Source organism: Magallana gigas, chromosome 4 (assembly GCF_963853765.1).
Source record: "Magallana gigas chromosome 4, xbMagGiga1.1, whole genome shotgun sequence".
NCBI lineage: Eukaryota > Metazoa > Mollusca > Bivalvia > Ostreida > Ostreidae > Magallana > Magallana gigas.
The window spans coordinates 19,223,658-19,338,740 of record NC_088856.1 but is presented as its reverse complement, the minus strand read 5'-3'; the positions used below and the strand labels follow the sequence as shown (position 1 = coordinate 19,338,740).

At 32.8% G+C, this 115,083-nt stretch overlaps 6 protein-coding genes and 2 long non-coding RNA genes across 9 annotated transcripts in view; 5 read left to right on the top strand and 3 right to left on the bottom strand.

Annotated features, from left to right (window-relative positions):
* LOC105324946 (G-protein coupled receptor GRL101) overlaps positions 1 to 49 on the top strand; it is a 6,753-nt gene extending 6,704 nt beyond the window's left edge. Inside the window, exon 9 of the mRNA XM_066081563.1 lies at positions 1 to 49. This exon is cut by the window's left edge and continues 19 nt beyond it. Coding sequence (XP_065937635.1) covers positions 1 to 14 — 14 coding nt within the window. The 3' untranslated portion in view covers positions 15 to 49.
* A 12,899-nt stretch (positions 50 to 12,948) lies between these two features.
* LOC105324961 (G-protein coupled receptor GRL101) lies at positions 12,949 to 16,661 on the top strand. The gene is made up of 4 exons (XM_066083458.1): positions 12,949 to 13,895; positions 14,134 to 14,261; positions 15,689 to 15,757; positions 15,857 to 16,661. The coding sequence occupies exons 1-4, from the start codon at positions 13,058 to 13,060 to the stop codon at positions 15,887 to 15,889; spliced, it is 1,068 nt and encodes a 355-aa protein (XP_065939530.1). The 5' UTR covers positions 12,949 to 13,057; the 3' UTR covers positions 15,890 to 16,661.
* Positions 16,662 to 26,771: 10,110 nt separating this feature from the next.
* Positions 26,772 to 30,614, top strand: LOC105334414 (uncharacterized). Its single transcript, XM_011437853.4, has 6 exons — positions 26,772 to 26,888; positions 28,105 to 28,245; positions 28,522 to 29,208; positions 29,325 to 29,450; positions 29,713 to 30,396; positions 30,496 to 30,614. Exons 1-6 carry the CDS (start codon positions 26,798 to 26,800, stop codon positions 30,501 to 30,503), a joined length of 1,737 nt encoding a protein of 578 aa, XP_011436155.3. The 5' UTR covers positions 26,772 to 26,797; the 3' UTR covers positions 30,504 to 30,614.
* A 12,245-nt stretch (positions 30,615 to 42,859) lies between these two features.
* Positions 42,860 to 46,552, bottom strand: LOC136274523 (uncharacterized). The gene is made up of 3 exons (XR_010712923.1): positions 45,426 to 46,552; positions 44,928 to 45,033; positions 42,860 to 44,527 (listed from the first exon to the last, which is right to left on the bottom strand). It is a non-coding gene; the product is annotated as an uncharacterized lncRNA (long non-coding RNA).
* An 8,089-nt stretch (positions 46,553 to 54,641) lies between these two features.
* On the bottom strand, positions 54,642 to 80,659 carry LOC117681975 (multiple epidermal growth factor-like domains protein 10). Its single transcript, XM_066081555.1, has 17 exons — positions 80,525 to 80,659; positions 71,945 to 72,244; positions 66,477 to 66,731; positions 63,949 to 64,086; positions 63,685 to 63,816; positions 62,717 to 62,878; positions 61,982 to 62,119; positions 61,718 to 61,849; positions 60,768 to 60,905; positions 60,038 to 60,175; positions 59,774 to 59,905; positions 58,820 to 58,957; positions 58,094 to 58,231; positions 57,830 to 57,961; positions 56,321 to 56,452; positions 56,057 to 56,075; positions 54,642 to 54,722 (listed from the first exon to the last, which is right to left on the bottom strand). The coding sequence occupies exons 1-16, from the start codon at positions 80,610 to 80,612 to the stop codon at positions 56,059 to 56,061; spliced, it is 2,310 nt and encodes a 769-aa protein (XP_065937627.1). The 5' UTR covers positions 80,613 to 80,659; the 3' UTR covers positions 54,642 to 54,722; positions 56,057 to 56,058.
* A 16,012-nt stretch (positions 80,660 to 96,671) lies between these two features.
* LOC136274524 (uncharacterized) lies at positions 96,672 to 97,839 on the bottom strand. Its single transcript, XR_010712927.1, has 3 exons — positions 97,490 to 97,839; positions 97,190 to 97,315; positions 96,672 to 96,770 (listed from the first exon to the last, which is right to left on the bottom strand). It is a non-coding gene; the product is annotated as an uncharacterized lncRNA (long non-coding RNA).
* Positions 97,840 to 98,412: 573 nt separating this feature from the next.
* LOC105337488 (cytochrome P450 1A1) lies at positions 98,413 to 103,646 on the top strand. The gene is made up of 6 exons (XM_034451910.2): positions 98,413 to 99,070; positions 99,450 to 99,659; positions 100,226 to 100,355; positions 100,671 to 100,936; positions 101,732 to 101,859; positions 102,096 to 103,646. Exons 1-6 carry the CDS (start codon positions 98,993 to 98,995, stop codon positions 102,301 to 102,303), a joined length of 1,020 nt encoding a protein of 339 aa, XP_034307801.2. The 5' UTR covers positions 98,413 to 98,992; the 3' UTR covers positions 102,304 to 103,646.
* A 1,228-nt stretch (positions 103,647 to 104,874) lies between these two features.
* Positions 104,875 to 110,382, top strand: LOC136269606 (steroid 17-alpha-hydroxylase/17,20 lyase-like). Of its 2 annotated transcripts, XM_066081561.1 has the most exons (8): positions 104,896 to 105,033; positions 105,946 to 106,061; positions 106,576 to 107,128; positions 107,265 to 107,474; positions 107,949 to 108,078; positions 108,161 to 108,426; positions 108,857 to 108,984; positions 109,118 to 110,382. In XM_066081561.1, the coding sequence occupies exons 3-8, from the start codon at positions 106,577 to 106,579 to the stop codon at positions 109,323 to 109,325; spliced, it is 1,494 nt and encodes a 497-aa protein (XP_065937633.1). In that variant the 5' UTR covers positions 104,896 to 105,033; positions 105,946 to 106,061; position 106,576; the 3' UTR covers positions 109,326 to 110,382. The 2 variants fall into 2 exon arrangements, with proteins under 2 accessions (XP_065937632.1, XP_065937633.1); XM_066081560.1 differs by lacking the exon at positions 105,946 to 106,061 and having other exon boundaries at positions 104,875 to 105,033; positions 109,118 to 110,381.
* Positions 110,383 to 115,083: the final 4,701 nt, after the last annotated feature.

The following is a 115,083-nucleotide window of genomic DNA, read 5'->3' as shown; positions in this document are numbered from 1 at the left end:
CAACAAGGCGTTAGAAACATTTTGGACTTTGGACATTTTCCTTGCGTATATACATATATATATATATATATATATATATATATATATATATATATATATATATATATATATATATATATATATATATATATATTTCATTAAGTGTACATTGCTGGTGATAAACCAGTACGTTAAACACTTACAATGACAGTTTTTTTTAGCAATATGTGCTAACGTTACATTTTGGAAATTACAAATTGCATTGCATTTTTACAGTATATCATACCTGCTATATGCAAACATTCTCCATCTCTATAGAATTTCGCCTGCATATCATTGTAAAACGTCGTTTTCATTTATCTATAATGTACATGAATAAAGAACAAATAATTTCATATTTATAACGAATAGTCGTCTCCATTTTAGGAACATGATCACGATTTGGGTCAACAATTGTTCTCCCGTTTTCAATGTTTACAATTCTTTAGTAAGACATTTCTAATGGACAATCAAAATGGAGTTTCTGTGGTCGAAATATAAGAGAAATACAGACCTTCTCGTGAAATAGGAAACATGAAACATGAAATATTCTAAGAATTGGGAGCTCTGTATATCGCTTAATAAAACTCGAGGACTGTTTCAATGAACATAAGATTTAGAACAGCCCTCGTGCTAATGAGCGGGTCACTTCCCTATTACATTTGTTTATATTATCAGTAATGTCTTTTTTCTTGCATGGAAGAGTATCATTATACACGTATAATGGTTCTGTAGTGTATATAAAAATATAGAAATAAAAATAAAAAAGAAAGTAATACAACATGTAGTAGTACATTAAAAATGAAATGAAAATTCTTATTAAGTTATTTATCTTTTTTGTCAATTTACTTGAACAATATTTAACACAACTCTAAGTCGTACTTAATTATAACTGAAGATGTGATTCATGTACATGTATATAAAACGTTTGGAAAATCATGAAAATATTTTAAAAACTACTTGTAAGATTTAAAGCATGCTATTGATATGATATTTTCTGTAACGGAAATGCATATATATATTTACACTTTTTTTGCATCCATTTAAGAAAATAAAGTGCAAGAAGAAACTTGATTTAAACCCATTCATATTGTACAAAAATAGAATTGGGATGGGAAACAAGTTCCCTGCGTATATTTAGTTCTTCCTGGAAAGAACTTCTGCAAAGAGTAAGAGTAAATGCTTGTCAAATTGTTTTGCAACATCTATTGCCAGGACAGACAGTTAGTGTTTGGCCTTATAATTTTATGTAGGTTTGTTATGTATTGATTAGCTTTTTTACTGTGTTTACTGCCCACTTTTCGTCATAGCTGTTTTGCCAATTAAACGGCGATGTACAGTTAGTGCTAGATCATTTCTTGTTTTTATGTAGATTTGAGATGTCTATATATATTTGTTTATTCTTAGTCGTGTACTTCACAATTATTGATTATGGCGCCAAATGGTGCACATGATATGGTCTTTAACCTTATGCATTGTATCTAAGCATTATTTCTCAAACTTTAGTAATTTAACCACAGTCACTTTTTGTTTGATGCAGTGATCTTTAATTCTTCACAATAAATTATTTCGCAAAAAAATATGCATTTTAGACTTTATATAACTAATACTACATTTTTTGTAACATGAGAGTCTTTGAGAACTTGCTAGAGGACAATGCATTATGGTAAATAGCCATATGCGTCTAATATATTCAAAACAATAGACCTGTACAAATGTTTAACAGACATAAGTACAGAACATGGAATAAAACATATAGCCATTCGAAGAAACTATCCGAAATTCCTTTGTAAAAGGAATCCGGTAACAATGAAAAGTAGAAATTAATGTCCCCTTATGAAAAAAAAAACAGCATTGTCATTGTATTAATGTAGATCGCTACATCTATAACATGTCTGCCATCTGTTTCAAAGGCCATTTATCCGGATTGATAACAATCCGTCAGCATTATTGGAGTTATCAACGCAACAGGCAAAAATCAGGGATATATATTTGTTTATTTAAACAAGTTATATATATATATATATATATATATATATATATATATATATATATATATATATATATATATATAAATATATATATATATATCTGTGTGTGTGTGTGTGTGTGTGTGTGTGTTTGTGTGTGTACATAATTCGGTAAAATCAACCTCTTTTTCTACACACACATACATTTTGATGTATATTTGGTAATCAAATAGTGACAATTTATGGGTCTAGTCTGCCCTAGTGTGAAAGGCTTGATAACAATACCATTTCACAAGGATTGAACTAAATATTAACAATAAAAATGTGGGTGGGTTATAGTACAGAAGGGGAGAAGGGAGCTTACAAGCCGCGATTGATTTCTCGATACCTTGCTTCAAACTCTGAAAACTTTGATATGAATCACAATAATCACACTGTCGAAAGGCAAAATGTTGTTTTGTGTTTACCTGACGCCACATCATTTAAAATAAGTTGAACTTCCAGGAAATGTGCCGTCCTACACTTTTTCACCTATGCACTTTCCGTTTTTTCCTGAATTCTATGCATCTGTGATCCGTCATATTTCATTTTAGCCTTTTCAATCATAAGTGCTTTTGGTCGTCCTCACAGTAGTTGAATGTTTGCTAAACGTCTGTGATGATGGATTGAATTCATTTTCACCAGCTACAAGCCTTAAAGTTCAATCGGGTCCATAGAGATTTGATTCATTCAAATATTGAGGACGACCAAGGACAACTTTAAACGGCATCCTAAGATGAAAGCCATCGTATGACAAAATCAAAGAATTGAACGAATGTTGCAAGGAAAGGTGTAAGATTAACAACAGCAACCTTTTTCTCAGAAGTTCGAATATTTTTAAAAAGATTCTCTTAAATCAGGTAAGCGCTTTTTGAAAAACACAGTCTTAAGAATAAAAACACATTTATTGAATTACATGTATTATGAATTAAACAATAGTTTTGAGATTTCGAGGCGAAATACCAAGAAATCAATGGCAGATCGTTAGCTCTGTGGCAACGCACTTCGAAGAAATTAAACGCTTTAAACACAAGTTTAATTACCTTAAATTTTTGACCAAATCGACCCACTTGAAACAGTTTTTCAAAGTGCGTTCGAAAGGTACATCCACATTTTTAGTATCGGTACTCTTGACGCACTTTGAATTTTTTTTTGTATAAATCATAGTTTTCGGGATTCGATTTGTGAAAACTTAGTTATGAATTGTTAACAATAATGAAAAAATTAAGATTTATTTGAGAACGAGGAGGTGAAAACCAAAGATGAAGTTTAATGACCAGTAAGTTGATAACATTGGTTTTTCCACTCCTATTTTCTTCCCAAACCTATATTCAGCTAAGTAGAGTAAACATATCTAAGAACCGAAAAGGTGAATAGAGTTCCTGTAAATAATGTAATTAGATATTAAAATTATGACCTACTTAAATACGTGTTGCTACCATAGTTCATTAAACATACTAGTATGTTGGTGTCTTAACATAAATCAAATTAAAACCAAATCAATCACTTAACAATCCCATAATAAAAAGAAGAGAGTTCCATTGTACAACCTTTAGATATTGTCAACAAAAGAGGCATTGGTTTATTCTTAAATATATTTCTGTTTTCTTAATATTTCTCATGATGTTTATTCAGTGAAATTTAAACCATTTAAAATAGCTAGGTTATACGTTTTCTATTTTCAGATTTTGCATTTCCTAATGTTTCGTATCAGATAAAAAAGGAGTAAATTTGCTGCATACATTTTAACAAGGTAAAGAAATAAAAGAAATGGCAATCAGTTTCAAAATGATGCAGTTTATGTACGTATTTAAATAATATAAATCTCACGTAAATTGTTGAACTACGCTCATGAGAAAACTCTTAAATTGAGAAACGCTTTATCAATTTTTTTTTTTATTATGACGTTGAACCCAATATGTTATAATAATCATTAAGGTAGTCCTATACTCGGCACTAAATGGGCTCAATCATTAAAAGTTTAGCCTTAAATGATAAATATACATTCTAGCAATACATATACAAAAGAAAATATGTATGTTTACATGCTAGTTTGTTTGTTATCACCTCTCAGACGGGTGTACCCCCTTGCGAAAATTATTGACAATTATGAAATTTGCCAGACGTCCGTTTTTCCTAAAAATAATTACCAATTTTGGGAAAATTAGAACTAAACATACAAAATAGAGTATAAATATTTATGTAATCCATATCTCATCAATAATTTTGCGCAAATTTTTGTAAATAAGTACGCTTTATGGACCTGATGTATCAAAATAGAATACAAAAAATGCAATGCTAGTATCGCGTTTGGTAATCTTTTTACTATTTTATGGACTCAAACTTAAATTCATAGTGTTTATTCTATAGATTGACATCTTAGATAAAAGATTTGGTAAAATAAATTATATGTTGACGGATTACTTTTCACGCTATAAGCTCTAAACCAAGTAAACCCTGACGAAAAAATTCGTAAAAATCACATTTTGCTACAGTTTTCTGCCTAGATCTGTCAACAATGTTAGATATCATTTAAACATTAATTAATTGACGATTGATTAAATTTGAAATAGCTTCTGTCTCTAAATTTAAACCGGTTTTAGTAAAAGAAAAAGAAAAATTCGGTCGGGGGGGGGGGGGGTTCAAAACAAAGAAGATATAAGCATACCTGAGATCCTGGTTAATCAGAAATTTCGTTTATCATTTTACTTTAACAGAATCGAGTTTCTCAACATTAATCATATCTATCTCTCATACAATACATATATTACCGTTCTAATTGCTTATTATTGCCATTGTTTACAATAGCGATGTAAAGCAAAATCAATACCGGGTATCTAAAACGCTTTGTAAAAGTCCAACCAATATTGTAAAATCCGTATTATGACGTAGTGCGATACTCGGACTACTTTAATCGCAAAAGTATTTCGATTAAACCCTGATTAAAAGCAAAAGTATTTAGATTAAACCCTGAACAATTTTTTTTTGCGATTCTATCGATACTATCAATGCACTTTAAATAAAATTATGCAATTTAAAGTGCGATGATCGGTCCTAAAAGTAACGTACTCTGAATTTTTTTTTTATCATCCTTTTGTAGTCAGATGAAGAATCGTAATTGATGTTTATTGACGGTATTCTACGTTAAAAAATCAGAAAAAGACAACATAGGAATTTTATTGGACAGGATTTTATGCCTCTCATAATGCTTCACCGTCTCTCAGCATTTTAATTCCTGAAAAATATATACAAGTTATATTACCGGGTTTTGACTTTTTATTATGAAAAATAAGCTGGTAAACAGGTCTCTGGTATATACGAAAGTTGTTCGGAATTGATTGAGACAACACAAATATCTCTCTTTTTAAGTAGAGAATTTTAATGAAAATTGGCATAAACATTGAAGAATCCTGAACGAATAATTAAGCAAAGTAATATTATATAAATAGTGCCTGTTTGGGAGGGTAACAGTTGAAATTGACACCCCGAGAAAACCATTGTCAACCGACGCGAAGCGGAGGTTGACAATGGTTTTCGAGGGGTGTCAATTTCAACTGTTATCCTCCCAAACAGGCACTATTTATTTTGTTATACTGAATGTCTTTTTTTAAATTTTTAAGAAAATTTTACTGCTTTTATATCGGAATAACGTGAATTCTACAGCGAACCGTACGCGCATAATTTTCGCGCATGTAACATTGTTTAATGTTACCCGTTTCCAAGTGCGTTGCTAACGCTGAGGGTAATAGTAAATATTATTAACTGCGTCTTAACCAATCAGATTTCAGTATTTGACATGAAAGTATAACAATACAAAATAATAAATAGTTTGTTTATGACAGTACATAAACAAGTCGGTGGTCGGTGTACCGGCAGAAACTCGGAGTTTAAAAAACTTAAAACATCTTATTTTTAAGTGTTGTTAGACCTACAATTCTTGATAAAAGAAATCAAATCATGTATGTTCATTTAGCTTTTTATTGTGACAAACTTTTTGTAAGTTTTGCTAAAAAAAATATTTACAAAGCAATTGAAATCTGACTGAGACGGCTTATTGAATTTTGACGCCAAGGCGGCGCAGCGAATACAAATGTAAGGTACCTAAAATTGGAGGGAATCTCGAAAGAAGACCTTTTTTGACCAAAAAATTGCTTAAATTAAAACTATACGATGGAAATGGGTCAACAGCTTCAGTAAATCGGGTTTTTAAACCGATTTTTTAACTAGAATTTAAACACAAGGACTAAATATCAAGCACATTTTTTACAACAACTGATTTTAAAAGTTCTAAGGTATGTACAGAATGAATGTATGAGAAGTTTCACAGTAAGTTGACTTTTCGGAAGAAATAACTCGATTTTTTCACAAAAAGATCAAGAATAGAAAGTATATGTAACTGTTGCCATTTTGAAATAAAAAGAAAAGATGATAAATGAAGAATAGTTCATGTTTTCCGTTCGTTTGAAAGGTCTTTATAACAAATGACCAAGGAAAAAAACGTTTAAATGACGTTGCGATGAGTTTGTGGTTGCGCCGGGTCATTGGTTGTAGGCAACTTTGTTAGCTTACCAGGAATGAACAAATGATGTCATTAACTTCAAAATTTTTACGTTAATAAAAGACATCCTGGTTTATTTTCTGATGAAATTTCAGTGATTTATATTTTTTCTTAAGGGAGTAAGAGTAAATGTCTCAATAATTTCCGAACAACCCTCGTAGGTCCAAATGATAATTTTATAAGCCGACTTCAATTGGAATTAACGAAAATTCATGTCTTAACTCTTTGAATATATATATATATATATATATATATATATATATATATATATATATATATATATATATATATATATATATATATATATTATATACTTTTATATATATATATATAAAAGTATAGAGAATATCGAACTTTTTTCTCAAAACTTTGGACAGGAAATATTCCAGTTTTAATCTACAGAGGAAACAATCGTTTCATCATTTCATCAGAGTTGCATTATGTATTTTGTTTCTTAGTGCGCTGTAATGTGTATGATTCATAGACAGTAAGGCGTCCAATCTTATTTTATAATAGATTCTTAAAAACTAAAACAACATTAAGCATGATTAAGAGAAAAATAAAGAACTAGAGTGAAAAAGGAAAGATACATGTAATTGTCTAAATGAAAAATTCCTATTCCTCGTTCGATTAGGTATTGACAATTATGTTAATGTAATTGTTAGAATTAAAGACACTCAAGAATGCCTTTAAATGAGGGACTTTAAAAACATGAAGCTATCAGATAGAACACCAATACCCCTTTACAATAAATAGAAAAAAAACTCTTGAAAATTAATTCTTCAGCTGCAACAATAGTGCATATAAAATCTGTCTTCATTCCGTTATCCTTTAGCCGGGCTTATTGCATTAGCAATGCCAAAGCTATAATGCACGGTGCACGAAAGCGGATGGTAACTAATCAACCGTTAAAATCGTTCTCCGCACAAAAATGACATAAAAGAGAACTTAGAATGTATATCATTCCATTTGATCATAATGATTATGTTTATAAGTTTATATCACATATATATGAACATCACATAACACTTTTCTTCTCTGCAATATTCTAAATATTTCGAGTTTGCAATGTAAAGTTGCTGAGCGGCGAAATACATTATTTACACGTGTAGCCTAGATTATTAAATAATCAAATTGAGAGTTCATAGTCAAATTTTTGCAGGAGTTGTTTTAAAAGAGCGTAACAGTTGCAGTATGCAGCAGTTAATCTTTGTTAAAAGTGTTAAATATCTGATCTTCTCACGATTTATTAAATTAAAAATATCAATAAAATATGTACAAACGTGCTTATAAATTAGGTAAATTCGTTAATAATCACTTTATACTATGTCTTATTAGTCTGTAATAATGCCATATCATGAAAACGTTTTCCAAGACACATATCTGAACTTGAGTACTTTGATTCGTATATTTTTTTTCGCGATATCCGTTACCGCTGCAGTCACAAAACCAAAGAATTGTGAAAATTAGACATATAAAGGTATATAAAGGTATCCTGAAGGTATGAGAGGTTTACGACTCTAGTCTTTAATACAATTATTAATAAAAGTAATGAAGTACTGAAAGCAGGGCTTTTTTTGATGTTTTTTGATGTAGCAAATTGTGCAGTAAAGACTGTCATAACTGTTGGTACTAGGTCAATACTTATAATGAACATTTGATACAGGCAACTTCTCAAAATATAGCTTAATTTTTGTGAAAAATTAGTGACAAACGTAATTAAATGTAAACAAAAGAAGCATCTGTATTATACTTAGTTAGTCATGGTATTTGGTATGCAAATTGTAAGCCTGCTATGTCAACTCATCTTGAGTCAAGTGATTAATATTTTAATAGATCGTCATGACAGGAACTTCCTCGGGGGAGGGAGGGATGCAGAAGAAATTTAATTTAAAGATTAGATACATTCATGTGGTTTCAATGTAGAGTCATAAAATCTCTCGGAGGAAAGGACGATGCGATAGAGGACAGTCGCAAACTTAACCGACGGGTATTTGTTGGTTAGGAAGACATTGATGGTGGTGGCCATTTTTAAACTGTATTGATATACTGTAAACCACTTTAATTCGTGGCGACTTTATTTCGCGATTACATGGAGCTAAACTGGATCACGACGACTAATTTTCGCGACCAAGCATTATCCAGACCCATGTTGTGCTAAGAATCAAACGACAAGGACTGGTTCGCGTCGGACCCTGCGAAAGGTTCTCGCACGCGAATAAAAGTTGGTTTACAGTATTTTAAGGAACAGCTCACTTTAATACTATAGAAAAATACCCAAATTGAAAATTAACAGTTTTTCTTTGTTAAAAAAGATTTATAGATAAACAGTAAGTCGTACATTGGCATGTAGTCTAATTTGTAAATGTTTGATTATACTTTTTGTTTATCAACATCGTATTGCAATTCTTTATTTTAATTTAAAAAAATAATTATTCGCAAAATAGCATTATTTAGAATTATTTTTGAATTTTTTTATCTTGTGAGTTAGAGCCATGTTTTGGTGTTGGATTGTACAGCCACGTTGGATTGCATTCTATGTACTGTTGACGTCACAGAAATCACCCAACGCGGAAACAACAACGACTGGTAAAATTCGTCAACATAATTTTTATGGCTATTGAATAGCAAGATATTAAATAAGGTAGACTTAATAACTGGTATTAAGATAATAGTCTAAGAACAATTGAAAAGAGATATACAATGTATTTACCCGCTGTAAATAGGAATTATTTCAGGGGATCTCTTCTGATTATTTACAAACAAGCTGTTACAAAGATTCTTCTAACAACATGTTAATACAACCACAGTCAATTAAATTCGGAAGTTTACTTTAACTATGAAATATCAGTAGTTACGGTGTGTTTTAAAATTTATCACAAGCCATTAAACTCTACATATAATTCGAGTAAAAAAACCTGTATATTTTTAACCATAGCTGTGGATATGACCATTTACAGAAGTAATATCGACGTCAACCATAATCTATTTTTATGTCTGATCATTAACAGATAGATTCTAACTTTACTGACACCCTTTATTCAGTGGATTGCGATTTTTCACGCAACCTGTGCGGTTGGACGATTTTAAAAGAACTGGGTATTGGTTCGTTAAAGCATGTGTGTGGGTGGGGAGGAAACATCTCAGACTGCATCCCGAACACCGGATTCATCGATGAAGTGTTGACAAGACTGAGCAGTGGGGACATACAGAATGAAATAATTAAAGAAGGTACATGTCGAAAATTACATAAAAGGGGGGTAGCAAGTTTTTGAGCTGTCATAATATCAAATAAATCTAACGCGCGTTTAGTTATATCATCACACATTAAAAAAATGTGACCGTTCTTCAAATTATTGATTTTATTATTTATCTTATATTTTATAAATTCATTCTTAATCATATTTCATTATGGATTTTATTATAATATAATGAATTATATATTATATAAATTTATTTCCTGACTATGATGTGTTTCTGTGAAAGTGACAATTTATGCAAAAATGGTTTAAGAATGGTATTGCGTAAGTTAAAATATACCCGAGTCCTATAATTATCAATTGGTTTTCAGACACAAAATAAAACTCACTTCTTTTTATCATGTATTTTCTTTTGTGACGTTAATGCAATTTAGGTTTATGTACATGAAATTCGTCCATCATTTATCAACAACAATTATCAACAATATTATTGAACAACAAATATTAAAAATACAGAATTAGGAAATTTCTCCGGTTTTGTTGTTGGTTCTGTGAACCAAACAAACAATTTACACTGGCTTGATGCAAGACGCACCTGGTTATTAGTGAGCGACAGCCTACCAATTAGTACCCATCCAAGAAGTCTTCGCTACAACTACTATATCTACGGCAGTGCAGTTCTGACAATATCGTATTTGACCGATATATTTTTAGACAACAGTAAAATTATTGCTATACACAACAGGAGCTCAATACAAAACAAGAATAAAACCTCTGGATGCGTGGATCTACCTTTTGAATTTGATGTCAAGGTAAGAAAGAAGGATAACTAAGCAATACATATTCTGAAATCTTAAAGCTATTTTCAGAATACGCTTGAGTTTGATAATAAAACGTTCACTGCACCTATAACAAAGTGATTTTGTAACTGTATATCGATGTTTTTTTCGGACGTTATATATATACTTTTAGATTTGAATGTAAAGATAATACAAATTCTGGATAACATTTCAGGTTCCTATAAAAAGAAGTAAAGATAGATCATATTTTTAAATGTATAATCAATACCATTATAATAAGATGAATACTTTCGACCATAACAAAAAAGGAAACCCTGTAATTTTGTTCTGAATAAAATGCAAGTGGAAAGAGCTTACTATGGTTTTTCTACATACCTTGTTTTATTCATTATTTCAGATAGCAATCCGGGCATTATTAGAAAATAAAGACTCCGAGACTGTCCTCCTCTTTGATGTAGTTGTTGAAAACGGTCTGTGTATCGTCACGCATATGAATGGTAGGCTCTGGTTATATATGGTTAAAAAATTCTATGCAATTGTATAGCCTGTGGAAACTGAAAGAATTAAACTAAGCAATCCAGTTTATTCGTAATTTGAAGCCTTAAGTTGCTTAAAAAATATCTGAACGAAATAATCATAATGATATCAGACTCATATTCTCATATAAGACGACTTTACCATTTCTTGTATCTCCAATGTAACCAAGGGTTATGTATTTTTTCAGCAATGAGGCTTCCGTTTTATCCCGCAAGAATTATCAAAGGATGTATTTAATTGTATAAATATAATTTTTCCAAAGAGACATGCTTTTGAAATTTTATTTGTGTGCTAGAATAGACACACTGTATTTTAAAAACATATGTATAAAATATTATAGATATATTAATATCTTATTGCAATTAAAGCTGGAAGTAATAGGCAAACATAAGTGTCATTTTAGATTAATTTGTTTATTTCTTTTAAAAGAAAAAAGAGGAATTTCTTTATTAGTTCTGTATTCTTTTCTTCTACATATACTGTATACAGGATTATTTTTGCGCCGTGTAATTTTCACCTTCTACACTTGCAAACATTTTCAATCGTTTTGAATTCTCGCAATCAAAGGTGTATATAAAGAGAATTAATTTGACAAATTAAAATTCCCTCAGTCTTAAATTCCCCCATTGACAACAACGGCGAAAAGGGCAAAAATAAAACGTGCGAGTATTTACCTGTACATAGTTGATGTCGTGGTTTAGATGCTAGTGCAATTATTTTCTTCATATCTCAGAGAAAATCAAACAATTCTTTTAATTGTTTTGCAGGATGAAACAATATTCTCTCAAATTTTATAATTTAATTTTTTAATGTTTATTTACAGATCTAATGCAGTCAACAGAGGATGCAGTTTCTCTATTTTACAAAGATCAATTTCCGTCTTCGACAAATATCTCCTCTTTTCCTCTCATTGAACAGAAAATCTCCATAAACCTTACTCTATGCCCCTATTGTAAAGAACGTGGCTCCAGTATTTCTGCAGACCATCATACTGAATGCCACTGTTATCAAATATATGGCAGATGTGCTAGATGCACATGCTTTAATATAAGCAAATCTATTTTGGTTCACAATTTCCCTTGTAAAAACTTCCATTTTCACGCTAAAGAGAATCTTCTAAATGTCGTATTTTACAATAGCAGAGTCGGGTTTATTTCACTCAAAGTAGGTCCAAAGAACAATGTGGATTTTTCCTTCGAAGAAACACAAAAAACCTCTTTATCTGTTGAAATTCGTGGATCCTATCAACGTGTAAATATTTTGGAAGGAACTCTCACAGTTTGGTCGGCGACTTTTGCTTTTATCCACACAGGCACAATGAGGAATGTTTTGGCTCATTATTTCAAGGCAAGTGATGGCCATTACCTCGCCGTAAAAAAGATGAGTCACGACAGCAGAATAATTGGCATTGAATATTTTAATCCCTATATTCAAACCTTGACAAATTTAAGTAACTGTAACATTTCTGGACAAGCGATTTATCTTATCGAATCTGAAATTCTTGATTTGAGCAGAAACAGAATCCGGCATTTCTCTGTAAACAGAAGAATAGAGATTTTATACATTCAACACAATTTGCTTGACGCAGTTGCACTAGTTAAAAAAATTGATCCAATGGAAAGCTACGTCTTTTTACCCTTATTTAATCTATCTATCTTAGACATGTCCTTTAACAAAATCACGAAGCTTCAGCAAAAGGATTTCGAGCACTTTTTGATGTTAATATCCCTAAACCTCTCTGGTAATCAAATACAAGATATCGATGAAAATACCTTTTCCGACTTATCCAAGCTAGTTTCCATTGACTTATCTGGGAACGATATTTCCGTTATCCAAAGTGGTCTTTTCAGGTCACTCAGACAACTTCAGTTTCTGTACATTCAAAGGAACAACATCTTCCAGGTGTCCAGTGATGTATTTCACGGTCTAGTAAACATGAAATTCCTGCAAGTAGAATCATTCTCAATCTGTTGTGTCAAACCCCAGTCGCTATACAACGTAAAGTGCGTGGCGCCATCTATCGATATCTCCTCCTGCGACCATCTAATTGCGGTACCTATTCTTAATGTCACAATGTGGTATATGGCGCTCTTTGCCTTCTTTGGAAATGTCATCGTGATAATATATACCGTGTCTTCCTTGAAGAAAAAAGTTTCTATTACCTACTTCATCCTGACTCTGAATCTAAGTTTTGCTGATCTGCTAATGGGAGTTTATCTCTTCATCATTGCTATAGTTAACTTGAGATATACAGGTACGTATGGTTTAATGGACTACGCGTGGAGACACAGTTGGCTATGCACTCTGGCTGGTATCTTAGCAACGGTTTCCAGTGAGACGTCAGCTTTCACGGTTTTTCTAATTACCGTTGACCGTTTTCTAGCCATCAAGTATTCCATTTCGAAAACTTGTCTGACCAAAAGAAGAGTTATTGGACTATGTGCTTTTATTTGGCTTACATCATGGCTTTTGGCAACCCTTTCACTGCTGATTTACGAAAACTTTTATTCCAAGTCCGGGATTTGCATCTCGCTGCCACTCTCTGTATTTAGAAAGACTGGATGGAGATATTCAATGATGATCTTTGTGGGGATGAATGCTATGCTGTTCACTGGAATTCTTATTGGTCAGATTGCTATATTTGTCGAAGCACTGAGAGTAGGAAAAGACGTTAGATCCGCAAAAGTACGTAAAAGAGAGATTTCATTGGCTAAGACTTTGATAGGAATCATTGTTACAGACATGCTTTGCTGGATACCGATTGGAGTCATTGGTAAGAGAGAGAGAGAGAGAGAGAGAGAGAGAGAGAGAGAGAGAGAGAGAGAGAGAGAGAGAGAGAGAGAGAGAGAGAGAGAGCAAGTTGATCTCTGAATACTATCAAAATAAATAACAAATCACGTTTATGTTGACAATCTTCATATTTTTCGTGCGTTTTTATTTAATATTCAACATTTTAATTAATCATTAGTAGGCGGATTGGTTGTTTCAATATAAGGTTTTGATTTTTTTAGGAATGCTGACTTTCTCTGGTGAGGAAGTCCCCACTGACGTGTACGCTTGGATCATTGTTCTCGTGCTGCCTGTTAACTCGGCCCTGAACCCCATCCTCTATACAATGACTGCTGTCATCCGACAAAATGTAAGATATTAAATTTACGTTGAATCAAGTCGTGGAGTACCATATCATTTACTGTGTTATGGCGGATATTCCGCATCGGAAATCGAAACAGACTATATTCTTTATTTAATGTAATTAATTAATTAGTGATAATAGCATTGTAAAATATCAAGAGTTTACAACTTTACATTTATGTTATTATCAATAACATTTTAAATTGGAACAACGATCTTAAATAAACTTATAACGTACCTCTGAATACACTTGTCAAAAACATTTAAAATCCTCTTAATCAAATGATCAGTCTGCAGTCTTTATTTTGTAAAACATGCATACGTATACGTGATTGTATAAAAAGATATGCATAGAGATATTTTTACAGCGATATTCTGTTATGTACCCAATTTTATGGATTTGAAATCATTTATCCTATTTTGAATTAAGGCATATGCTAACATTATTGCCAACCATGTATGTTACAAAGGTACAATGTATGAAAACCGTTTTAATTTCCCTATCCAAGAGCTAGGTGTTTTGTTTTTCCACTATCGTGATAACAACGTTATTATCTTCATTGCTACAGCAGAAAGAAGAAGGTACACTTTATTACATTATTTGCCCTAAAATTCAAAAGTTGTTTAAATCTCACACACATACCATCTTGAATATGTGTGTATAAAAAGTACCAAGTTACACGCTTTTATCTTATTTCAAAAAATAATTATGACTTCAACATTTTGGCATATTTCTAAGATTTAGTCAAAAATTAAGAAAAATAGCACATTTTCTTGTAGTTTTTTTTATGGGGAAAATGTGTCCACAGCCGTCGCCCACAACGAAATTAATATATTTTATATGATAACACATGTTAAAGTTATAGTGTGAGTTTCATCATGGGCGACAGCTGCGGACATAGTTTTCTGTTGAAAAAACCACTGAAGAATTGGTATCTTCTGCTCAGTTTTATGAAAATTACGGGAAAATGCAGTTTATTGCGTCACAATTACCCTTGTGAAACGTCTTATTGTGTAATTATTAAAAGATCCTTATTAAGTGGGTATTTTTGTGAAACTAAATGTGGCATTTCCATTTTTTGTGATATTTTTATAAATCACTCTAAATCAGGGCAAAATATGACTGAAACTGTACTTAGTTCTTTAAGGAGCCAACATATTGCCAATCAGATCCATCTTAATTGTAGAAATGCACCTACATTGTTACAGCAGAAATTTTAAAAAGGCTGTTCATATGATGTTTAGCTAACACTTCTATTTAGTAAAAGTACATTTTCATAGATCATAGCTGCTTTCCTTTATCTTCAAACAGAGCTCTTCTTCTAAAGGAGATCTATACAGTCTAAAAATGGTCACGACCGTTGAGCCCTTTCAAATATTACGAATGTGTATTGCTTGTACCTAAATTTTTATCGATATAATTATTTTGGATAGAGCCAATCTCATATTCAGAGACTTACTCAAGAAATCCTGATCCTGAGGAATCAGTTGGACAAACCGAAGGTGAGACCATTTTATGCAAGATTTAAAAAAAAGTTAGTTAATGCACATCATTGATGTAAAAACTGTTGTTGTATTTTGGATCTGTTTTTGTCTTTTTAGAGTTCTATCCCATCGGTTTCCACGAAATATTAGAAACAGATTGGACAACAGATCATGTTCTTTGCGTGCACATACTGTTTATATACGAGTCCGGTTGAGTGTATTCTGTCATTGATATACCAGTAACTTTTACCCTTAACCATGGCAATTTTAAGCAATATTTGATTGAACATTTGATATCCAGAATTTTTTTGTTTTTATCGTAGATTTGATTTTTCTTTGATGTTTCAGTGTTGTTTTTATTTTTTTCAAAAGTCATTGACTTTATTTTGTACCTTATCACCTTTTTGTTATGTATCTATCATGACTGTTATTGGCACACATTCTTTAGCTATGTTTATTGTATTACACTGCAGCATATCACTGCGATATTTCATTTGTATAAAGGACGCGTACAAAGAACATATAATTTTAGGATTATGACGTAGGAACATATTTAGAAATATGGAATATAAAAAGCTGTTTTTCTTTCAATGTACATGTAATTAGTACATTCTCTGTAGTTTTTGCCATTGAATTTTTTTTTTGTAATCAAGAGTTTGGTAAATTGCATGACGTTTCAACCTTCTGGTTGATATTGAATTGTTTGATATTGGTATTTCTGGGTGATACACCTGGTGTAATATGGAAAAATTGTCTGTTTTATTACCTGAAATTTATGTATACACATATAAAGAATTTTATGATTGTGAAAATGTTCATATATTTTCCTATCAGTGTAACTTTTTTCCAATATGCAAACGCAGACATTGGGTGTCATCGGTGTCAAAAGGACACCACTGAATATTCATAAATATATATTATATTTCTGCGTTTGTTTCCTTTAGTTAAAAATCAAACTACCACTAGCTCTTTAATACCTTGGGGCTCGTTATATAAAGGTGTCGTACACCTAGACTTATCGTTACGCCGATGTAAAGAAGAATAATGTTCCCCGTAGAATAATGACCGGGGGTCCTTTATAACTGGGTTTTCAAACAGAAAAATCCGGTTATTGAAATGGTGAAAATGGCGGGCGGGCGGCTGCCAAAGGGTACCCTAATTGTACGGATAACTCCTCCTACAGTTTTCGAGATAGGAAGTTATTCGTTTGGAGATCAATTGAACATATATCAGAGGTGTGCATATTGCTAGGATTTTGATTTCTGATAATTTATAAAAAAAAAATACTAGCTTTCGAACTTAGTCTTTTTTGTCAAAATATTGCAAATAAGGTACCCTCATTGTACGGATAACAGTTTTTAAGACAGGACGTTGTTCTTTTGCAGATCAGTTGTACATATATCACAGGTGTGCATATTGCTAGTATTGTGATTTCTACTAATTGATGAAAAAAATACCAGCTTTTGAACTTAGTAATTTTTTTGGCAAAATATTGCATATGGGTACTCCATTTTACTGGATACGGTTGATAGTGTTTATCAATTCAGAGTTGACATGGATTATGGGTACAGTTCACATTAAAGAAAACCCGGTTTGTTGTCACATTGACAGCTTTTCACTTGTTTCTACGTAAAATATGACCCCCTAGCTGTACAATAATTGGATTATATTAAATTTTTCTTCCTGTTAAACATGAAGAGAAATGACTTCTTTAGGAAAATGACCCCCGCTGTAAACAAGAATAGATACGGGTTACCAAATATCAAAGATATTCGACTTTAAAATATTTGATTTTCACTCTGTTCAGCTGATTTTGAAGGGAAAGTACTGAATTTGCTATTTAATCGCTGTACATAGTTTTTCCATATCCGTAGCAAAACACACTCATATTGATAGAAATTGATTTTTGATAAGATATAATGAACATTTATATGTAGTTTACATTACAGATTTTATTCTTAAGGTATACAGTAAAACTCGTTCAGTACGAACACGGTTATAGCGAATTCTCGGATATAGCGAAGTCATTTTGAGTCCCCGGTAAAATTCTTAACAACTCTTTGCAAAATTATACGGTTATAACGAATTCGGTTATAACGAATTTACGGATATAGCAAACTGATTTTGGGTCCCCAGAGGTGAATAATAACAAAATTTAACAACTTTATAACGAAATTCTTTACAGTTTAAAAAAGTTTGCACTTCCATTTAACAAAATAGTTTGAAAGAATATATATATATATATATATATATATATATATATATATATATATATATATATATATATATATATATATATATTTATATTTTAATTTACAATCCGATTTCTAAATATTTCAAAGTAATGTATTTTGATTTTAAGCCTCAATTAGCGAAAACTATAGTCTGGTGAAAGAAAACATGTATATAGTAAATTGGCTTTAGATTTTATAACAAATTCGTTATATGGATATAACGAAATACGGATATAACGAAGTAATTCCATAAGTCTCTAGGACTTCGCTATAACCGAGTTTTACTGTATACAGTTTTAATCGAAATTTTATGTAAAATACAGTGCATCTGTGATCAAAGTGTAAGAACGGACTGGATTATTATGTATTTATATCTTACACATAGCTCTTAGGGACGCTGGGTGGTCAACGTATTAACCATCAAATTTGCCTAAAACTTTAACATAAGATATTTTGGCGATACTACCATTATGTAAAGGAAACAAAATCTTAATTATTAGTGTAACCCTTCCGTCTGATAGGTTCACTTAAGGGTCCGCTCAAACTTAGTAATCACCAAGTCCAGTAATTCTTTCACAAGCAGTTTATTAACAAGCGCGATCGTATAGTCAAAAGTTCATCAATTAAAAGCAGCCCAAACCAAAAATCTTTATTAACTGAACAAAAATCTCTAATTCCACATAAAAAAATTAAAGATCTAGCAAAATCAATTCTTTCTATCAAAAAACAAAATCAAATAAAAATTCTCTCTAACATCATTTTACAGGGGATTGTGTAAGAATTTATTTATGATTGACAGTTCCGACTACTTCGGCTTATATACGATGATCATAAGTGAATAATTAGTGTTCAAATTCCATATTTATATTTTATTTCTAGATAAAGTAACAAAGCTGTCAGAACTGTCTATCAAAGAGGATGGATGCAGGTTTTGAGTCTCCGAGTCCGAGTCTCTGAGTTCCCCACCTGGGTACATTGTATGAGGCATCGCGTAAGCAAAATATATTCACTCATACATGGCTTTAAGGTAACAAGGGTTAAATAGATGGACCAAGCATTACATGTCTAACTTGCAGTATCAGGCACTTCAATGCAGACAAAGGATCGCCATATATGACGTATTGTTTACGTACAATATTAAAAGGTCATACTAGTAAATAAAAGTATATATGAGTTCATGGTTTAAAAGGTTACAAAGAATATATAACATGCGATATATGACTCAGTATATACCAGACCCAGAATCGCCAAATATTACAACTTATTTATAAACTCCCAATTTGGATATCGTTGTGCCCGCATTCTACACATGGCTGCATAACATCATTTAGGAATACTGTGCAATGCTACAAGAGTCACAGAGTTCACTCTGTCATTTATCATTACCACAATTCATTGCGCAATATCTAGGTATACATAAGTATCATAATGACCAATTTGTAATACTTACAATTCAAGGTCAAAGCATGGCTATCTGGTTTCATTAGCATTAAAATTTATCGATTTCCTTTGTCTTTTTAAAGAGCACTTCTTCCTGGGAGATTTAAAAAATCATAACATTTTCACGACCATCGAACCCTCCTAATCTTTTGATTTAGGTTCCTCGACACCCATCCCCAATATATTATTTGGTGGATTTGAAAAAGAATCAGTTTTCAAGTGTGCTTTTACAAAACACAGACCAACATCGACTTTGAATTACTTTATGTGAAGTTTTATGTATTTTGTAAGTGAAACAGGACATTTTTTTTGACTGCGAACAAGATATTTTTGAGCTTATGACTCGATTGACAGATCATATCATTCGAGTAACAATTACTAACAGTGGAGTAAACTTTACATAATTTTGGTTTAATATTATATTCGTGGTGATGCACTTGCATACCCAGTAATCAGTATACAGTAGAAGGAGGAAATTATAAAAGTCAATGCAAGTAAAATTTATGAACAATATAGTCTACTCTTTCATCGCCAATAAAAAGAATTTTGAGTTACATGTAACTCGTTGTGACGAGAACCATTCCTCAGTACAGTATATCATTATCTTGCTATAACGAAATAATTTTCAACCTGGTTTTTCAAAGGAAAATCCACTTATTGAGTTGATGAAAATGGGCACCCCTATTGTACGGAGAACTTCCTACAGGTTCCAATATAGGAACCTGTTGTTTCGCAGATTAATTGTTAATCTATTAGAGGCATGCATATTACTTGGATTTTGATTTTTCATTTTAAAAAGTATCACCCGTTGAACTAATTTATTTTTTGGTAAAATATTACATATTGGGTACCCCATTTCTGTGTATACGTTAGTGTTTAACAATTCAGGGTTGACAAATTAATTATGGATGCTGCTCACTCAAAAGGAAAATTTCTGTTACTTTCTGTTTACTACAATTAAAATGACAACATTGTAGAGACTATTTCACATATAACAAGAAATGATTCTGAAAACCCTAAATTCTAAGAGGGTCATTATTATACGGGGTCACTTTTCTTAGCGTAGAGCTTGCTCATTTTTATGAAAATGACACTTATTCTTCAGGCAAAAGGGTCCTTTTCCTACGTAGAATAATGACCCCTCGGTCATTATTCTACCTCGAAAAATGAACCCCGGTCAGTAATCTACGGGGGTCATTATTCTATTTAACAGGTTACGACTATTAAAAATAAGGAAACATTATTCTAATGGCGGACACAATGTTGCGACATATTTCCTGTTCGCAGGCATAATGCCATTTTTTTCAAAACTTTTAGCGTGGAAATAATACGATGTCTCCTAAAGTTAAGGTAACGGAAATAATCTTACAACTTCTAGAAAATAGAAGAACATTTGTTTTAATATTGTACATAATGTTACGACTTACGATTTAAACATACATTCCTGCTGTCGGACATTTTGCTACAAAATTTCACAATTTATAGCGTGGTCAAAAAAGCAATTTCATCAAAAGTTAAGGCCTCGGTTATGATACGATCTTTCCGAATTTTTGACGGACCTATGTTTCAACCTTTCGAAATTGTGTATAAACATTATTATATTTATTTCAATACCTTTTTGCAAAATATAGTGTATTTATAATTTTCATTCTTAAAACCATTTCAGATTAAAGAAGGCCGACATAATATTACACATAAAAATAACAAATATGATATTTAAAAATAAAAATAGAAATATAATAGTGTGTTCAACATTTGCACATAAAATTACATTTTAAACATACTTCCTTGTTGACGGACATTAGACCAGACCTTTTCTTTAGAAAACCAAGCCGGTGTAATGAAGTATTATGACCCCCGTAGAATAATGACCGGGGGTCATTTTTCTACGTAGAATAATGACCCCCCTAGCTGAAGAATAATTGGATTTTTCTGAAGAAAAAAGACCCGGGGGTTATTTTTCTTCATGTTAAACATGAAGAAAAATGACCCCCATAAAAAATTGACCCCCCCCCCCGTAAACATGAATAGAAATTGGTTACACCGTATCCAAGATATGACTTTGAAGTTAATATATTTTTCACTCTGTTAAACTGATTTTGAAGTTATAAACACCGATCTTGTAAATAAATCGCTGTATATAGTTTTTTTCTATCCGTAGCAAGCACACGCAAAACACTCTTACAATGCCACAATTTGATTTTTAACATTACGTTTCTTCTCTCGTCGACAAACGGCGGGAAAAGACGCATATAAAGAAAAATTCATGCACAATGAGGATATTGTGTGATAATTAACGAACAATCATGAAAGAATAATTGTTGTAATAATATAAGCAATATTCATTGGTGAATGTATTGTCAATCGGAGAATGATGCATGTATATACATGAATGGAAAAAGACTCAGGGGGCAGGTAACGTAGGAATATGAGTACTTCTTATTTACATTTCTTGGGGAAAGTGATTTTTTAAAAAAGCATTCTGAGTTAGTTTTGTTCTCTTCTACGTAATACATGAACATCAATATTCTAAACATTTGTTGTAATTCTGTAATTGTGATCATGGATAGACTTTATTCTTTTAGAGCAAATTTGTCAAGAGTACCTGACTATAGTAAATCTTAATATATAATAAACACTGATCGATTATAATAAGAAAAGATTGTTTCTAAAAACGATGATAAGATGTTAGGGCCCATGTTAGGGGTTTATATCCCTCTTGATTTTGATTTGATCACACGATCTTTATTGTATCCAACGTTACCAATGATCATACAAACTATTGATGCATTCATCATCTTGATATTAACTAAACTTATTAAAATATGCCGGGGATAAAGTAAAATATATTTTCTGTACGAGTACTCTCAGTACTTTGACGATTTTCCTTATTGGTCGTTCACCTCTACTGGCGTAATGGCTCTAACTTCAGCTTGGTTATAATGCATAACAGTGGAGTAAACTTTTCATAATTTTGGTTTCATCATTAATTCTGGGTGATGCACTTGTATACCCAGCAGTTTGTATTGCGGAAATCCTCAATGCAAGTATAAATCATGGACAATATGAAGAATATAGAAGATGCGACGGCGAAGCGCGAAGATGCGAAGACGAAAGTGCTAAGTTGCGAAGGCGAAGAAGTGATACTACCGCTTCTTCGTCTTTGCAACTTCGCACTCTCGCCTTCGAATCTTCGCGCTTTCGCCTTTTTAGCTCACCGAAACGAAGTCAATGGGAGCATATGCTATACCCCCGGCGTCGGCGTCCGGAGCTGGTTAAAGCTTTAGTTGCAGCTCCTGTATCTAAGCTATTACTTGTTATCTCTTCACCAAAGTTACATGGAGGATGCATCTGGACCTACTGAATCTGGTTCTTAACTTTCGGATGCTGGAGGAGGTTAAGGTTTTGGGAGCAGGTTAAAGTTGTTGTTGCAGGTGCCTTAAATAAGGAATAAGGAATCATTCTTTGAGTATAATGAGGTGATAATTTTGGTCGGGGCGTGATCAAATCCAATAAAGCCCGAAGGGCTTTATGATAGATTTGATCACGCCCCGACCGAAATTATCACCTCATAATATTCAAAGAATGATTTCTTATTACTTATATTTATATAATTTTAAGCCATCGTACGATTAAATATTTAAATATAAATAAGCAAACCCCGCCAGCGCCTCAATTTGGCGTCATTTGTATTATGGGTTATATAGTACAAAATCGATACGTAGTGTTATCACAGACAAAGACACTGGATAATGTAAATATATAGTAATATCTAAGTTACTGCTGGTACTTACTTCACCAAACTTACATGGATGGTGTGTCTTATGATACTGAGACACCAGACAGGCTTGAGTGCGAAATCGGAGCTATAAGTTTAGGGTTCAGGAGGAGGTAAAGGTTATTTGAGCTGGTTAAAGTTTTTGTTGCAGGTGCCCTCTAATGATAATATCTTGATTACTACTGGTCCTAACTTCACCAATCTTGCATTGATATAGTCTTAAGATACTGATGCATATATTATCATATCACATGGAATTGTATTTTATGAGATTTTATTGTATATTACTGTATCATATGATACAATGGGTATAGTATGATTGTATTATATAATATTTTACTTTATCCCATGATATTGTTTCATTTGACATGATATAATGTTTATCAAATTATATTGTATTTTATAATATAATATCATATTATGTATCAAATATGATACAGTATCATACAATACAATATCATACTATAATGTCTACATTCACTTTCGTTCCCTCTATTAAATTGCATTGGTTAATTTAAGTGATATTTACACACAACACAGAAGACTTAATTACCAATTCTGTTTCGTTTGAATACATTCAGTATTTCTTCAGTATTTCTCGAAGAACAAGAACTGACTCTTCTCACGACTTCAAACCGGAAAACGACCTGATATTATACTTACGCTGATAAATATTTCATTGATGTAAATATATGTTGACAGTTAAATGAATTCAATTGATTAATTTTTTAGTATACCAAGAGTAAATTCATTAAATTACAGAAAAAAAAATAAAATTGTGTTATTAGAATTTTAAACGCTGCGTACTATTTTTGTCAGCATATTGTGGCTGTTCCAGTGGCCATTCTGTTAATTTCGCATTACTTGTTGAATAAGACAGAGCCTTTTAAAAAAATTATATTTGCGGGAAGGAAATACATGTTTAAAAAACGTAAATATAAGTATTAAATCATTATTTTTTGAAAGGTGTGGTCTCATAACTGCAACAATGTGTGCAAACAAATTTTCATAACGCGCTAGCGCGCGTTAAACAATTTGTATGCACACACCGTTGCAGTTATGAGACCACATTTTTCAAACAATAATGATTCAATGCTTAATTATACAATATAATATTAATTGTTTCAATGTTATGATGTATTATTGCAGTTTGATATTGTTTCATACAATACAATATTGTATTATGTTTTATAATTTTGTATTGTTTGATCAAATACAATAATGTATAGCACAATACAATGTCATATCGTACGTTACAATATCATATCTCACAATATTTTACGGTATTTTATGGTATTATATATTATATATTGTAATTATGATAGGATGCAATTTTAATTTTATATTATTGTATTTATTAATATATGAACATATGATTATCATACAATTTTTAAACAGATGATATACGATATTGTTTCAAAACAGAATCCCTGAATATCCAAGATCATAAAGGATGGTTTTCATATAATATGATAAAGGTGGTCTCATAAAGGCGATGCCTCATAAAGGTGATGCCTCGTCTCGGTGAGCTTTGTAATCTGTGATTACCTATGTTTTATAATTGCGGAGCTCTCAATCTTTTAAAGGGTTCCGAGGCATATTTTGGAAATTTTATTTATATAAAATTAATGAAATAAAATTAACCAGGGGGATGGGGTCCGGACTCTCTCTCCCCTTTTACTGCGTGAAATTATTAATATTTAATTTTGCAGGGGGGGGGGGGGGGGGGCTATCCCCCTCTAGATCCATGCATGAGCAAGGAGTGTCGCATAATGAAATTACATTGTTACTGTATTTGGTCCACGGTAAAGAGACGGCTGGTAAGTGACAGGAGTCTGGAAGTGCATTTGTACACATTATGGCAGACATTAAATTTTGTTCGGGGTAGATAATGATTAGGCATAGCCAGCACTGGTAAACATATATGTTACATGTACACATTAAAATATTTATAAACATTCATAGTAAGCGCGATGGCCTAGCGCATGCATACCAATAATAACATGGATTAATCGGAAAACCTTGGCGAGTACGGTGCCTGTGAAAGTAATAAAAAAAGGCGAAGGCGAAAGTGCGAAGATGCGAAGGCCAGAGGGCAAAGTTGGGAAGGAGCGATAGAAGTATCGCTCCTTCACCTTCGCACCTTCGCACTTTAGGCATCATCTTCGCGCTTCGTCGTCGCATCTTCGCATCTTTGCTCTTTTGTCTTCGCACTATCGCCTTTGCAACTTCGCATCTTCGCCTTAAGGTCGAAGTGGCCCTATCGGAACACCATAGATATACGTAAATGTAATTGTTAAGATGACAACCATACCCCGATGCAATACATCAATATCTTGTTATAAAGGAAGGATTTTTATTTTCTAGGATATACCCCTTCTTTCACTTTAAGTTTATTTGAATATGAATTATAATTTCTATTACTTTATGTAAAACTCAGCGGCAAAAATTACAAGAGTGTAAAGACTATTTCACAAATAATAAAAAAATATACTGAAAAACTTTAATCTACAAGGGGGTCTTTATTCTATAGGGGTCACTTTTCTTCATGTGGAGTGTGCTCATTTTTATGAAAATGACACTTATTCTTCAGGCAAAGGGGTCATTTTTCTACGTAGAATAATGACCGGGGGGTCATTTTTCTGCGTAGAATAATGACCGGGGGGTCATTTTTCTACGTAGAAAAATGACCCCCGGTCATTATTCTACGGGGGTCATTATTCTTCATTACACCGGAATTTTGAGACAGAAAAACCAAAAATATATAGTTATAATACTAGCAGGTTGTTGATTCCCTTTTCACTGAATAATAGATTAAATTCTTAATGATCTTTATTTAAATCACATCAGGTTGGGTAATCTCAATATGCAAATAAAAATTGGAAAACTATTTTTTTACCAAAAAACTGATTCCCAAAGATTATTAGGTCTAAGACTTGCAGTGACTGTACATAATGATTTTCCCACCATTCTTATGACGTAATGATTCCCGGGGCACCACCCCTCTGGAAAGAATAGGAAAAACCCGTCCAGAATTGACTAGACTAGTTCTGGACGCTCCGAAGCTTGAAAGAAACGCACCCGTCGCAATACTTTGAACCATTCAAATCTTGAATATACTTAAAGGTATTGAAAAAGAAGTTTGAAAAACAATGACTCAGATGTATTTCAAAACTGTCTTGTCTGTAATGATAATTTTCGACAAGTTTTATATTGTTTGGCCTTTTCTGAGTGCAGATAGTTGATTTTATTTTTGGTAAAAATCAACTGCGATAAAATTAGATAAATGAAAAACTAACAACAAAATATAAATAAAACATTTTTAAAGCGTGTACATTTTATTCTATTCAACCGAGGATTGGAAAACTACGAGTTACTAGAAGATACAGAAGATAGCACACAAGGTTGGACTTCCTGGAGCAAAATATTGCATGTGTATGAACAGCTGGGATTTTCATTATCCTTTATCCCTTGCAGTAGAACCTACATCCATGTATTTCCCTACTTCTCACGAAACACATATCATATTTTATTTTAATTACCAATGTATATAATTTTCATATATTGAAAAACTCCTCGGAGCTCATTGTTAACAACGTCAACACCATGGCTTTGTGTAGAAAGTTTACTGATTTGTTTTGTTTATGGACTTGTTTTGTGGCTGTTCTGGCAGTTGAACCTCATCCACAAATCAAAGGTATTTTACCTGGCTTATATAATTATATATCGATTGTAGACAATTTACTAATTGATACTAAAAATAAAACAAGCCTTTACATAAGTTTATTATTTAATAGGTTTGTTAGTGTCTATTGAAATAAATAGGTTAATCAATCGGCAATGCAAAGCATAGCTGTTGATGTTTTTGATATTATTTCCGTGGACAAACAGAAACAAAACCAATGTCCTTTGTGCTTTCGACCTACGACAAAAAAAAACCCTTTAACTGCATGCAATTAAAGCTGCTTGGTCCGATTTTATAACAAATTTTTTGCATTCTTTTAAACGATGGTTATGCTGAGTATATGTATAATAATAGACATTGCAGTAGTTTTTTCAGTCAATTAAACCTTTTTTCAATGAAGAAAAATACGTACAAAATTTGCTAACAAAACAAATGACATAAAAGGGCGGGTTAAGGGGTCTGCGTTATTTCGCCTCCTGTTAAAGTTCACCCCTGACTACGAGACGGGTATGGTTGTATTACGACTTTGACATCGCTTTAAATAAAAGAAATAAAGGTCGAAATGATCAGACAAATTACACATAAACATGTGTACGTTTTGTTCGCTAATAATTTTGAAGTTTGCTTTTTTTACAATCGATGCATAGCACGCGGGTTGTATAGGTATATGTATAGGTTGTATAAGTTATTCGGGGGACGAAACCAAACGGTTTCCTTTTCTAAACATTCCCGTGATGCATTTTGGTTTGTTTTTTCGTTTGCCCAAAAAGAAATTATTTTCATTTACTTTGAATATTTCTAACTTTGAAAGAAGACTGATTCTGTTGGTGTAAATAGGAGAAAGTCCATAACTTTCAAAGATAAATGGGTTGTAAAGAAAACATTTTGATACTATCATAACAAAAAAATCGGACCAAGCAGCTTTAAGATAAACATTAAAAAGTTAACACGTTTTACCATCATTTCAGGCTACTTATTTATTTATTTATTTGGCCACAGAAATTAAACTACAAACATACGGCCAATTTTTTATATGCCAGAGTGTATATTTTAGTTCCAAGCAAAACTTTCATATGAAGATCTGTGAAGGAAATATAGAGTTTCTACTCCGTCAAAGCAGTTTACAGTATGTTTTGTTAGTGTAAAGTGAAATTATTTTTGGTAGAGAGATAAATTTCATTTATTTTATTATGAAATATAACATATCTAAACATTGTTCTTCCTTTAGACAAAGTGGAATCTATGATGAAGTTAACACCATGGACCTGGAAACTCCTGAATTCTTCCTTTAAGGTAGAATCTCCCGTCACTGTGGATGTGGCCCTCACCTCTCACTACAGACTGACCGGAAATCACTTAACGCACTTCAGTAAGTTTATACACTATAATGTAAGATTGTCTACTGTCTCCAAATACCGTATCTTGGTCACCATGTCAAGTATCTCATATGTTGCCAAACTCCTTACAAAATCCAGATATGGAGTAGGAATTTATTATATATTTTATCAGACCTATTAAGCCGCAAAGGAAAGGACTAGTTTTAAATATTTAAAAAACTACTTTGATTCTGATAATTTTTAATCATATGAAAATATTGTCATTTTAAAGATTTGCTTTTAATAATTCATTTTTTTCTTTTCATTAGGGTCGTGCAAGGATATTCTTCTGATTAGCCCGGAAAGCAAAAGCGGAGAATATACCATCTTTCCAGATACAAGAAAACCGATTTCTGTGTTTTGTGAGTTTTTGTCAAAAAACCACGGGTACACATATTTAAAGGACTATTCTGAAAGCCGGTTTAATCTCAGCTCCATCTGTTCCACCACAGATGAAATTAAAGTGGTTCATCTTCGGACGTCTGGTAAACGCTACGGAACAATTCTGGAAGAGTTGAAACGTTATCAGAGTAATTTCTCACTGAGTCTGCAAATCAATGAAAATAAAGGGTTCAATACACCGAAGAACGCCCCTTTTCTTGGCAAATATATTTACGTGGGGTTTCTTCCACGGTCGATTGCAGCCAGGCGCAATATACAGGGGTATCGAGCCGGTTCCAAGGACTGGGAATTCAACAACTGTGATGCCAATCCGAATTCGTACATAGCGTTCTTCTATAACAACTCACAATTGCAAACTCACAGCTATCACAAGAGGGGTAGTTACAATATATATATGAGACGCTGGATTGATGTCTCTAAAGAATATAGCTTGCCTATACCTGCAGAGTACTTCCGGTTTTTCGAAATGCATATGGGTGGATGTGGGGGTTATGTTGTCCCAAACTATGGAACACTTTCTGATATTGTTGGTGCCGTACCTGGATTTAGGTTCGGTGAGTCTCTTAATTCTTTATGGATTGTTACAATTTTGCTTTAAATAGTTTGACAGGGAAATTTTATCGTATTCAACTTTTTTCTTCTTTTACATGTGTTTTAATTTATCTTGAAGATGTAACATGCAGTGACGTTCAATGTCATCATAGCAGATCATGTATCATAGCGAATGGAGGACCAACCTGTTTGTGTCCTTTGGGATACACCGGATATCTTTGCAAAGAAAAGGAAAAGGTTCAATGTACGGAGTCTGATTTATTTTGGATTTTTCTTGTAGTGCTCTTATGTGTATTTTAAAACGTAAAATACATTTTTCAAAATGAAAGTCTTGAGTATCAATGCCTAATATATTGATTAAAGAAAATATGTAATATTTTCAATTTAAAAATCACACATTTAAAAAATAAAACTATATATATATATATATATATATATATATATATATATATATATATATATATATATATATATATATATATATATATATTTTATATAATTTTCAGTTTCTTGCAAAGACGTTGCTATTTCTAAAAGACCCATAACCGGAGAATATCTTATATACAGCAGAACAAAACAAAGTCAGTCGTTTAAAGTGTTCTGCGAGTTTCATAAAACCTACGGATTAACCTTTGTCTCAAACACTGACGTCATCATTGATGTTAACGAATTCTTTGAAATCAAATCTGAAGTGGTGGTCCGACATCTACGAGGGAACAAGCAATATGACTCCATCCTGAAGCAAATGACTCCGTATGCGGACAAGCCACTAAGTGTCCAGTATAATTTGGCAACTGGATATAATACTCCCATAAATGCTAAGAACATGGGACCTTATCTCTACCTTGGATTTCTGGACCAGATCACAGCAAAGGCCAAGACCAGGCAGGGCTACAAAGTCAACAATATCGATCTTACGTTCGTCAACAGTGATGCAAATCCAAACAGCTATCTTACCTTTTATTTTAACCCCCAAAACAAACCTCCAGTTGGGTATTACAAAAGGTGTTGTTACACGCCGCTGATGAAATCATGGCTCGATGCTGGCATGCAAGTTGATCCTGCTCGTCACCTTCCTAAGTCCTACTTCATGCAGTTTGAGATGCATTTCGGGGGTGGTGGTGGATACGCAATTAATGGTTATAACACACTGGCCAATATCCAAGGAGCAGCTTTAGGCATGCGTTTTGGTATGTAAATTTATGATTGTTTACATTTTTGATCGCATGTATTTGTAATTTGATATGCCTTTTATTTCAAACGCTGTCCAATCTTTTTTATTTTTACAGAACTATAATTCGGTGATTGCGAACACCTACATACATTTTCCTACGACAAACCAAGAAGAGAAAGAAAGATATGCAGTATATGTTGTTCCTTTCTTTCTTAAAATGAAATATTGGAGTTATGTATTTTTTTTCAATCAACAACTTTGTCATATATACTCATACAATAGTAAGTGTTGTAGATATTATTTGAAAACAATGATAAATTCAACTAGACTCTTGTTGCAAAAGCAACAAAAAGGTCTTCCGTTTTGATATACATGTATCAATTTAACTGTAAGACATTGCTTCTCTCACATAGAAAAAAAAGTGGATATGATAATTATTGTGAATGATATATCCAGACGTTACTTACATGTAAAACAACGAGAATGAAAAAGAAATCAGTTTTTGAAGTACTTTTTGTGGCGACCGGAAGAAACGCCGAACTAAACAAAAATGTTAAGCAATTGTAGAATCATTTGTTAATCTTTCCTCAAAGTTTGGTTGTTCACGGCTCTGCCAAATCTAAGATCTCTTTGAAACAATATTTTTTGTCTCGGGACCGAAACGGACGAACGAAAGTGATTAATAAAAACAAAAGCTGGTATTTCTCGTGCATTTGCTTAATGTACATCACTGTTTATCAGGCTAGATGAAATTCCAAGAAAGTCAGTTAAACTTGTTAAAAACAGGATTTGTTTGAACCCTTCCGGTAAGAACCGGAAGTGACAGTTGACAAAATTAAACCCGTTAAACACACCCCCAATCAAAATTCTATCAATCATGAAAGATTCGTGTCTCAATCACTTACAATGACGAAAATCTCGCGGACATCAAATTTGTTAAAAAGAAAGCTACATAGGGATATTTGAGATATCTCACCGGAAGTAAAATTTATTTGCCAATTTAACATTATATAGATAACATATGTAAGATTGTATACTGATATTTTCATTTTATGTAAAATGAATAAAACAAATTTTTGAAGAGCTTCCGGTGACGACCGGAAGTTACGCCGAACAAAACAAAATAGTGTATATACATGTACATACATAGGTCTATCATCTCACAAAGTTTGATCGTTCAAGTCGTTACCGTTTTTGAGATCTCCAGCAATCAAGGTTTTTTGTCTCGGGACAGGAAACGGACAAACGGAAGTGCTCAATGTAAATTGTAATTAATATTTTTTTGTACTTGCCCTTTCTACTTAATTTTTCATCGACTTCACTACAAATATCAAAGGAAAACAGTTAACCTGATAAACAGCTTTATTTGTTTGAACCCCTCCTGTGTGGACCGGAAGTGACAGAAGACAAAACGAAACCAAGTAAACACATCTTCAATCAAATGTCTATCATCCATAAAAGTTTTGTGCTTTGATCACTTATAGTCTCTGAGATCTCGTTTGTACAAAATGTGTTTCAAAAAAGGTACCTGAGATATTTGAGATATCTCACCGGAAGTAGAATTTTTTTTGTTGAGTTAAAATCGCATAGATAACCTATGCATAGATTTATACTTTTAAATTTATTTTATGGAAAAGGAATTTTATGCGTAAAAGAAGTTATTTTTGAAGTGCTACCGGTGACGACCGGAAGTTACGACGAACAAAACAAAAAAGTGTGAACACATCTACCGCTATGGGTCTATCATCCCACAACGTTTTGATGTTCAAGTCTTTACCGTTTTTGAGATCTCGTTGATACAAGCTTTTTCAACGCTGGACAGGAAATGGACAAACGGAAGTGCTCAATCTAAATTGTATTTAATATTTCTTGTATACTTGCCCTTTGTACTTCATTTCTAATCCAGCACACTACAAATATCAATGGAAAACAGTTAAACTGATAAACAGTTCGATTTGTTTGAACCCCTCCTGTGTGGACCGGAAGTGACGGAAGACAAAACGAAACCGGTTAAACACATCTTCAATCAAATGTCTATCATCCATGAAAGTTTTGTGCTTTGATGAGTTATAGTTTCTGAGATCTCGTTTGTACAAAATGTGTTTCAAAAAAGCGACCTGAGATATTTGAGATATCTCACCGGAAGTAGAATTTTTTTGTTGAGTTAACATCGTATAGATAACGTATGCATTGATTTATACTTATATATTTCTTTTATGGAAAAGGAATTTTATGCGAAAAAGTAGTTATTTTTTAAGTGCTTCCGGTGACGACCGGAAGTTATGACGAACAAAATAAAATAGTTTAAACACATCTACAGCTATAGGTCTATCATCCCACAAAGTTTTGATGTTCAAGTCTATGCCGTTTTGGAGATCTCGTTGATACAAGCTTTTTCAACGCGGGACAGGAAACGGACGACCGGAAATGATTTTTGACAAAATCAAAAAATCATCTCGAGATATTGTCATTCTCTTTCATTTTAGAAAATGTCAGATAAATCTATCCAGTCATCTCTGAGAAATCTTCTGGACAAAAACTAGGAAAAAAATAATAATAATAACTAGACTCTTGTTGCTATAGCAACAAAAAGGTCTTCCGTTCCTCATGTATTAATCTGCACAAATCTCCAGTTATCTTGTAAACAGGAAATGGATATAATATATACATTTTGTCTTTCCTCAAAGTTTGGATGTTCAAGTTTTTGTTTCCGGGTAGTTGTAATATCTCGTTGAAAAAAGGTTTTTGTCTCGGGACCGGAAACGAACAAACAGAAGTGATTTAAGAAACGGAAAGTAGATATTTTAGTACATTTACCTACGGTACGTTACTATTCATCACATTGAGTAAAATGTTTAAAAGAAAAATTAAGAATTTAATAAAAAAGTTCTATTGCTTGAACGTTTCGAGTAAAACCGGAAGTGACGTACGACCAGAAGAAACCCGTTAAACACATGTTCAATCAAACGTCCATCATTCATTTAAGCTTCGTGCCTTAATCTCTCACAGTTTCTGAGATCTTGCGGTTCCTTTGTTTTTTATAAAAGAAGGCTACCTGAGATATTTGAGATGTCTCACCGGAAGTAGAGGTTTTGTTTTACCATGTGTAGATGACCTTTTATATTTCTATGGCTAAAATGTTACTTCAATGCTAAATAACCAAATATTTCTAAAAAATTCAAAATTTGGTGTACTTCCTGTGACGACCGGAAGTTAAGCCGGATAAAACAAAATAATGTTAACACATGTACATATATAGGTCTACCATCCTACAAAGTTTGGTTGTTGAAGTCGTTTCCGTTTTTGAGATTTCGTCGAAATAAGGTTTTTGGTTTCGGGACAGGAAACGGACAAACGGAAGTGCTCAATGTAAATTGTATTAAATATTTTTTGTATACTTGCCTTTTGTACAATATTTTTCATTTATCTAACTAAAATTATCAACGGAAAACAGATAAACTGATAAACAGCTCGATTTTTTTCAACTCTTCCTGTGTGGACCGGAAGTGACGGAAGACAAAATGAAACCAGTTAAACACATCTTCAATCATATGTCTATCATCCATGAAAGTTTCGTGCCTTGATCACTTATAGTTTCTGAGATCTCGCGGGTACAAAATGTGTTTTAAAAAAAGCTACCTGAGATGATTGAGATATCTCACCGGATGTAGAATTTTTTTGTTGATTTAACATTGCATAGATAACTTATGTGTAGATTTATACTGATATAATTAATTTGTGGAAAATGAATTTTTTGCGTGAAATAACTGTTTTTGAAGTGCTTCCGGTGACGACCGGAAGTTACGACGAACAAAACAAAAGTGTTTAAACACATCTGCATACACAGGTCCATTATCGTACAAAGTTTGGTTGTTCAAGTCTTTACCATTTTTGAGATCTCGAGGTGACAAGCTTTTTTGTTGCGGGACAGGAAACGGACGACCGGAAATAAATTTTGAAAAAATGAAAAAAACGTCCCTAGCGTTTATCATTTCCTATCATTCCTGAAAATTTCAAGGAAATATATCCAGTCATCTCTGAGAAAATCGGGGAAAAAAATAAGAATAATAATAATAACTAGACACGATCTCGTTGCGAGCAACGAGGAGGTCTTCCGTGCGATTTTTTGAAGGTTATATGACCGTGACTTTGATATTTGACCCTTTATCTCCTTATTGGGGCAACAAAAAAAAAATGATGGTTGAATTTTATTAGGAACATCATTCTCAGCATTTTATTCTATATTGATTTTCAAAATAATGTTTTTTAAAATATTTGTTCTGTTTGAGGTATGTTATCAAAGTTTGGTACTTCTGGCCCCAGTTAAAACCCCTTAATACGGAACACATGATAAATTTATTATAATATGTTGTTAAATAAATGTGAGATGAACATTTTTGCTTCCTAAACATATAACAAAACATTTTTCAGTAAAGTGCTATGGAAGAAAGACTTTAGAGCCCTTTTGGTCCCTAAATTGAAGGGCCAGCCCCTTTTTCTTGGCATCAGACGAAAGTTCTTTTGATATGAAACATATTTTGTTCAACAAGTGTTTAGAAATTCTTTGCCGTTTTTGAGCTATCTGGGATATGACGTTTTAGGGACCGACCCCTAATCTTCTTATTGGGGCCAGATAACGAAAATTTTATGATTGAATATTGTTTAAAACATCATTCTAAATATCTTTTATTCTATATTGCTTTTCAAAATATTTGTCCTTTTTGAGATATATTCGATCGAAGTTTTGGACTTTTGGCCCGTTAAAACCCCTAATTACGTAACGCATAATAAAAAATTTATAATGTATAGTTTAATTAGTAAAAGATGAACATTTTTGCTTCTTTAACATATGACAAAATATTTCTCAGTAAAGTGCTATGGAAGACAGACTTTAGAGCCCTTTTGGCCCCTAAATTGAAGGGCCAGCCCCTTTTTCTTGGCATCAGACGAAAGTTCTTTTGATATTAAACATATTTTGTACAACAAGTGTTTAGAAATTCTTTGCCGTTTTTGAACTATCTGGGATATGACATTTAAGGGGCCGACCCCTAATCTCCTTATTGGGGCCAGATAACGAAACTTTTATGATTGAATATTGTTTAAAACATCATTCTAAGCATCTTTTATTCTATATTGCTTATTAAAATATTTGTCCTTTTTGAGATATATTCGATTGAAATTTTGGACTTTTGGCCCCTTAAAACCCCTAATTACGTAACGCATAATAAAATTTTTATAATGTATAGTTTTATTAGTGAAAGATGAACATTTTTGCTTCTTAAACATATTACAAAACATTTCTCAGTAAAGTGCTATAGAAGAAAGACTTTAGAGCCCTTTTGGCCCCTAAATTGAAGGGCCAGCCCCTTTTTCTTGGCATCATACGAAAGTTCTTTTGATATTAAACATATTTTGTTCAACAAGTGTTTAGAAATTCTTTGCCGTTAAAGAGCTATCTGGGAAAGGACATTTTAGGGGCCGACCCCTAATCTCCTTATTGGGGCCAGATAACGAAAATTTTAGGATTGAATATTGTTTAAAACATCATTCTAAGCATCTTTTATTCTATATTGCTTTTCAAAATATTTGTCCTTTTTGAGATATATTCGATCGAAGTTTTGGATTGTTGGCCCCTTAAAACCCCTAATTACGTAACGCATAATAAAAAATTTATAATGTATAGTTTAATTAGTAAAAGATGAACATTTTTGCTTCTTAAACATATTACAAAATATTTCTCAGTAAAGTGCTATGGGAGAAAGACTTTAGAGCCCTTTTGGCCCCTTATTTAAGGGACCAGCCCCTTTATCTTGTTATAAAACGGAAGATCCTATAAATATAAATTTTATTTGCTCTATATGTTATGGTAAAATATTTTCAGGAAAGGAGATAAAGAACGAAAACCATTAAAAATTACGTCGTTTTTTTAAACTCGATTTTCGGGTCCAGGCGAGCTTCGACGCCTTTGAAGCCAGACAACCACAAATGCCTTTAAACACATCTACAATCTTTTGTCTACAATCCCTGAAAATTTAAATTCAATATCTTTTTTCGTTTAGGAGGAGATAGCAGGACAAAATGACCCTCTAAAAATCACTAAAACGTCAATATCTCCCGAACGGAAATGACGTCATTAAAATAAAAAATTATATATAAGGTTTTTATCAATATCTACAAGATCTGAAATTTTCACGAAAATCGGTCAAGTCGTTTTCAAAAAATCGCTTGTACAAAAAAGCGTAAGAAAAAAAAAAATAATAAAAGGGAAAAAGAAACAAAGCAATAACAATAAGGTCTTCCGTGGGAAACGGAAGACCTTAATAATAACTAGACTCTTGTTGCTAAAGCAACAAAAAGGTCTTCCGTTCCTCGTGTATTAATCTGCACAAAAAAATCCAGTTATCTTGTAAACAGAAAATGGATATAATATATACATTTTGTTTTTCCTCAAAGGTTGGATGTTCAAGTTTTTGTTATCTATAGTATCTCGTTAAGAAAAGAGTTTTATCTCGGGACCGGAAACGGACAAACGGAAGTGATTGAGGAAATTAAAAGTAGATATTTTTAGTACATTTACCTACGGAACGTTACTGTTCTCCACATTGAGTAAAATGTTAAAAAAATCTAAAGTAAAAAAAAGTCTTCTGCTTTAATGCTTCAAGTGAGAACCGGAAGTGACGTACGACAAAATGAAACCCGTTAAACACATGGACAAACAAATGTTCATCACCCATATAAGTTTGTTGTCTTGATCTTTTACAGTTTCTGAGATCTTGCGAGTACTATATGTTTTTATAAAATAAGGCTATTTGAGATATTTGAGATATCTCACCGGAAGTAGATTTTTTTTTACCATTTGAATATGACCTTTTATATTTCTTTAGCTTAAATGTTACTTCCAGGCTAAGTAAACAAAATAATTTTTAAAAAATCAAAAGTTGGTGTACTTCCTGTGACGACCGGAAGTTACGCCGGATTAAACAAAATAGTGGTAACACATGTACGTACATTGGTCTATCATTCCACAAAGTTTGGTTGTTCAAGTTGTTACCGTTTTTTAGATCTCTTCAAAATAAGAATTTTTGTCTCGGGACAGGAAACGGACAAACGGAAGTGCTCAATAAAAATTAAATTTACAATTTCTTGTTTACTTGCCTATCTTACATTATTATTTATCGAAATAACTAAAACTATCAAAGGAAAAAAGTTAAACTGACGAACAGCTCGATTTGTTTGAACTCTTCCGGTGTGGACCGGAAGTGACGGAAGACAAAATAAAAGCGTTTAAACACATCTTCAATCAAATGTCTATCATACGTGAATGTTTCGTGCCTTGATCACTTTTAATTTCTGAGATATCGCGGGTACAAAATGTGTTTTATAAAAGCTACCTGAGATAATTGAGATATCTCACCGGAAGTAGAATATTTTCGTTGATATTACATCGCAGAGATATCCTATGTATAGATTTATATCTATATAGCTATTCTACGGCCGAAAAAAATAATGCCTTAAAATAATTATTTTTGAAGTGCTTCCGGTGACGACCGGAAGTTACGACGAACAAAACAAAAGTGTTTAAACACATCTACAGCTATAGGTCTATCACCCCACAAAGTTTGGATGTTCAAGTCTTTACTGTATTTGAGATCTCGAGGTGACAAGCTTTTTGTCGCGGGACAGGAAACGGACGAACGGAAGTAAATTTAGAAAATCTTTTACTAAAAACCGCTAGATGTTTATATTTTCAGTCATTCCTGAAAATTTTATAAAAATTCATCAAGACATCTCTGAGAAATTCATAAGACAAAAAGGGGAAAAAAATAATAATAAAAAGAAACATTACAATCACTATAAGGTCTTCCGTTGGAAACGGAAGACCTTAATAATAAAAAGAAACATTACAATCACTATAAGGTCTTCCGTTGGAAACGGAAGACCTTAACTAGACTCTTGTTGCAAAAGCAACAAAAAGGTCTTCCGTTTTGATACACATGTATCAATTTAACTGTCAGACATTGCTTCTCTAACAGAGAAAAAAGTGGATATGATAATTATTGTGAATGATATATACGGACGTTACTTACATGTAAAACAACGAGAATGAAAAAGAAATCAATTTCTGAAGTACTTTCTGTGACGACCGGAAGTAACGCCGAACTAAACAAAAATGTTAACCATTTGTACAATCATAAGTTAATCTTTCCTCAAAGTTTGGTTGTTCACGTGTCTGCCAAATCTAAGATCTCTTTGAAACAATATTTTTGTCTCGGGACCGGAAACGAACAAACGGAAGTGATTAATAAATACAAAAGCTGGTATTTCCTATACATTTGCTCAGCAAACATCACTGTGTGTCAAGCTAGATGAAACACCCAAGAAAGTCAGTTAAACTTGTTAAAAACATGATTTGTTTGAACCCACCCGATAAAAACCGGAAGTGACAGTTGACAAAATTAAACCCGTTAAACACATCCCCAATCAAATTTCTATCAATCATGAAAGATTCGTGTCTCAATCACTTACAATGACAAAAATCTCGCGGACATCAAATTTGTAAAAAACAAAGCTACATAGAGATATTTGAGATCTCTCACCGGAAGTAATTTTTTTTTGCTAATTTTACATAATATAGATGACATATGTTAGATTATATACTGATATTTTCATTTTATGTAAAATGAATAAAATATGAAAAAAACAAAATTTTTGAAGTGCTTCCGGTGACGACCGGAAGTTACGCCGAACAAAACAAAATAGTGTTAACACATGTACATACATAGGTCTATCATCCCACAAAGTTTGGTTGTTCAAGTCGTCAACGTTTTTGAGATCTCGTAAAAATAAGGTTTTTTGTCTCGGGACAGGAAACGGACATGCGGAAGTGCTCAATGTAAATTGTATGAAATATTTCTTGTATATTTGCCTTTTGTACATTATTTTTTATTTATCTAACTAAAAATGTCAAAGGGAAACAGATAAACTGATAAACAGCTCGATTTTTTTCAACTCTTCCTGTGTGGACCGGAAGTGACGGAAGACAAAATGAAAGCAGTTAAACACATTTTCAATCATATGTCTATCATCCATGAAAGTTTCGTGTCTTGATCACTAATAGTTTCTGAGATCTCGCGGGTACAAAATGTGTTTTAAAAAAAGCTACCTGAGATGATTGAGATATCTCACCGGATGTAGAATTTTTTTGTTGATTTAACATTGCATAGATAACTTATGTGTAGATTTATACTGATATAATTTATTTGTGGAAAATGAATTTTTTGCGTGAAATAACTATATTTGAAGTGCTTCCGGTGACGACCGGAAGTTACAACGAACAAAACAAAAGTGTTTAAACCCATCTGTATACACAGGTCTATTATCGTACAAAGTTTGGTTGTTCAAGTCTTTACCATTTTTGAGATCTCGATGTGACAAGCTTTTTTGTTGCGGGACAGGAAACGGACGACCGGAAATGAATTTTGAAAAAATGAAAAAAACGTCCCTAGCGTTTATCATTTCCTATTATTCCTGAAAATTTCAAGGAAATATATCCAGTCATCTCTGAGAAAATCGGGGAAAAAAAAAATAATAATAATAATAATAATAATAGAAAGAAACATTACAATCACTATAAGGTCTTCCGTTGGAAACGGAAGACCTTAATAAAAAACATTACAATCACTATAAGGTCTTCCGTTGGAAACATTGGATAAATGAAAAGGGAATATAAACATAATCACACTTACCATGACGTACCTTCTCTAAGTTTTAATTAAAAACTTTAAAAAAAAATTCTGTACCGGACATCCATACATATATTAACATTATTTGCAACTATTTAAGAAATTAAAGTGCAAGAGGAAACTAATATGATCGTATCTTCTCGTATGAACGACATTTTGTCTGTACTTACATTGCACCCGGAATGAACTACTGCTCACTTCCGTAAAGAGTAGAGAAAATATGATGTTTTGTTAATATCGACCCTAAGGACATACAGATAGTTATAGACCACATTTTTGTTTTCATTTAGGTTTAAATGTATGGATTTGCATTTTACAATTTTAGTTGTATACCATTTAATATTCGTTAAAGCATATTCTTAAAGCAATGGCTTGAAATACAAAAAATACTCTAAAAAATCAGTTATGGCTTTGTGGTTTTCCAATTTTCTAGTACAACATATATCACATTTATGATGATTTTTTGATACCTTATCGAGCAATCTAACAATTTATTAAAATATTAAGGTGGAAAGACCTCTAATTGTTCTAGAACAATTATTAGTCTACTAGTTCTATCATGTATTGTGCATCCTTTTTTATCCTATCAACAGGACAGCATCACTGTATTGGTTAATCACACCGGATGAAATATCTGGTTTCAGAGCTGCGGAAACCCTTTGGAAACTCTGCGAAAACTTAAGGTTACTTTAAGTTTCCGACAGGTTTCAGCACGGAAACTTTAAGTTTCATTAAGTTTCCGCAGTGCTGAAACTTAGGCTGTCCATGAATCCAAATGGTTTCTGCAATGGAAACTTACTGAAACTTGAAGTTTCTGCATAGTTTCAATCTCCATATACGTTTGGGATACATATTGTTTACAAATGGTTTCCGTGACGGAAACTTACTGAAACTTGAAGTTTCTGCATAGTTTCAACCTCCATATACAATTGGGATACATATTGTTTACAAAGGGTTTCCGCAGCTGAAACTTACTGAAACTTTTTATATTTTTGCTTTCACAAAAGCTGAGCAAGGTTTCTACTTTATGTAAAAACAAAACAATTTCAAACAGTTCCAAATTTATTTTGTTCAAAAATCTGAAATTGTTTCCAATAATAAATAAAATACAGCCAAGATACAATAATGGAGAAACATCCATATGGCAATTCCCTTATTAGGGACTTTTATTTAAAAAATGATAAAATTGCACAAGAAAAAAAAACTCCCATAGAAATCTTTACATTTGTATTTTTTATCTCGATTAAATGCCTATCAAATCTCCCTTTAAAAATGCAACAAAGATCTTACTTTTTAGCTCACCTGAGCTGAAAGCTCAAGTGAGCTATTCTGATCACATTTTGTCCGTCGTCCGTCTGTCCGTCCGTCCGTCCGTCTGTAAACCTTTTACATTTTGAACTTCTTCTCTAAAACCGCTTATCCAATTTCAACCAAATTTGGCACAAAGCATCTTCATGGGAGGGCGAATATAAATTGCAGAAATAAAAGTCCGATCTATTTTCAAAGCGGAGAAAACCTTGAAATTGTAGAAAAAGGGGGGTGCATTTTTAAAAATCTTCTTCTCAAGAACTACCGAGGCAAATTCAACGTAGTTTAGCATATATTATCCTTATGGGAAGGAAAATATAAATTGCAAAAATTAAGGGGTAATTCTGTTTCAAATCTGACTTATTACGAAAATAATAATAAAGGAAAGGCGTGTTTTAATCAGTTTAATAGCTTCGGGCTCGGCATCCGGTAAAATGGGTAGGCAAGACTTGGCCAGGGCAAAACAAAAGATTGGCAGTTATTAATCTGCCAATCTCATTAAAATTTCAGGATATTTGATGGACTAGTATATTTGTATTCGCTGTAAATATTGCTGCAAAATAATGCGTATTTGGAATTGACGATTGTCGATCTGCCCCGGCTTTTATTTTGCCACGGCCCGGGTTTGCATACCCATTTTACCTAGACTCGTATTCCATACTTCTAAAACGAGGTTCTTTGTTTAAAGCAGCCATGACATTATACGAAAAAGGGTCGATCTGACTATGATGAATTTGCTTGTTGTGCAATAGTTCGCGTATGAAAGGAAATTTTGAAACATGCAAAATATATTGGTGCCGATTTTGTGAAGTAAATTGAGGCTAAATATTTCAATGCGTTGACAGTTTTCACACATGACGTTGGTGTTCGCTTGTTCTGATTTTCGTTTCGTTTTCATTATTTATGCTTTGTAACCTGGAAACTATCGTCTGTATTTCGTGATTTTTACGTATTAAATCAAACAGAGACTTTGGTAAATCAAACAGTTAACTGTTTACCTGCGCAAATTAAGCAAAATCTGATGTAGGGGTAGGTGCCTACTAAAATACAATTCACTCTATCGGTAATTCGGCATTAACTTTTGCGTAATGATAGATTAATGCAATAGGTTTTGTTGAGATGCTCGGCATTTTCTCGAGTTTATTCAGTTTAAATAGAGTTTGATATCGCTGACGGAAATATGTAGGTATATACATGTATATATATGATTCATTTCGAAAAAATAAATTGTGTTCTTTATTTGTTATACATGTAGTGCATGTTTCTTGTGTTTAATTGTTTACAATTTCTATTTACTAACCATATTAAAGTGTTAGCTTCGAATTATAAGCAAGATAAAGAGATTTGCTCACAATTCTATGTTTGTACACAGATCTTAAAAACTAAAGATTAAAAAAGTAAAAAAATTGTCAATATTCATTAAGAAAATTATGAATGCAATTTACAAAATAACTGCATGTACATGAATAAACAAAGAAAACTTCACTGTTACATGAACATGATACACTTGTCTCAATTTGTTTTGAACTACAATGAATATGTACACCATAAAATATTTTTGAAAAGTCTAAAGTATCCATCTTTAAAAAAAAAAAAATACACTACAAGATAGTAGTTGACTATAGAGGTATGACCCAGATTTGATTTGAATATGTACATGTATGTCAATAAATTCCAAAATGAGGTCAAAGTGACCCACTTACAAGTTGGGATAAACCTTTTCTTTGTTAGTAATATAATCTAATGTTTTACAATAGAACAGGATTTGATATCATTTTTTTGATAATCCATTAAGTCCAAAGTGAACTTCTCATTTCTACCTATGATGTACCAACTGATCAGATTTTAATATCATAAGCCTGTCAGTATTTAATAGATGACCCAGAGGGAGATATGAAAAGCTTGTTGGCCAATAAAAAGCTAACAATGAAGCAGTCTGTCAAATCATGTGCAAAAATATGATGTACACATTTAATTAATTATGCTGATTGCAACACACTTCATTCCTGATGAATAATCTTCTTTACACACGGTTTACCTTCCTACATTTCACTACTTTACCTACATTAATATTTTTAAATCCAAGACATGAAGTAAAATATACATTGTTAATATATGTCTCAAGTATTACTACATGTACATGTACTTGCTTTTTGTAGCATGAATGTATAAAGTACAAAGTATCACACAGATCATTCACCTTACAATTCTCATCAATACCAGCATTTTACATGTACTTATGATATAAAAGCTAATTCCAATATTAGTTACATAACACACATTAAAATAAAACCCACATGGAAACAACTTTCCATGCAAGTAATTTTGTTATATAAAAATTGTAATACATGGGGTATATGTTGTCTTTATATATTTTCATATACGACATAATTGAATATTGTTTGGTGTATTTTATCATTTCTATGACCCATGCATTCATCTCCTAATGCAGTGTTTTTACATTGGTTTCTTAATTTTTCATATATTGCTGCAAATAAAAACTATTTAAAGTTATCAATAAATGTTTAAACAAAGAAAATGGAAAAAAAAAGTAGTTAACACTTATCAACTTGGAGGTGTGAGGATATATGTTACATGGAGTCTAATATTTTATGCAATATTTGCAAATATAACAAATTATTTAAGAAAATGAAAGTTAATATCTGCAAGGTCTAATTGATCATTTAATAAGTCAAAACCATGTGATTTTCTAAGATTCTAGCTTACAGACAGACATTGTAATATACTGGTATTTGATTTGATCATATAAAAAAAGTACTTTTATAGTTTATAGGTTTTTTGAAATACAGTTAAAAAGTCTTGTTCTGCAGAGGTTTAGTCGGGTCTTAGAGATGTGTCCATTCGAATCAATAAGGAGTGTCCTTGGCTGTTGTTGATGTAACCTGAGTCATAGATTATGGAAATAGGCCTTTTTGGGGGATTTTCAAGCATTGTCCAGACCGGTGAAGCATTTATATGATCACATCATGGTTACAGCAGACTTAGTAGTTCTGGACAGTGGTAGCATTAAAATTCTTCTTCTTGCGATGAACTTGTTCCTTTCACTGGGCTGTACTTTATGTCTGTTCTGTTTATCTTAAACAAGAATAATAAAGTTTCATTTAGATTTTTAAACAATAAACATTCAGCCTAACATGTAATAAAAGCATTCTGAATAAAATTTTGAATACAAAAGCTACTATGCAGTTGCCAGTTGCTGTTTAAACTATGTCATATAATGACTACAGTAGTATCTGGTCTAAAATGTTTCATTTCATATTTGAAGCAATGTTATTTTCATTTTGATTCAATTATTGTTTGTTGAACAATGGAAAAACTTATCAATAATAAGTGTGTTTCACCATCCCCCCCCCCCCCCAATCAACCTCCTTTTCAAGAACTTAGACCTGGATTTCCCACAAATTACTACAGTAAATTATAAACATCCAACACATGTATAAGTTAATGGTGAAAATAATCAATTTCAAAGCAATACCTTGCGTTCACATCGTCCAGCTGGTCAAAATATTCACCCGAATCACCGAACAGAGTCAGAGGATGCAACTAATCACCGGAAACATTGACGTTGTATGCTGTCAATGCTGAAAAAGAAAAACGTGAAAGATTTCATTTTCCGGATTTAATTAATAATTTTTTTTTAATATTTACGTTACATTTAGAGTTTGTAAAATGTATAATGTGCGAAAGATTCATTGTTCATCTTGTTTACCAACCAAGCATTCATATATTAGGGACGTTTATATAATTATATATGTGTATACCCTGGATAATCTTGATTATCATGCATACACAGTGGTTAATGGTTAACTTGGTCAAAACGTGTATTTTAAAGAGATCCGGTAATAAAACCTAAAATGCCGAACCAAGTTTGAAAAAATGACGACATCTTGATTTGATGGCGCGAGATCTCGTTTACAAATGAGAGATAAATTAGAGCCTTGAAAATGTTATTGGGAGTATCTATATTGTGTACCTTGACATGAGTTCTTCGTTCCTGCATTATCTCCTTGTTGTAGAGACTATTAATGCTTCTCAATTCTCCATTTTACAACAGCACCTTCTTGTCCATTTTAACCTTCGCTCGGAATCATAAAGTGCGCCAATACTGACCAATCAGAACCCGCAAAATCTTGGAAAAGTGCATCTTGGGATAGTTTAAAATGAATAATGTTTAATCAAAATTATAATTTTTTACCGAATAGTATACCTTTTACATGTATATTTATTTTAAATAAGAACTGTCGGAGTCATTATTTCCTGGTTAAATACGACAAAGTATTGGCATGTGTTTGTTACAATTGTATTTGTATCACGTGATTAACAAAAAAAATGGCCGACCGTTTGTTTACAAATGTCTAATGAAATTAAACAAATTCTAATGAGACATATGTATCAGATTTTGTCTTTAACTATATTCTATTTACATGTACTGATGATTTTGCCAAACTAAATATGATAGAGCCATATATAGTTTACTGACAAGTTAGTCTTGACTTGTCCAATTTTCTCCGCGATTCTAAGCACGGTCATATTCTTATTCAAAATATAGAGGTGTGAAAATATTATGTTCATCACAGAGCAGGTTCTGCATGAACACACAGAAATCACAAATATAATTAGATGCCGATCAATTAACGGGGTCCGATTAACAGCGTTCACCCGTACGGTGAATTTACACCTATGATGAATTGATGGCAATTATTTTACAGTTATACATGTGCACTGATTGGTCATACGATGAACAGTACGTTAAGAATACTTATGAAATTAAAATACAAACGCGTTAAACAAGCCGGGAAGTAAGACGTACACGTCGGACTGATATATAAACAAAATATAATTTAAATTATTTGGTATACTTTCTACATCAAATGTATACGAATGTAAATCAAATTTTAAAAATGGGATTAAAATCACGTGCACCACATGGCTAGTGCTGGATTTTAAACTGATTTTGTAATATAACGTATAACTTCAGTAAAATTATAAATAATGGTTATTATATCTTATAACAGAAACATGTGCATGTTTCATAAACATGTATCAATATCTGTGTTTACAGTACAGAAAGTAAATACAAAGTATAGAAATGCACGAATCACATAGGCGTCGAACCGGGAGGGGGGGGGGGGGGGGTTAGTGCAAAGTTGGACTTAACCATTAGGCACATACCCCCCCCCCCCAACTTTTTCTCGCCGGAAATGTAATTGTTCCTAAATTTACCTTGACAGATTGAGAAGTTGGAGTAATAGGCATACTAGCAGCCCCCCCCCCCCGACACGGATTAGGAATTTCCTGATTTTGGGGAAAGAAATTTGGGTAGGGAAATTTATTTTCGGAAGTATATACTCCCCCCCCCCCCCCCCCCCCCACGGATTAGGATTTTTATTATTTAAAAAAGAAATGAATTAGCTCTAAACTTCCAGGACTGAGGTTGTACGAATATTTGGAATGATTTGTAAAAATTTACAACGACTTTACCTTAATTTGTTTGCTTAATTAGTTACTGTACCTAAAAGTTCATTCAAATGATCACTAAAGGATTTAAGAAGGAGTCTTACAAAATAGGTATATTAAGTTATTGAGTGAATTAAGTAAAATACTTCTTCATACACTGTTTGCGATATACAACTAGCTAGATTTTTTTTACTAAATAATTATAATTTACTTATCAGTTTTATTAACTCAGGTACACACAAATTGAAAAAAAAATCCTGCCGGGCTTCAGTTATAAACTCACGCTTCGTACTGTGTAAATGTTATGTAACAGTCTTTTGTTCACTCCTGACAGAAAAAACCCTGCAATCCACACAGAATATACAGGAAAATCACAGAGGAGGTCACCTGGACAAAGAATGTATACACATGTATACACGTGCCCGAGTACCTAAGGTTAATGATTTCATCATATGCATTAAACAAGATCAGACATCATTTTTTCTTTTCAAATTCAATTAATTACTTAGTAACTTAAAGGTTCTTAATCGCCTTATTTTCCACATTTGAAGATAGTTACATGTATACATATAGTTTCAGTCACGCTGAAACCTTACTGTACATTTTAGTATGTACGGATTTATTATCATTAGGCTAGAATTAAACTTAAACCTGTGCAAATAAATGATATCACTATTAAACTCAAATCAATTTTAGTAATAGTTTCAGCAATGCGTAAACCATTTGGAATCTTAACTTAAAGTTTCAGCATACTGAAACCTAGCGGAAATGTTCTGAAACTGATTGATATTTCCATAATAATTTACACAACTTTTCACACAATTCAAATTTAGTTTCCGCATTGCGGAAACCATCAGGAATCTTAGACTAAAGTTTCTGCTGACTGAAACCTAACGGATACTTGCTGAATCGATATAATGGTTTCCGCATTGCGGAAACTATACATGAAACTTCAACTTTAAGTTTCAGCAAGGTTTCCATATAGTTTCAGTTTTGCTGAAACTTGATTTTTCATCCAGTGTCAAGCTTTTAGTGATTATTTCATTGCATTTGGAGCTTTAAAAGTTTAAGGTCTAGGTAATACGCATCCACAACACCTCAACCCATAAAAAGAAGATTTGCGAATAGTTTTTTTTTTTCAAGACAGATGCTTCGTACTTGTAGAACATGAAAAGCAAAATCAAAACATTTTTACGTATTCTTATTAAAATAAAGAGAACATTTGCCAGCTGTTAATATATTTAGCTCACCTGAGCTGAAAGCTCAAGTGAGCTTTTCTGATCAAAATTTGTCTGTTGTCCGTCGTCGTTGGTGTTGGCGGCGTTGTCGTTGTAAACTTTTCACATTTTCTTCTTCTTCTCCAGACCAACTGGGCAGATTTCAACCAAATTTGGCACAAAGTATCACTGGGTGAAGGGGGTTCAAGTTTATTCAAATGAAGGACCACGCCCTTTTTAAAGGGGAGATAATTGAGAATTATTAAAAATGTGTTGGTATTTTTCAAAAATCTTTTTCTAAAAAACTATCAGGCCAGAAAAGCTGAAATTAAAACGGAAGCATCCTAAGATAGTGTAGATTCAAGTTTGTTCAAATCATGGTCCCCGGGGGAAGGGTTTGGCAACAATAGGGGGATCAAGTTTTACATAGGAATATATAGAGAAAATCTTTTAAAATCTTCTTCTAAAAAACTATTAGGCCAGAAAAGCTCAAATTAAAATAAAAGCATCCCCAGGTAGTGTAGATATAAGTTTGTTCAAATCATCGTCCTTGGGGTAGGGTGGGGCCACAATGGGGGGGGGGGGGTCAAGTTTTACATAGGAATATATAGAGGAAATATTTAAAAATCTTCTTCCCAAAAACTATAAGGCCAGGAATGCTCAAATTTGAGTGGAAGCATCCTCAGATAGTGTAGATTTATGTTTGTTCAAATCATAGTCCTAGGGGGTATGGCGGGGCCACAATGGGGGAATGGATTTTTACATAGGAATATATAGAGAAAATCTTTAAAAATCTTTTTAAAAAAACTATTAGGCCAGGAATGCTCAAATTTGAGTGGAAGCATCCTCAGATAATGTAGATTTCAGTTTGTTCAAATCATGGTCCCTGGAAGTAGGGTGGGGCCACAATTGGGGGATAAATTTTAATGCAGGAATTTATGGAGATAAATTAATTTAAAAAAAAAAAAACTATTAGGCCAGGAAAGCTCAAATTTAAGTGGAAGCATCCTTAGATAATGTAGATTCAAATTTGTTCAAATCATGGTCCCTGGGGGTAGGGCGGGGCTACAATGGGGGATAAATTTATATAGAGAAAATCTTTAAAAAAAATCTTCTTCTTAAAACTATAAGGCCAGGAAAGCCCAAATTTGAGTGAAAGCATTCCCAGATCATTAGATTCAAGTTTGATTAAATCATAGTCCCGGGGTACAGTGAGTCCAGAATGGGGGATGAATTTCTACATAGGAATATATAGAAAAAATATTTAAAAATCTTCTTTTTAAAAACTCTTTGGCCAGAAAAGCTTAAACTTGTGTAGAGGCATTCTCGGGTAGTGTAAATTCAAGTTTGCAAAATCATAGTCCCTGGGGGAAGGGTGGGGCCGCAATAGCGGACTGAATTTTTACATAGGAATATATAAAGAAAATCTTTAAAAATATTCTGGGAAAGTTTTCAGCCCAAAACCCAGGACTTTGTGTGAAAGCTCAGGTTATGCAGATTTAAGTTTGATGAAACCATGATTCCCTAGAGAAAAGTGGGGCCACAAAATGGGGGGGGGGGAGGGGAGTATAGGATATGAGAAAAATATTCTTAGAGGTATAACAACAAAAGGGGCTTGGTATTTATCCAAAAAAAGATGTGGATAAAAATTGCTAGATTTTCATTTTTTTTAAGCAAGATCTACTGTACATAGTTGTCAAGATATTTTGTTTTTGATACTCTAATGCTGATTTGATCAGAGTTAAGGCAATTGTTGCTCAGGTGAGCAATGTGGCCCCTGAACCTCTTGTTTTTTGGTTTTAGAAGGAATACTTTTAATGAATTGGCTTAATATATGAAATCGAAATTTAACCATTTTTAAATTTGTTTATGCCCCCTTCGAAGAAGTGCGGGCATATTGCTTTGCTGCTGTCTGTATCTCTGTCTGTCGGTCGGTCCACCAACAGTTTCCGTTCATTTTCTTCGCAGAGGATGAACATATTGAATTGAAATTTTGTATACAGGTTTATTATGATAATATCTAGGTCAAGTTTGATAATGGGTACGAAATAGCATTTTTCGACAGAATTATGGCCCTTGGACTTAGAAAAATTCCACTTATTTACAGTTTCCGCTCATTTTCTTCGTAGAGGATGGACATATTAAAATGAAAAATGGTACACAGTTTTATCATAATTACATCTAGATAAAGTTCGATATTGGGTACGATTAAGCAATTTTTGACAGAGTTATGTCCCTTGGACGTAGAAAAATTCTATATATTTGTCGTTTTCATTTATTTTCTTCGCAGAAGACGCACATATTGATATGAAATTTGATATACAGTTTTTCAAAAAAATATCTAGATCAAGTTTGATTTTGAATATGATAGATAAATTTCCAACAGAGTTATGCCTCTTGGACGTAAAAAAAAATTCTATTTATTTGCCGTTTTCGTTCATTTTCTTCGCAGAAGTTGCAAATATTGATATGAAATTTGGAATAAATATTAATTATGATAATATCTAGGTCATGTTTGATATTGGGTACGATTGTGCAATTTTCGATAGAGTTATGCCCCTTGAACTGAGAAAAATTCTAATAGTTTTCAGTTTGCGGTCATTTTCTCTGTGTATGTTTCCAAGGGAGGGGGGCATCAGTGTTTCATAAACATCTCTTGATGAAATTATTTGGCAGAATGACAAAGTTTAATGATGTGTCTATATACAGCCCTTTTTACAGGTCAACCAGACACATTGATAGGACAAACACCCTGTTTATAAATTGTCATTGCTTTGGCGCACCATCCAGCATACGACAAAGCAACATATGAAAGGGAAAATAGTAAGAAGTGCACATTTTGGCATTTTCACAGAATTTTTTTAATTTATAAATTTAACAGTTTTTGCATTGAAACATTTCAGTGGGCTGATACTTTTATCACTCTTGGCTTTCTAATCTTAATTTCCATATTTTTTTTTCCAAGAAAGTTGAACAAGGAAGAAAGACACACTGGCATGTTTGTTTTAATTTTGTTTTTGTTCCTTATAAATTCATTTTATAAATAATCTCAATTCTAAAACATAATAAAATACATGTTTGTATTCAAGTGTAAGTATAAAACACATGATAAATCTTTTGATATAGTTTATATAGAAAACGATGGATGAAACTTCAGTGTGGATCAAACATTTACATATTTGAAACCAAAGTAATTATTTACTTTTGCACCTGATCTTCAGATGAAAAAACAAAACCAAAAGCATTTTAGCTCTTGTTTTTAAAATATACCACAATTATAAAAAAGGTGTTTATAAAGAAAATAGCAGCGTTTAAGAAACAGGAAATCTGAAAATGCTTTATCAAATTTTTCTTAAGATAACACAAAATTGATAAACGAAAAATCAGTATCAAATTATACCAATATTAACGTCAAAAATCCTTTGCTAATGTACACATCACGTAAATACCTTGATCTAGATAAACATATAACAATGATTTTTGTGACCATTGTTGTCTTTTCAAAATAGTGCTTCATATGCTCCCTTACGAAACACTTTAGTTTGGAAAAAGAAAATAGGCCATAAAATGAATTCAGAATTATGTAACCAAAAAATATGTAAAGTTTTGACAGCAAACTTTGATTGTAATTCTAATAACTTATCTACTAAATCCGCATTTCAAATCACAAAGTACAATGTTAAAAAAGATATGATCTATTTTTTAAATGTTCTTTGATATCCACTACGGTATAGTTAATATCCACTTCTTCCTGTATACGAAAGATATAAATATCATGCTAAAATTATATTTCTGTCAGCTTTTTTCCCTGACTGTTACATCATGTATATCTTTAAGAAATAGAATAAACGAATATTTTTGATTTAAATTTAATTATCAAGTGATGAACAATTACATGTAAAAAAAAGGGATGAATACTGTTATACTGAAAGTAAAATATATTATTATTTTTTTTTATCTCTATAGAAGAGAAAGTATAGTTTATTATTTCTGAATTTCCAAATGATCATCAACCATAAAACTACCTGATCCTACCTTTAATTTGAGTAAAGGTCTGCTCCTGTTTCCGTTTTTTCTTTAGACTTTTAATTGTGAATACTATTCGTTATCAGCACATTTTATCTGAAACAGATAACTGCACAAGTGTAAATAGATCAACGTCCATATATTACTTTTGAAATTTGAAAATCGATAAAGTTTAATTGTGTCTTCTTTTTCTTACCACCACTATATGGTCGGTTTCTTAAAAGGTCGAATTACGTTGTCTGCGCCCCCTAGCCTCCACGGTGAGTGGACTGTGGGACAATGGAGAATCGACAAATTACTAAACATGTCCAAAATTAATATGAATTTATACTTTTTTCGGAGACGACAAATGATACTTGTTTATATTTTGAAATTTCGACCAAATGGCACATGCAACGGAAAACAAGTTGTTGCTAAAGGTAAAGACGTTTTTATAAATTATGTTTTTATATTAAGTTTACACTACATTAACAGTAGAAAAGGTATCTTTCTAGTCATCTTCTATAAGCAAGACCGCCTTATCTTTACATACAAAGAACAACAAACATTGGAGTGTTTCTACAATGTTCAAAATACAACATTATGGTGAAATTTATTGAAATAAATATAATAAAGGATAAAAAGCAATATAACATTTATTTTCCATCACAAATGTTTTCCATTATTTGATTTAAACTATCAAATATTTAAGAAGTATTCCCATTATCCTTACTACAAGTGTATGGTGTTTATTGTTGTTTGTCGTCGAATGACTTGCAGGTTACAATCAACCGAAAATATCAAAAGATCGTGCAAGATGATAAAATCTCTGCTAGAGCTAATAATCATTAGTAGATAAATGTTGAGTATGTAATCTTTGATTTTCTCTTTGTTTATCAAATATTGTCTGAATAGGTGTTTCACTAGAAAAGTAAAGCTGGTGTAAGAAAAGAAGAAGAAGAAAGAAACCGAGTATTGATTAAATGGTTTTTGCAATAAAATGAATTACCAGTGCAATTCTTTTTGAATCAGACATGTTGATGTGATGAATATCAAAGTTGCAAGTACTTTCGGAACTGCTAAAGGTGAATGAGTTGACTCGATGAGTTACCTCTTTGAAAACATGATTTTAAAAAGAATAGTATTGTTGATATACATTGTTTTACGTTTACAGACCTACTACATGTACTTACATAAATAACAAAGAAAATTAATACATCAAGCTAAGTTGTTGAAGAACAATACGTGATAATGTTATGTAAAATAAAACCGAATAAAAATATTATCTCACTTTAAACAGAAATATATACACTTCTTAAAATGAATGTATCATGGCAAGTAAAAATGAGAAAGTATAATGGGATGTAAAGTTATAAAAGAAAAATAAGATGCGAATTAAATTGTGTCAGATTTTTGAAATTTTATCAAAATTATTTTTTTCAGTCACTATTTGTAACTTTAGATGTTAAAATATATACAGACCGTTTACTTTGCAAATAAAACAATAAAATAGGGATTCATAATAAAAAGTGTCTTACCGACTGAGCAATTCATGTTCTTTTATCTGTTTAATACCTACCAGAAAAATCCCTGCATACACGTGACATATTTTGAAGAAGATCAAACGGTACGATCATCCTTTTTTCGATAAGCTTTCGCGTAAGCATTCGCGTAATAATGTAAATATTTGTAGATATACCAGATGTATAATTCTACAAGAAAACCATTAATGTATCTCTGGTTTTTTCTTTCTCTATTGTTGTACATTTCATTCATTGATTGTTCTTTTTTTCGTTTTGTGGTTATTTGTTTGTAACTGGTTTAAATACTCACCAACATTGCACTCAACGAATTACATGTACGTCAAACATCTGCCATGCAGGTGTTAAAGACTTGCATCTTTGTTCAAAGGAAGTTTTTCAAGGGTTGAATTTTAGCCTCTGGGTGTATGAAATACACCCGAGGTAAATCTCAATTAATAACTAAGGTAATAATAGAATTTGTCAGTCATATTAGATGATGCGACCTTTCTAAAGCGACATTAAAATGCAGTTATATGAATAAAGAGTAAAGTTGTGGAGATTTTTTAAAATAAAAATCAGAGAATGACTAGATATTATGTGAACTTGCTTACAGTGTTAACGTTCAGGTGTACGATCAGGAGTTATATCAGAATATTTAAACAGTTGTTTACCTATCATATACAAAACGAACCGCAAGCATATACATCATGATAAAAATGTTCTAAAGCACACAAAAACATGTCTTATCAAAAACGTTTTAATTACTAACGTTGTTTCTGAAGATAAAGTCTGTATAAATAATTTTAAGATGACTGCTATTAGAATAAAAATATGAAAGTATATCTTTAACGAACTGATAGATATTATGGCTATGAAATACGGATACAGTTTTTTTTATATTAACAACAAAAACGCATGCCGTATGAAGTAATCTACCTATATCACAGTTGTCTCCCATCCAACCTCGATGACATCCTCTGTCACATAGACCATTTATATTGTTGCAACCCGTACATGTGTCATTACATTCACCAGTACAATTTTGTCCGAAAAATCCATATGGGCAAGCTATATAACATAAGTAGATAAGATTGCAATCTTTATTTTTATCATGCAAGACAAAAAAAAACAGTCTTTATGATTTAAACTTAAAATTCAGTAAAACGCGGTTATAACGAAGTCCTAGCGACCAATGGATTTACTTTGTTATATCCGTAATTCGTTATATCCGTATAACGAATTCGTAATAATAACTTCAGCGAATTCACAATATACATGCTTTTTTTTACCGGACTATAATTTTTGTTAATTTGGGCTTAAAATAAAAATACATTATTTTGATACCTTTGATAGTTGGATTATGAATTGAAATGAAAATAAATTCATTCAAACTATTCTGTTAAAAACTTTTTTAACTGTAAAGAAATTTGTTATAAAAGTGTTAAATTTCGTTATTATTACCTCTACGGAACTCAATATGAGTTCGCTTTATCCGCAAATTCGTTACATTCGAATACGTTAATATCGTAAAGATTTTCTAAGATATGTTAAACATTTTACCAGGGATTCAAAATACGTCGATATATCCGAGAATTCGCTATATCCGTTTATGTACTAAACGGGTTTTACTGTATTTATTCGGTTACAAGACAGTTTGATCTAGAACCGTAGTTAAAATTCATATAACCTCCTTCAATACCACTGTCAATAAAGTATACAAATAATATAATTGCATAGAATGCTGAATATATGATACAGGGCAGAGGGAGGTACAGAACTCGGGATAGAAGTCAAACTTATCCTATTCTATCTATTGTATCCTGAATCTAACTGAAAAATCAAGAGAAAAGTTAAAAAAAAACCTACTGTTTAATGGTAAACAGTTCTGCAGTCACTCATAATTTTTTTTTTTTGTGTTTTGCATAAATATGTTCTAGAATAATGATTGGTTAAACCATTCTACACATTAATTTCTTTTAACGCAAATAAAAGTATACTTGCAAAGCTTTCGTAATTTACCTTTCTTTAGAATTAACACAGATCATTATATTCATATACATGTAGAATTTTTAATCATATATCTTTTAACAATTTCTCATTGGGTGGAGGAAATATGATATCCGTAGCTCGGAATATCTAGGAAAAGTAACTTGCCTCCCCCATTACCGTGTCCTGTCTGAGTCGGCTCTTAGTACACTAGGGGATTGCGCAGGGTTTGTTCTAAAGCCGCCCTAGCAGATCCAAAGCGGACCCAAAGCAGATAATAAAAGAGGACTACTGGGGTCCGCTTTCTGTTGTGTTGTGTTTAGTCGGTATTTTGTGTGAACTTGCTTACAGTGTCACATTCTGGTATACGATAAGGAATATATCATGATATTTAATATCTAAACCGTTGTTATTACCTTCAATGTACAAAGCAAGCTGCAAGTGTATACACCATGATAAAAAATGTTCTAAAGATATCAAAAACATAGGTCTTATAAAAAACGTTTCAATAATTACCGTTGTTTCTGGAGATATATTCTGTATTAATGATTTTAAAATAACTGTTAATAGAATAAAAGTATGAAAGTATATCTTCAACGAACCGATAGATATTATGGTTATGAAATATGGATAAAATTTTATATTAACAACAGAAACGCATGTCGTATGAAGTAACCTACCTATATCACAGTATTCTCCCCTCCAACCTGGATGACATCCTCTGTCACACAGACCATTCACATTGTTGCAACCCGTACATGTATCGTTACATTCACCAGTACAATTTTGTCCGAACAATCCATATGGGCAAGCTATATAACATAAATAGATAAACTTGCAAAAGTCTTCTATCATGCAGGACCAAAAAAATAGTCTATTTGATTTAAACTTAAAATAGGCTCGGTTACAAGACATTTTGATCTAGAACAGTAGTTAAAATGCATAAAACCACTAACAATACCACTGTCAATAAAGTATACAAATTACAATATCTAGGGTTATTTTTCGCCCCGTGTAACTCTCGCCATTCTATGCTTGCAAACGGTTTCGCCCCATCTTGAAATCGCTCAGACACAGTTGTGTGTAAAAAGAGATGGTTTGAGACATTTGAATTCGCCCAGTCTTAAATTCGCCCACTGTAAACGAGGGCGAAAAGAAATCAGGGCCGAATATTTCCCTGTATATAGAATATAATTGAATAGAATGCTGGATATAGGATACAGGGCAGAGGTTCAGAACTCGGGATAGAAGGCAAACTTAATCCTATTCTATCTATTGTATCCTGAATCTAACTGAAAAATCAAGAGAAATGTTTTTAAAAACTTTCTGTTTAATGGTGAACCGTTTTCAGTAATTCATACAAAAAATATTTTTCGTCTTTTGCATAAATATGTTCTAAAATAATGATTTGTTAAACAGTATTACATATTAATTTCTTTTAACGCAAATAAAAATAGTTTTGCAAAGCATTCGTAATTTACCTTTCTTTAGAATTAACACGGATCATTATATTCATATACATGTAGAATTTTTAATTATATATCTTTTAACAATTTCTCACTGTGTGAAAGAAATGTGGTTTTCCAAGCTCAGAATATCTAGGCAACTTGCAATTGCCTCCCCCAATACTGTGTCCGCTCTGAGTCGGCTCTGAGTTCACTAGGAGATTGCACAGGCTTTGTTCTGAAGCCGCCCTAATAGCGGATAATGAAAGAGGACTACTGGGGTCCACTTTCTGTTGTGTTGTGTGCAGTCGGTACTTTATGTGAACTTGCTTACATTGTTCACGTTCAGTCGTACGATCAGGAGTTTATCAGAATATGTAATAAACCGTTGTTATTACCTACCATATACAATATCTAGAAGTTAGCAACGTTACCCTTAGCAAGCACCTACATTTTAATTTCTAAAATGGATTTTAATAATATGAAACTTAAAAGTACTTATCGCTATCTAACAAATAAACAGCTTCATATAATGACCCATTTCTTTTGGCAAAACAACATATACAAACCTGACTGGCTATTTATACATTTAAATGAAATCTTTTAATACTGATACATGTGTGTCATTATTGATCACATTGATTGTTTATCTATAGACTTTAAACAGATTTGAAGCATATCAATATATCTTTTTTCAACCGATCGACTTAGTTCAAATAATAAACTGTGTATGCAATAAAGTACCATCTTGGCAGTCATATCCCTGCCATCCAGGGTTACACCCAGAATCACAAGAACCATTGAATCTGTTACAACCATCGCAGGTGTCTTTACATCTGTCAGCACAATCCAGTCCAAAGAATCCGTATGGGCAAGCTTAAGTTAATATATAATGTCGTAATCAAAATCTACCTACATATATAATGGATGCTTGCCATCTCGCCAACTAAAATATAAGTCAAAGTAGTTTTTTGGTTCTTTAATTGAATGACTTATATTTTCACTCACGTATTTGGCATGTTTCCCCATGATAACCAACTTCGCATCCCGTTAAACATGACCCGTTGGTGTGGACGCACTGAGTTAAGTCATGACAGTGTCCACATTCTTGTTGACATTCAGCACCATAATATCCTTGACCACATGCTATTAAAAACACACAATGTTTACTTATACATTACCAGTTGGTCGATACAAAGGAACGAAAATAAAAAAAATGTTTGCCGAACAACTTCAGAGAGCGATTTTATTTTCCGGTCAAAACCTAAAATATGTATTCTTTTATGATGTTAATTCAATGATTAACTAATTCCAAAGAAAAGATTATAAAGAGTAATGTGAAAACATTGGTGTTTTGAATGACAACACGAATAAGGCTCTGGTAAGACTGTTTTTGTTTGTTATCAATTAAAATCGCTGGCTTACTATAAAGTAAATTGCTAAAAGTTTAGATACCAACATACATAATTTACAAGGATATTTTTTCATCTGAAATACATAGAACATAAAAATTATTGCAATGCCTCAAAGGATCAATGTATATAACAAAAGAATTGGCCTCTAAAGGAGATCGCATTCCAGGAAAAATCCCTTTCAAGAAACAAAGTTTATTTGATAATGTTTACACTTTGTACACTTATCTATTTTTTTTCCAATTTTCATTCAGAATGTAGCATATTTTGTAAAGGGTAGGTTTGATCTGAAGTTCATACCTTGTTAAACGTTACTACTCACGTGTTTTACACAAGTCCCCTTGATAACCAGCATCACATCCTGTCAAACAAGTCCCATTAATATTGGAACATTGGTTGACGTCACGACAGTGCCCGCATTTTTGAAGGCAGTTATCTCCAAATGATCCCTGGTCACAAGCTGGTGAGAGAAAAATTGTTTTGCTGTAAACAAAACCTCCTAAGTAATGGCAATTTTTAAAAAAACTATATCTTTAGAATAAATTAAATGGCAACCAATTTATATAAGTATAAATTGAGTTGGAAGAGTTTGTCCATTATAAACCGTGATTTCATACTTTAAAAAAAATATCATTAAGTTTTGCAATTGCAAATTTGTTTTCTTTATTTTTTTTTTAAAATTCCGAATGTGCAGGATACATTTGCGGATAATTGATTTATAACGCTAATAGAAAAAATCCAATCGGAATAGTTTATTTATGTATAATTTTTGCATTTTCTAAACCAATTTAAATTTCTCATATTCAATTTAGCGGTAGTAGGGCAAAAAGACCATATCGATATATTTTGCAAAAATCTATGTATAAATGTATTTTGAATTATCTGCATTTTTTTATATAGATTTTACTTTTAAAATAAAGTCATTTTATAATTAATATTTAGTATCTAGAAGTTAGCAACGTTACCATTAGCAAGCACTTACATTTTAATTTCTAAAAATGGATTTTAATAATATGAAACTTAAAAGTACTTATCGCTATCTAACAAATAAACAGCTTCATATAATGACCCATTTCTTTTGGCAAAACAACATTTACTAACCTGACTGGCTATTTATACATTTAAATGAAATCTTTTAATACTGATACATGTGTGTCATGATTGATCACATTGATTGTTTATCTATAGACTTTAAACAGATTTGAAGCATATCAATATATCTTTTTTCAACCGATCGACTTAGTTCAAATAATAAACTGTGTATGCAATAAAGTACCATCTTGGCAGTCATATCCCTTCCATCCAGGGTTACACCCAGAATCACAAGAACCATTGAATCTGTTACAACCATCGCAGGTGTCTTTACATCTGTCAGCACAATCCAGTCCAAAGAATCCGTATGGGCAAGCTTAAGTTAATATATAATGTAGTAATCAAAATATACGTACATATGAAATGAATGCTTGCCATTTCGCCAACTAAAATATAAGTCAAAGTAGTTTTTTGGTTCTTTAATTGAATGACTTATATTTTCACTCACGTATTTGGCATGTTTCCCCATGATAACCAACTTCGCATCCCGTTAAACAAGACCCGTTGGTGTGGACGCACTGAGTTAAGTCATGACAGTGTCCACATTCTTGTTGACATTCAGCACCATAATATCCTTGACCACATGCTATTAAAAACACACAATGTTTACTTATACATTACCAGTTGGTCGATACAAAGGAACGAAAATAAAAAACAAAATGTTTGCCGAACAACTTCAGAGAGCGATTTTATTTTCCGGTCAAAACCTAAAATATGTATTCTTTTATGATGTTAATTCAATGATTAACTAATTCCAAAGAAAAGATTATAAAGAGTAATGTGAAAACATTGGTGTTTTGAATGACAACACGAATAAGGCTCTGGTAAGACTGTTTTTGTTTGTTATCAATTAAAATCGCTGGCTTACTATAAAGTAAATTGCTAAAAGTTTAGATACCAACATACATAATTTACAAGGATATTTTTACATCTGAAATACATAGAACATAAAAATTATTGCAATGCCTCAAAGGATCAATGTATATAACAAAAGAATTGGCCTCTAAAGGAGATCGCATTCCAGGAAAAATCCCTTTCAAGAAACAAAGTTTATTTGATAATGTTTACACTTTGTACACTTATCTATTTTTTTTTCGAATTTTCATTCAGAATGTAGCATATTTTGTAAAGGGTAGGTTTGATCTGAAGTTCATACCTTGTTAAACGTTACTACTCACGTGTTTTACACAAGTCCCCTTGATAACCAGCATCACATCCTGTCAAACAAGTCCCATTAATATTGGAACATTGGTTGACGTCACGACAGTGCCCGCATTTTTGAAGGCAGTTATCTCCAAATGATCCCTGGTCACAAGCTGGTGAGAGAAAAATTGTTTTGCTGTAAACAAAACCTCCTAAGTAATGGCAATTTTTTAAAAAACTATATCTTTAGAATAAATTAAATGACAACCAATTTATATAAGTATAAATTGAGTTGGAAGAGTTTGTCCATTATAAACCGTGAATTCATACTTTAAAAAAAATATCATTAAGTTTTGCAATTGCAAATTTGTTTTCTTTATTTTTTTTTTAAAATTCCGAATGTGCAGGATACATTTGCGGATAATTGATTTTTAACGCTAATAGAAAAAATCCAATCGGAATAGTTTATTTATGTATAATTTTTGCATTTTCTAAACCAATTTAAATTTCTCATATTCAATTTAGCGGTAGTAGGGCAAAAAGACCATATCGATATATTTTGCAAAAATCTATGTATAAATGTATTTTGAATTATCTGCATTTTTTTATATAGATTTTACTTTTAAAATAAAGTCATTTTATAATTAATATTTAGTATCTAGAAGTTAGCAACGTTACCATTAGCAAGCACTTACATTTTAATTTCTAAAAATGGATTTTAATAATATGAAACTTAAAAGTACTTATCGCTATCTAACAAATAAACAGCTTCATATAATGACCCATTTCTTTTGGCAAAACAACATTTACAAACCTGACTGGCTATTTATACATTTAAATGAAATCTTTTAATACTGATACATGTGTGTCATGATTGATCACATTGTTTATCTATAGACTTTAAACAGATTTGAAGCATATCAATATATCTTTTTTCAACCGATCGACTTAGTTCAAATAATAAACTGTGTATGCAATAAAGTACCATCTTGGCAGTCATATCCCTTCCATCCAGGGTTACACCCAGAATCACAAGAACCACTGAATCTGTTACAACCATCGCAGGTGTCTTTACATCTGTCAGCACAATCCAGTCCAAAGAATCCGTATGGGCAAGCTTAAGTTAATATATAATGTAGTAATCAAAAATTACGTACATATGAAATGAATGCTTGCCATTTCGCCAACTAAAATATAAGTCAAAGTAGTTTTTCGGTTCTTTAATTGAATGACTTATATTTTCACTCACGTGTTTGGCATGTTTCCCCATGATAACCAACTTCGCATCCCGTTAAACATGACCCGTTGGTGTGGACGCACTGAGTTAAGTCACGACAGTGTCCACATTCTTGTTGACATTCAGCACCATAATATCCTTGACCACATGCTATTAAAAACACACAATGTTTACTTATACATTACCAGTTGGTCGATACAAAGGAACGAAAATTTAAAAAAAATGTTTGCCGAACAACTTCAGAGAGCGATTTTATCTTCCGTTCAAAACCTCAAATATGTACATGTATTCTTTTATGATGCTAATTCAATGATTAACTAATTCCAAAGAAAAGATTATATAGATTAATGTGAAAACATTGGTGTTTTGAATGACAACACGAATAAGGCTCTGGTAAGACTGTTTTTGTTTGTTATCAATTAAAAACGCTGGCTTACTATAAAGTAAATTGCTAAAAGTAAAGATACCAATATACATAATTTACAAGGATATTTGATCATCTGAAATACATAGAACATAAAAATTATTGCAATGCCTCAAAGGATCAATTGTATATAACAAAAGAATTGGCCTCTAAAGGAGATCGCATTCCAGGAAAAATCCCTTTTAAAAAACAAAGTTTATTTGATAAGTTTTACACTTTGTACACTTATCTATTTGTTTTCGAATTTTCATTCAGAATGTAGCATATTTTGTAAAGGGTAGGTTTGATCTGAAGTTCATACCTTGTTAAACGTTATTACTCACGTGTTTTACACAAGTCCCCTTGATAACCAGCATCACATCCTGTCAAACAAGTCCCATGAATATTGGAACATTGGTTGACGTCACGACAGTGCCCGCATTTTTGAAGGCAGTTATCTCCAAATGATCCCTGGTCACAAGCTGGTGAGAGAGAAAATTGTTTTGCTGTAAGCAAAACCTCCAAAGTAATGGCAGTTTTAAAAAAAAACTATATCTTTAGAATAAATTAAATGGCAACCAATTTATATAAGTATAAATTGAGTTGGAAGAGTTTGTCCATTATAAACCGTGAATTCATACTTAAAAAAAATATCAGTAAGTTTTGCAATTGCAAATTTTTTTTTATTTTTTTATTTTTTTTAAAATTCGGAATGTGCAGGATACATTTTGCAGATAATTGATTTTCAACATTAATAGAAAAAAATCCGATTGGAATAGTTTATTTATGTAAGATTTTTGCAATTTCTAAAACAATTTAAATTTCTCATATTCAATTTAACGGTAGTAGGGCAAAAAGACCATATCGATATATTTTGCAAAACTCTATGTATAAATGTATTTTGAATTGCCTGCATTCTTTTTTTTTTTATATTTATTTTACTTTTAAAATAAAGTCTTTTTATAGTTAATATCTAGTATCTATAAAGTTAGCACCGTTACCCTTAGCAAGCACTTACATTTTTAATTCTAAAAATGAATTTTAATAATATGAAACTTAAAAGTATTTATCGCTATCTAACAAATAAACAGCTTCATATAATGACCTATTTCTTTTGGCAAAACAAACCTGACTGGCTATCTTTACATTTGAATTAAATCTTTTAATATTTTTAATAGTAATACCTGTGTGTCATTATTGATCACATTGATTGTTTATCTATAAACTTTAAACAGATTTTAAGCATATCAATATATCTTTTTTCAACCGATCGACTTAGTTCAAATAATAAACTGTGTATGCAATAAAGTACCATCTTGGCAGTCATATCCCTGCCATCCAGGATTACACCCAGAATCACAAGAACCATTGAATCTGTTACAACCATCGCAGGTATCTTTACATCTGTCAGCACAATCCAGTCCAAAGAATCCGTGTGGGCAAGCTTAAGTTAATATATAAAGTATGAATAAAAATCTACGTACATATATAACGGATGCCTGCCATTTCGCCAACTAAAATATAAGTAAAAGTAGTTTTTTGGTTCTTTAATCGAGTAAATTATATTTCAACTCACGTTCTTTACATATTTCCCCATGATAACCAACTTCGCATCCCGTTAAACATGACCCGTTGGTGTGGAAGCACTGAGTTAAGTCACGGCAGTGTCCACATTCTTGTTGACACTCAGCACCATAATATCCTAGACCACATGCTATTAAAAACACACATTGTTTACTTAAACATTACCAATTGGTCTATACAATGGAACGAAAATAAAAAAAAAATTTTGCCGAACACATTCAGAGAGCGATTTTATTTACCGGTCAAATCCTAAAAAATGTATATTTTTATGATGTTAATTCAATAATTAACTAATTCCAAAGAAAAAATGATAAAGGGAATTGTAAAAACATTGGTGTTTTGAATGACAACACGAATAAGGCTCTGGAAAGACTGTTTTGTTAGTTATCATTTAAAAACGCTGGCTTAATATAAAGTTAATTGCTTGAAATAAAGATACCAATATACATTATTAACAAGGATATGTTATCATCTGAAATACATATAGCATAAAAATTACTGTAATGCTTCAAAGGATCACTTGTATATAACAAAAGAAATGACCTCTAATGGAGATCGCATTCCAGGAAATATCCCTTTAAAAATGATAATATTTACTGTACACTTATCTATTATTTTTTCGAATTTTCGTTTAGAATCTAGCATATTATTGCGCTTGTTATTCTTCATTTAACCTACATTGTGTCTTAAACATAAGTTTTGCTTTAAAACTGTCTATATCAGCATAACGTTTGACCTATAAATCTATCAGGATAATTTTATGTGTTTTGATCAAAGGAATAGATTAAGAAGGTTCTTTTTTTTAAAGGGCATCCTTGCCCTGAGGGTCAAAATTTGCAAGAAACATACAATTTTGTTTTAAAAACTTTTTTCAAATAATAGTGATTTATATATACGTGTTAAACCTTGAAGCTTTGAATACCTCATTTGGTTTCAAAGCTTGCACCTACCGCATATCTTTAGTTTCTTTTGTAAGCTTGTTCAATTCAAACAGTTGGCATGATTTTTTTTTAATTATTGGTTTGTATAAAGACCTTTTTATCTTTTTTAAATACAGAATTGTGCATTTTGTATTTTATTTCAATATTCTATCTTTAATGCATGTTTTTTTTTAAATTAAAGACAATGATGAAAAAGTATGTACTGAACTGAAAGCAAACAACCGTTACTGTATACCTTATTGTAGGCACACTTTGTTTGTTTGAGGACAAGAGTCATTCACCCTCTGTTACTCGAAACAGGTGCAAAGAGTATCTTGGCCCATACAAAAATTTGTCGAGGCTCATTTATGCATTTAATTAAGTTTTTTTTCTGGTGTAGAAAAGTTATGATATTGTAGCAATAACCACCTCCTTGCCTGAAATCTTTTAAAAAGGGACTATGAAACCTATAATTTTAATTTTGTGAAAAACTTAAAAATGATGATAGAGTACAAGACCTGATATTGAAAAGGTACAAACCTCTGATAGAAATAAATTTACCCATACTTGTTAACTTTCAAGCTATGTTATATGTGTATATATTTTAATGGTTAAACTAAAGTAAGGTTGTTAGTAACCATGTTTTATTTAAGATAACCTGACCAAGGGGCCAAGAATTGCATAATTTTGGTATAGGGCTTACAAGGGTAACTTGAACAAAAGGTTAAAAAAAAATTCGAATAATTCTTGGTACGACTTAAGAAAATGCGAATAATTCTGAGTTATACGAATTAACAAAAACCTTAACGATTTTAAGAACGACTTTACAAAAATCTCCGAATGTGTCAAAGCTTTTTTGTCCACGATCGTGTCCTCTTACATCTTGTTTTTTGCATCGGTCTGTTTTACTGTATCCAGGTTTAAATAGTCTTGCAGCCAAGTAAAGCAGGTTCATATTACCTAATTCATTTTGCGTTTAATTCAGCTCAAAACTCCATTTTGAAAGTTGTTAATGCTATGTGTATTCCTGCTAGCCGCTTCAATTAAATTATTATGTATTATTTAAACTTATTTTTTAATAACACTTGAAGTTTTGTGGACTTCAAAAAACGTTAAGCGAAATAATGCACTTTTCCTGTCATTTTTTTCTTTGATACGTTGATCAAAACAAAAATTATTAAACTAATTTCTTAAATGAAAAAACTATTAATCTTACATGTTTCGGAAAAAATTGTTACGACATCTATATTAAATTGATTATGACATGGCGCCTTGGTTTTGACTACAGAGAATCCAGGTTTTTAGAATTTGAAAAGCAGCCGATGATACAGGGGATGTGATAAAAGCGCGTGTTTGTGGTTATATCAGTGCTACAACAATTCTGCATTCTATGGCAAAAATTGAGTTTGAATAAGATTTCTTCAGCTATTCCTATTTATTAAGATTAGGATTTTAAGAATTGATTTTAAAATCTAACCAAAACAACTCGTGTCATTGGACGGGGTATTGCTGCTCTAAATGTGCATTGAAATTGTATTGACAAATGTACATCCACAGCATCATTATTCAAAGTTGAACTCTAGAAATAAGAAACACTCACTATACACCTCCACTTCACAGAGGGCGCTGTCAACTAATTTAGAGTATTCGTCAGGGTAGGCAACTCCTGGTAGTCTCTCGTTGTAGTAGATGACGTACTGTCCATGTACATGACAGGTGGTGGTAAAGACAGAAGGAATGGTGTCTAGTGTAAAGGTGTAGTCCTTGTAACAGAGAGTTCCTAGTAGTTTGTCTGTTGTATTGGAGACGTGCACTGAGAATCCAAGGACGAATTTCGCGAGCGAATTATTAAACTCTACAAAAGAATCACGACCAAAGATGAACTGATAAAAGAAGCTAGATTAGCAAGGGCATCGCAAAGCAGAGCATCCTCTTGCGAAATGATTTATCGGTGGGGGTGCATTACTTGAAATTGAAGAGGCAAGATATCTATCTTCTTTAAACCTCTGTGAATTAAAGTATTTCGTTCTTCCTATTCCTATGCTGCACGTTCTGTGGTGTATCCAAGGGGTTACATTTACGTGATGGTGCAACACCTCCCATTAATAGCGAAAACAAAACATACCACGAATGTTTTGAACTTTAGTAATTAATTTCATTTTCTTTATTCAGTGACATACATTACGCATCCAAACAATCAGTTTCGAGGGGAAGGGAAGAAAATTTAGTATAACTTTAACAAGGTAAGACTGCGTGGTTTAGAGCTTCAATCACAGAAACTTGTAGATGGCGACTTCAGCGGAATCACTGATTTAAATTCTTCGGAGAAAGAGGTCATTCCTCAGAGAGACAAAATTCTACACATGGCTGATAAACGTGGCTGGGGGATCGTTAAGGAGTATGTTGATTCTGACATTGCTGACAACAGTGAGGATGCCGCCAGACTATGTTCTGCCATTTCAAAAACCGAAAACAAAAAGCGACAATCTCCGTACGAAAGACCGGGTTTTCAGAGAACCACGGGGATGTTCAACGGCTTATCCATCCAGCAGCTTTTTCTTGGGAGTGCAAAATTCAACAGTCGTCCGCAGTTCGTGCCGAGATTCAACTTCCCCAACAACAGAAAACCTTTACAAGCACAGAACGCAAACATCGTCTGCCACTTCTGTCGACTCCCGGGTCTCTTCGCCAGATTCTGCTCGTACACCCAGCAGTTCCAGTAAACAGAAACCACAATCATCTGCACTCGTCCCAACATTGATAGCAAATCAGCAGTGACGTTGAGTATCATGATATACATCAGTTATTAGATTACAATCTGACTCTGTGTTAAAATCTAGCATTTTAGTTAGAAATCGTTTAAAAAATTCTTTTGTAATTTGGAAAAATGTTATACAGCCTGATGATTGTATACTGAATGTCATAAAATTCCTTACACACACCCTGAAAGTGTGTTTTTGTCTAGCAAAAAATCAGCACTGCAGAGCGCCCCTTTTGTTGAAAAGGCGATTACAGAATTGTTAAAGAACCGCCCTGTTGTGTAAACCCACTGACTGTCTATCTAGCTCCATTGAATAAAAAGCCAAGATTGATTCTTGATCTCAGACACTTTAACGCATGTGTTGTAAAGAGAAAGTTCAAATTTGAAGGTTCTTTAGAGGGTCACAATTTTGTCAAGAAAGGTTGTTTCATGATTAAATTCGATTGACAAGTGGATATCACCACATAAATATTCATTCAGATTTTGTTAGATATTTAAGTTTTCGGTGGAATTTTAGTGGTTCAGAGCGTTACTTTGTTTTTACAGTCCTCCTCTTTGGTCTCAGTAGTGCTGGTTATATTCTTTACAAAAGTTTTAAGACCATTATTATTGCACTGCAGAGCAAAAGCGCAGGGTGTAATTATGTATTTAGACGATGGCTGGGTGTGTGATTCGAATCAAAACTGTATTTTAATGTCAGAGAATATGCAACAAGATTTATTGCATGCTGGTTTTCTTGACAATGAAGAGAAGAGCATTTGGAATCCAGTTCAAAAGCATGAGTGGCTCGGTTTTGAATGGAATTTAGAAGTTCCTATACATAAGTTAGTAAGTTTTAAAAAAACGAAAGAAAGGGATAATGTTTCTGCTAGAGAAATTGCTTCTATTGTAGAAAGTTTTATTTCATTTAAGTTTGCACTTGGGCCTGTTTTTCAAATAACAACCAGACAATTGTCTATGTTAATTGCGAATGCATCATGTTGGGATGAAAAGATTGATATTTCATTTCCCGCGTTGTGCGAGCTAGATTCTTGGTTGGATTATATCCGATTGATACCTGCTAGAGTTATTTCCCCATGGTACCGTATTCCACAACGCATTGTTTTTACTGATACTAGTGACTTTGCTGATGGTGGAGTGATGATTGATTCTACTAATAAAGTTATTCAAATTATGTGGGAAGAATTGGACAGAGTTCAGAGTTCAACTTTCAGAGAGCTAAAAAGATTTTAATGTTCATGAAAACAATTTGCGATATATTAGAAAATAAATCTGTAAGACTTTATTAAGATAATCAAAATATTGTTAGAATTTCGCAAATAGGCAGTATGAAGCCGGAACTACACACTGTTGCTTTTTCTACATTCACAATTTCTTTGAGTAGGAATATATTTTTTTTTGTAGTCTGGGTTTCACGATACCAAAATGTAGAAGCGGATTTGGTGAGCAATATTTTTGATTTTGACGATTGGGTTGTGAGCAATAATATTTTTTCATGTTTAATACTGTTTTCAGGGCCTAAACGTGTGATATTTTTGCAAGTTGCAATTATTTCAAAAAATTAATAAATTTTATTCTTTGTTTACGACACCTGGAACAAGCGGTGTAGATGCTTTTGCGTTCGATTGGACACAAAATTAAAATTGGATTGTGCCGCCGGTTTCTTTGATAGGGAGGGTAGTAAGACATTTATTCAATTGTGGGGCCAAGGGTTTTTGTGGATTGTTAAAGATAGCATAGAATATAAACATCGAAAAGAAATTTTCGTTCAAGGTGCTGATAAAGATAACATTTTTGTAGCCCAGAAATTTAACAGCAACGATATAGTGTTAAAACCGGACGCTTATTTTGAAGTTGTATATTCATATGAACCCATAAAACATGACTGTATAGTATATGACTGCTGCAGGTATAATTGATTATATATATTGATACGTATTGTATGTTTGAGATTAATACACAATGATTGACCGCTGACCATGTACTAAAAGTTATTATTGGAATGATTCGTTATGCTTGGATGACTGCTATTCGAAAAGGAGGGCTACTCTCCTGTGAATTGAAGTAATGTATTACTAATGAATGACTGCTATTCAATTATATACAAAGATTTTTTAAAAAAATGATATTTGAATCATTGCTGTCCAGTTTATGGATGACTGCTATCCAGTATATGGACAATTGTTCTTTTGTATTCTATATAAGTAACGTTTTGTGTGCATTATACTAGTTGGATTATATTGCTTTGTTGTTGATATGATTTTCTAATGCGCATTTTTTATGTATTACAGAATGTACAAAACTTTTAAGGCCAATGGTTAAAGATTGAAAAGTTTAAGAAATCTCGTCATTTACGAGATGCAGTAAATGTTTTGCCGCATATTGTGAAAAACGCAAAATATCATTCGACGAACAAGAAATACGACACATATTACTCATAATTCAGAGACTGGTGTTTGAAGCATTCTTTTGTACATCTTCCAGCATCAGTACCTACCGTAGCTCTTTTCGTGGGAGGTTTGGTGCAACAGAGGGTTTCATCTTCCATTTTTTGAAACATATTTCTACAGTATACTCTGGACTCACGAATTCTCTTCAAGTTTGAATCCATGTTAGGACAAGTTTTTAAAACTAGTGCTTGAAGGAGGGAAACGTATGTTATAATAACCTATCAACAAAAAGGAGCCTATCATCAAAGATATACGAGTACTACGCAAGTTAATGGATTTCTACTCCAAGATCCTTTAAATAATTTGCAATTAAGAACATTTGAGATGTGTTTACTTAGGTTTTCCGGATTTTTTTTATTTAGTGAGTTAAAATATTCAAATATTAGAATGCGTGACATTAAGTAGGAAAATGCTTATATTGAAATCAACATTCCTATGAGTAAAGCTGATATTTATAGAAGAGGAAATTCCGTGATTATAGCAAGGACTGGAAACGTTCTTTGGTTGAATAAATATTTTGATATGTTATGGTTAGAGAAAGTTTCCGAAAATTATCTTTTAACAGCCGTTATTTTTTTTTTTTAAATCCAAAAATATATATAGCTTTTAACAAATCAAAACCTCTCTCATATACGAGAACTAGAGAAACATAGTTATCATCGAAATTGGCCTTAGTATGTCCAAATTTGCGTTACATAGTTTACGCAGTGGTGGTGTCATTGCTGCTGATTAAACTGTGTCTGATCGATTGTTGAAAATACTTGGTCGTCGGGTCACAGACAAAGCCAAAGACGGATAAATTAAGGATAGCTTCGAACAAAAATTACTTGTTTTAATGAATCTTGGTTTGTAAAATTTTTGTATTTAATTTATATTAATGCAATACTCCTTTGTATATGCAATTTGTAACGAACGCACCGATGCTAAGAGATATATTTTGTTTTTCAATAAATTAGGCAAGAAAATATTCTCCGAGGAGTGAAACGAGGGAGAAAATAAATTCATTTCTTTACGTTTTTATTTTCGTTAATTTCCGATAGTTTTCGTATTACCTGGTTTTCTTCAAGACTGGTTATTTCATGCATGAGCGCTTTCAAGCTCAGTATAAATAGATTAACCGGGGAGTATTCGATCTATGCGACGTTCGTTACAAAGCAGTACAAGTTGTGTCTTTGGTTTTCCCTACCCACCTTGACCAAAATATGATTTTTGAGATTAACTAATATTTTGTGTTGTCGTTTATTTGTATGCTGAATGGATATTAAATGCGATTTGTAACGAACGCACCAATCCTAAAAAAATCTGATTTGTTTTTCAATCAATTAGTCAAGAAAATATTTTTTTTCGGAGGAGTGAAAGAGGGAGAAAATAATCAGAGGTAACAATGGTGCGGGTACAGGACAGCATCTAGTTGAAAATTACCATGGTTACACTATCTTATTTGAAGTATGAAGCGTACAAGTTTCTGGAAAACGTGCTCTCAATTCCGCGATATTTTTTATCGATCACGAATTAAATCATGTCAAAAAATTCAATAGTTAAATATAATTGTAAATTAAACAAAGCACAAACAAGCGATAAAAAAATTAACAATTATTCGTATTTAAACAAACAAACAAAAAAATTACCGAGCTACGGGGTATAAACAGTGCACGGCAGTATATAGAAATTAACAAATAAATATGCAAAATAACTATTTCAACGAGTAAAGTCAAATTGTGATACGAACTTAAACATCAAATAGAAAAAGATGATTATCAAATAAAATACTAGTATTCAGAAGATATAAATATAATTTGAGTTTTAACAAAAATGTTATCCGGGGGTTAACATTTAAATAAGAAAATGTTACTATACTCTGTAGATCATTGTCCGTCCGGAAGTAGATGGTGATGTGATGGATGCTGTGGATGCTGGTCAGGTTCACCCACAAGGTGGCGGTTTGTGAAACATATGATACAGCGCATTGATCTCCATCACGACTAGGATCTGATTTACGTCCGTCAACAGCCTTACTGCCGTCAGCTTTTACGTCCATTTTGTCGCCACTGGATTTGTCCCCTGCACCATCATATATATATAGGTCGTCATCTGGTTTGAAGTATGCTGGTTCGTATGAGGACTGTTGGTATACTGGTTTGTTAAGGGCGACATTAACTGTGAAGATGAACACACAGTGTACTCTTTTTGTAATTTTCGGGATGAATACAAACTCATTAAGCGATGCTAAGTGTACTTGCACATAATTATATATAATAAAGTTTAGGTGTGGTATATATCATTATTCATAGTAATATAAATACTGTGAACAGGGTTATTTTTGCCGCGAGTTATTTTCGCCCATATACACCTGAAAACGGAGTCGCCCCGTCTTAAATTCGCCAAGACACACTTGTTTACTAAAGATATAACTAATAAGAACATTGGGATTCCCCCAGTCTTAAATACGATCGCTGACAACGAGGGCGAAAGGGGCGATAATAAAACGGAAGCGAATATTTCCCTCTTTCAATATATACAAGATCCGCGCCATTCATCTGACGCTCAACATTAAACCACTTTTTCTATACTCTATCCAAAGATATCCTCGATTTACATTACGTTTAATTTCTCGATATTTATAAAAGCAAATATAAATTACGCCGATTTTTTACGATTTTATCGTATCAGTGACATTACTTTTGGATCAACCCTAATACCTCAAAGTCTAAACGATGTTCATTCAAAAGTTTTTAAAAAGTGCTTATTATCGCTGCTGGTTAGGTACATGTACGCGTTTTTTTTTATAGTCAAACATTGCGCCTGGGGTTTGTAACGTGTTTTGGTTAGACACTAAATATCGAATACGCTCACAGTTAACATCAGACTGACAATTCACTCAGTTAAGAAAGAGAGTCTTGAGAGATCCAGAGAAGTATACAAGCATGGAAGTTGTAACCGAACTAGACCGGTCAATGGAGGATGCAGAGAAATATTCAGCCAGGATGGAAACAAACTTTCGGGTTCCCTGAGGCAATCACCGCCAAAAGCACAAAATCCAAAAGGAGAAATAGGAAGATTTCAGAAAAGAAAGCAAAAAAAAAAAAAAAAAACCCAGAGCTACAGGACGAAATTAATTTCACACATGGGCCCAAAGATCCTCCAAGTGCAAAGTCATTGATGTCACCTGCAACTTCTGCTGAAAAGCAAATCATTTTAAGCGAACGTGCTTCAAGAAATCAAAGTGAAACCTCCAAGACCAGTGAGAGTTGTGAATTATGAGACAGACCATAAGTCAGGTTATGAAGAAACGAGCAGTGACAGTGATAAGTATGTGTACAACATAAAAACTCAAAATCAAAGGATAAAAAAAACCGCCAAGGGTTCAAGCACATAACAACATACCAACTGATTCACTGATAGACACGAGTGCATTAATCAACATAATTGATCTAAAACATACAAAAGAATAAGGTTGACCAAAGTGAAAAAGGATAAAGAGCCGAAACTAATTCCATGTGGAGGAGGTTATCCACTGAAGAGATACGGAACCTTGAGAATCCATGTGGAAACAAAAACAAAACATGATATTTGCAAGCTTCTCTGATAGAAAGGACCTACGGATCCCTTCCGAATTCTAATTGCATCAGATCTGGGATTGGCACAATGAATAAACAAACTCAAGAGAGTTACTAATCCCTCAGCGGAATACCAGGACTTGTTTAATGGCATAGGAATACTAAAGAACTGGACATTCACCCCGCATATAAACAAAATACGACACAGAAGAATCCCCTTCCATCTACAAGTATGTAACAAAGTAAAGCTGGTATAAAACGGATGGTTGATGCAGGTATCATCGAAAAAGTTGAAGATCAGCCTATTCCATGGATATTTCCTATTGTTACGCCACCTAAAAATGGAGGGTAAGAAATCTGGTTTTGCGTGGACACGAGGGAACCAAATAAAGCAATTGCCAGAGAATGTCACGTCATGCCGACCTTATATGAAATTGTTAATGGTCTTAACAGCGCTAAACTCATCAGCAAACATGATCTGGCATCAGGCTATCATATCCTAGAACTGGATAAAGACTCAAGATACATCATCACCTTTTCAACCCATGTACGATTTTATCACATACAAAAGGCTGAATTTCGGAATATCCTCGGCATCTGAGGTATTCCAAGAAGCAATACGCAGTGTCATTCAACACATGTATGAATCAAATAATATATATAAAACGACTTAATCGTGTTTAGCAAAACTTAAGAAGAGCATGATAGAGCACAAAAACAAACATTTCAGGCTATCAGAAAAGCCGGACTTACACTGTATAAAAATGTCAGTTCAAAAAGAAGAAGATATCACTCTCTGCAGTAGTATTCGGCTCGGAAGAATTCTACCAAGATCCAGAGAAGGTCAGTCTCAATCAAAGAAGCAAAACCAACCAAAACAGTAAAGGAAATTGCATCTTCATTGGCTTGACTATCTAAAGCACCTGGTTTATCAAGAACTATATCTAACAACTGTTTGGGAGCCCACTTAATGGCTTACACACCAGGATGTTCCTTGGAAATGGACCGAAATTCATTAAAAGACATTCAAAAATCTGAAAGAGATTCTATCGGACCAGACAACAATCGCGTATTTCAAATGCTTCCATACCAACAGAAAAATAGTGGATGCAAGCCCTGTAGGCCTCTGAGCCACCATAACACAGTGCAATAACGATGTTCCTTACGCCGGCAGGGCACTAACAACAGTTGAAAGTAGATACAGCCAGACAGAGAGGGAGGCGCTTGCAGTCGTTTGGCCTGCGAACATCTCAATACGTATCTCTCTGGATCTCCGGAGTTCACAATAATCATAGACCACAAGCCTTTAGAAAAATAATGACCAAGCCATAACCAACCCTGCGTATCGAACGATGGGGACTGCAGCCATACTACTAGTAATTCAAAATAGTATTCAGACCCGGTGAGGAAAACACGGTAGACTATCCTTTACGCCACCATCGAGAGGGAAGCATCTCATCGGGCCATGAGAAAAATGTTGCAGAGTACTACGTAAACTTTATATTTGAGTCATCTGTACCAAAGGCAATGACACTTGATAAAATAAAGTCAGCCACTCTCATGGGCAAAACAATCTAACGAGCAATCGAGTTTACCAGAAAGGGACAGTGGCATAAAGTCAACCAATTGAAGCCAATGAAGACATTGACATATTGGAGCTAAGTACTCTTTGAAGTCTACGAGATGATAAGTACTCTTTGAAGTCTATAGACGAACTCGTAGTACATTCCGATAACATTTTACTGCGAGGAAAACGAATAGTGATACTGAGAAATCTCAGGAACCGAGCTATCATTATCGAACACAAAGGACATCAAGGAATCATGAAAACAAAGTCATTCATCCGTTCCAAAATCTGGTTTCAAATCATTAACGAAAAAGTTGACAAAATCATTGGAAAATGTGTCAGTCTATGGCTAAACCTATCGTACAGCGAGAACTACTAAAAATGAGCCCCCTTTCGAACAGACCTTGGGGACGATCTAGTGCAGACTTTTGTGGTACTCCTCTATCTGGGAACTATTTGTAATAAAAGACGAATACTCAAGATATCTAGTTGTCGAAATTCTTAGAGGTTTCTCACTATCAGCGAATGCAACAATACCAGTGTTAGATAAAGTGATTAGCTCATTCGGAATTCCTAAGGTTGTAAATACAGATAATGGTAGCCCATTCAACTCCAAACAATTTGCACAAAATGCAGAATACATTAGATTTAATCATAGGAATATTACTCCACACTGGCCAAGACCAAATGCACAAGCAGAGGCCTTCAATAAGCCTTTAATGAAAATAGTAACAACAACTACCATTGAAGAAAAGAACTGAAAACCAAGAAATGCAGAAGATTCTTCCTCAGTATAGGGCATCCCCTCATTCAACAACCAGTATCTGTCCACACAAGTTGTTATTCAACAGAGACCCTGACACAAAATTGCCAACAATATTAGTGAATAAGTCAAACACCTTAAGCAACCCCTATGTAGAAAAACTATAACATAGGGATGACGATCTAAAGAATTTTCAAATTAAACTCCATGAAGACCAAAAAATTGAGCAACCAGTGCAACAAAGAAACAAAAAGGAAACTATGTGATCAGATGCAGAAAGAGGAAAGTTCACCCTAACTTATGATGCAAAACCTTACAAGATTGTGTCAAAGAAAGGGTCAATAATAACACAAAGAAGAGAAGGAACATCATTTGATGTACCAAATGATCCAACAAAAGAAAAGGATGATGAAAACCTGAAAATGAATCTGCCTTCAGCAAACTCAGAAAAGGGGGAAAAAAATAGACAAGTATGAAACTGATAGCCGAGATCTCATTAAAGAAGAGGACATTATATTTGACTGTTTTTCAACATTCACGACACAAAGCAGCTAGAATTACAGTCATCAACTTAATCAAACTGTTGTGTGAATATTAAGTTCATAATTTTACATGGGTTCAAAGCAACCCACACCCTCACACCTACAGAGAAAGGGTCAGATGTTCAACCTCCCACATTAAGTCGTTACCTGACAACAACACCATGCAACTTCCAATTGAGGAAAAAGATGAAGAAAACAGCATGAAGACAAATTTGGACCCCAATTAAGAAACAAAAAAATCACCTCACAAAGTTTCCAACACAACCGTGCAGAAATTTGTCTCATTCAGGTTCCGGAAGACACCAACATTTCTCAATAATTATTGTGTGGAAATGAAATACACTGGAAACATAAAAAGGCCCATTAATCTTTTTGGAAGTTCAAATATTAGTATTGTATCCATATAACGCATTGTATACCCCCTTATTTCTTTGATTAGTAATTGCTGTGTTGTATGTTCTGTTCCCCTTACTACTTTGATCAATAGTTGTTGGGTAAATGTTTTGTTAGTAATATTCAATTATACTGTGAAATGGCATTCTTTGGATGAATCTAGTCAAACATTCTTGTCTTTGGATTTGTAGTGGTTTATTGAAAGGTTCATCAAAGACTAACAATAGACTTAATAATTTATTCTAAACTAGTTCAACCCAAGATTGTACATAAAAAGCCGAAAATGTAATTTTTAAGAACCACAAGAAATAGTATGTGGCCGCCTTTTTTTTTTTACCAAAACTGCTACAAGATAGTGTCATGCAGAGGTAAACACTTGGTGCGGGTATTACTGTCTAATGACAACATCTAGTTTATTCAGTAAGTAATTAACATCGGGTTCAAGTGCCTGTCTGCATAAGAAAGCAGGTCATGCGTTTGTATCGATATCATTGATACACTATCAGTTTGATATGTGTGTTCAGGTTTTATTTTAGTATGGACAGCAGGATATTATTTTCGAATTATAATACATCTTATAATATGTTTTAAGGTGCTACCGTAGCGACGAGCGCAGGAAGAATTATACATATCTTGCATCACTGTGTATCAGTGTGCATCATTAGTGATATGAGAATTTTGTAATATTTCCAAGTTATAAAAAATCCTACAAAATAGATAGACCTTCTTCCCCCTAAAACCGTTCTATACTTTTGGAGAAAGTTGATCAGTTTGAAACATTTAATTTGTGTTTAATTTAGTCAAAAGTGTTAACGATGAATACAGTATTAAGTTTTTTCTTTTGTATCTTGTTGTTATCTTACTTTTGGGGTTTTTTTCCTGGTTTAGAATTTTTTTGAAAATTTGTTTATTTTGCATTTTAATAACAAACATTGTATCCGTGTCCCCGGTCTCTGTTTGTAGATGTGTAATTTCCCATTTTCCAATTTAATGGTTTGGCAATATGCAATATCTGCATTTATGTTTTAACTGTTTATTTTATCTCTTTTTTATTTCGTCCAAAATGACCTATTTTTTATTTCCTCTCTACTTATACTTACTGCACATACTTACAAAATTAGCTTAAAATTGGATCGATATGACAGTAATTAGGTGCAACATGTATCAGGGTTCAACAGATTGTTACCATTGGTATATTAGTTAACCAACGGATGCAAATGTTTGCAATCGGTTACCAACGTGTACCATCGGTGTATTTTCGATTTTAAACAAGGTCATCAAATCTACCGGCAACTTAGAGCTTAGGCAAGTGTGAAGCGTAACGTCATCAGAAAAGTTCAATATGGCGGGACTAGAGAAATCACTGGGCATCGGCGAAGATTTTTTTCTAATTGTAACTCATAAAGACGAGTCAAACAGTCGGCAGCAGCATGCATTTCTGTGAGCAAAGTTTTTATAAAGTGTTTTTACTGTCAAATTAAGCTACGGTGTTCATGTTCATTGGCAAATATATGGGTTGATATAATCTGAGATTCCTCTGATTCTAACTCCTGAAAATGGGGATTAGAATCGGCGGAATCCTTGATATGATTATTTGTTATGAACGCTTTTAACTCTATAAATGATCTGACTGTAGAAATTCCTGATGATTTATGCATATACAACACGTGCACGTTTGGTGACAGACTACAGAACTATAACATAGATCTATGATATTCAATTTTAACGCATACACTAATCATATTCTTTAAGTAAAAAAACACTCATAAGGTTATAAACTTGAAATACCATCTTGATATAACTTGTAATAAATGTGTTACTTTGGTTATATATATATATATATATATATATATATATATATATATATATATATATATATATATATATATATATATATATATATATATATATATATATATATAAATTAAATAAGAAAACACGAAAAACGTTCAATATAGCTTAAGCGCTTTCATTTTTATATAACTATAAAAGAATGTTATGAACGCTTTTAATATATATAACCAAAGTAACACATTTATTACAAGTTATATCAAGATGGTATTTCAAGTTTATAACCTTATGAGTGTTTTTTTACTTCTTCTCTTTCCATCTACAAGGATAATGCAGGCATATTGCAGACAACCCAAAACAAAAAGAAAGTATGTGATGATATAGCTGCAGCCCTCCATCAAGAGACCTCAAGCAATATTAACATCACAGGGGAGCATGCAAGAGAGAGAGTTTATACTTTGAAAAGCGGATACAGAAAATATGTTTTGGAATCAAACAAATCAGGAAACAAAAGGTCACGACCTTTCCTCCGTGAAAAAAAATGGAAATTTTTTTTTCTTAAGACCCAACATTAGCTCCAGTAACAGCTAGAGGCTCTCTTACAAAAAATGACATTCAAGAAATCAGATGAGGAAGAGGATGGCAAATACAGGAAACTCCGCCTCCAGAAAAAAAGGAGGAAGAAAAACGAAACAGGAATTGCGCAAAATCTTAGAAGAAGAGAAAAGACAAGTTTCTGAATACTCTCTGGGAAATGCAGGAATCGAAAAATGCTGTTTTGAATAAAATAATTCAAAAGCTATCTTAATTAAGGTACTTCACTACACCTAGACTTATACTTTATTATTATTATTATGCATCAAGGAAAGCTATTCTAATTTCATGTTATACAATGTAAAGTGTTACATACAATCATGTTCATGAAATTTGTTCACCTTTTATTTTTGTAACTTTATTTTCTAATAAATTTTGTTAAACAAAATTGTGCATAAACACTTTTAAAAAAATATATGTTTTCTGTTTTTGAAACAACATAGCATGTCTATTGTTGAATGGGTAACTCTAAAATCCAATTTAATTGAACAAAATGCTGCATTATGTCATTTCGTAGTCATACATCATTCATTTGATAGCCACTAGGTCTTGATTCTGCATAATCACAAGTATGGTTGTCGGGGTTATCATCATCAAACAGATCAAAATATCCCTCATTCATTTTAAAGCAAATATTGTGTAAAGCACACGCTTAAAGAATAGAGTTGACAATCAAGTTCATATCACGAGCATCAAATCTAAGCAAACGTCTAAATCTGACCTTCAAAACCCAAAACTTATCTCAATAACTTGTCTAGTCTTCCTGTGACATACATTAAAGAGACGTTGTGTCAGTGTGGAAGTGATTTCAAGCAAAAGTCGAACTGATGTCCATGTCATCAAAAACCATCAAACTCGCCGAGTTTTGTCGAGTTATATCTCACCAGTACTCGTGATAGCTCGTAGCTCTAAATCGTGATAGTGTGACCGGGGCTTATACATTTACTTGAAACGTTTTAGACAAATGTTTCATGCATTTTTTGTAAAGCCGAGTACCTTTAATCACGGGACTATCAGAGTCCTAATATAACACGTTTAGTCATCCAGTTTTTTGTGTTTTAACCATAATGACAACAAAATTTGTAAACATTTCTCTTTACAAGTTTACAGTTGAAGTCTATTCGATTATTTCACACGTTGAACATTGCAAGTCTAACTACGTACACTCAAATGCATATTTACATGTACGTTATTATTGTTAAAATAAACTTGTACGTTATGTTTACTCACCATATTTAGCCTGGGAGACTGACAGCAGACAGAACCACACAGTGATAGCATATAGGTGGTACACAGAGTGTCCGGACAGGGACACCATGGTAGAGTATTGTCAATCTGATTATTCTATGAGTATGGACAACTTGAAAATTGATACAAAACAGTAGTCTTTCTGGGAATACAGATATAGACATGATATATATATACAGTAACTGTAAGATTGAAAAGGGGAGGAGTTATGAGTTTAAGACATAGAGAAGGCGCATACTCAATGATCACGTAACAAGGAAGTTAAACGAAGTATATATAGATTATTATAATATTCATCGACTAGCATATAAAAAAAAGAAATTCGATTTTTAAAATACTTTCTCATACAGAATTATTTATCTCGATTTCAAGTTAGATGCGTATATATAATATTACTATGATTTGTTTCTTTTGAATAAATAAATAATAATGTTGTTGTTATATATTTTACAGGTAATTGACAGAAAACTTAAGACGTGACAAAAACTGAAATAATAAGATATTAAGGAAAGATGACTTCTTTCATAAAAGTTTAATAAAGACTCTTTATACATTTACATGCAATAAGTTGAAAACCATAAATTTCTGCATATAAAAACTTAAAACCACATCCTTTTTTCAGCATTATCATTGAATTAAACATGTTAACCTGTCATCATCGTTTATAATGAGACCTGGGTGAGATTCATGTATACATGTATTTCAAAAGTTAACAACATTTTTTTTTTATCAAGTAACTAAACAATAACATTTGTAATTAAGTACCCCTGTAAAACAAAGCTACCTAAATGGTACATTTATCTTGATATGGATTAATTTTATAGCGAGATAAAAATTCAAATTTGCAGTTCATACATTCCAACACACGCAACGGTTTGTGTACATTACACTAGTATTAGAAGGTCATGTTTCAAACACATGGAATTTTCCCCAGTGTCTCACGAGCGATTTTTTTCCTTTAAAATATTAACCAGGAATTCTAAATAATTGTTATGTGTTGAGACATCAGAAATCTAAATAGAAAATGGGAAATGTATAACACCAAAAAAGTTTGCATTTATATTTATTTATTAGGTCCATAAACCTCTGAAAAATCATAGAAGATAAACTTTTTGGTTGAAACATAAGGTGACTTCGAGATCTGTATACACTATAGATGCACATTTAGTTGTTCTGTATACACTATAGATGCACATTAAGTTGTGCAAAAGTAAAAAAAAATAGTAAAACATTTCATTAGCCGTTTCATTCTGTTAGGGAGTTAGCTAGAATTGCAGAAAAATGTTAAGGCAGTAGTTGAAAAAGAAAGTTTCATCCATTTTTTTTTTCTTATTTTTCCTTTCTTTCTTTTTTTTTGGGGGGGGGGGGGGGAGGGTCACAGGATGTGAATGATAAAGCAATAGGAGCTGTATTTTTCAGAATTTTTTTTGCTGCAAAAACCTGCTAGTATAATAAGTCTACATGTAACTTAAATTTTTATGATAAATAAGATTTGAAAAATACCATTTATTTTTGTCAGAGGAAAGATTTCTCTTCTAAGGAATATTAAGCGGGTCAATTTTTGTACAGGACGACAAAAATTCAATTTTGCTCTAATTAAGGTTTCTTAAAGGCCTTTTCCACAAATATATGGCTAACAGAAATTTAAAAACCCGTGATATTTTTTTGTCATTTTAGTAGGCAATAACATTTTCGTAAAAAAAAAATTCAACAATAAAATTGCAGCTCATATTGCTTTAATTGAAAGGTCTGAAAATAACCTCTCAGTCATATTCAGTTGACTGAATGGCACAGATTCATCCGGTGTTTGTTTGTTTGTTGTTTTTTTCTGTACGGTTTAACACTTTTAAAAACCTGTTTGAGTTTAAGTAAATATTTACTAGTAACATCAAAACCAACAAAAATATATTCAACATAAGATTATTAAAGTTGTATTACACACTCTCAGAATAGCATAATACATGTATTTCCTATTGATATTGATGAAAGATTTCGTTCTATACGTAAACTTGTAATAAACATATACTTCTATTTTTTAAAATTTATTACTCAAAATATGTTATATTCATTGTTTAGCATCTATTGTGAGATACATGTAAAAGAACATTACTTAGATTTTAGCCCAAAAACAAAGAATTTAGGAAAGTTTTGATCGATTCATGTAATATGATAAATAAGCTGAATAAGTGTTTTGTAAGTAGACCCATACATTGACACACAAACAATCCACGAAGTTATGGTTCTTAACCTCTGTTAATATGTACATAATTATGCATGTTCTATATTAATATTTGTGATTTTTAATACACGCATTGGTTCTCAAGTAAAAAAATATTGATTTACAAATTAAAGTCTTTGGTTTTTTTCTTCCTCCGCTTGAACACTATAACAATCGGGTTATTGAAATTTATTCAAAGAGGTTTACATGTTCAGATACGTTTGTATTAGTAAATATACAAAGCGCATAGATCCCTTTGAAGCCGCATGAAAACACTGTATCCATTATAATTTAATCAGAAAAAAAAATAAAACATTACGTGATTTGTTGGAAAAATACTATGCAAAAACTTTACAAGCACACCATTGAGCAATTTCCCTTTTAATAATTCAAAGGTGTATAAAAATAAACAATACAAGCCGTAAAGAATTTGACTGCTTATATTGTTCTATTAGAGTGTGGGTCTTATCACACTCAACACATTTTCCTTAATCCTCCCTGAACTTAACTATAAACTTAACTACAAAAGAAAAAAAATTAGTGATACAAATGTTTGTTTTTTCTTTAATTTGATTTTTAACGTAAATATATATTTTTAACATCAAATAGGCCTAAACAATAATCTAGTTATGCTCATTCCTCATATACGCCAAATTTACATGTAAATTTAATGTTGAGTTAAACAGTATCATTTGAGTGTAATTTTATCTCATGTTGCAGCATACGAAACAATGAGTACAGAATTGTTTTGATGGAAGTGTTAACTGTTGTTTGATTTACCTCTTTTTCTAAAATCACCGAACTCCGATGCACTACCGGGTATACAGCGTTAAAGTATAATATATTTTAAGCCTGGGTTTTAGTCCTCTTATTAAAATTATTGTTGTTTTTTTATTTTCTTGTTATTTATTTTCTTTTTTTAAATCCATTTATTTCACATTACAAAACAGCCCATTAACAATATCCAACTATCTCGGGCCAAGATAGTTAAAAATAAAGTATTAAATTATGACATGTATTATAACAATTACAGCATACCTGCACATTTCACAATATTAATTCTAAACATTTGATACATTTGTATTTTTGACATATTCACAAGGATATCAATATTGTATCTTGTTTTGTTTTTCAAATATAAAACTAATGCATTAAATGTCTCTGTTTTGTTTTGAGATCTACAACACATTTTACATGTATATTTAAATTGTTTAACATCTTCAATTTCGCTACACATATTACAAGAAGCAGAAAACTTATATTTGCAATTAAAAGAAAACTGTCACAGCACACTGTATTGTTTAACAATTTGCAATTAAATTCACATATTTGTTTGTCAAATATATCTGTTATTTTGTTTTTGTATATGTTATTCCAATATTCTTTTCCCACTGAAAACAGTCTTTTAGACAATGCCTGGTGACAGGGAGGCTTAAATTTTTGGTACAATAAATCGTAGAAAAATTTACATTTCTTGTCTTCAATAAAATGTAAACATTAATAAAAAGAAATTCACAATTGGAAACGTTTTGTATATATTGATAACTTTTCATATCAAATTTTAGTGACTTTTATATATTGCATTTCTAACTATTCTATATTCAAACATCCACTTAGTTTTTTGTTTTAGAGTAGGAAACAATTCTTGAAGTGTTTTGAATTGGCCATCAGCATTAAAAAAGATCCTTTACATATAATAGGCCGCTTTGAATCCAACTTTTATATCAAATTGTTTAATTATCAAATTAAAACAAATTATTGTGCCGAATTGTTTGTTTAGCAAAATTTATATCAGATAATTTAGTAATTTCAATAATATTTTTTTACAATTATTGAAACTACAAAATACTTCTTTAAAAAAAATGGAGAATTTAGAAATTATTTTTAAATTAGATTTCTTAGTGTCCGATACGTTTAATACATAATTGATATCTACATTTAAAGCTCTTAGATAATTATCAACTATTCTGTTAATTATGCATGTTTTGTCAATCAAGATTCTACACCATGCAGCTTTCAAGGCCTTAAACTTCGATTCTTAATCAACAACTCCTATACCGCCATCTTCTTGCCTTCCAATCACAGTATCTCTTTTTATTCTATCTCATTTATTCCAAATAAAGTTAAATATGCTACTTTTCAGTTGTTTAATATATTCAGGGTCAGACATAGGTAATATACATGTAGAACCCACATAAATTATGTTAGATATAGCTAGTGAATTAACAATGCATGCCTTTCCAAATAAAGTTAATTTTCTTTTTTCAAGGACTCGAATAGTTTTTCCATATTTTGAAAAGAGTGTAGCCAATTAAGTTCACAGCATTGATTTCTATTATGTCCAATGTAAATTTTATACCAAAACATCTAACGGCATCACTGATTACATCGATTCCGCTTGTATTATTATATTTATCTTTTAAACTACCAAGTAGTTTACATTGCGGTTTGTTTATATTTACATTTGATCCAGCGTGTTTACAGAAATCTTCAATTGTCTTTATTGCAACATTTAAAAGAAGAAATATTTTTAAAGGCTAAAGTGACATCGTCCGCATGTTGAATAGTTTTTAAATCGTCTTCCATATTTGATATATTTACTCCTTGTATTTCTGAATTGTGTTTTAATTGATAAGCCAATATTTCCACAACAAACAGATATAACAGTGATGAGATAGGACACCCTTGTCTCATACCTCTATTCATTTTGCAAGTTTTAGAAATCCATCCATTGTTCTTAACTCTAAAGATTGGATTTGTGTAAAGAATTTTGACCCATAAAATAAAATTTTCACCAGAATTAAATTGATTTAAAATTTTAAAAAGAAAATTCCATTCGACTGAATCGAATGCTTTTTCGAAATCTAAAAATAGCAATAAATCCTCATTATTGTTTTCCATGCAGTATTCATAGATGTCTAAAATCATTCTTGCATTTATGCCTATAAAGCGCCCTTTCATATACGCTGATTGTTCCCTGCTAATTAGTTTATCAACGCATAGTGTTCCCTGCTAATTAGTTTATCAATAACTGTTTGTAATTTTTTGGCATGAACAAAAGCTAGAATTTTATAGTCTGTATTTGTTAAACTTAGTGGTCTGTAGTTTTTAAGGCTATTTTTGTCACCTTTCTTAAAAAAAGAGTGGTACGAGCTAACCGCTGTGAAAGGGGCAGTTCCGTTTATCGAAATTACTTAAATTAACTTCATAAAAGAGTGGTCAAATTGTTTTCCAAAAGCATTTATAAAACTCAGTCGGTATACTGTCTAAACCCGGGGATTTTTTATTTTTCAAACTATTTACTGCATCTGCACATTCATCAAGTGTAGGTAATGAGTCGCAATAGTCTTTTTCACTATTGCTAAGTTTTGGACATTGAACATCATTTAAATAAGTATTTATATCATCACTTTAAATGATTTTTAAAATGTTTTTTGTAGTTGATAATGCGGGCAGATCTCATTTCCGGGTGAATGGCATTGAACGTCATATAAATAAGCATTTATATCATCATTTTTAATATATTTACTTGTATATAAGTTTTCATAAAAGTGACACATTTTCTCTATTATTTCGCAATTACGTGATACAGTTTTGGTTATCGGTTTTTATTTCAAATATTGTATTGTTAGCTTTGTGTTTCTTTTCCAGACCTAAAAAGAATTTTGTATTTCGTTCACCTTCGCTAATTCATTTTGCTTTAGATCTAATCTGCTCTCCTTTAACTATTTCATCGTACATGTAATCTAATTTCTTTTTAAGTTTTCTTTTTTCATTCATATCAATATCTCCGCTAGGTAAATTTTCTATATCATCTATCCTTTCCTCAGTCAATTGTATTCTATATTTAACATTGTTTTTGGATTGTCTTGCGAAAATTATGGAATAATCACGAACTTTAATTTTAGAAGTTTCCCATTTTGAAATTGGATCTAATGAGTCATCTATATTTTTGAATAATTCTGCGATCTCCGATTCTTCGTTCCCTAGACGCAAGATATTTAATTTCCAATATCCTTCACCTATCTCCAAATTACTTAAATTTAAATTACATTTTATTAACCTGTGGTCATTTAACCGCATGTTTTTATTACGAGTACCTGGTAATTTTCGACCAACAATATTTTTTACATAATCGAATAAGTCATTGCGCACAAAAATGTAATATATTCTACTCTTTGCGGGAATATTCTGCATCAAACTATGTATAACCATTTTTTGTTGGATTTTTATTCAGCCACACATCGACTAAATCCAGCTTTTTTGTTAGTCTACTTAGCTTTTTACAGGATTTGTCATTTTTTTCTTTATTAAATTGCAATTCAAGTCACGGCCGATGATTAGTAGTTTACTATCTTGTGGAGTTAAGGAAGAAATAAATGTATTTAGCGAGTTAAAAAATATTATTCTATCACTTTCTTTATTGGGAGCATATAAGTTAACAATTGTAAGTAAAGTTTTATCTTTTTTAGCATTTACCAGAAGTTTCCTTCCATCATTTGACGTATGTACATTTAAAATTTCTATATTACATTCTTTATTGAATAAAACGGAAACGCCTCTACTAAAGGGAGAGTCAGAGAAAGTATGTAGTGCTTTTCAGTTCTATTTTCTATCATACAATTCAGCATGTTTCTCTATAAAATGTGTTTCCTGTAAAAGTGTAGTATTTGTTTGATTTTCTTCTAGCCATGAAAAATTCTAGCTCTTTTTCTGACGAATTAAGACCTTTTACATTCACTAAATCTAAATTTGCCATATTTCAAAATATTCGTTGAAAAAAAAAATATGTTGAAAAATATGAAAAAATAGAGAGAGAAAATTGTCAACATTTTTACTATTATATGCCTATTGGTACACATAATATAAGTATTTCTCATAAAAATGCATTAATATTGTCGGATACATTGTCTTCAGAAAGTGTAATCTGAATTATAATATAACTTCTTATTGGAAATTAAGTAGATATTTATATTCTATAATTGTATAGTCGATTATATTGAACGTATTAAACGTACGCATACCACAGTTCAGAAGATACTGAGGTCGGAAGCCAGATCCGAATACAGTTACCGTTCATCACCAGAGCTCTACGTGTCCGGATTTCACCCCGACACGTCACTGTCCGACATACCTCTGAGTTGTTCCAGCATCTGTACTATGGTACGCTGATTTGGTTGATCTTCTTCTTTTTTTTTGTTTATTTTACCGGATTGCTGTGTTTTCTTTTTCGGACTCGTTTTGCAATTTTTTTCATAAGTACGCCAAGTACGTTTTTTCCCGGCTGGGTTTGTATTGCGGGTGCCGTCACGGTCAAGGCCGGAGCCTCGCTCGTTGCTGTAGGTTGCTTCGACAAATGTCGTTGATTGCTTAGAGGTTATAAGCTTACTTCGGAAAACTGGTACTTGAACACACTTGTTTTCTAATATTTCCTCCATAATGGAAACCTTTGTGGACAGCCACAGGTCATTGGATTTGACCTTTTTACCCAGGCGAAGGGCGGCAAGCGCGTCATCGGCTTTTGCAATTGCGTTAGCAGAATCTAGATCTCCGCACCGAACTATATATACTGAAAGGCATGTTCTGCCGATTTATGCTTTACACCAAAAATTTCTACTTCACATGGGTAGACGTTAGAGAGGACATCTTGAGCACTGCAAAACGTAGTAAGATGTTTTTGTGGTTGATAATGCGGGCAGGTCTCATTTCCGGATGAATGGCCAGGTGTCTTGCACACCTTACAACAAGCATCTTTGGTACACGCAGGCCTAATATAAACAGTTTTCCAGCAGTTTGTACATGTACATAGCAAATTGATATTTTGTTTTGGCTGACCATTGTGAAACATTTGCACTGAATACCGCCGCAAAAATTAATTATGGGAAGATGCTTTCCTGAAGGAAGCGGTTCTATGCACATAAACCTAGTCCCGTTTAGGATGCTTGTCATGCGCTTTGTAACGGGGTGGCGGATTTTCTCGTATACATTTTACTTGTTAATTTAACGTTTAATTTGCCAAGTAGTTCATGTACGGCGGAATAAGCCACGGAAAGGGGGAAACCACATAACCGTAAATTGAGGGTTTTTTGAGATGTTGATGAACTTGATGTAGCGCCAGATGTGTACGGGTTAGTGTCATAGAACTGGTGAGACACATTATTGATGTCAATACCTTGTGTGAGTAGCTGAAGCCTAATCTCTGGATTTTTCAGATAAATTCTCCATAGGTGTCTGTCCAGTTGAACACACATAAGATCATTACTAATTACCTGTTTGATTGGGTCTATTAGATCAAAATCAGTATCTGTTGATCACTGGAGTCGCGGAGATCATTATTCTTTAAGTATAACGCCGTCGATGTTCTATCAACCGTATCAACCGTGACTGAGTCAAAGTCCGCCATCTCCAGGTAGTTAGATCCACGGGTAAAGGAGTGAACAGAAATCACAGCACAGATGAAATCACAACATATATACACACAAAATTAAACTTATTTATACAAAATAAACGGTCCCAAAATTTCAGGTTATGATTGCACATAACAGTGTACAGATACCAAAAGCAAAATTTCGACAATAAAATTAATAAAATTTGTTTAAGGGATAAATGGTCAAAAACACAGAGCGTCGAACAGACGCGTCCACTCATATCTGTGTTTATTTACTTACTTATATTGTACATCGGATTCGGTTTTTTTTTAAACTTTATTTTGGAAAGCTCAATACCTGACTGAAGCTCCACATCTTAAATTTTTGCTTTGATATATAAGCTAATGAAATAGTGTCCCAAAAACGTTGTTGTTGATATAATTCGCCGTAAAAATAATTCCAAGACAAATGCTGAGTTACAAAGCTGCCTTTAATTACCGCACATCATACTCTTTCAATCTTTCAACAACAAAAGAATGATAACTTAACAGTTTCATCATTAACGTGTACTTGAGATAACAAAATAATTTGTGTTGCCTTTCTTAGAGTCATTTTAAAGTGTTGTCTAATATAAATGTGTATCTTAAATAAAAAAACAACGATTATATAAAGTGACAAAATATGTTTAAATAAAGAGATTTCTCCTCAAATCCGGTAAACATGTGCTATTTAAAAAATATAGTCATCGTGTCATACTGTGGTTTCATTAATTTTCGTGGGTATCAATTTTCGTGGATTTTCTGAAAACCACAGTTTCAAGGATACGTAGTTTCGTGGCCAATGATCCTATCAATACAAAATGTTTGTTGAAATTGAATTTCAATGAACATTTAATTTCGTGGATCAACTTAACAACGAAATCCACGAAAATTGGTATTCAACGAATATTGATGAAACCACAGTATATCAGTTATTGCAACACTCTTTTTAAAATCCAAATATTAGAAATTATTGTATACTTTATCAGACGTATCAAATTAATAAGGAAAGGACTATTTTGCATAACACTTTCGACCCCCTTTTAACATGTTGAATTATCTTTTAAAAATCTTAAATTTTTATGAAATAAATAAATATATGAAACGCTGGATTAACGTCTCTAAAGAACACAGCTTGCCTATACCTGCAGACTACTTCCGGTGTTGTATAGCAGTTTTCCCCCCATAGTAGCTTTCCCCCCCGGAAAACCTACTATATAGTAGCCTTTTCCCCCGGGGGGAAAAGCTACTATATAGTAGCTTTTCCCCCATAGTAGGGTTTCTCCCTCACGTTTTTGGTTCAGATTTTATAAAAAATATTTATGGAAATCCAGTAAGGATTAAAATCAATGTTTCTACACGCCCAGGTTGCATACATGTATATCTGCATTCATCTGTACAGGTTAAGTTTCGTTTTGCCGATTTATTATTTTTATAGACAATGCTGAAAGTTGAACTTGTGTGTAATGGAATTACACATAGAACTTAATTTAGGTAATTTATCGAAAAAAGTTTTACAAGTTTTACACTTATATGCATAATTCTGTGTTCTGAAATTGTATTCAGCGAGAATGTTTTAAGAATTTTTTGATAAATCTATCAGACTGTTTGTCTGTTTGTGAAAATTTCATCCAGGCTAAACCTCTCTTTAGAGAAATTTTGTTTCCGATGTTTTTTAGAGCCCGATTTTTAAATTCATATTATAATAATTATAGTGCATATTCTTTAGGGTCCAATGTCTCATAATCTAGAGATGACCATATCACTATATTTTTATAGTGGCAGTGGTTTACCACTTGAAGATGACTCTGAAAATTTCAGCCCTCAGGGTAGGGGCCCTTGATGTTTCAGGGCCCGATGTTTAAATTCCCATTATAATGATTGAATAGTGTTCTATAAGTGGGGACCCGAATTTCAAATTCTAGAGATGACCAATTAACCATATGTTCACATTGATAGCGATATACCACTAGAGATGACACCGAAAATTTAAGCCTCCATGCAGGGTAGGAGCCTTTGTTGTTTTCGAGCCCATGTTTGAAATCCAATTATAAAGAAAATGTATTTTTTAGGGCCCCATATCTCAAAAACTATAGATGACCATATGAACATATTTTTACGGTCATTTGAAAGTAAAAACATTATTTAAAAATACACAATCACTCATATATTTCTTTATCAAAATGATTGAAAATTACGTTTAATTCTGCTGCTTTTTTTTTTTTAATTTTCGAACAATTTTTTTTAAAAAGGTAGGCGGGTATAATTCATTATTCTTCAAAACATTTAATCAATTAATAAGATGACTAATGATATAATAAATAATTAGATAAATGAATTAATGAACTTTTATTCATAAAAGGAGAAACCAAAAATCAAAAATAAATAACCAACCTAAGCGCATACATATACGACTTTTTTACTTGTTAGTTGATGAGAAGAACAAGCTTATATTTTAAAAAAAGTCAGCTCATCACAATATATGTGTTGGTTGTTTTTTTGGAGTTTTTTGTTTGTTTTTTTCAATTACCCTTGTTTAATTGTTCGAAGAAATAATATGGTACACAAGTAAATCTTTATTGCAAAAATATGAAACAAATAATATAAATTTTTTAGGTAATTAAATCGTATATCTTGATTTATATGGCATCGTTTCCAGAATTATATATTTATAAATCACGTTGCAAACTTAAAAGTGGAAAAATTAGCAAATAGTGAGTGACAATATGAACATAAAGTTAGTTCAGGCTCCATTTCAAATTTTCCAAAGTAACATGCAAAGATACCGACATTGTTCTGGTTGTGAAAACATTTCATTGTTTTTTAAAATGTTTACATCATAATATCTCGCGTTTCGTAGAAATGTGCTTAAAAATATGAATATGCGTAACTTAAAAACGAAATGGTAAACACTAACTTTACACATGCTTTTAATACATAATTAAAATACCCCTTAGCTATGATTTAGAACCCCATCAATCAAAGTAAAACTAAAACATTTCAGTTTTTCATCATATTATTTGCATCCTGTCTCCCGTTTGATATTTAGAAGAAGAAATATATAATTGTTTTTAAGATCGTCAATTCTAACGGTATTAATTTAAAATTGATAGCCTTTTGGACGAAGGGAGTAATACATTTCCACTTTTTATTCCCTTCCTCTTCAAAATTAAGTCAAGATTGGTCAGTTAGTTCCTTGGGAGAAGCTTATACATTGATGGTAATACATTGGAAAATTAAAGTTCCAAACTGGCGTATTTTCACTAAAATGTGTTCTCACGTGTTCATAACGTCGAATTGAAAACTGTAGATAAGCATTCGATTAGATGAAAAAGATTCGAGGTATTCCGAAATCCGTGTAAAAGGTGTTCCCAAAAGAATTGAGAACAGGTGAAATAAACGATATTATCATACTTTCATGTTAAAAACTAAAATCTGATTGGTTTACACGCAGTTGATAATCCGTTTTATTACACTCAGCGTTAGCAACACACTTAGCAACGGGTAACGAATTGTTACATGCGCGTAAATGATGCGCGTACGGTTCGCAGTAGAATTCAAGTCATTCCTATAGAAAAGCATTTAAGCTTTCTTTAAAATTGATATTCAGTATAATAAAATAAATAGTGCCTGTTTGGGAGGATAACAGTTGAAATCGACACCCCTCGAAAATCATTGTCAACCTCTGCTTCGCGTCGGTTGACAATGGTTTTCTCGGGGTGTCAATTTCAACTGTTCCTCCCAAACAGGCACTATTTTTATAATGACACATGAATGTTATGAAGGCGCATGCCTTAGTTCATATTTGGGGTTGAAAAACCATGTATTTTATTCTATGTATTAATAAATACGATAATTATCCTTTTTTGTTAGAAATTAATATCATATCAGTTATTGCAAATTATTGTCACGAATGGTCCGCAATAAACATGACCGGAAAGTAAAAATGGGGGAAAATCCACTATATACTAGTAGTAGGTTTTCCGTGGGGGTAATCTGGCTATAAAAAGGGGGAAAGCCCACTATATAGTCAGCTTTCCGTGGGGGAAAACTGCTATATAGCCATTTTTCCGGGGGGAAGATCTGCTATATAGCCATTTTTCCGGGGGGAAAGATGGCTAGGGGGAAGAGGCACTATATAACACCGGTTTTTCGAAATGCATATGGGTGGATGTGGGGGTTATGTTGTCCCTAACTATGGAACATTTTCTGATATTGTTGGTGCCGTACGTGGATTAAGGTTCGGCGAGTCTCTTATTTCTTTATGGATTGTTACAATTTCTAATTTAAAGGGTTTGAAAGTGAAATTGTATCATATTCCACTTTTTTCTTCTTGTGTTTTGATTTATCTTGAAGATGTAACATGCAGTGACGTTCAATGTCATCATGGTAGGTCATGTATCATAGCTAATGGAGGACCAACCTGTTTGTGTCCTTCGGGATACACCGGATATCTTTGCAAAGAAAAGGAAAAAGGATCAATGTACGAAGTCTGATTAATTTTAGATTTTACTAGTGGTGCTCTTATGTATTTTTTAAAACGTAAAAATTACTTTCTCAGAATGAAAGTCACGATTAAAAATGCCTAGTATATTAAATAATGATAATATTTTCAATTTAAAAATCACACATTAAAATGCTCGTACCTTAGAAGCGCGAGTTTGATTTGATGATTCGCGCCTGGCAACTCGACGTGATCCGACCCTTTGGATCACGATTCTGATATATATATATATATATATATATATATATATATATATATATATATATATATATATATATATATATATATATATATATATCAATGATATTTATTTTTTGTTTCTTGCAAAGACTTTGCTATTTTTAAAGGACTTATAACCGGAGAATATCTAGTATAAAGCAGAACAAAGTCAGTCGTTTAAAGTATTCTGCGAGTTTCATAAAACCTACGGATTAAGCTTTATCTCAAACACTGACGCCATCATTGATGTTAACGAATCCTTTGAAATCAAATCTGAAGTAGTGGTCCGACATCTACGAGGGAACAAGCAATATGACTCCATCCTGAAGCAAATAACTCCGTATGCAGAGAAGCCACTGAGTGTCCAGTATAATGAGGCTACTGGATATAATACTCCCATAAATGCTAAGAAGATGGGACCTTATCTCTTGGATTTCTGGACAAGATCACAGCAAAGGCCAGGACAAGGCAGGGCTACAAAGTCAACAATGTCGATCAGACGTTCATCAACTGTGATGCAAATCCAAACAGCTATCTTACTTTTTATTTTAAAACTTAAAAACTTAAAAACCAACATCCGGTTGGGTATTACAAAAGGGGTAGTTACGCGCCGCTGATGAAATCATGGCTGGATGTTGGAGTGATCCTGCTCGTCACCTTCCTAAGTCCTACTTCATGCAGTTTGAGATGCATTTCGGGGGTTGTGGTGGATACACAATTAATGGTTTTAACACACTGGCCAATATCCAAGGAGCAGCATTAGGCATGCGTTTTGGTATGTAACTTTATGATTGTTTACAAGGTTCAATCGCATGTATTGTTGTTTGATCTGCCCTTCATTTCAAATGCTGCCCAATTTTTTTTACAGAGCTCTAAATCGGTAATTGGGGAACATCTAGATACTTTTTTACTAAAATGAGCATGATATGCAGTTTATGTTGTTCCTTACTTTCTTAAAATAAAATATTTGAGTTATGTATTTCTTTCAATCAACAACTTAGTCATATATACTCATATAATAGTACGTGTTGTAGAAATTATTTTGATAACAATGATAAATGCTTGTAAAGTGGATGAATGAGAACGGAATAAAAGCAGAGTTTTAATCAAAAACTTAAGACTTCTGTAACGGACATGCATACATGTACATATATTAACATTACTTGCAACTATTAAGAAATTAAAGTACAAAAAGAAAATCATATGATCGTATCTTCTCATATGAACGACATTCTATGTCTACTTACATTGTACCCGGAATGAACTACCGGTCACTTCCGTAATGAGGAGGGGAAAATAGGATGTTTTGTTAACATCGAATCTTAGGATATACAGTTAGTTATACACCATATTCCTGTTTTCATTTAGGTTTAAATGTATGGATTTGCGTTTTACAAGTTTTAGTTGTATACCATTTAAAGCAATTTTGCCAAAAGGTGTACACTTTGTCATTTTAATCCGCGATGGTATAAATTTTGTTATAAGTACTATATCTGATTAATAGTAATCTAAATACAGCCATTTAATATATGAAATTTGATGCGGTGCTCTTTACTTTATCACAAAAATAAATTTAGTAAAAACTAATAAGTATTATCTTTGTGTAAAGATCATACTAAACCTGAATTTCTGATATATAAAACGTGTACAACACATACCGACTTGATAATCTTTTACACGTGTAGGTAATAACAAACAGACATTCCGAGAAACCGTCCGAAATTATTTTGGAAAATGAATCCGGTAGCTGAAAGATTCAAAGTCGAAATGTAGTTATGCTAAGAACAGCAGTGGCAATGTATTATTAACTAATAAATATCCACCTTAATTAATTTATTGCGGTATTTTCCATTCACAATTGTGTACAAACGAAATATAAGTTTATAACATACAGATTCTGCATTCGAAATTGTGGATAGGTTTAAACTGAGTACAATCATATTTATCAACTTGTTTAATTTAGTGCACATTCAATGATCAAGATACAAGTTTCTATGGAAACAATCTCTAAACATATGTGTTAACTCAATTTCAAAGATAAAAACTTAAACTCAAATCATGAGAGATCTTTTATAAATATTTCATCTTATTGTCTTCTCCTTAAGTAAGATAAAAGTACGTTTGATAAGCCAAGAACGAAATATTACTATATCCTGGCATAATTAGAATGACAACAGGTTGTTTATGATAGATGACGCCATAAGTTGGATAGTGCCTATGTGATAATTTGTGAAATTAGTTTACTTTGCTACTGATGCGGTATCGGTGTAAGTGTTGTTTGTAATTGTTTTAAAATCATTTAAACAATAAAATGCTTTCTTTGGTGATTCATTCGGAATATGAAGGTAGCGACATTGCAGGAAAAATACATCACCCGCGTTAGTGGGTTATGTAAATTTTTCCTGCAATGATCGCTACCTTCATAATCCGCATGAATCATCAAAGAAAGCATTTTATTGTTTATATTAACTTCTTTCTTTAACTTATTAATAAACTGATTATGAAAAGTTAGTAAAATTCACTAAATTACTATTAAGGTGGATCTCTACACCAAATAAGTGTAGGAGATTTTTGTTGCATGCATTTGTTACCAATACTAGGCACAGTATTCAACAATAATATACCTCAAAATACAATACACTATTTTCTAGAGAATTTTTAAAATATCAGTCTGGTTCCAGATAACCCCTTATTCATCAAATTTTTAAACATTCCTGTTTTAAAATTCTTATGAGAGTGAAATGTTATTAAGTTTAGAAATGAAAAACAAAAAAATCATGAATGAAGTTTGTATGATTTTTATTGGAATCCACATAAATATGAAACTAAAATATAAAAAAATTCTTTTAAGGCAAACTGCTGGACAAAATCCCACAAAAACCTGAAAATATAAACAATATTCGTTGGTGAATGGGATGAAGAAAAGAAATTGAATGAAATTGAAAAATTAAAGGAAATACTTAATTATTGCAAAAATCTTGGTATGAAAGATCCTGTTTAAGAGTTGTCTTTCTTTATTTTACATGGTCTCAAATATCTTGGGATCAATTTTTTAATTAATAAAAATCACAAAGAAAAATTAAAAAAGGAACAAGTTTATGCTAAATATGTAGATATAAGATAAGTAGTGCTTATGATAATGTTTGAAGCTGAAAAATCATATTATTGATGAATGCCATATATATATTTAACTCTTCAGAACAAAATATAATTAGTAGTTAATTATATTATAAATTGTCTTTTACTTTTTTATATACAATAGCAATTATAAACAACAACCATACGCATATTAATACATACATTAGATGTCCATAGTGATACACATGCATGTGTGGAAATGAAAAACATGCTCCTTTTCAGAATTCTGTCTTTCCCTCATTTGGCTTGCAAATCCGGGCTTCCACTGCTATTGCTACATAGTTGTATCTATTTTAATCAATATACATTAGTTTAATGTTAAAGTTTCAGTGAAAGTCTTTTACTGCAAATGTTTTTTTTAATTTGGGAAGTTAGGATCAATTCAAGAGATCGTACTACGGTACTTTCGTTTTATATTCATCAGACATATATAGTTTAAATGAAAATTTGACATCTGCTTACCTATATCGATAATCTGCCACATATGCATGATCGTCTGTTGCAGATGACATGACAAAAATGTGTTGCCAATTGCAGCAGAGCAGGGAAACGGTATATTATTTAGATTCCACGTTTTCCGTAAAAACAGCTGATAATCAATGTTAGTTAAAAGCTTTAAACAGGAAGAAAATTGACATATTTTCTAAGCGTTTTGGTGATTTCATTCCTATCTCACCTCCTTAGTTAGAAGAGTTCAATTAAACGGTGTATAGCTATTTTGTACCACGACATAATGTTATCAATCCGGAACACAATGGCGTTTCGAACGGAAGTCAGACATGTTTTGACGATGTAGCCTTCCACCTTAATGTACAAAAGTACGTTAGCTCAAAGAAACAGCCAAATCGTTTCTTGTGAGACTTTGAGTCTGGCTTCGTCATGATTATTTCGTGCAGCCTTAGATTTTACTAAGGTCGCTGTAGGTTCAGACCAATCGATAAACAGGGCGTGTATATTTCAGTCTGGCTGTTTCTATAGAGTTATGAATTAGTTATAAGTTTCCGTAAAAAATAGAGGAAATTATGCTTGGTAGATGTAAATATAAGATCTGTAAACACAACAGCAGAGTAACTCGTATAGTTAGTATTCGAACTATATGTAGTACTTGCATGTATTTAAAATTTGTTTTGATGCTTAAAAATCGATGATTTTGACCATAAATTATCATATAGTAAAGAATGAATTAAAACATTTCTGATTTAAAATTTGAATGTTTTCTATATATATTTATACAGAACTCTTCATATAAAGGATGGTAAATATGGTCAAATATGCTCACGACCATCCACCGCTCTTGACTGCCATATGTCATGTGCCACAGTCTTCAACAAACATGTTTTGTTACTTTTAAAAACTTAATCCTTTCTCTTTTATTCCAGAAGAAAATCATGAGCCTTTGAAAAAAAAAATCTGATCAAAAACAAGGACCTCGTGTGAAATTTTTGCAATAAACATCCTACGTCTATTTTTCTGGAGTGAATTTCAAAATGTTGTTGTATGTTTTAGGCGTGATTCTTTTAATTGTTTGTATCAAAATAACAATAAAAAGTTATTTCGTTGAAAAACATGGTCCCCCTGGACCCAAGGGATATCCCTTTTTTGGCGTGATCTTTGAAGTAGATATCTCAAAGCTACATGAGAAACTGTATGAATGGACACAGCAGTATGGAGATGTTTTCCAGTTCCAAATGCTCGGCAAGAAATTTATCTGTATCAACTCAGTAGATGTTTTGAGGGAAACTTTTTTCAAAGAACCTTGTGCCACAATTAGTGCTGCTCGACCACCGACCTTTGTTGGGAAGTATGTGATTCGAAACTATACCGATGTCATATTTTCATCACCTAGCCCGCCGTGGACAAAACGCAGGAAACTTGTCCACCGCTTGCTCCATACATATGGAGAGGGTATCTCTTCCCTTGAAAACCAAGTGCTACAAAATCTACTCTATTTCAAAGGAAAAGTGAATGACACTAACTAACTCAGCAAATGTTAATCCATTCGAAATTGTGGATGAGTTCATATTGAGCACAATAGAAACTCTGGTAGGATTTTCGTATACATTGTTTTTCTTCTTCAATTTTTTACAAACTTTAATCTATGATTTTTTTTACTTACTTACTTCATTTTGTATTATGTGAATTCATTAATATTCTAGAACACCAATTTCAATGAATAAGGTAAAAAAAATTACAGTTTCAGGGATACGTAAATTGTTATTCAACGAGTATTGATGTAACACAATGGTAAACGCAGGAACAATGATCATAACCATTCCGTCCTATTTCAACTAGATATAGATACATTTATTTGGTTATATAAAGTATAAGCTTTTTAAAGTTGTTTTTGTTACTTTTTAAAGTTTTTTTTAAGGAGTTAGAATTAATTCATTTATAATTCATTATCACATGGATTTCTTGGTAGTTCATCGGTCGAAGGTTTGGCAGAGAAGGACCACTGCAGCCGTTAATGAAGATAGAAGAGGAGCTGGGTAATCGGCTGTCCAGTCCAGGGACGGATGCAGTGTACAGTGCTGCCCCATTCCTCCGGTTTCTCCCGCTACCAATGTCATTGATTTTTCATGAAGTCAAAAGCGTGCATCAAAGAATTTTGGATACTCTGGAAACATTATCGGTACAGTGTATTTGTCTCATCTAAAATCCTTCACCTAAAATTCAAAATAATATGAAACTAAAAATTTTCATTTGTTTTTATTTACGTTGCAAGTATTGTTTCAAAAGTATATTTGCAAATTAGAAAAAAAGAAATTGCTTATATTAACACACAGAAGAGCAAAAATGTCCATTGAAAAATGAATATAAACGTAAATATAAGAAATGGACAGCAATGATAAAAAGTTATGATATGAACTTGGTTGGTGAATGATTAAATCTTCTCAGGCCCATTTTGAGCTTCAAAAATTTCATTACGTTACTAAATAGATTTTATTTGAGTTATCCGAAAAAACTTCTAGTAAGATATTACAACATATTTATCTTTTACTTCATTTTAAAATTGAAGGCACTAAATAATGTAAGCTCTACGATTATTTCTCCGGATAGGTTTACAATGTAGAGTTCTTCTCATATCAAAGATATGATTGGTTAAAAAGTACAGTTGCTATTTAAAAATGAAATATTTTTCTGATAATAAATCCATAACGATTTACTTTATGATAAGTATTTCATTCATGACTACAGAAAGAGGATTGCGAAGAAAAAGGAATCTATCATACGCTTAAAGAAGCGACGGAGGAAAAAGACGAAAATGGGGAACCGTGTATAAATGAGGATAACATATATGGAATACTTTTTAATCTTGCTGGAGCTGGTGTGTTGCTCTTCTTTATACCTCTATAAATTTACATGTATTTTTGTAGTGATCATATTCAAACGATTTTCTCGGCATATGTCCTAAAAATATGTACAAATTTGCTTCAGGTATGTATACATGGAAATACACCGATCAGTTCATAACAAGCATTGGGTTTTAATTGGAGTGTGTTTATTTATGAACGTCTACATGTTACTATACACTCATCAGTGCTCCAATATTAACTATCTCAGCAAATTAAAAGCGCAGAAACATTGTAAAAGTGCATCAAATATAAATGTTACTGATCAATAAGCATATTTTTACTTTAAGGATATTTAACAACACGGGGAACTCTATTATCCGTAATTCAGATCCTTGCAAAAAGACCGGGGCTTCAAAAATTATTGCAAAAAGAAGTAGACGAAGTCATTGGACGGGACCGGAATCCAAGACTCTCAGACCGGAGTAAGTGTCCACTGTTGGAAGCCGTCGTCATGGAAACACTGCGTTATATCTCCCATGTTCCTGTATTTGTACTTCACTCCACTTCACAATCCACAACAATCGGTGGATACAATGTGGAGAAGGACACAGTGGTAGGTTATTGCAAAGATATTGAAAATACTTAAGTTGATAAAATGAATATAGGTAATCGGTTAATTGTGCAAAAATATGTGCATTCAAGTTAGTCTTAAATAAACAGTCTGAACGGATACTGCATTCTTCACATCCAAAAGAAAGTCTGTACACATTTAAATTGTGTGGAACAATATTTAACAGGCTTTCTCATCTAACTTCTTCTTTTGAAAAAGAATATAAAGTTTAGTCTTGAAAAGTTCCGATCTATCCAAATACATCATAGCAAAATATTGATTTTGATAAGACGTTTGCCTATAAAAACACTTAACTGTTTATTGCAGTTTTCAGTCGGTGGCTTATAATTTTAATTTCAAGTATGTTAGGCGTAACAATGCATAGTATTTATGTACCTTTATCTCTACGAAGATGAATGTAATGAAACGGTCACTGAGAGGACAGAACAAGGCTTTGGATAAACTCTGAACGTTGGCTTGGGACGTCTGGTGGCTGTCTTAAGGGGTTGTGGGTGGTGGTGGCTGCCATAATAGACAATATTGATCCCCTTTAAAAGAAGAGCTTGATATAAAGATAATGGAAAATGAAAAAAAATTATCTTAAAATATAAGAAATTTTTCTTTAGCAAATAATAGTTTACAGCTTCAGAAATCACACATAAAAAGTTCAGCTAAATCTGATGGTTTTTATATTAAATTATATTTTGACCCCTCAGCCTCCTTAAACAAATATAAATGAATCAAACTACTTTAAAACGTTTTGGATAAAAACTTTTTGAATTGGTATTATATTGACAGATTGTTCCCAACAGTTGGACCATGCATCACAGTGAAAAACACTGGGACGAGCCGTTCAGATTTAAACCAGAACGTTTCTTGGATAGAGATGGAATGCTCCTTCCCGCGACAAACCCAGTGAGGAAAAGGTACGTCAAGTATAACAAGTGACCGTAACCGTTTAATGAATGCTTCCAAAACAGAGTTAAAAAATTATTTTTATTTCCGCTCTCTGAAAAACATCTTAACTTCATTAAGAACTATTGCTTCCTTTCTAAGAAGTGAAAAAAAACCTCTGGGTTTTTATTTTTACATTATTTTCTAAATGTTGTTTTAAAAAAAAATTCCGATGTATAGCATAATTGACCACAAAATATTGTTTTAGATTTGCAGCGTTCGGATTAGGGAAAAGAGGTTGTTTGGGCGAAGTTTTTGCAAAGTCTCGAATTTTTCTGTTCTTATCATCGCTGATGCAAATGGCGACTATTGATGAACCGGAAGGAAAACCTTTACTTGATCTTGATCCCAGAAAAATGGTTCCCGGAATAGTCTTACAGCCACAAGAATACGAAGTTCGATTTCTATTGCGATGATTCCTGCAATTAATGTGATGAATAAACAAATTAAAATATTCTTAAAGATATATATGATGACAGAGAGAGAGAGAGAGAGAGAGAGAGAGAGAGAGAGAGAGAGAGAGAGAGTGAGAGGCATGTGTTCACTATCCAAAATGAAGTAAATGTGTATTAACAGATCAAAGTGACCAATGTCTTGTATTTCTTGGTTTTTCAAATACATGTATCCACATCGTCTCCGCAAATTCTACTCCAGTTTACGTCTCGCACATTTGCGATATAATTACAGCAGAGAAGTCCGGATCGTTCGGTACCGAAGATTTTTAAAACTTGCAAACCTTGATTTCAGTATGTTTTTGTTTGGTGTTTCTATAAAAAAAAATTCCATTTTAGAAAAACTGTAATATTTTTGCATTTTTTCATATTTGTGTTCAGTGTAAAGAGTCGATGTGAATGATTTATGAATATGGGTTTTCCTCTCACGCTTTTAAAAACGGTTATAGCACCACCCGTTGAAATGGAAAACAAATGTTGAAGTCTTCGGATGTGAATGACAAAGAATGCGTATTAACGTTTACTTACATTATAATTAGCTTTTGAGCAATCGTTACGATATAATTGATTCATTTTGAAACCATTGTTGAAGTGCTGACAACAAAAAATGTGCTAAAATCACAGTAATGTATACTTTTGAATAGTTGTGTCTTTCACAAATGTTTTTCAAAATATTAATAAAAATTGTACTTTTGCATCGGTTAACCATAGAATGATTTGTGTGAATTTTATATTGTCTAAATAAGCAGCCTTAATGACCATTTACATAATTGTATGAAAAGGAGTGAAATGTAATATCAGGAAGGAACGTGTGTGATGATAGAAATGTGTGTTGTGGGTAAAAGGAATACTTTATTATTCTTAACTTACCATCATGGATCGTTGATAGACTCGGAGATAAGATATATACAAGATACTGTCACATATTCTCTATTTTGAAGTATATGTATATAATTAAAAAGAAGTAGGTACCTATTGACATATTATCCTATATATACTAATGTAAGGTATTCTTAATTGTTGCTTTGCATTGTAAGATTTGCAATGTTTGAATAGGGTGCATGCTAGGACAGTCTTAAAACATACTAGCGTCCAAAAAAACCTGACAGTGTTTAGTTGTTTTCGTTTAATCATCTCTACATATTGCAATCTTGTGTTTTCGCTGCCTATTTCATGCAATATATACAACACTAGTCATATGTTTCTTTTTTTCAAGTAATCTCGGGCGAGCGTTGTGGCCTCTTTTTTTTCAATACAAGTACAAGACAGATAAGATCATTCGGACATTTCTTCCTTTCCCAATAACATGTATACAGAGGCGGATCCAGCAATTTTGAAAAGGGGGGGTTCCAATTGATGAAAATCACTATGTGCAAAATACATTATTTGTCAATAAACAAGGCCTTTTGAACGTTTTCCGTGCGTAAATTTAATAAACAATTATCTCATCAATATCTATTTCACATCTATTTTAATATCAGAGTGCACTGCATTATTGAGCGTTTTGGTTTAGGAAACGAAGATTTGCATATTTTTTAGCCTTAAAAAAACGAGTCTCCAGCAATGAGAACGTGCGTCTATGCTATGCTTAATAGAGAGAAACGCTAAGAAACCAAAAATAATTCAGACTTTTTACAAGATATTATAAAAATGAATTTTTGTTAAAAAAAATTAAATTATGTCTTTGATGTTTAAACTCTGAACTATTTAATATTTATTGATTTTGAGTTCTATCGATTGCCCTCTTAAATAAAGGTCTAAATGATAGGATATGACAAAAATGGGGATAGTTTATCTGCTGAATAGATGGAACATGTGTAATACAATTGTACAAGCAGTAGTCGTCCCACGGAACTTGATGTGACCTCTGTATAATGGGTGCGCCACATCACCCGGCACTAGTACTGATGCGATCTTATTCAGGAAAGTTTTGAAAAGTTGTGCATTTTCATGATGGTTTAAACCCCTTACACGGTATTTTGTAGCATAATTTCCGATTCTTGGAAACAAATCAAAAAAGGGCTTTCTTTTGTGTTTCATGTGGGTACGAGGTACGGTATAGCTAGCATTCCAGAAAAATAGCATAACTTGCATAAAATTAACTATAATTGATTTTTTAAAGAAATAGAGTAGACAATACATTGTAGATGTAATTATAAATCTGTGTTTTAGTGACACTGCTTAGTTATTTTTTTTTAATTTTCCACATGTTTACTCACAGATGTACCTGTTTCGAAAAAAAAAATCGTTAGGGTTTTTCATATGTAATACATGTACATGTAAATTACGGTGCGTTGTAAAAAATTCTTTAAATTAGCAATTTTAAAAGCATTTATTTGAAATAATTACAGTATTTATATTATAAATGGGGACAATTGCCTTTAAATAGGCATTACAAGTTTTTAAAAAAAATTATATGCTCCAGAGAAAGGGGGGGTTCCGACCCCCGGAACCCCCCCTCTGGATCCGCCAATGTGTATATATGCGAAAGCAATGCATTATCGCAACGTGCCTCAGCCTCATGAAATTATAACTCGAACTGCATTCCTTAAAAGTGGAAACAAATAAACGTTTTGTGCATTATCAATATATACCTATTTTTACACGATCCTAGATGAAATATAAACAGCTTTTGGGTCATCGATAAGATCACCGTCAGTATGCATTCAGGACGCTAAATGAAACAGTAGATAAGTATGTCTTATATAATGCACTATATAGGTTCAAAATACATAGCTGAAAAGTTGTTAAACATACTAGTAGTTAATTCACGCATGTGAACGCAACTTATAGTATAGGCCTACATATTGGTGCCCTAATTCTACTTGCATTTTCTCAGACTTAAAATAGCTTAAAGGAATTATAGTAGATATGGCCGCAGAACAACTGATCTTTTTATGTTTTCATGGTAATGATTACATTTATAGAAATATGACTGCAACAGATAGAGGGTTTGTGCAGGAATGAATGCTTTTTTCTGGTTGACGATTTATATACATGTTTAAATCCTACGATAGTATACGGAGGCTCTTTTGTGTTATAAACATATTGTCAATTAAAAAAACCACAAAGGAACATAAATACATGTCCTCTGACTGTCTTTTTATTTAATAGAAAAATGGATGGTAAAATGATAACATTTACTCAAAACGTTTTCACTTTTATTAATGCATGATACAAATTAAATGTCTGGCATTGATAAAGTCAAGTGCTGTCACAAAATCCATGTGTAAAAAATATGAAAAGTTCATTTGTAAGAATTATAAGCCTAGTGTGCATTTGAAATGCATTATCTAAACTAAAAAAAAGGGTGTTTATAACATCTCTTTTTGTGTTTTAATCAATCAACGATGAGCAAAAGTTTTTAAATGTCACATGGCCATGGCCAAGTTTGATATTTATCTGCGTTTCAAGACAATCATGTTTACAAAGTGTATGATGTTATGTTGACGGTAAATAAAATGTTTTCTTAAAACATTTCGTTATTCGGTTAACTTTTCAGACGGTTCGGGCACGTCTATTTTCATAATTGAGTTCGTCTTTTTGAAGTTTTGATAAATATTCTCACTTACATATTTTAATTGACGCATTGATGTCATAATTCAGAACAACGAAACAGGCCGACTTTGGTAAGAAGACAAAAGCATGGTGTCCTAGGGATGATAAAGAAATTCATACTGTTTAGCCAAATGAAAACAACAGAATAATGTTTCTGCAGCTAGGTAAAAAAAGACGGTTTCTGTTTCTGTTTATGATGAAGATTGTAGTATCGAAGGTCAGCTTGAGCCTCAGTATCTGAAAATGGAAGTGTGGATTAATATGTGCTATGGGGTATGGCAGATTGTGACATAGTTATATCGTAGACTTAGTTGAGAATCGCGCGCAAATTTTTAAGACACATGGACAAAAAATACACCCAGTCCTGGCAATATTTTTTTTTTACATAGTTTGTAGGTACACGACTGATTGTATGCAAAGTATAAACACGGTTTATTTGTTGTACAGAGCTGGTATCCAGAGATCATACTTGTAGTTTCCTATGTTTCACAAAAAAGTGGGAAAACTTATATTTAACTCAAGGTCATAATGTAACATAGTGTAATCATTACCTTCGATGATTGTTTTTGAATATAGAAAGAAATAATTATTCACTTTCTAATTTTGTTGTATGTAAAAAGATGGTAGATGAATCACGTTTTATCTCTTTATCTCACTTTATTGATACATTATTTTCAGTATGCTGGAGTACGTGTTGTGCGTGGCGGTTTTAATAGCTTGTTTTTTTATCGCACTCCAATCTTACACCTGTGCTAAAAATAGACCCCCTGGACCTAAAGGATATCCCTTTCTTGGCGTGGTCTTTGAGGTTGATCCACCAACACTCTACAAGAAACTATATGAATGGACAAAGCAGTATGGGGATGTTTTCCAGTTTCAAATGCTCGGCAAGACATTTGTTAGTATCAATTCAGTGGAAGTGTTGCGGGAAACATTTCTGCAAGAACCATGTGCCACCATTAGCGCTAGTCGACCGCCTACCTTCTTTGGGAAATACTTTTTTCGAAACTACACGGATCTAATACTCGCATCACCAAGTGCATCTTGGGAAAAACGTAGAAAATTTGTTCATCATCTGCTCCATGTATACGGAGAGGGCAAAGCATCACTTGAAAATCAAGTATTGCAAAATTTGATCTATTTTAAGGAAAACGTGCGTAAAACCATCTCAAATAACGTCAACCCATTTGAATTTATGGATGATTTTCTTCTAAGTTCAATCGAAGTTCTGGTACGTTTTTTAAAAGTAATATCCTCACTTTAACAAAAATTATGCAAAGTTAACATTTTTGTAATGATTTTTTATGTCTTAAAACAAATTAATAAAGTATCAAAAATCGAATTCTTGTTACTTTTTTAATAAACAGTACATCGGTAGGAGATTTGGAAAAGAGGGACCACTGCAGTCTTTAATCAAATTAGAGCAGGATATCGGAAATCGGCTAGCCAATCCAGGAACGGATACAGTGTTCAGTGCACTTCCCTTCCTGCGGTTTCTTCCCATTCCTATTTCATTAAGCTTTCATAAAGCCAAAAGCGTACATCAGCAAATTTTGGACACTCTGGAGACATTATCGGTACGACAAATCTGTGTCATTTCAAAGCATTTACAAATACCATTGTACATGTAGGATTGATTATTTCAAAATTGAAGTTTTTTTGCTCTTTGTGATTAAAGTAGTGTTTATTTGTAGATTATTAACGTTGGAGACGTAAAAATTGATAATTTGATTATATGATTGCAATATAACACTGTTCCATAACCAACCTTTAAGATCATTTATCAGATATTTATCATTTAAAATATATCTTAGGTGTTATGCATTTTTATGGATAATCCATTTAAATATCAAGGAATTCTTTAAATTTTAGTTTTGACGATCGCTACTTTTTTTCAAACATAATACACTACATATCGAATGATTTCTCTACAAAAAATACAAAAGAATGATTTAAAATACATGTATAAGTTTTTCACTTATAATATAGATTTTGTAAACAAAACAGTTTGGTTGACGAATCCTTTCTTATAAGTTATTTTATGTATACAGAAAGAAGCTTGTGAAGAAAGAGGAATATATCATACATTGAAAGAGGCTTTAAATGAAAAGGATGAAAATGGGGAGATATGGTTAAATGACGATAACTTATATGGAATACTTTATAATATCGCAGGAGCAGGTATTTCTCTCTCTCTCTCTCTCTCTCTCTCTCTATCCACACCTCTTCAATGCAGTGGCATTGTAATAATGTTACATTTTAGCATACTTAACAACGAGGGGAACTCTGCTTTCTGTAATCCAACTCCTTGCAAAAAGACCACAACTTCAGAAGTCTCTGCAGAGAGAAGTGGATGAAGTAATTGGACGGGACAGGGAGCCCAGATTTTCAGACAGGAAGAAGTGTCCACTTATGGAAGCTGTCGTCACGGAAACACTGCGATACATAGCTCATTCTCCAGTATATGTACTTCATTCTACTTCGCAGCCTACAAAAATCGGTGGATACAGTGTGGAGAAAGACACGGTGGTAGGTTGTTGCAAAGATATTGAAAATAATATAGTTGATTAAAAGTATATAATTAAAGTTGTACAAGAATGACCCCAGATTGATTAACTGAAGTGGGACTATATGATTTAAAAAAATGAAGTACATGTAAAATGAAACACAAGAGAGTACTAAACATCGTATTTCATTATAAAATTGATCTGGTAAATCTCCGTTGAATCTTGAGATATCTATTCGTTAGTTACTGGTAACATGTATGTTTGTTAAAAAGTATGCTTTGGTACATAGATATCTGCTTTTTCAAACGCTTTGAAATTTATGTTTTATCATGACACTCTTTATGATTGTGAGCAGAGGGGCATATCGGGGGATAGAAGATGATGCATTTTTTGTCTGTTTAGTTAATGAAAATAAAACATTTTTTATGTTACGGTTCCTGTTCTATCAACAGATTATTCCAAACAGCTGGACTATGCACCACAGTGAGAAATACTGGGACGATCCGTTCAGCTTTAAGCCTGAACGTTTCTTGGACGAAGATGGACAGCTCCTGCCCGCCACAGACCCAGTCAGGAAAAGGTACATTATTAATTGATATATAATTTCTTTGAAGTGCCTGCATTTACATTTCGGGCAAAGTTTTTTTATTCGATTGTAAACTGCTAATATCAATTAAGTTATCTACGGATTTGTGAAATGATTTTTTATTTAGATTTGCAGCGTTTGGATTAGGAAGAAGAAGTTGCATAGGTGAAGTTTTCGCAAAGTCTCGGATCTTTCTGTTCCTGTCTTCGCTGTTGCAAATGGTGACTATTGCTGAACCAGAAGGAATACCTTTACTTGATCTTGATCCCAGAAACATGGTTCCTGGAATAGTCTTACAGCCACAAGAATACGAAGTTCGATTTTTATTGCGATGACAGCAACATATATATGTGAAGTAATGAATTTCACTAGAGAATATCAAGGTCCAAAAAGTTTTTTGCTTTGTAATCCTTTTATTCTCTTATATTAACTTGTTATTTTTTAATCAGAACAATATATTTTAGAAAAAAAAGAGGTTTAAGTGAAGAGATATCATTTATTGTTATACGTTGTAAGGAATTTGACTTGTTCTAAAGATATTGATCTCGTAAACCGTTTGTGTAACACTAGAAAAAAGCTGACAAAGAACATTAAACAGTTTGTTCAGCAAAATCAATAGATAACTTAAGGCAATTGTTAACTATTTGAATGTTTATATTTGTACTTGCATCGTTTTTAGATTAAAAAACAAGTTTAATATAAGAGGTTTGAGTCTTTCGATTCTCGTCCGTGTTTGTGCAATTCACAGGATATCATTTAAAATATAAAGAATGATAAAGAAGTCAAGGTGGTATTTAACAGCATGAGATATCTATTGATGTCAAAACGTATAAGATCCTAAATCGTAATAACGCGATGATCAGTTGGAAAAAATGTACACGCTTGAGCAAACAGATAACAAACAATCTAACTACAGAAAGTGCCTAGAGATATAAACTATGTATGTGGAAATCCGTTTGCAATTATAGAAAGGTGAAAAAAACACGTAGCGAAATTAACCGTGTATATAATACATTTTTTTTCCATTTCAACACTTTTTTGTTGCGAGAAACCATATTAACCTCAAAAACAACTTTATTATTGAATTTGTCAAAATAAAGTTCTTTCATTTTAATAATTGATGGTTTTTGACAAAATCAAACGAGATGTAAATTTTTGATGATCAACAGTGCAACGCAAACAAGTCTTTTCCGTTCTATTTAATGTCTTTATATGCATATTTTTTATTTATAAAGAGGACGGGGTCACAAAACTAAACATATACTGGGTCTTTAGAAAACCCCATAAATAATGCGTCAATTACATGTATTCAAAAACGATTTGATTATTATTGATACGTATCAAGATGTGTAAATTTGATTCTTTCTTTTTTGATAACTATTATTTAAAACCATTTAATTAGCAGCTTTAAAAATATATCTTACAAAAGGGGTTTGGTTTAAAGAAAGTTACTAAGTGTAAAAATGCTAAAAATACATAATCAACCAACTGTAAACCAAACTATCCACCACTTTGAGTCGGTTTCCCTGGAAACATTTGTAACGCGCAAGTTTACGTTACGGATCAACCAGTTTTGACAAAATTATGTGTGGTGAATCGGAAGTAGAAAACTCATCGGTGACAAGATAGTTTATCTTGTATTTCATCATCAATTTAGATTATCGATAATTGTATGTATTGTGGTCAATAATAGATTAGTCACCTCTTTATTAATTGGATATTTCACGGGAGCCATTTTGGTATGTCGAACATTGTTAAAATGGCAACTGATGACTGGCATAATGTTAGACAGGCCAGCTCTCAAGAAATTAGAAAACATTTTTTATATTGTCATTGTTAAATCATGTATATAACGGTTTTCTTTTTTCAATGCTTCATTCATTTTGAATTTTAATCCCTTTTCATACCCATGTCTTCATGCGTTTAGTAGGCTTCCTTGAAAATAAAGGAGGTTTTAGGTTTTAAACATTTAAGTAGTATGCAGTAAAATGACATAAGTTGTCTTTTTTTTTTAGATGGACTATAACTTTTAATAATTATGCGAGAAGTTTTGCATGAAAACAATGATTTTTTGAAGTGCCTAGTAACAAAAATTAACAGCTTATTTAAAGTTCCTTGAAGATGAAAGGAGAGAAACGCTATACACAAACTTATTCTATGTAGATTAATATGTAAATAACCTAAGGCAAAAATATGTGTGACTTCTTGCCCTTCATTTAAAAAGTGTGAATAACATATCCGACACGTAACAATCTTGGTACAGGCATATATAAAAGATACCTCATGAAACGATGTGTGTATTTTTATTCTGATTCAGATATATGTATAGTTGAAGTTTTTTTGCATATTTGCATATTAGGACAGGTAATTTCTATTTATATCCAGATCAATAGTTTGTATTTTACATGGTTGCCTGACGTGAAACGCAGGAGGATAAAACGTACGCTCAACTAGGACCCCAGGTCACCTGCTTATTCACAACTACCAAATCTGTGCACTCCGCTACAAAATGAAGTGCATTACAACCGCAAAGTGAAAGTAGAATAACTAGTACCACTACTTAGCCTTTAGAAATGATATACAACAGGCAGAAAATGTATATTAAAAAAAAAAGAATAACCCTCTAAGTATTGGAAATACACTATAGAGGATAAAAAATTCAGCATTGACTGTTATTTGAAAGATATATGATATACGTTATATAGACATAAGGTGACCTGTGGTCCCCCTAAGGATATATAAGTTAAATGTAACACAAAATCCTCCTCATTAAAATATCAAAGTACTTCACCTTCTTACTTTGTATACGTAGGTGTAGCCTGTAGAAAGATGTGGTTTCCACGGGTCACCTTATGTCTTTTTGCACAATGGAGAGTTACCGGTTTCCCCAGTAGGGTGACCAGGGATCACATTAAGTCAGTATACACTATGGGGAGTTAGCGGTCTTCCACAGCAGGGTGACCAGGGGTCACCTTAACAGAAATATCATGAGAGAAAGCGAATTCACCTCCTTACCTGTATTTCCCACACAAATGTCGTTATGATTATGTGAACCTTATGTTATTTTACATGATTGAGAAGGACCGGTCATCCATTGTAGGGTGACTAGGGGTCCCCGTATGTCATTTTAAAATATAGAGAGTCACCGGTCATTAACTGTAGGGTGACCAGGGGTCACCTTATGTCATTTTACAGAATGGGGAGTCACCAGTCATCCATTGAAGGGTACACACGGGTCACCTTATGTTATTTTGCACAATTGAGAGTTACCGTATTTCATTTTACACAATGGAGAGTCACACACCGGTCAACCACTGTAGGGTGACCAGGGGTCCCCGTATGCCATTTTACACAATGAATAATTAAAATATGCCTATGGGGACCAGAGGAAACCTAAGTTATTTTATCACTGTTGTATTAGTTCTTTATATCATTACGGAGAGCTCGGGTCACCTTATGTCATATAACAGGATGGAGAGTCACCAGTAATCCACTGCAGGGTGCCCACAGGTCACCTTATATCATTTTACACAATGGGGAGTCACCGGTCAACCACTGTAGGGTGACCAGGGGTCCCCGTATGTCATTTTACACAATGAATAAATGAAATATGGCTAGGGGGACCAGAGGTAACCAAGGTTGTTTTATTCACTGTTGTATTTATTCTTTATATCAATACGGAGATCTCGGGTCATCTTATGTCATTTTACAGGATGGAGAGTCACCAGTTATCCACTGCCGGGTGCCCACAGGTCACCTTATTTCATTTTACACAATGGAGAGTCACTCAACGGTCAACTACTGTAGGGTGACCAGGGGTCCCCGTATACCATTTTACACAATGAATAATTGAAATATGCCTAGGGGGACCAGAGGTAACCTAAGTTTTATTAACACTGTTTTATTAATTCTTTATATCAATACGGAGACCTCAGGTCACCTTATGTCATATAACAGGATGGAGAGTCAGCAGTTATCCACTGCCGGGTGCCCACAGGTCACCTTATGTCATTTTACGCAATGGAGAGTCACCGGTCAACCACTGTAGGGTGACCAGGGGTCCCCCTATGTCATTTTACACAATGATGTAATACAGTGATCCTAAAGTGAATAACTTTAGTGAATCTTCATCTTGTGAAATGATCTGAGGTAACACCAGGTAATCAAAGAATGGATGAAGACTGATTAATCTCCATCTGCAAAATGCATCAGCCGACTTCCAGTTTCCATATATATTGATTTACAAAATCATCACGACATTTGCGTAGGAAATACATGTAAGGAGGTGATTTCTCTTTCTCTCATGATATTCCACTTAAGGTGACCCCTGGACACCCTACAGTGGATGACCGGTCACTTTCCATCGTGTAAAATGACATAAGTTTCACAAAATTATAACGACATTTGTGTGGGAAATACAAGTATGGAGGTGACTTCTCTATCTCTCATGATATTTCTGTTAAGGTGATCCCTGGTCACCCTACAGTGAATGACCGGTAACTTTCAATAGTGTAAAATGACATAAGTGGACCCCTGGTCACCCTACAGTGGATAAACGGTAACTCTCCATTGTGCAAAATAACATAAGGTGACCGGTGGGCACCCTTCAATGGACGACTGGTGACTCTCCTGTAAAATGACATAAGGTGACCCCTGGTCACCCTACAGTGAATGATCGGTGACTCTCTATATTGTAAAATGACATAAGGGGACCCCTAGTCACCCTACAGTGGATGACCGGTCCCTCGCCATCGTGTAAAATGACATAAGGTTCACATAATCATAACGACATTTGTGTGAGAAATACATGTAACGAGGTGACTTCTCTTTCTCTCATGATATTTCTATTAAGGTGACCCCTAATCACCCTACTGTGGAAGACCGGTAACTCCCCATAGTGTAAAATGACATAAGGTGACCCGTGTACACCCTTCAGTGGATGACTAATGACTCACCATCCTGTAAAGTGACATAAGGTGACCCCTGGTCACCCTAGAGTAGATGTCCAGTGACTCTCACCTTATGTCATATAACATGATGGAGAGTCACCAGTAATCCACAGTAGGGTGCTCACAGGTCACCTTATATCATTTTAGAGAGTCACCGGTCATCCTCTATAGGGTGACCAGGGGTCCCCGTATATCATTTTACAAGATGGAGAGTCACCGGTCATCTACTGTAGAATGATCAGTGATCACCTTATCATTTTACACGATGGAGAGTCACCGGCCAACTACTGTAGGTGACCAGGGGTCCACGTATGTCATTTTACACAATGGAGTGTCACCGGTCATCCACTGTAGGGTGACCAGGGGTCACCATATATCCTTTAACACGTTGGAGAGTCACCGGTCATCCACTGCAGAGTTACCAGGGGTCCCCGTTTGTCATTTTACACGGTTGAGAGTCACCAGTAATTCACTGTAGGGTGACAAGGGGTCACCTTATGTCATTTTACACAATGAAGAGTCACCGGTCTTCCTCTATAGGGTGACCAGGAGTAACCTTATATCAGTTTGCACGATGGAGAGTCACCGTTCATCCTTTGTAAGGTGACCAGGGGTCCCCGTATGTCATTTTACATGATGGAGAGTCACCGGTCATCCACTGTAGGGTGACCAGGAGTAACCTTATATCAGTTTACACGATGGAGAGTCACCGTTCATCCTTTGTAAGGTGACCAGGGGTCCCCGTATGTCATTTTACATGATGGAGAGTCACCGGTCATTCAGTCTAGGATGACCAGGGGTCACCTTATATTATTTTACACAATGGAGAGTCATCGTTTATCCTCTGCAGGGTGGCCAGGAGTCACTTTATATCATTTTACAATTTGGAGAGTCACCGGCCGTCCACTGCAGGGTGACCAGTGGTCACCTTATGTCATTTTCACAATGGAGAGTCAACGGTCATCCACTGCAGGGTGACCAGGGGTCTCCGTATGTCATTAAACACGATGCAGAGTCACCGGTCATCCTTTGTAGGGTGACCAGGGGTCCCCGTATGTCATTTTACATGAAGGAGAGTCACCAGTCATCCACTAAAGGGTGCCCACGGGTCACCTTATGTAATGTCACACAATGGAGAGTCACT

What these genes read in the sequence shown, in the direction of transcription:
- LOC136269606 (XM_066081561.1), top strand. Translation starts at nt 106,577, where the DNA reads ATGCTGGAGTACGTGTTGTGCGTGGCGGTTTTAATAGCTTGTTTTTTT. An exon ending in TTATAATATCGCAGGAGCAG is followed by an intron (nt 108,079 to 108,160) that starts GTATTTCTCTCT and finishes GTTACATTTTAG; the next exon opens with CATACTTAACAACGAGGGGA. An exon ending in ACAGACCCAGTCAGGAAAAG is followed by an intron (nt 108,985 to 109,117) that starts GTACATTATTAA and finishes TTTTTTATTTAG; the next exon opens with ATTTGCAGCGTTTGGATTAG.
- LOC105337488 (XM_034451910.2), top strand. Translation starts at nt 98,993, where the DNA reads ATGACACTAACTAACTCAGCAAATGTTAATCCATTCGAAATTGTGGAT. An exon ending in ATGTGGAGAAGGACACAGTG is followed by an intron (nt 100,937 to 101,731) that starts GTAGGTTATTGC and finishes TTATATTGACAG; the next exon opens with ATTGTTCCCAACAGTTGGAC. An exon ending in ACAAACCCAGTGAGGAAAAG is followed by an intron (nt 101,860 to 102,095) that starts GTACGTCAAGTA and finishes ATATTGTTTTAG; the next exon opens with ATTTGCAGCGTTCGGATTAG.
- LOC117681975 (XM_066081555.1), bottom strand. Translation starts at nt 80,612, where the DNA reads ATGGTGTCCCTGTCCGGACACTCTGTGTACCACCTATATGCTATCACT. An exon ending in TGGGGAAACATGCCAAACAC is followed by an intron (nt 61,850 to 61,981) that starts GTGAGTGAAAAT and finishes TATTAACTTAAG; the next exon opens with CTTGCCCATACGGATTCTTT. An exon ending in TGGGGAAACATGCCAAATAC is followed by an intron (nt 59,906 to 60,037) that starts GTGAGTGAAAAT and finishes TATTAACTTAAG; the next exon opens with CTTGCCCATACGGATTCTTT.
- LOC105324961 (XM_066083458.1), top strand. Translation starts at nt 13,058, where the DNA reads ATGAAATTCCTGCAAGTAGAATCATTCTCAATCTGTTGTGTCAAACCC. An exon ending in GATACCGATTGGAGTCATTG is followed by an intron (nt 13,896 to 14,133) that starts GTAAGAGAGAGA and finishes TGATTTTTTTAG; the next exon opens with GAATGCTGACTTTCTCTGGT. An exon ending in CTGCTGTCATCCGACAAAAT is followed by an intron (nt 14,262 to 15,688) that starts GTAAGATATTAA and finishes TATTTTGGATAG; the next exon opens with AGCCAATCTCATATTCAGAG.
- LOC105334414 (XM_011437853.4), top strand. Translation starts at nt 26,798, where the DNA reads ATGGCTTTGTGTAGAAAGTTTACTGATTTGTTTTGTTTATGGACTTGT. An exon ending in CGTACCTGGATTTAGGTTCG is followed by an intron (nt 29,209 to 29,324) that starts GTGAGTCTCTTA and finishes TTTATCTTGAAG; the next exon opens with ATGTAACATGCAGTGACGTT. An exon ending in AGAAAAGGAAAAGGTTCAAT is followed by an intron (nt 29,451 to 29,712) that starts GTACGGAGTCTG and finishes TATAATTTTCAG; the next exon opens with TTTCTTGCAAAGACGTTGCT.